Here is a 144,179-nt window from a genome sequence, read left to right on the forward strand (position 1 = left end):
AGCTAAGAGAGTGTGAGGACTTTCAAGCCACAACCTCTCTCTTCCTTTACTCTGTCCTGGCCAATTGAATGACATTTCTCTAAACCACCTTAAAAGATCATTTTTATGAGGGACTTGTGAGAGATCACCAAGTCTTGTAATGAAATATTACACTTACATACGCTAGTGTAACTTGACTGAAGGAAAGGCTCAAGAGATTAGAAAGTCACATCTGAAGTAATTTAGATGTAAATAGGTAAACTTTGTATGCAAATAAACATTTCTGACACGATTAACAAAATTTTTACCAGGAGCAATACTGACTTGCACCTGGAAAATGTTACGTTTCTACGTGAGCTATAAATGACCGAAATAAGAGCACACATATTTGATACTTTTTATTATTTTTTATTTAGTGTATTTTCTCTGTTTTTCACTGTCTGAGACTACCTGATGTAGATGTTCTTATGGAAAAATATATACAGAAGACTGTGTTTATTGTTTTGATGGTGCTTGGCCTTGACTTTGAATTGTTCAGGCATATTGGGTATAAAAATAAGGAGCTGATTATACTTTTGGAAAATATACTTGACAGCTGTTTGACTTTTTCATCCTTGGTGTGGTCTCCCTTAACTTTTGGCCTCTGTTTCCCAGATTGTTGATGTGTGCTGGACTCTGTGTTACTCTGGACATGTTACCACTGCTAACCAGTGCTAAAGTGCAAGTGTTCCTTTAAAATGTGTATGTAATTGGTTCATCCATAATTGGCATATTTGATTTACTAGTAAGTCCCTAGTAAAGTGCACTTACTAACCAAATGCTACTAGTGGGCCTGCAGCACTGGTTGTGCCACCCACATAAGTAGCTCTGTAATCATGTCTCAGACCTGCCACTGCAGTGTCTGTGTGTGCAGTTTTAACTGTAAATTCGACTTCACAAGCGTACCCACTTGCCAGGCCTAAACCTTTCCCTTTCTTACATGTAAGACACCCCTAAGGTAGTCCCTAGGTAGCCCCAAGGGCAGGGTGCAGTGCATGGTTAAGGTAGGACATATAGTAATGTGGTTTATGTGTACTACCAGTGAAATATTGCTAAAAAATGTTTTCACTGTTGCAAGGCCTGTCCCTCTCATAGGTTAACACGGGGGCTACCTTTAAATCTGATTAAAGTGTAGATTCCCTTTGGGAGTGAATAGACATGTGGAGTTTGGGGTCTCAGTGCTCACAATTTAAAAATACATCTTTTAGTAAAGTTGATTTTAAGATTGTGTGTTTGAAAATGCCACTTTTAGAAAGTGAGCATTTTCTTGCTTATTCCATTTCTGTGACTCTGCCTGTTTGTGGATTCCCTGTCTGGGTCAGTTTGACAGTTGGTCTGGTTGCACCTCTCATTAGACAGTGACACAAAGGGAGCTGGGATGTAGTCTGCATTTCCTGATGAGCCATCTGTGCTTGGAGGGAGGGGAGGAGTGGTGGTCACTCACACCTGAAAGGGCTGTGCCTGCCCTCACACAATGCAGTCTCCAACCCCCTGGTGAGTGCCTGGGGCCTGGCCTGGGCAAGGCAGGATTTCACAATCAAGAGAGACTTTGCTTTGAAGTAGGTGTACTTTAAAGAAGAAAATGTGTATAAGAAGGGCACCCAAACCCACAGAGTTTAGAATACTTCTGGAAACAAAGAGGAACCTCTGCCTGGAGAAGAGCTAAAGAGCTGAGAAAGAAGAGCTACCCTGCCTGTGACTGTGCTTTGTAGAGCTATCCTGTGGTTGCTGCTTCTGCCAGAGTAAGAGGGTATAGACTGGACTTTGTGTGCCATCCATCTTGTGAAGATCTCCAAGGGCTTGATTTAGAGCTTGCTTCCTGTTGTTTGAAGTCTCTGGGACAGCAAAGTCACAAGTGCATGCTGACCTCCTTGGAGAAGGGGTCGGATAGTCTCAGTTAGACCTGGCATCCTTGGTGTGCTTTCTCTTGTGTCTTTTTGCCTCTTCTTCCTATGTTTTGACTGTGTACTGGACTTTGTTTTTGCTGGTTTTGGTACTCTGGGCACTTTACCACTGCTGACCAGAACTAAAGTGCACGTGCTCTCTGTGTAATCTGCATGTGTAATTGGCTTTTCCGGGATTGGCATATTTATTAGTAAGTCCCTAGTAAATTGCAATGTGAAGTTGCTAGGGCCTGTAAATTAAATGCTCCTAGTGGGCCTGCAGCACTGATTGTGCCACCCACATGAGTAGCACTGTAAACATGGCTCAGACCTGCCCCTACAGTGTCTGTGTGTGCACTTTTAAACTGCCAATTCGACCTGGCAAGTGTACCTACTTACCAGGCCCAAACCTTTCCTTTTTGTACATGTAAGACACCCCTAATGTAGGCCCTAGGTAGCCCTATGGGCAGGGTGCAGTGTATGTTAAAGGTAGGACATGTACTGGTTTTACATGACCTGATAGTGTAACACTGCCAAATTCGGTATTTGGTTTTGCAAGAACTATTTCTCCCAAAGATTAACATAAGGACTGCCTTTAAATATCTCTTAAGTGCATTTTCCCGTTGGGAGCAGACAGAGATCTGGAGTTTGGGATCTCTGAACTCACAATTTAAACATACATTTTTTGGTAAAGTTGTTTTTTAAATTGTCATTTTGAAAATGCCACTTTTAGAACGTGGGGATTTTCTTGCCTAGCCATTCTGTTCCTCTGCCTCCTTGTGTATTCCATGTCCGGGTCAGAGTGACAGTTGTGCTGTTTGTGAATTCCACTAGAAAGTGTCACAAAGGGAGCCGGGGTGTTGCCAGCATATCCTGATGAGTCTCGTGGGCTAGAGTGGGAGGGGAGGAGCTGACACTTACACCTGAAAGGGCTTTGCCTTCCCTCACAAAATGCAGTCTCCAACCCCCTGGTGTGTGTCTGGGGCAAGGCCTGGGCAAGTCAGGATTTTGCAAAGAACAGAGACATTTCTTTAAAGTATGCCTACTTCAAAGGCAGAAAGGGGTATAAGTAGTGCACCCAAAACCCCAGATTATTAGATTACTTCTTGACTCAAGAGGAACTTCTGCCAAGGAGAAGAGCTGAAGAACTGGAGGAGGAGTATTGCCCTTTGCATGTGACTCTGCTTTTCTGGGTTGGCCTTCAGTTGCTGCTTCTTCCTGAAAGAGGACAAAGCCTAGACATTGCAATATCTTCCTATTTGTGAAGTGTCTCTAAGGGATTGGACTGAGCTTGCCTGCTGTTCTGAAGTCTCAGGGCCATCAAAGACTTCCTCTGCCAGCACCAGGACTCGCGCCTGAGACTCCTACCCTGCCAAGTGGTGCCCACTCCAGTCCCTGGGCCTTTGAAAGTTGAAGCTGGTGGATCCAAGAAGGAAATCCACCCACAGGAGCCGTGTGTAGAAAATTCAATGCACCACCTGCAACGCGGCTGTAAAAAATGATACACCACCTGTCTCATGACTGAGAAATCGACGCACCACCTGCAGTGTGGCTAGAAAATCGATGCATCACCTGCATTGCGGATGGCAAAATGACGCAACACCTGCTTGTGGCTGCTAAAATTAGGCAACCCTCATGCAGCGATGTTCCTCATCACCGTGTGGCCGCATTTCACACGCATCATCGCTGGGCGTCAAAATCAATGTGAACCTGCCCGGATCTGATGTGCCTGTCCAGAATCGATGCATTGCTCTCTTGCGCATCGCCTACCTGACTGGAGAAGAAACAACACACGGCCTCACTTGCGAGTAAGCAAATAACGCATCACTGACTTTTCCGACGCACGCTCACCCGTGTAGCTTTATTTTTGACACAAACCAGGTAGTTTGTGTAAGATGAATGCATCCATTGTTTTCTTTGGACTAAGACTCATTTAAATTTAAAAATTCATAACTTTACTTGTGTATGTTGGATTTAGTCGTTTTGGTCTTGTTTTATTTAGATAATTATTGGCTATTTTTCTAAAATGGTTTGGTGTCCATTTTGTAGTGTTTTCACTGTATTAATGTGTGTTGTACAAATACTTTACACATTGCCTTTGAGACAAGTCTGACTGCTTGTGCCAAGCTACCAGGGGGGTTAGCAGAGGTTATCCTAGGTGTGTATCTCCCTTACCCTGAAGAGAGTGAGGGTCCTTGCTTCTAAAGAGTACATACTGACTGCCAACCAGAGGCCCCATTTCTTACAGTCCCACTGAAAAAGTTAGTTATCTTCTAAATTCCAGCACAGAGAGTTCTGTCTGTGGTGGAGGAGGCAGGAAGAGAGTTCAGAAGGTCATCACTGTAATGTGAAGGACAGGCTGAACATCGTGGACAGTTGTCATTGTATAGTGAAGATACTGTAGGGCATCATGGAAGGTCTTTGCTAGAGCTTTGTGTTGGCAGTTACCAAGGGCTGTCAATGACGTAGTGTGAAGTGCAGATCTTGCATTGCCAGTTGTCACTGGTGGTTGCTGTAGCTTGAAGAGTCGGGTTTAATGGAGCTTTGCACTGGCGGTCAGCAAGGGAGGTAAGATCTTGGAATGAATGGGTCCACTTGTGGTCACGAGCAGCCCAAAACTTCAGGATTTCTCCTTTTCTTCAAAGAGTAGCTCAGCTGATGCCACATCAAGGTTCCAGGACCTGAGAGATCCCACTTGGGGACTAGAAACGACTCCAGAAGGGGCCAGCATGGCTCAGGCAGGTCTAGCTGCAGGTCCAGACATGTCCAGTGCAGCAAGTCTGCTGACCAGTTGCAGGGAGACCTCTGGAGATTGTTGTGTTCCTGTAGCTCAAAACAGGAGGTTAGTCAGCTGACCCTTTGATTCACCTCAGCCTGGAATGAAGAGTGCAGGTCCAGTCTTCCTTCTCAGACTGCATGACAGGCATCAGACAGCGGGCAGTCATTCTTTTATAGAATCCACAAGTTAATGAGTGTACTGAAGAGTGGGTATAAGGGTCCCCTTTTTATACCTGGTACCCAGTTTGAAATGGAAGAAACTTCTAGAGTCTTCCCCCTTCACAAGTGTCAGGAATTTCCTACCTCCCTGTCCTGTTCCCAGTCTGTGTGCAGGCACAATAGACTACTGTGAAATTCTTTGTGTGTGAGCGGAGACAGTGACTTTAAAGAGTAAGTGTGATAGGTGAAAGTACCGTCTACCTTATCAAGTCAGGATGGTCCATTCTGCCAACACCCCAACCCTCTATTGTGTGGCTGCCTGGGAGGAATATACAAAGGCCAATTGCCAACTACACCTAGTTATGTGACCCAGGAACAGGTTGCAGGCACCAAATGGTGAGGGCAAGAAAATGATGGCATTTTCAGAATTGTGACTTAAAATCCAACTTTAACATTAAAGAGAATTTTAATTACCAATTCCTAAGGTGCCAAACATGCAATTTCCACCTGTTCCAAAACAAAAGTTACCACTTATTAAATGTAATAAAGTAGATCAATGCAATCCCATAGCAGAAGTAGGCCTCACAGTAGTGAAAAACGAATTTAGGAGTTCAGGATATGTACATTTTAAAAGTAAATTTCCAACGTATTAAATACAGTGCACCCAGCACAGTTGGCTGCTTAGATCCTGTAGGTATAAAAAAGGAAAGTTTAGGGCTTATAAAAGCTGTTGGATATATTGTTCTTACGTGGTTTCAGTTAGTCTCTCTTAAAGGCAAAAATATGTTTATTCATTTATCTATCCTAGGATTCTAGTCCAAATGTTTTAGGCCACTTAATTGGTTGCAGTGACCACACCTCTAATAAATGCTTCCTAGGCCACGCCTCTTTAGAGACCTTACCTTTTGTATTCCATTTAAACACTACATCCTCTTTACCCTTTTATGTTTTGATCCTGCATATGTCCTCTCTTCCTATCTCTTTTCCTCCTTTAGTTGTACAACCACTGTGCCTCAAAAGAGATGTAAAAGAGCACAAACAATGACCTGATGTTTCAAACACTGCACATCTGTCATACTGAATTTACGCATAAGAGGCCTTCATCACACCTGGCAGGGTTTTATACTCCTCTGAAGCGGTGTGTATAATAATTCTACACTATTGCTTGTTCCAAATATAACCTTGAGATAGGACCTACACATAAACCCACATCTTGCACTACAAACTTATCCAGGTCCTTGTATATTGCATTGCCCAGGTATCAGGACCTTCATATGAAAACAAACCCTGGAACTCCATTGTCACCCAAAATAAGACACAGTAGCCAAGAACAGACATGTAAATAGACTACACATATAATAACAAGGTATTCAGTGAATGAGTCATGTTGCACCTACTATTTTGACTATGATAACATGAACATCCGTACATTCACACTTATATTGTGCAAATTAACACACTTACAACACATATACATACACCTATGTGCATTACATTTCCAGCATTGTAGAACCTGTGAGACAAGCACTGATTGTAGGAAGTACAGTATGAATCTACTAGTTACTCTCTATGCCACTCAGATTTTTGCTCTTCTCCCCCTCACTGTCACTAGTCGTTGCTGTTTTTTCAGAAAAAAGGGCTGTAAATGTTTATGACGGGCTGGAAGATGGGCAAGTAACAACACACGGTAGATTTTCATTTAAGTGTTTTATCCCGCACCTTTTTTGTTTTGTTTTTTCCCTGTACAGTGTTTTCATTGAGCCTGTGCCTGGTGCTCTCTGTGCAATATGAATCAATCTGCACCTCACTGACAAGTCCAAAATTGGCTGGAGCCAGTCAGGCTGACTCTTGCTATTGTAGAAGCCAAATCTGATTTGCATGACGATGGTTCTTTACTGTATTTGCATAATAAATAAAACCTTGATTGACAAGAAGGAATCTAAGAGTAATTACCATTAGCTCAGATTAATTCCAACATTTCACAAATCAGTTTTTTTGTTTTCCTCAGTGAAAATTTAGGAAATGAGTAGGCCCAAACTTCACAATGAAAGGAAACAAAACTATTGGGCAGAGATAGATTTTACTGTGAGTGGGTGTAAATTACTCTGGTGGAATTCCTGACCTACTCATAAATTCCATGATAATACAAAGGTGTTCCTGTTTTAAACTGGAGTACTCTTTGAATTTATAAGTAAGCCAGGAGCACCACAAGAGTAATTCACAGCAAAATCTATGTGAATCAGTTCCTTCATGTTTTGCACTGATTATGTGGTGCAAATAAACACACACAAATAACCATAATTTGCACACTGTTTGTAATCTGTTCATATGCATATAAGCGTTAACACCACTCCCATTGAACAACAGATTGAATTTCACTGAAAATGTGTAAAATGCCTCATTTTGACAGTACAAGTCTAAAATATGTCTTCACCATCACTAACAAGTTTCGTTCACTCATCACAATTCCCTGCTTTCTTTTTCAACAGTCTCTCCTCCTTCCATACAGTGAATGATGTTACCTATGAAGTGTTCTGTCACTTATGGATTCACTGAAACATATTCCCAATGTTATTTCTTCCATCAAAAATGTCTCTAATAGTAGACAAGTTATTGTACAAACTTGGTTATTTACATAGCCTGTAAATAAGTCCCCATAACAGTCCAAAACTAAGCTGCCTGACGAATATTAATACTGTAATCGCAGGATGATGTCACACATGTAGTAGAGCCGTGGCTCTGAGGATGGTGCAGGACTTTTCAGGAGAAGATCATCACACAAAGAAACACAACCACAGTATTGGGATATACGGGACTGGACAGGAGAGGTCCAGAGCCCCTTTATCCCCTCAGCATCACTCAGCCTTGGTCTGCGTGCAGCATCACAATATTGACAGTAGTGGCCAGATGGTCCACTACACCACTTCCCACATTGTTTGGCAGACATCCTTACCCAATAGTTCCTGAGTTTGACTTGGGGCAGGACTGGGTTGTAGGTGGCACCTCTGATGCTGGAGCTGGCATACCCACTGGCCCCACTCCTCGTTTGGTTCTGGTTTGTTCGGGTAGTCGGTGTCTCTGGGTTCTGATCTTGGTGGCTGTGTCTCCTCCTCTGGTCAATCTGCTGCTCCAGGGCTTGGGACATCATCCCACTCGCCCTCAGTGACCTTCCCGATCTGCTGATGTCCGTTGCTAATATTCTTGAACCAGGATATAGTCCTGTTTGTGACTTCTCATCTTTTGGCCAAGATAATGATACCAGTGACCTTTATATAGTGTTCTGACCTTCCAGGCGGGGTACTGATCACTCAGGATGGCACAATCACCCACTTGTAATCTCAAGGCTCCTGCAAGGTGGAGACTGGCTGGCTTTATCATTTGTCAAGTTTATTTTCCCCTGCGTCTGGGTATTATCCAGTTTGGCCGATGTCTTGTTGGCCCAGCCAGGATGCAGTATCTCACCTGGAAAAAGTGGTTATGTTATGTATCAGCTTGTGGGTCGAGCTTCAACTGATGGTACTCATCATTTAGGTCAAGTTTTGTGGATCACTGTGCCCCATTCAACACCCACAATTATATTGTCTACGGTGGGTTTCAGGTGCTGCTACCTTTTGATGGCTTTGCTGGGCAGCCTCATGCCCACGCAAGGCCTGATTGCTTCTGGTTGCTTGGGCTTTGGTGCGTCAACCAGGAGTGACACCTAAAGTGTTGGCCTTCTGTTCAGTGCTGGACTCCTTGCTGTTCTAGTTTTTGGAGCTCTTCTTTGATCAGTGTCCAGAGGTGAAAAGGCTCTCGTCGGTGTCTGAGGGCCATGAGGCACACAATCAGGAACAATGTAAAGATTGACTTTGGTGCCTTTCGAGCCTCTCAGACCTTTAAAAAAATCAATCATTAGATATATAAAGTGCACGTTATCACCCCAGGGGGTATCCGGGTACTGACCTTTGAAGCATTGAAGAAACTCCTTTAACTTTTCGTCAACTTGGGTGTCATGGATCTGTTTAGTTAAGAATACCAGCCCAAGCACTCTGCAGTATAGCACCCAATAAGCATGCTTGTGCCTTCTCTAAAGATGTTGAAGCTTCCTCATTTGCTGGTCGCACTGCTGGAAACACTCTGTCTAGTATCAGCAGGCTCCTCTCCCCATAAGCATAGATCTTCATGCGTGTTGGGAGGGTAGACAGTCGGGGCTTGAGAGCATGAAACTGAGCCAAGTACATAACATTGTTTTTTAGGGCATGGTTGTCTTTCTCTGAAACCCTTTATGTTTCCTCTACCCATCAGCTGACTGAGTGCCACAGGCCACTTGCCAGTGGTGGAGCTGGGGGTGGGACAATAGAGGGCTGGCTACTCCATCAAGAGCACGCAGGCTAGGACTGCCTTCAGTAGGTTCCTTGTCTGCTTGCCGGTGTGAGGTCACACCAGCCTCATTACTAGTGTAGTGAGCCATTGCCCTGAAGACGCAGCAGACCTTAGTGGGGAGAGACTGCTGCACAAAGAGACACGCACACAGGATTAGTATATACGGGAGTGGCCACAAGTGTTCCAAATCCCCTTTATTTATCCTCTCAGCTGTGTATGGCCTTGGGTTGCATGCAGCACCACAAAAGTGTTGGTAGCGGCTGGGTTGTCCTCTACAACAACCTGAGCCATTCTTCTGGCTTCCAGTTTTGGGAAGGTCACATTTTGGGGCAGATTTAAGAAAAGTGGGTCCAATTTTCTTTTGCCCCTTAGTTCCCCCACCCACTGCCACAATGTATGCGCCGTATTTAAAATACAGTGCACCATGGTGCAGGGTAGAGGGCAATAGCGGCAACATTTTTGACACTATTGATGTACTGTTCAGGGTTAGCGCCAACATTTTGGTGCTAACCCTGAATAGTACATAGGGGCCCATTGTAATCAATGGGGTGCCACCTCTGAACGGCTGCTCAGAGCAGGCTTTAAAAATGCCATAAAAAATGGTGCAAATAAATCTTTTAGATTTCTTTCAGCCATTTTACTCTCCCCCCCCATGGCGGACCACTCCCCTTGCACACATTATCCCTGGCACACACATAATGTGGCACAACAGGTCAGAAAGTGGTGTAATGCACACATTGCAGGACTTTGTAAATCTGGCACAGTGGTTTTGGCCTAAAAGAAAAAATGACACTAATGTGGCGGTGGGGATATGCCTTCTTAAATCTGGGCCTTTGTTTCTCTTTTCATAGTACACATTTTTAAAGGTCCTCACCCTATATTGACTAACAAAGATTATCTCCTTTACCTTCTAGACACCTGAGATTGGCCTCCATGAACCTCTGCTGGCAAATGTGAACCATGAGAAACACCATACACCTGCCATTAAAACTTGAAGAGAGCATCTTAATTTTTAGGAAATACTACCTCTTCTGCTCAGTTCATGGTTGGCTGCTTTCAACTAGATATTTAAGGAGTCTATACTTTCTCCTTTGGCTTTCAAATATGTACTTCTATTAATTGACAACTAGTTACATTTCAAGGCTATTCCATCTAAGCAACATGTGCAACCTTGCATTCCACACTAGGGGTAATGCACGGTCCTTCATGCCTATCAGGCCTATACCCTATTATCACTGCCCAGCTGCAGATCAGCAGAAAGCTTTGACCCTCATATGTATCAAGAACTGTGCTTCTTCTTTTGTTCCTCATGGCTCGGGGATTCCATAAAAACATAACATATGTACAAATAATAAAAACATGAAACTAATATCCGCCATACCTTCACTGTGGCACATCTTTACTCTTTTTAGATTCCTGGGGGTTTGCATCCTCTTCCTTCATTTAAAATCCTATTAGTAAGTATGCTAAGATGTACATTCTTGTCGATAAAATGCAAAAATATTGCCAGGTGTCTTACCACATATAATTTTATGCATAATTTTAAGAATTTATAGCATTATGATCTTGTGATTTTTCTGCTAGAAAGGTAGGGTGTTTGAGTTGTATAGTTTAAGAAAATAATGTGAGTGGAAATTTAAAACCTCGATTTTCCTTAATTGGTTCTGTCTCACAGCAGTGGAAAGAACCGGTAGTAACCCTTGTCTATCTTCAATGATGTGCATTTTATCCCTCTGATGAGGACGAAAGATTGAACTGACCTAGAGCTGTTTTTTTACCAGCTTCTCTCTCTCATACACATATGCTCACACAATCTATCTCACACACATAAACGTACTTGAACACATACATTGTTGATCTAAAATAGCACCATCTGAATCAATATCATTCCATCTAAAGTCTAACATAGTATCGGAAATGCAGCATTTCTCCCTATTAAATTATCACATTTCTTTTTGATGTTCAGTTTTGATTATGTACAATGGTGGGTGTTTCTACTCCTCACAAATTGACAATAACAACAAACCTCAAGAAAAAGATCTAAAAAAGGTAGACTGAATAGAAAGAAGATAAGACAGTATCCACCTGGAGTTATTTTGTGTTGGTTCTTACCAATATGAAAAAAGTGTCTAGAGTTTCAACTGGAAGAGATTAGTGTTGGTCTGTGAGAAATTATTTTTCTACCATCCTTAAAATGACAGGTATCTCAAACTCATGAATATAATTTTGGCCACATTTCATCAATGTCTTTGTAGTTGTTCCCCTGCTAGTTCAGGAGGGCTTCACTACAGGTGTTCACATTTATTCCCGCTAGCGTCACCCGAAGTTAAATGTATTTCCAATGCTGTCTTCATCAAGGCACATTTTGTGCTGCAGATACTGCCTCCAGTCATGTGTAAACAAGTGTTTGCCCCAGATAGGTACCCCTGCACAGTTCATGTTTTCTGCATACTTAGCAGGGAAAGCCATCCCGGTCAAGTCCAGGATTCTCAGTCTGCCACTAGGAGCTGTTTACAATTTCACAATTTCAGAAAAGTTTCTTCAGACAAGTTTATGAACTTTGCATAATTTGGCCAGAGGACCAGGTTGCCACATAACAATGTTTTACTATGAACATTTTTTCATGAACTTTTTTTTACAGGAAACATACACACTTTTAAGATGCCACCACCCCATCAATAACTGGTTTGGAAAACATAAAGCACGTTGCATTATTCACTAAGGGGGTCATTTGCTTAACTCATTGCTGCCACTTGACCGCCAGTGTGGTGAAGTCCACGCTGGCCTAATTATGAGTTTCCCACTAGGCTGGTGGGTAGAAACAGCGTTTCCAGTGGGAAACAGGGCCCTTACATTGACACCGGCTCCAAATGGAGCCTGTGCCAATGCGGCGGTGAGGCGAGTACAGCAGCACCAGTCTTGCATTACGGGCAGTGAAATGCACGACAGGGCCATGCGTGGGGGCCCAGAGTCACCCATTCTGCCAACCTTTTCCCTGGTGGTGTAAACCGCCAAGAAAAGGCTGGAAAGGGGACTCATAATCCCCACGGTGGCGCTGCATGCAGTGCCACCCTGGAGGATTACAAACGCCGAGAACGCCAGGCTGCTGGCTGGCGGCTGCCTGACAGTGGTGGTGTTTCAAACATGGTGGCTCTGCCATGTTCTTAATATGGTGGGTGGACCACTACAATGGCAGTGGTCCACCTGCCACCGTGATTCTGGCGGTCCCAGGACCGGCAGACTCATAATGAGGGCCATAGTCTGTTGGGTGCTGTCTACTTCCAAAACTGGTTACTTACCATATAACGGTCTGGAATATGTGGTAATCTGCCTCTCACAAAAGTCCTTCAAGAGACTCAAATGCGGTAGAGCACCATCAGAACTCCAGGGCAGACACATAAGAGCACACTTACCCATCAAGTATAATGCAACTATGTTCAGATCTTGAATACTGAACTTATGCAATCAGGTCTTTTCCATGCAACACGCAACCCCAGGAGAACGATTAAATTATTCCCATTTTAGGACACAAATAAAATATGATTCCCTTTACTGACAAGTGCCCCAATGTGACCTTTTTTGTTTTTTTCACAAATCGCTGTTACTAAGGCAGTGCAAGTATGTATGGTCAGCCTCACTAAATTGAAGTGTTTAGTTTTCCATCACCATGCACAACACCATGTTTACTTGTATGTTTTCCACCAAAATTCTAATAATTTATGCAACTCACCCAGCTGCTCAAACATAGAATGATCACATGGTATACCACAATTAGATATATCTTTGCCAATCCTTTAAACATGTGGTCATTCTAGTATCATTTGTTTTCTCACTCTTTTCCACATGACTTCAATCTCACAATTTTTTTATTCTGAAATTTGAATTAACAAGTGGTAGGTACTAGCGCATTAAACAATTGAGTCCATTGCTTACAAACACCCCAAATGGTTAAACAAAATATCCACTGCTATAGGAAATTTTATTCATTTTAAATATGTCTTCCAAGAAAACATGACACAATCTGTGATGTGAGAAAAATAGGGGAATCCAAAATGAAAAACCCCCATGCATTTTCCATAGTCTTTTCAGGCAGCATAATGGCAAAAACTGATGAACAGAATGAACCAAATTTGGCAGTAAACTAGATTTTGGTCCAGAAAACATGCTTTTTCTGATTTGGCGTAAATCACTAATTGTCAAGACATTAAGAAACAAAATTATTTCTATAGCTGGACAGTTGGGTTTGATCCAATTAAGAAAAAAATTGTGCCTTCTGTTTTGTCCAAGTGGATTTTTTTACCTTTAGGGAATCTTGCTCTGTTTGGCTGCCGGCAAAATTAAGAAAAATGTTGCAGACAGGCATTACAAGGCTCAGGAACTTAGGGCCATATTTATACTTTTGGACGCAAAACTGCGCTAACGCAGTTTTGCGTCAAAAAAATTAGCGCCGGCTAACGCCATTCTGAAGCGCCATGCGGGCGCCGTATTTATTCAATGACGTTAGCCGGCGTTAGCCGCAGGCGCTGCCTGGTGTGCGTGAAAAAAAATGACGTACACCAGGCAGCGCCGGCGTAGGGGAATATGGAGCTTGGGCGCCAAAAAATGGGGCAAGTCAGGCTGAGGCAAATTTTTCGCCTCAACCCGATTTGCGCCATTTTTTTCGACTCCCAACCCCCATTGAAATGACTCCTGTCTTAGCAAAGACAGGAGTCATGCCCCCTTGCCCAATGGCCATGCCCAGGGGACTTCTGTCCCCTGGGCATGGCCATTGGGCATAGTGGCATGTAGGGGGGCACAAATCAGGCCCCCCTATGCCACAAAAAAATAAAAAATAAAATACTTACCTGAACTTACCTTAATGTCCCTGGGATGGGTCCCTCCAGCCTTGGGCGTCCTCCTGGGGTGGGCAAGGGTGACAGGGGGTGTCCCTGGGGGCATGGAGGGAACCTCTGGGCTCCTTCCGAGCCCACAGGTCCCTTAACGCCTGCCCTGACCAGGCGCTAAAAAACGGCGCAAAAGCGTCTGGACGTCATTTTTTTTGACCCGCCCACTCCCAGGCGTGAATTTTGCCCGGGAGTGTAAATACGGCGCACATGCCTCGGAGTCAATTTTTTAGACGGGAACGCCTACCTTGCATATCATTAACGCAAAGTAGGTGTCCACGCAAAAAAATGACGCAAACTCCATGGACTTTGGTGCTAGACGCGTCTAACGCGAAAGTATAAATATGGAGTTAGTTTTGCGTCGGAATTGCGTTAAAAAAAACGACGCAATTCCGGCGCAAACAGAGTATAAATATGCCCCAAAGTCCCTGATGGAAGATGGATTATTAGTGGATGCACGTAGGTACCTACAGCAATAGGACGACAATCACACATAAGGTCCAGTCAAGGTATCAATAAATTAATCTTTGCTCAACCGTTGGTAGCTTAGTTACGAGCAGACAGGCTTAACCTAGGAGACAGGTGTAAAAAGCATTTAAAACACAAATCCATTAAACGAGTAAGACACAAACACAATACAAAACTCACACAAAATAGCTTATATTTTTATGAATAAATGACACCAAAATGACAAAAACCCAATGTGGGAAATCAGAGATATCATTTTTTTAAAGATTACTTTAAACTAGTGCTTAGAAGCAAATACCTCTTGAAGGGTTAAAGATGGTAGTGCTGGATTGGGACAAAGTTAAAAGTTTCAGCAGCCCGTTATGTAACACTTTTACTCTTACTTCCAGAAGTGTTGTTTGATGCAGAGAAGTGGTCCACAGCACTGGTCAAAGGGTCAGAAGCTCTGAGTTGCCTCTTGGGGTCTGGAACTACAACTCCCACAATGCACCTTGTCAATCCAATTAAAATCCAGGTGAAGCTTGTCAGCTGGATTTGTCCTCATTGATGTTGCAGTTAGCCCTTCCAATATGTTTCTGCCTGTTGCTGATCAGGGAGCTCACTCATTATCTTTTAAAACAGGCAAAGTCCTTTTGTTGTAAAGCCTTGTGAGTGCAGCAGGTGCAGTCCTTATGAGTGCAGTCCTCTCTTGTGCAGGGCAGTCCTTCTTCTCCAGTTGTTTCTTTTGGAACTTTGGGGTCCACAACACCAATCCCAGGGTCCAGAATCTCTGTGATGCTTCTTAAGACTTTGGGACTACAATTCCCACATTGCACCTAGCCAAATCCTTAAACGTCCACTGAACACTGTCCAGCTGGGTGTTTCTTGGTGGAGGTGGAGCTCTGTCAACCTGTTGCTTCCAGGAAGACCACTCCTTCATGTCTTAAAGCAAGGCAAAGTCCTTAGGGCTTTAGTTCCATAGCGTAAAAAAGGTGCAGTTATTTAGAGTGCAATCCTTTGGGGTGCAGGCCAGTAATGTATGGATAAATATGGGCAATTCTTCCATATTTATCCAGTGTCCCTGAATGACAAGCAGTAGGGCACCCCTGACTAATGGGGAGCAGGATGACACCTAGAAGTATGACTAATTCCTCCAAAATGCGGCATGTTCTTCTCTGAGAAAGAGCTATTCTTTAAAAATCTGAAATGGAGAAACTCTCCAGGAGGTTAAGATCTGACTAAGCCATCCTACTGATGAGGCTATATTTTCTTAACACTCCCCTTCCAACCCCTTTGTTAATCTAAGTAATGTAGGAAGTGGGGGTGAGCCTGTGTCCTGCCCTTCTTTGAAGACCAGTTTGGCTACCCAGATCCCTTCCTGCCTTTTGCTCTGCAGCTTGTAGATCTCCACCCACCAGATGTCCTTTTGTCTTAATGCAGGCCACTTCATGCCTTATTAAGACAGCTTGGCTCAGCCTGGAACAGGCTGGCCAATCAGAGAAGGCCTGCTAGAAAGTTGGATTTGGCTTATCCGAGAAACAAGTTCTATAACTTTTTTCTGTGGTAGTTAGAATAAGTCTGTCAGGGACAAGTTGTTGGACTTATTCTAACTATCATTTTAAGTCTTTGAATTACATTTTTAGGTTTTTCCTATAAATAGTTATACTTTAATAAAGTTTTGCCATGTTAGCCTCAGGAGCTAATGTACTACAAGGGGGAAAATTGAATTGACCGTTTCCCTTCATCAGGGCACAGAAATCATATTTTATAATGTTTCTACTTATAGTTACAAGGCACCCTACCCCTCGGGCACCTAGGGAAGACCTTAGGGGGTGTAATATGTACAAATAAGATAGTTTAAGACTTTGGAAGTATCTTCATTTCCAAAGTCGAACTTGCACATAGATTTAATTTAAAAGCAGCCTGCAAAGCAGGACTGGCTTTTAAAGTGACACAAGCCACATAACAATGCACTATTAAATGCCTTATATCTGCTGGGCCTCTAAACATGCACGCCCTGCCATATACTAGGGACTTACAGGTAGATTGTCAGAGACAATTATAATTATGCCTGATTTGCATATACTTTTTAAAAAGAGCACTGGCCCTGTGTTCAATTAGCAGAAACCAGGGTACAACCAGAGTCAGAAAGCCAGCATCTAGCGATCTACAATGAAGCAAAACGTGGTGGGGGACACTGGAAAAAGTCCTAGTTTATCACAGTCCCATATCCAGTTTCTAATTTTTTAAAATATATAAGGGGGCAGGGTTGGAATACCATGCCTTGCTAGGTCTTGTGGCAAAAAAAAAGATACACCTGTCTGCAAGGGCTTAGGGATTTTATTGGTTTTATTTTTGGTGAGAGGGTGTGATTGGGGCTCCCCTCCCCGAGCCACCCAGGGGTGTGGGCACCCCATCCTTGGGGTCAAACATTAGAGAAGTCTTTTCTTAAAATAAATATATATTTATTTAATATGGGGGGGCCTGAGTGAGGCCCCCTCCCTAAGCCAAAGAGGGCCCGAGGACCCCATCCTGGGGACAAATGTTAATTTAAGGGGAGGGGATATGCAGCCCCCTTCCTGAGCCGCAAATGGGCACTGAGGACCCCTTTCCCTGGGCGAAATTGGTAAACAAAAAAGATGAAGTGCAAAGCCTTTCCCTAAGACAAAAAGTACCAACTCCCGCCAGCACCCTGTATGGTGCTGGTTGCAGAACTGGTAGGGGATATACTGGGCTTTCATTGCAGCCCCCAACACAGTAGTTTGTGGGAGCCTAGGGTGGACACCGGGGCACCCACTAGAGGCTTCAGAGGATGGGCTTCTTGAGCCCTTGCTGACTGAGGGAGAGGAGTCACAAGACCCTTCCCCTTTTTTTAAAGTAAAGGCCTTGGGGGCATGGGTTCCTTGGTGGGTCAAAGAGGAGGCCGCATGTGCCCTCGTCTTATTTTAATAAAAAAATGCCTGGAGGATGAGGTCCTCTGGCCCTTGTTGGCATGGGGGAGCAAGACCCCTCCCATTATTTTTAAACAAGGCCCTCAGTTACCTATAACTCGTGACCTAAGGTTACTATAACTCGCACCCTCGCCACGCAGTTTGTTTTGCCAACAATGTTACTGCAAATATTACAGTGATATTATCAATGATGTTATCAAAGATGTCATGAGTGCTGTAATTTGTGGGGTAATTAGCAGTGCATGCGACTGTGCGAGTTAAAGTTACTTTATGGCACGATTTACAGTTACTTGAGTTAACTCTAACTATAACTGGTGAATTTCTATGGTTTTGAACATTTAAAATGTGAGCTTAACTATAACGCTCCTGAAGCATTTGCTTTTTTAAGTAAATATCTAGGCTTTGATGTATGATATACTTAGAACAAGAGATTTCTGCACAATTTGAAAAGAAAAATGTATTTGTTGTTTAAAAAGAGCAAGATTCAGTATGATCCTTAAACATTTTACTTTAAAAAAAAGAATTAGGGACACATGTCCAGCTAGACTCAAACGCTAAATGCTCACTGTGAAGGTCCGCGACCTTCACACTGAGCTATTCACTTTTTTTTTATTGTAAACTTTTTCTAAGCCCTTTATGGATTTTCTGGGACTGTGGAGGAGCCTTCAAAGGCTCCCCCATGGTCCCTGCATGTTTTTAATTCATTTTATAAGTAGCCCTTTATGGACATTTTTAAAAATGTTTTTAATAATTTGCCCTTATGGGCTATCTGGGACCGAGGGGAAGCCTCAAGGCCTCCTCCGCACTCCCATTGCTCCAGCAAGCAGGCAGCTGCTTTTAACAGCAGCTGCCTGCTTTCTGGAGCAAACCCTTCATCTCTGTTCTCTGCACACATATCTGCATCCAGGAAGCATAGATGAAAGGTCTGGTTTTTGACAGAGGGATCTGTTTGCCAGGTTCGACTGTCAAAAACCAGAATATTTGCTGTGACTTGACTGCAGCTTCAAAGCTGCAGCCAAGCTACAGAAAACAGCTATCTCCCGAGGGTGAACATCCTTTTACTTAGCAGGAGCCGGCCCTGGGGGGTGGCGGTCCCCAGGGCATCAGTGGATCCATAACGGGGGCTACTTGGCCCTTTTTCTATTTTTTAAAAAATCTTTTTCTGGGACTTGGTTGTAATCGAGTCCTACCATGGCTGACAGCACTTCAACGCCTTTCTTGTTAAATAAAGTGTTGTCAGGTAATCAGATCTCAGCACGAAATCGGGAGGTGACACAAATTCTTCACATCCATATAAATGCACATTTGTTTTCTGCTTAATTTCATTAAAAATACTAAACAAATTTACACCAAAATCAAATCAGTTGCTTTCTGGGCCAGGACCTACCTTTCTGCCAAATTTGGTGTAATTCTGTCCAGTAGTTTTGGTGCTATCACTGTTCAAAATCCCCATGGAAAATTGAATGGGGAAAAAGTGTTTTGGGACCCCCCATTTTCCCGGCCCCCAATGACAGATCACCCTGAAACTCTCCAGACAGCAGCTAATGTGACTGGCAAATATTTTTGGAAAGTTTTGTGAAGATTTGTCAAGCGACGCAAAAAGATATAGGCAAGTAAAAAAACACTTTTTTTAATAGAAATTAGGTCCTAACTACAGCTACCTTGTGGCCACTGCCCCTAGGTAATATAATATGAAACTAAACTAACCCAAAATGGTGTTTTTAACAAGTATCTAAAACAAAACAATTCTCACCAATAGAAAAGAAAACCAATAATGGCACCAAATACAAACACGAAATGCAACTTAACGCACAGCACATACATTTTAAAGCATCCTTGATTACAAAACTACATTAGCAAACATGAGAAATAAGTTTAACATAAAAATCATTTGAAAAGTTTACTTCTTTCAGACACAAAGTGCCACATACATCACATCACAGAAAGGCAAACAATTGCTTTCGCACATGGGTTACAAATATAGCCAGCAAGTTATTTGTGACTATTTAACACAGACAACAGGTCTGTTTTATATATGTTGTTGTGCTAACCCCTTAATAAAGCCAATAGGTCTGCATTTTGGTGTTCTGACCCTTTGACCAAGTCAGTAGATCTGCCTTACTCTAAATGACACCCTTTGTATTGTTATATCACTCAGTCAGCAGTGTGTGCCCGGGAGGGGGTTGACCAGGCCCTGCGCTCAACATTACTCCACTCACAGCCAAAGGCCGTGCACTGTGGGAGGTTTAGGCCCTCAAGGGAGTCAGGCCCTGCACCAAACCCCTCGCTGTGCATGGCCTTCAGGGGTTGGGTGCCTGTGGGGGAGGGAATGGGGCACAAAGCCTGGCCAAAGGTTGTGGCAGCAGGGACTAGGTTGCCTGTAAGGGGCTGGGTGCAGGGCCTGGGTTCAATATTAGAGCACACACATTCAAAGGTTTTACGCTGGAGGGGGATGGACATCTGCAGGGTTTGGGCAATATATATTTTCTTCTACTGAAGATTACCAGTTAGAGTAGGTAGTTATAGTTAGGACCTAGTTTCCATAGGAAAATCATTTTTTAATTTGCTAATAAGTTTGGCGCCCTTTGACAAATCTTCATGACATTTTGAAAACTAATTTACCACTCACTTCAGCTGCTGCCTGGAAAGTTTTGGAGTGATTTGTCAAGCGAGGAGAGAGAAAAATCAGGGTTCCCAAAATGCATTTTCCCCATTCAATTTCCCAAAGGGATTTTAAACATGACTACAGCCTGAAACCCTCAACAGAATTACACCAAATTTGGCAGAACACTAGATCTTGGTCCAGAAAGAGTGCTTTTTGTAATTTGGTGCAAATCTGTCCAGTAGTTTTAAAGGTACTAAAGAAAAAGATGTATGTGTATCTAGAGACGTGGAGGGTCTGCAGATCTGACAGATCTCAAACTGAGATCTGATTGGCTGCCACAATTTCAACCAAGAAGTGGTGATAGCCATTTTGGGGCTCGGCAAAAACTAAAAAACTAAAAATAAGGTGGCTGGATAGGAATATACTGGCCCCTTATGCCTGGTGGTGGGGGCCCAAAAACATCCAAAAAGCACTGGTGCAGGCAGGAAACTTGTGTTTGCTCTCGCTTAGTGGGAGTAATTTCAAAGCTCCCACCAATGGAGAGCAAACACAAAGTCCGCTCTCAGCAGGTAGGAGCATAAAGAATGCTCCCGTCCACTCGGAGTTGACTATTCAACTGTTTCCCTGCACACACAGAAGTGTTCAAGGAAACAGATGAAAAGATTGCTCCCACCTGTGCAGACAAAATGTATTTATATATATATATATATATATATATATATATATATATATATATATATATATATACACACACACAACGATACACATGCAATATATATATCCCAGCTCATAAACACCTATTACAATAAAGAAACAGCGGCACTCCCACCATGTCTGCTATCCACAAATTAATTTTGTTAGGCTGAAGCCAACCAACCTGTTTCAGTCCTCTCTGGACCTTTGTCATGCTTAAAAGTTCCATGTTAATCCATCTTTTTCAAAAGCAAAACAAACATAAACACAAACAACAGATCAAAACGTAATACTGCATCATCAGGTGAAAAACATAGCAGCCATCTTATAATGTCACAACAATACAATGTAATTCCATCTATATCAACGTAATTTTTCTACTTTCTTTTTCCTTATTTTTTCCTTTTTATCTTTTTTCACATTTTCAACATTCATGGATGTATGTTGTTCTATGAATCTAATATTAATCCACATTCCCCCAACCAGTATAACCACACATTTCTGTACTACAGCCATACACTCTTGATTGTACCTATCACCCTTATTACCAATATATCATCAGAGTGAAAAGATCAGGTACCACGCCATATTCCTGTCCCCTTATTTCTGAACAATTTTATACTGTTTTATAACTTTTTATGTAATTATTCCACCACAAAATAATACCAATTCTGCCCAAGTGGGCTAACTCACATGTTAATTAAATGAAATCTCAAACAGAAACTCCTACTACAACAATTCTACATTCTCAATTATTTCCATAACCAAATGTATTATCTATTCTATGCTATTCTCTGTAACTGATCCTGTCGTAACTGCAAAGAAAAAATAAAAGTAGTTAAAATATAATAACAGCCTGCTTACAAGGAAGAAGGAGGGAGGGGCAGCAGACATTGTCATCAAATAAACACAAGAAACTCAGTATCCACATTCAACCCATTCAGTTTTAATCAGTCAAACTTCAAGATGTATCTCTCTTCCAATCTTCTCAATGCTCTCTCTTTGTTTCCTCCTCTGGGACTCCTGGGAATGGTAAGTGTTACAAAGTACCTGAATCTGTCTATATCTCCCTGATGTTTCTTCAAAAGATTTCTGGGACCTGATATGCATTATCTCTATTTTTATTTGCCTTCAAATGTTGCAAGATCAGTTTAAATGCCTGTAGAATAATACTCCCTATGTATACGGTCATATTCACATTTCAACATATACACAGCAAATTCAGCTTTGCATGTCAAATGTTTGTGTATCCTCCATTCCTGTCTGAAAGGTGTCCTTACTGATGCTATATTCACCCATGTTTATAGGCTTTGCACTTGTTAGACTTGAAGAAGCCTACATCTGGTCAGAACCACATACCACTTCTTCTTCTTATGTCACTCTTTACTAATGCATACTTAAAGGAACTAGCTATTCTGGAGGCGATCTGAGGTTTAGCTGAAACATTATCTGAAATCACTGCTTTACTCCTTAACAGATGCCAGTGTTTCTGAAGCATTTTCCTTACCGAGAAGTGATCTCTGTTATAGGTGATAGTAAACCTAATAAATCCCCTCTTCAAGTTCTCCTTACTGGGCTTTTCTTTAAACAATACTTCCTCATGTCCTTGCTTTGCCGCCCTTTCACCTGGTACCTTAACCACATTCTCACTGCATTCCCTTTGTCTGAACCTTTCTGAACCTTTCCTTCATCTCACTACTTATCTTCCTAAAACCTTTCTCTGTGTTTCATATTCTTCAAGCTCTCAACAGTTCTCCATAGGGGAAACTCCTTTTCGGACTCTCTGATTGGCAACTTGCTTCATGTAAGACGCTGTTCCTTGATGTCTCCATCCTGGGAATACTTGTGACCATCTTTCCATCCTTGATGTCAATGGTTATTTAAAAAAATTCTCTGAGTAGCACTAATGTTGCTTGTCAAATTCAGATTTAGTTTGCTGTCATTCAACTTTTCTATGAAGGATTGAGCCAAACTCAGTTCCCAACTCCATTTTACAAACAAATCATCTATGAACCTTATCCAACACACTATCTTTTGGGACCAACTATTGGATGGATCAAAGACCACCTTCTCCTCCTGCCATCCCGAATGCAAATTTGCATAGCTGGGGACAAAGCAGGTGCCTACTGGCATTCAACGTTCATACCTATAAATTTGCCCCTCAAAAAAGAAAATATTTATAGTCAAGCAGAATTTAACCATTTCTACCAACATCTTACTGTGCTCATAAAATCTGATAGGTCTCGTCCACAAAAAGTGTTTCACTACTTCAAGACCCTCTTAGTAAACTATACTGGTGTATATTGCTGATACACCTAAAGTGATAAGTAGCATATAATGTTCCCGTACAATATCAACCACTCTCTTTAAAAATTAAAGTAGAATCCTTTATGTACGAAGGGAGGCTAGATACAAAAGCTCTTAAATAAAAATCAACAAATTTCAAAGTGTTTTCCAACAAGTTATCAATAGCCTCAATACCAGTCTGCCATGTCACATGGCTGGTCCTCAGGGGATGAGATCCTCAGGGTGGAGATGGGCCTGGGGAGGATGCTGCGCAGCCCCTCCCCCAAAAAATATAAATAATTTGGGGTGCTCCCTTGAGGATTGGGTCCTCGGAGCGAGATTGGCCTGGGGAGGGGGCCGCACAGCCCCCCTCCCCTGAAAAAATATTTTGACAAGGCCTCAGGGATGGTGTCCCTGGGCTGAGATGTGCCTGAGGAGGAGGGCCACATTGCCCCCCCAAAAAACAATTAACTGTTTAGGCTGTGCTCCAGGGGTCGGAGTATCCCAGGTTGAGATGGGCCTGGGGAGAGAGGGCCATGCCGGGTTGGTTTACAATAGGGACTGACCACAGGTCAGGTTCTGCAGCTAACTCGTGCTGCACATGGCCAAAGGCTGTGTGCAGCATAGGGTTGGGTTATTATAGGGGCTGGCTGCAGGCTTTGCAGGCAACTGCCACCGCACACAGCCTTTGACAGTGGTTGTATTGATGTATAGTAATGAAAATTACTTTACGTTGAAAAAATTGAGAAATTCACTGACAAACAAAAGGTTACAAGGATGTTATACTTAGGAAATAGAATTTAAAAAACCATAGAAATTCATTTAAAAACCAAAAGTTGATAGGACGTTATAGTTAGGCTCACATTGTAAACATACCACACCATAGAAATTCATCAGTTGTAGTTAGAGTTATCTCAAGTAACTATAACTTGTGCCCTCACCTTGCACTGATAATTACCCCACATAATACATCACTCATGACATCTTTGATAACATCATTGATAATATCAATGTAACATTAGCAGTAAAATTATTTAGCAGAAAACTGTGCATGGTGGGGGCTAGAAGTACAGTCACCTTAGGGCAAGAGTTATAGTTACTATAACTGCTACGTTTTTTAAAAAGTACTTTCTATGCTTTTTTTTAGTTCTATTTCCTAACTATAATATCCTTGTAACCTTTGCTTTTTTTAAATGAATATATATATATATATATATATATGTATATATATATATATATATATATATATATATTATACAAATATATATGTACCTTTATTGAAAACAACGAAGTTTAAAGTGATGGTATACTTTGCTATGGTTACCTTATCATATCATACTTATCATATCTTACCTTAAATTATAGATGTCAGACATTCACTGAAATAAAAAAAAGGTTAAAGTGATGCTATAATTAGGTTAAAGAAAATCAGTTAAAATTGTACATTTTAAGGTAAAAAAACACTGAAGTTCACCAGTTATGGTTAACTGAAGTAATTATAACTAGCACCCTCACCATGCATCGCTGATTACATCACATATTAGAAGACTAATGGCATGTTCAATGACATCATTGATGACATCACTGATGACATCTCAAAAGAAATAATTGATGACATCAGCACCCTACTACTGTTCAATTTAACTTATAATAATAGTGCCAAGCCCCTACTATCCAAAACCTTCATCCTTGGTACACCTCTTTTGAGATGTCATCATTGATGACATCAATGTCATTTAACATGTCATGAGTGATGTAATATGTGAGATCATAACCTGTGCATGGTAGGGGTGCAAGTTATAGGTTGCTCACTGAACTGTAACTGGTGAATTTCTGTGTTTATTTTGTCTATTAATTGTTCATTCTAGTGCAGCGCCACTTTTCTTGTGGCCCTAGAGCCCCCCTAACACCACCATGTGTGTGCCGGTTTAATATACAGCACACCATGGTGTTGGTTAGGGAATCAATATCAACGTCAGTATTTTTGTGTTGACTCTAGTCCTGCAAAGCACCCAGAGGCCCATTGTAACCAATGGGAGCCTCCTTTTAATGCCTGCTCAGAGCACACATTAAAAGTGCCAAAAAAATGACTCATGGAAATTTCTTTGTGCCTTTTTTTCACCCATCCCCTTAATGGGGAGCACCAATTTGCATATGTTATGCCTGGCACAGGCCTAATGTAGGGCAAAGGGTTACAAAGTGGTGCAATGCATACATTGCAACACTTTGTAAATATGGTGCAGCATTTTTAGCCATTTAACGTCATATTAGCATACAAAAGTTACTGTAATGTAGCATCAGAATGACGCTAGGCTCTCTTAAATCAGGGCCTCATTGTCTTCGAACACAAATCAACTGCCAGGTTATGAGCTTTTCAGAGACATTCCTCCTGCTGGGTTCAAAATACCAGAAGTTATTTATTCTCATATTTATTTATTTATTTTGGTATTTATAAAGCACTTGTCTAGCCAGAATGCTAGTGGAGGTCTTACAACATAAATCAGGTACATTCAACATATAATGTGGGGGCAGGGTAGACTTTGACCACAGTGCAGTTCTTACTTGCACATAATTCCCTGACATCCTACGCCCATCTTTCAAGTGTATAGCCTCTGTGCAATTATTTAAAAAATCATCACTGCAGGGGACTACGCCCCCAGGATACAGTTCCTCATTCCTGAATGCGTTTTTTTATTTTGCTATGCGCCTACAGACGGAAGCCTATAAACTTTTAATAATGTGTTAGTTCAATCTATGGATTGACTCTCACTGAAACCTTCAATGTAGCTATGCATCTGCAGGTACGGTGCACCCACTCTCTTATTCATACTCATCCCACGAAATTGCAGTATTAGCCTATTTCACACAGAAGTCAGGAACTGGAAGATATCTCCAAAATTCTGTCTTTTGTGGAGCTTAAGAAAACATGTAATACAATACAAGTAATACCTTAAAATAGCAGACCTACTTCAAAAACTAGTATATGACATCAATACTGGACAAAAATGCTCTCCTCAGAATCTAGAAAACTAAATAGGGTAAAAAAGTAACAAACAAATGGTGCAATGGGGTCTAGCAGAGCTAAAGCTGAACTGTACTAGCATAATATTTTGTCAAGTGAGAAAAAGAGCTGCCATAAAAGAGAGAGGACGTTCTAATATAAATCTGTGAAGAGAGCAAGAAGGTGTACTTCACCAAACTGTAAAATAAGGCATGAAATCACACATTGGAGATCTTCAATGTTTTCTAATGTGGAGGCCCTAATAAAGACTAACATTTCACACCTTACGCCAGTGATGCACTGTATCCAGTGTAATCAGAGTGAGGAATAGAATACCCCTGTGAGAAGCAAAGGTAATTTACATGCTCAAAAGTAAATATATAAAATCATTGTAAATTCTACAAATATGCAAATAATATGAGTATTCATCACCTCAAAATAGACAACTGATCAACTCAATGACCAAACTTAGCATTCATATTGAATTCAATATCAGAAGATGCAGAGCGGACTTGCGCAACTGGTGATCCACTGGCAGGCCAAAAGTAAGCCTTTTGAAAGAGTGTGTAAAACAATGAGGCAAATACCCTCTAACCCTTATGACCAGGGTAATAAATGTAGTCGAATTCAAGGTCAGTGCAAGGGGGAAGTAACCTAGACTTCCACGGAATATAACAGACTTAAAGAATTTTCTGTGTACCATAAATGTAATACAAAAGAAATGTATTACTTCATATATAACTTAGACCATATTAATCCAGACGTTTTTCATGTAAATCTCGATTGAACATGTAATTCTGTTCACCAAAGAATTTTGTATTTTACATTTGTCATGGTAGGTGCTCCTAGAAAAACAGTGAAAGTGCTGAAGTGCAGGTAAGTGAAGGTGATTTATACAATCAGTGCAGAGTGTGGTTATAAGAAACGTAGATGAACTTCAAGTGGCTCCTTCAATCCAGGAAGCCCTGAAGATTCACTAAATTTCTTTGCATTTGTCTCATCCACTCTTTGGAGATGTGTCGACATTTCAATCCCGTAATAAGGTGAGTCAAGGTGGGGTCATCATCAGGACAAGGATAATCAAAATGGTAGCACCTATGGGTAGTAGAAATCACTGTATTATTAGGGGTCCGGTGAATCTGTGTACATAATGTAATTAGTGTACTGACTGGAAAACTCACCTATATTCATGTATACAGAAACAATCAGGTAATCAGGGACATCTTCCTGCTAGAAAATGATTACATAATTCAGTATGCCAGATAATCATAAGGATTAGTCTGTGTGAAAATAAGGTAAAGGACTTACAAGATACGGAATAGTCCCAAGGTCTGAGGATCTACACTTGTCTGCTGTCATAGTGATCAGCAGCGTCAAAGATCGCTAATATCTAGTGCTCACGCAACTTCTAAAATAGAGAGGTATTTATTAGGTCGGTATCTAGGGATAGCACAGGGCAGGATGCTCGACGACATGTAGAGATTAATCAATGAAAATTATATAAAAATTACAGTAAACCACTTACATTTAGAGGATTAATCTCAGTGTGTGGAGTTGTTTAAAACAACCAAGGGCTGCAAATTGCCAAGGAGCGCCGTATTTATCAGGGGCTCAGATGATCTAAAATGCAAGGAGTGTGCGTGAGTGAAGATAACAACAACTGTGGGGATGAGAGGGATTAATCCTGAGAAGGTGAACCACTTACTTGTGAGTTCAGACTGCTGCCGAAGCAGTCAGCATGCGGTCATGAATCAGGCCGGTTAACCAAAAAAATGGGCTAGAGAAACTCCTGGGTGCGTTCACGATGAATAAAGGAAAGCCGCTGCATGTATTGCGGACGTGGTGGCTTAAAAATGCTCGGCCTCCATATTGAAGTGGGCATACGGAACTGTGATTGGTTCAGGTTCCAACCAATGAACAAGTGGTTTCTACAGCCCTGGCGCAATGTAAGTCGGACCCAGAAGGGAAGGTTCCCTTTCTGGTCCGCTCATCCCGCGACAATGGCTAAAGGCAGCACGGTCTGTGAATGCCCCGGAAATCTGTGTGCGGGTTCCGAGTATTGTCACAGAACGAGTTAAGTCGTTGTTACGGCTACAACATATTTCACTATGAATGGTGGCAGCCAAAATGACTGACTGGTTGAGAAAGTGATGCAGGCACACATAATGTCCAGGTCAATGTTACGACTAAAACAAATATTTGATGTGAATGGTGACAACCTAATTGGCTGACTGGTTGTGATAGTGATGCAGGCACACACAGTATCCGTGGGTCATAGTAGATATACATAGTGGGCAAACCGTGATAATAAATTACAATCATATTTCGGTAAATACAAATACGAACTTTGTAGATTATAAACTATTGCATTCAAGGGCCCTTATCATAGAGAGACAATATACATTAAAAAATCATAATAAATTAAATTAACAATGCATTGGGAAGCAATCTATGTATGTAAATCACATCTAGGGGAACAGTGTTGAGTAAAACTTGTGTCGATATGTCCATGTGGTACATGCTTATTCATATGCATGTCATGACGACCCCAAGGGATACATGTACATATACAGTGATGTAATACTAACTGTATTGTGAATAACCATGAATAATCAATATGGTGATCTTCACATTGTTTTATTTAGTCACATGTGAACTCAGAGATGAAAATACCACACTGTGTGCAGAAAGGAGTCCGTAATCCTGTATTAACCTGTGGCATACCAGATGTCTTGGTGTCATATTAAGCTAAAGCAAATTGTATTATCTGTCTAACATGTCAGATGTCTGTGTGTGGCTCATAGGGCAGAGTGCCGCCAATCTTCTATAATGTTAAGTCCCTCTCTGATAGTACCACATTTCTCGATCCAGAACAGTTCACTTTTAGATAGGATGTACTCTTTGTCTCCGCCCCTAGGTCCCAAAAAGATTTGTTCAACTACTTGCCATTTGATCTCTTCACATGTATGATGAGACGGCTCGTAGAGTTCAACAAGAGGAGCGCTGTTTTTTTTACACTTGATCCTGCTTTTATGCTGATGGATCCTACACTTAACCTTGTGCGTCGTCTATCCTACATACAGTAGTCCGCAGGGACACCAAATGGCATAGATGATGTCCTGTGTATTGCAACTGGTGAATTTTGGCAGCGTGAGAATATAGTTTGTGTGGCAGAATTCAGTGGTATTGAAGGTCATTTTGCATGCTGCGCAACTGCTACACTTGTAGTGACCGACTACAGCTGGCAAACCCCATAGTGTGTTTGCATTTTTCTTAGGTGCCAGAGAGAGGAGTGCACACGTGAGACTGTCTTAAAAATTTCTACCTTTCTTGAATGAAAAAAGCGGAGCCTCCTGTGTTTGTAAGTGTTCCTTAATCAGTAGCCAATATTGTTGAATTATTTTTCGGATATGATTGCTGGCAGGGTTACAAGTAGTGACACAAGCAAGCCTGTTGTTTTCTGTTCTGGCTTGTTTGGGTTCCAGGATGGCCTCCCTATGATTGAACCAAGCACGCTTCCAAGCCCTTTTCACTAGTCTCTTAGGGTAACCCCTTTCTATCAGTCTATTGATCAAAAAATCAGATTCCTTGAAATAATCTATTCTATTTGTGCAGTTTCTCCGGATTCTGAGGAACTGTCTGAAAGGGAGATTGTCTCTAAGACCTCTCGGGTGATGACTCGAGTAATGCAGAAAGGTATTTCTGTCAGTGGGTTTGCGATATAGTGTCACATAAAGCTTGGCCTTTTCTACTCCTATTTTCAGGTCCAGAAACTGGATACTTTTTTGCTCGACTTGATGGTGAATTGGATATCTCTGGATTGGCCGTTTAGCCATACTTAAAACTCATTTAGTTGAGTGGCAGCGCCCTGCCAGATCAGTAAAATGTCATCGATGTATCTAGACCATTTTCTCACATGGCCTAGAAAAGGGTTAGCTTGACTGAAAATGTGTTGTGTTTCATATTCAGCCAGGTAAAGATTCGCTAGATTCGGTGCAAAAGTAGCACCCATAGCCACTCCCTTGGTCTGGTAATAGAATTTGTTATCAAACATAAAGTAGTTTTTTCCCATGGCTATTTCGATCATGGCCACGAGAAACCACGTGGGTACTTGTGCCGGTTGGGTCCGTGAGTCCAGTATTTTCGTTAGAGAAGTGAGTGCTTGACATTGGGGGATATTGGTGTACAAAGATTGTATGTCCATGGTGACGAGGATCTCTGTCTCCATGGAAAAATCTAGTCCCTCATATAACATGATAACATGCATTCTGTCTATGGTATATGCTTCAGTCAGGGGCACAAAAGGTTTAATAAAGAAATCTAAGTACTGGCATAGGGGTTCTAATATAGACCCACAACCGGAGACAATTGGTCTGCCTGATGGATTTGTCAAACTTTTATGTACTTTGGGCAAGGTATAGATCACCAGGATGCGTGGATCTTTTTTGTTGAGGAATTGGTGTTCTTTTTTAGTGATGAAACACAAATCCAATCCTCTGGTTGTTAATTCTAATATTTCAATGCTCAATCGCTTGGTGGGGTCGGTCGTGATCTCTTTACAGCAATTTTTGTCATTCAGTTGTCTGAGTATTACTTGTTTGTAGTTGTCAATGTCTTGTAACACTATGCCGCCCCCTTTGTCGGCTGCCTTGATTACTACGTCTCGTTGATCCTTACGTCCTTTAAGGGCTATGTGTTCCTCATATGTAAGGTTAAATTTAACATAGCTCTGTTCTTTGCTCAGAGTTTCTATATCCTTGAGTACCATTTATTCGAAGGTAAGGATTTCAACCGGCATAGCGGTTGAAGAAGGGGTAAAAGTGCAGGGGGGTCTAAAGGACGTGGTGCTTCGAGGGCCTTGCATGGGTTATCCTTATAGAAATAGCTTAGACGAATGCGTCTAAAAAATCTCTGTCACTCAATTTTGGTTTCAAAGAAGTCAGGTCGAGTCGTGGGTACAAATGATAAACCCTTGTTGAGGACTGTAAGTTCCTGGGGTGTCAAGGGGTGGCGTGAAAAATTAAAAATGGGAGCAGTATTAGTAGATGTTGTCGTGCCCCCTGTGTGTGTTGTTTCTAGTTTGCCGGTGTTGTGAGAAAGGGGTAGGAAAAATTCTAGTGGGAGGTCAGAAGCGGGTCTAGTTACCATGAGTATTGCTGTCGTCTGGTCCGGCGTTCCCCGTGGGGCTCTTGGAAGTGGACACGCCCTCTGTTCCTTCCTCTGCCTCTCCCTCTTCTCCCTTTCTTCCTGTTCTCTTTCCTGCGGCCCCTCCCTAAAAGAGGCTCTGGAGGTTGTTGTTGGAAGTGTGTGGAGCTAGTACCTTGTTGTTCACCGTCTGAGCTGCCTGATGCTGAAGTATTGGAGAAGGTGTAATATCTCCTGTAACCACCCCTTCCTCTGTTTCCAAATTCTCCAGTCTGGTCCTGTTTATAGTAGTCTTCGTATAAATAGGGATATGTGTAGGTTTTGTCATATTTAGCAATGTCCTTGGATAATTTTTCAAGTTTCTTCTTTTGGGTGATATAAGTAAATTCCTTAGCTGGTTTTTCTAGGTCCTCTAATGCTTGACGTGCATTAGTCAGTGCTGTGTCATCTAATATTTATCTTACTAAATCAGCAATTTCTTTTCCTAATTTATTTATGTGCTCCAAAGCTGTGTCAATGCCTAACACCATCCAGTGTCTAGAGCACTGATTGGCTACGAAGTTATAGTCTGTCCTATATTTTGGTTCTTCTATGAATATTGCAGGTTCGTTTCTAACTTGTAGACCTACTGGTATGACGTTGGAGCGCAAGTACTCCTTCATAAGGTGCCCATGTAACTGTGTCCTTGTAAGGTTCTTTTTAATTCTTTCAAATTTTGTAATTTTCTCCTATTGGGCATCCGCTACAATGGTGGGTGCAGTTCCTATGAAAGAGGAACCGCTGACTATTCTATTTATGTAATCTTCTGTATATGAAAGGGTGTCCCTTTCTGTCATTATAGTAGGAAGTATGGATATGGTTTGAACCCGAAGGTTTCAGTAGTATCTACTTGATTCCAAAGGGCCATCGCAGTCAGCCGACTGCACTTTAGTATGTAAAACAATGAGGCAAATACCCTCTAGCCCTTATGACCAGGGTAATAAATGTAGTCAAATTCAAGAACAGTGCAAGGGGGAAGTAACCTAGACTTCCACAGAATATAACAGACTTAAAGAATTTTCTGTGTACCATAAATGTAATACAAAAGAAATGTATTACTTCATATATAATTTAGACCATATTAATCTAGACGTTTTTCATGTAAATCTCGATTGAACATGTAATTCTGTTCACGAAAAGAATATTGTATTTTACATTTGTCATGGTAGGTGCTCCTAGAAAAACAGTGAAAGTGCTGAAGTGCAGGTAAGTGAAGGTGATATATACAATCAGTGCAGAGTGTGGTTATAAGAAAAATATATGAACTTCAAGTGGCTCCTTCAATCCAGGAAGCCCTGAAGATTCACTAAATTTATTTGTATTTGTCTCATCCACTTTTTGGAGATGTGTCGACGTTTCGACCCCATAATGAGGTGAGTAAAGGTGGGGTCATCATCAGGACAAGGATAATCAAAATGGTAGCACCTAAGGGTAGTAGAAATCACTGTATTATTAGGGGTCCGGTGAATCCGTTTACATAATGTAATTAGTGTACTGACCGGAAAACTCACCTATATTCCAGTGTACAGAACCAATCAGGTAATCAGGGACATCTTCCTGCTGGAAAATGATTACATAATTCAGTATGCCCGATAATCATAAGGATTAGTCTGTGTGAAAATAAGGTAAAGGACTTACAAGATACGGAATAGTCCCACGGTCTGGGGATCTACGCTTGTCTTCTGTGTTTGGATTTGCACTGGTCCCTAGCAACCTCAACTAAACTTTTGGACACTATTGACTTCTAAACTCTATTTTGGATTTAGTCTTTAACAATTCACATCTCTACTTCTACTAATTGAATTTTATTTGTTTTGGTCTTGTTTTGCTCATATACATATCCTATATTTTGTACAACCAATGTTGAGTCTTTTTGTGGTGTTTTCATTGTGTTACTGTGTGAGTGTATTGCACAAATACTTTAAACACTGTCTCTTAACTTGAGCCTGACTGTCCTGAGAAAAGTTACCAGAGGATGAGCACAGGTTAATTTAAAGTGTGTACCTGACATACCCTGACTAAGACTGTGGTCCCTACTTGGACAGGGTGCATACCTCTGCTAACTAGAGACCCAATTTCTTACAGTGATCATCAATGATTTTGTTAAGCCTCCTGCTGACTCCAGCAAAATCACCCGCTTACAAGACCTTTGCAAGAAACTTTCAAAATTCTTCTCTAACAAAATCACCTCCATATACAGCAACTTTGTCCCTCACTCAGACCCCATCACCATCGCAACTCAACTTTCCATATTGTCCCATGAACAAACCATGACCTCATGGCCTGCCATCCCGCATTGAATGTGCTGCTACAATGAGGACCATCAATCTTGGGGGCTCCATCAGACCCTTGCCCCCATCATGCCTTCACTAAAGGACTCCTACCTGATAAGCGAAGAACGAGCATGCATCCTCAATGCCTCTATCCATTCAGTTACATTCCCAGTCACCTGGAAACATGTCTCAAGCTCCCCACTGACAAGACAGATGTAGCTATTTTCAGCAAGAATATCTCAGCATGAGACTTCAACTGGTGGTCAGCCAAACTTGGGCCCACATCTATACCCAAAACCCACATTAGGAACTTTGGAATAACCATCACAGCAAAATGGACATGACTGCACAAGTCAACACCATCACTGCATCCTAAGTCCACACCCTGAGGATGCTGAGGAACATAACAAACCATCCAGACCTTGGCAGACAGACTTATTGTTGGCCTCACATACAGTACTCCCATCACACCACACTTCCGGGAACTATCATGGCTCCTGAGATACAAACACACTCAATTCAAACTCCTTACACATTCAATGCATTACAGTGCTCAGCTACCTGAACAGCCTCATCTCCTTTCACCAACCAAACAGATACCTCAGTTCCTCAGGACTCCTACTTTCACATGCATATACATACCCAGATCAGGAAGACAGGTGTTCTCTTACACCACCTCTAAAGTGTGGAACAATCTCCTACTCCACTTCAGAGGCTCCTTCTCTCTTCTTGAATTCCGAAAGAAGATAAAGGCCTGGCTTTTTAATTAACCAGCCTACCATAGGTAGGACTAGACCCACACACCTGCTCAGCACCAGGATACCCCTGCAGGTGATACTGTGCTTCACAAATGCACATAACATACAAATTAATCCATACAGAAGGAATAAAAAAATTAGCACAAGTTATCAGGATGACAGATACATAACTGGCTGAAATATCTAAATAAATAGCCAAACTGCATTGTCCAATGCATTATGCTGGTAACAATAATAGCAAATTGAACATCAAAAGTGGGACATAAGTAGCCAAAAACCCTTCAAATTTTAACCTCTCAGTCTATAAATCATTTCCCGCTTCAACATTTGCAATCTTTGTCACTGCGAAATCACATTACTAATACTACTAATCTTTACACCATTTACACCATGTACCCTTTCCCTCAGATTTAAATCGAATTTCTAGCACTGGCCACAGAAACTGGGGCAATTAGAAGTTGATCTTGTGGATCATGTGCCCATCTCCACAGGTGTTCACACTGAGAATTGGTGTCTCTGTAATGTTGCATATGTGGTGATGGTACACCTTGCAACCCGATGACATTCCATTCACTATTGTGACTACTTTTGTTGTTTCTTCAGAAAAACTATAGACAAATACTGCACATGCTTCTTGTTGCATAATTGCATTTGCTTGGGTACTCAATCACCTATTATCTATCAAAATGTCCAATACTTTATCTCCAACTTCTTTTTTACCTACTCCTGGAGAACCACCTACGGAGTGGGGAACATGGGAAGTGGTGTTTTCAGCTTATGTGGAGGTATTGGAAGGGGATGATTGTTGCCCTGAAAGGAACCTGTCTTTACTACTCACTGTTTGAGATCAGTTGGGTTAAGAGAGTTTAAAAACATACCAGTTTGAACTCTTCCTGGAAATTTAGATGTTTATCAATGTCTCAAAACAAATGAACATATAGTGCAGCAAGAAAACAAATATGGGTATGGAAAGTTCAGAAAAATCTATTGAAGAGTATATCTTGATTCTACAATCGTTGGCTTCAATTTGTGATATTGAGCACATTAATATGAACAAGTATTGCATGATCAGATTGAAATGAAAACACATAATAAGATAGTCCAGGAAAGACTGAACAAGCACAGTTATATCTCTAATGCAACTATTGAGACTGATGAGAGTGCTGAGCATTCGGAAATGTTTGTGCAGGAAATCAGAGACAGTTGCAAATATGCACAGAGAGTGGCATTAGAACTGAAGGTCAAGATGAGAGGGATGACGATGAGGTTGAGGTGTTGGTGGTATGTGATCTGGAGGATTAGTCAGTAAAGCTAATGCTATGACTGAACCATATTACCAAAAAGGGTTCTGTGGAAGTAAGATAGGTAAATATGCCTATGTGGTTAGACTTGTGCATGCCCTACACAATGATAGCTAGGGTTGTTCAGAATTACATAGGAAGTGTAACTCTGTGTAGAACAGATATTAAATCTGAAGGATATTTGTAAGGTGAAGTATCCTATTGTTGGTTATTCTCATGCTGAATTGTTTTTCAAAAACAGAAGTGCTGAAGCAAAGGTGAATGTGATAGAGAAAGGCAAAGCCTTGGTGGATTGGAGAGAGCAGTGATCTTCAGAAGTCATTTTTGAAACCAATTACCCAGAACAAGTGCTGGTGATGATGCAGAGTGAAATTGAGAAGTTGGTACAATATTCCCCTGGATCATTTGATACTGAGCTAAGGTAGCTGAGGTAAGTTTAGCCACCAGACTGCACCAAATAAGGATATTGTACCTCAAGTCCACAATGTGCAGAATGTCCCATTGACAATGGGACCACTGAGAGAAGAACTAGACATGCCTTGTAAAGATCATCAAGCCAATGAATGGCAACTGAAGCTGATACAAACAACATACCACGCCCCTCAAGAATGTTAATGTCAGTGCATCTTTTTCAATATCCCAATCCCTAAGAAACGCTACCACAAAATCACGGACAGAGCATTACTAAGAAATATTCAAAACTATGTTTTGTAGACCAGCATCTTACTTACCGAAAGAACTCTATTCACATCATGGTATTTTGCCTTCATTCAGTTAGCCATTTCATGGTAGCTAGTGATATAACAACTTCTCATGAAAACATCTAGAATGTAACTGAAACATCTACATAGGACTTTTGGGCAGCCATTTTATAACCAGCCCCTGACAAGAGGTCAGGTGATTCGAATTGGAATGCAGCAGTACCTTGTGGTAAACATTTGAGGGATTTAATGTGGAAAAATACTAAGCATCCTTCATGATGGACTACATGTCATTACTGTTTGGCAAAGGAAGCAAGTCCACTGATGTACACTCATTAAGATCCCTTAAGACAATAAACACCCCTGTTTTGCTAATGCTCACCTGTGCTATAACTGTGAGTCTCTGCCATTCAACATAGCTGTCTTGGGAGACACCCTAGAGAAACATCTTTAAGGAAGTGCAGTCTGCTTGTTACCACAGAGTTCATTGGTTGCTGTGAAAATGCGGTGAAGTGTTAAGCAGTTCTTTTGGGGAAGCTTCTCATACCCCGTTATGCAAGGCATGGTGCAAGGGGAGATTCTTGGATTTGCTTGTTTCATTAACTTGCATGTGTAGAACCTGTAAGTTATGTTTTCATATTGGCTATTGAGCCTGACATTTTTTGAGCCTTGGCTTTTAATTTGTGGTAAACACTAGGGGCATTGTGTTTTCTGCTGTGTGGGTATGCGCTTATATGGATGTCTTGCGCTAGCCATATGATTTCTCTTCTTCTATTTGCCACTTGCAGGTTTAATTGGTACCTGATTTTTTTCTGGTGTAGGAGAATCGTTCTTTGACATCTACCCTTTTTCACAGTGAAGTATGCTGCTGCTGTAAAGTAACTATTGAAGAGGACAACAATAGGTTTATTAGATTCCTTTTTTTAATAACATTCTGAATGAGGCATTGTTTTGGGGAGTAGCTGAGGATGTACACAATGCAGCTATGTTAATATATTCCAAATATAAGAGAGTTGACTGACACTGAGAGTTGGATGCACATTTGAATAGAAATAACCAACTCACATTGTATTGTGCAGGGAAGGGAATTATTTGAGAAGAATTCTGTCCCAAAAGATTAACTGAGCATCAGGAAGAAGCTTAACATGTTGTAGAGACATACAAGAAGAACGTTGGGACCTTTTTTCCATTTAAACAGTGTAATATGTTTTTTTAAATAAAAGCAAACATTGTCAAAATAGTTTTTTTAAGTTTACTTTCTTATTACATGATGTTTATCAAAGTACTCTGATAGTCAAAAGAATACACAAGTTTTACTCCTGCAGACCAATCTTCGCACACTTCCCTGCAATTGTCAAAAGAATACACAACTTTTCCTCCTGCAGACCAATCTTCGTACACTTCCCTGCATTAGTCAGACAAAGAGCTGAATCTTCTACAAGTCCTGGATTAGGATTGTACATACTGCTCCTCCAAGAACTGAGACAAGAACAAACAGCTCATTGAATTTACAAATATACTGGTGTACTGTGACACCTCTTTTCTTACACCTGAGAGCACCTTCCAATTCATTTACATGCCATTTGGCTTGGCCTTGGCATTAACTGTCTTTTATTTCCTGTTGCAGAGATTACTTAGCAAATCACAATGTGTAAAGTTCTTTCAGGATGATGATTTTGGTGTGGGGTTCCAGTAGATAAGAATATGATGAAGTCTTAAAACATGTATTCAGCATTTTAGAAAAGGCTGAGCTTACAGTTGGCAGTTACAAGTGTAGATTTGGTATGACATATGTAGATTACTTGAGACACACTGGTGGTCATTACAACCCTTGCGGTTGGTGTTAAAGCAGCGGTAAAACCGCAAACTGGCCCGTGGAAAAAAAAAATGGAATCACGACGTGGCAGAAACCGCCAACAAAGACAGCCACTTTAACACTCCGACCGCCACGGCGGTACAGACAAACAGCGCGGCGTTCACCGCCAACAGACAGGCGGAGGACAATGTAACACCGACAGTATCACAACCTACCAATCCGCCACCTTTTCCGGGGCGGATTCCCCGCGAACAAAAACACGGCAGAAACAGGACTTCGAAGGGAAAGCGCTCACCTCTACACACCCCACGAGGAATCAGGACATCATAGAACCCAAGCTCCAGATCCTGCCAGCCCTTATCTTCTTGCTCCTCTACCAGGAGCACGAACGCTGGCGGCGAAGACCACGATGAGTATTGCACCTATGACACAGGGGAGGGGAGAGGGAAAAAACAGGGACACACACATGCAATACGCAACACCCCCACCCTCACCCACGACAACACACACACTAATACATATTGATACATTACAGTTACACCCCCAACCTCCCGGGAGAATGCAAAGACAAAAAGAAATGAGTGTAACCATTGTAATATATTAAAATCCAGGACGCAAAAATATATAAATACTCTATAAACAAAATATACACCAAGAATAGTAGTCCAGGTAGTGCTCCATTGAAGTCTGTGGAACACTGGGCCGACACGGTATGGGCGAGGCCCACACTCAATCCCCGAACATGACGGAGAGAACACTGCAGGGGCATCAGATAGCAATAAAACAGGCACCTCAGCGGGAAGGGAAAGGGGGGCACCTCATCCAGGTGAGTGCACAATGTCAAATCCACGAGGGGGCCACATGCCCACTGTTCTATCCTGGGGACTGCAGAGCCACAGTCTCTCAAGTCCCTACAGTGAGTGGTTTACCCACTATACCATCCTGGGGAGTGCAAAGTCACAGTCTCTCAAGTCTCTACAGTGGGTGGGTTGCCCACTGTTCCATCCAGGGGAGTGCAAAGCCACAGTCTCTCAAGTCTCACATGTGGAAGGTTTGCCCACTGCTTTATCCTGGGGAGTGCAAAGCCACAGTCTCCCAAGTCTCTACAGTGGGTGGTTTGCCCACTGTACCATCCTGGGGAGTGCAGAGCCACAGTCTCTCAAGTCTCTACAGTGGGTGGTTTGCCCACTGTACCATCCTGGGGAGTGCAAAACCACAGTCTCTCAAGTCTCTACAGTGGGTGGGTTGCCCACTGTTCCATCCTGGGGAGTGCAAAGCCACAGTCTCTCAAGTCTCACAACTGGAAGGTTTGCCCACTGCTTTATCCTGGGGAGTGCAAAGCCACAGTCTCCCAAGTCTCTACAGTGGGTGGTTTGCCCACTGTACCATCCTTGGGAGTGCAAAACCACAGTCTCTCAAGTCTCATAAGTGGGTGGTTTGCCCACTGCTTTATCCTGGGGAGTGCAAAGCCACAGTCTCTCAAATCTCTACAGTGGGTGGTTTGCCCACTGTTCAATCCTGGGGAGTGCAAAGCCACAGTCTCTCAAGTCTCGACAGTGGGTGGGTTGCCCACTGTTCCATCCTGGGGAGTGCAAAGCCCACAGTCTCTCAAGTCTCTACAGTGGGTGGGTGGGTTGCCCATGGCTTTATCCTGGGGAGTGCAAAGCCACAGTCTCTCAAGTGGATGCCTTTCTCCACTGGTTCTGGAGGGGGCTTTGTGCCCAGAGTGCTTCATCCTGCCAAGGACAGAGGTAGTGGATGTGATACTCCACTGGTTCTGGAGGGGTGCTTCATCCTGCAAAGGACTGAGGTAGTGGATGGGAATATCCACTGGTTCTGGAGGGGGCTTTGTGCCCAGAGTGCTTCATCCTGACAAGGACTGAGGTAGTGGATGGGAATATCCACTGGTTCTGAAGGGGGCTTTGTGCCCAGAGTGCTTCATCCTGCCAAGGACTGAGGTAGTGGATGTGATACTCCACTGGTTCTGGAGGGGGCTTTGTGCCCAGAGTGCTTCATCCTGCCAAGGACTGAGGTAGTGGATGTGATACTCCACTGGTTCTGGAGGGGGCTTGGTGCCCAGAGTGCTTCATCCTGCCAAGGACTGAGGTAGTGGATGTGAATCTCCACTGGTTCTGGAGGGGGCTTGGTGCCCAGCGTGCTTCATCCTGCTCGTGACGGACTCAGTAGCATCAGTGCCCTTGGTGCTCATGGACCAGCGATGCTAATGGCAGCGGTGCCCTGTTCAGCGGTGCTTGTTGCGGTGGTGCCCTGTTTAGCGGTGCTTGTGGCAGCGGTGCCCTGTTCAGCAGTGCTTGTTGCGGCGGGGTCCTTTGCAGTGACTCAGCTTCTGGCGGTCCTGTCTGGCCCAGCGGGGCTGGTGCTGGTGGTCCTTCATGGCCCAGCGGGGCTGGGGCTGGTGGTCCTGTCTGGCCCAGCGGGGCTGGTGCTGGCGGAGGCCTCCTGGGCAGCTGTGTGGTGGCGTTGGCCTCCTGGGAAGCAGGGCTGGTGGTGGTCACCTCCTGGGCAGCAGGGCTGGTGCTGGCAGTCGCCGCCTGGGCAGCGGGAATGATGGCGGTGGCCTCCTGGGCAGCAGGGCTGGTGGCGGTCGCCTCCAGGGCAGTCCTGGTGGCGGTGCACTCCAGATTCCGGTGACTACAGGCACCACTGGTCCCGGAGATGTTGTGGCTGAGGTGCTAGGTTGGGACCTGGAGAGTCGGGCCCTAGGAGACGGACGGGGTGGTGGAGATGTGGCAAAGAGATCAAGGTTGGACAGGAAATGTTTTTGGGGAACACTGGGACGTGTAGCTAGAGGGGGTTTGGGAGTGGAGGAAGAGTTTGTGGTTGTAGGAGGTGTTCGTTTGGTAACTTTGGATGAAGGTGTATGCGCTGGAGGCTGTCGTGAGGTGGATGGCTGTTGGGTGGGTGTGTGCCTACGTTTGTGTATCTTGGGAGGGGGCATCACAGACACACTGGGAGAGGACACAGGGGACGTGTGAATGGCAGTGGGGGTGGTGACTGCACGTGAGCTGGATGTGGTGGTGGGTGTGCTGGTGATGGAAGTAATGGCTGTAGATGTAGTGCATGCAGGTGTGAGTGTAGACAGTACAGGGAGGGAGGAGGGAGACGAGGAGGAGGGGGACACAGTGGAGGCAGTGGATGTTGGTGTGTCTGCATGTGTGTGATGCTTGCGTGAGTGCCTGTGGAATGTGTGGTGCTTATGTTTGCCAGAGCTTCCCTTGTGTGTTGAGGTGTGTGCATGCTGGTCTGAAGGTGTGCTTGGGATATGATGAGGTAGAGGGGATTGGGTCTGGGTGGAGGAAGTTGGAGGGGGGAGGCTAGCGACAGGGACAATGGCTGCCATCAATGCTGAGGCCAGAGTCTGAAAAGCTCGCTGAACGGCCGCCTGACCAGAATGAATGCCCTCCAGGAATGCATTTGTTTGTTGCAACTGCCTTTCTACACCCTGGATGGCATTCAAAATGGTAGACTGCCCAACAGTGAGGGACCTGAGGAGGTCAATGGCCTCCTCACTGAGGGCAGCAGGGGTGACTGGGGCAGCGGCCGAGGTGCCTGGGGCGAAGGTGATGCCCACCTCCTGGGTGAGCGGGTATGGGGCAAAGGGTGAGGGGCTGCTGGCAGGGCGGTGCTGGTAGGGGGGGTGGCGGCTGTACCTGTAGATGCGGGGGCACAGATGTTGCCGCCGCCACAAGGGAGCTCCCATCAGAGGACGAGTCTGTGTCACTGGTGTCAGCTCCTGTCCCCACCGTGGAGCTCCCCTTGCCCTCCGTCCCACTGGTGAACTCCGAGTCTGTAGTGTCGCCCTCCAGGGCCATGTGGGATGCAGCTCCCTCCTGCTCCGGTGCCACTGCTCCTCCGCCTGATGATTCTAATGCACACAAGAACAGTGAGACCACAAAAAGGGGGGGGGACTACAGAAGAAAGACATGTTGAGTGCATGCATTACCGCTACCGTTGGCGGACACGACAGACACAGAAGCCGCGGTCTTGGCCTCCACTGTTCAATCCCTGGAACATGGCCTACAAGGCTATGGACGACATCGGCACACATGGATGACACAGGAGCCTGACTAGGTGTACTTGGCACTGTACACAGGTGGATTTGGGGTGCCACAGGGTCTGCCAGAACAAGGGGACCTAACTAGTACACTCGCCCTGGCCTAGGGAAACCCAGAGCCCACCTCCCCCACCCAGAAACCTCCACTGTGCGCAAAATCAGCAGAATGAGAGTGTACTCACCCCCTTGTGGCTGCTGTGAGGCCCCCAAGTGCCCATCCAACTCCGGGTACGCCACCGCCAGGATTCTGAACATCAGGGGGGTCATGGTACGACGGGCACCCCTCCCACATTGGGAGGTCATCCCCAGGTGGGCCTCCACCGTCTTCTTGCTCCAGCGGTGAATGTCCTCCCATCTCTTGCGGCAGTGGGTGCTCCGTCTGTGGTAGACCCCCAGGGTCCAGACGTCCTTGGCGATGTCACGCCAAATATCTTTTTTCTGGTGGGCGCTGACCTACATAAATTGTACAGGGGGAAAAGAAATGTATTACCAAATGCACCGTCACAGTCTTTGGCCCCCATCCCTACCCTTGCCATGATGCACATGCACTCACTGTCGTTTCATGCACGCCTCAATCCCCCCCATCTTTCATCCACCCCACTCCACACAGGCATAGCCCATACAGCATGCTCCCAGTGTATTTACCTGTTTGTCTGGAGGACCGTAGAGTAGCTTGTACTGGGGAGGACCCCATCCACGAGTTTCTCCAACTCCTCCAATGTGAAGGTAGGGGCCCTTTCCCCAGACGCACGAGCCATCGTCTCTTCCAGACCGAGGTCACAGCAGCACTTGCAGTGTAGGTCCTCTCCTGTCGAAGATCAGGTATCGAGTGATTGAACAGATAGAAAATGGCAGTCACGTCCGCGGCGGTGCGTACCGTCACCGCCGGCGTACATCGTCATTGGCTCCTGGGACCCGTAGGCTCCAATGTTAACCAATGTTAACCAATGCAGCATTGCGCCACAGTCTTCGACCGCCTACCGCAACGGTGTACAACGCCAGCGCAGTTACCTCACATACCATTGTCCCACTTTACAGGTCAGGCAGCCGCCATTTCAGGGGCCCACATGGCTTAGTTTTTAACTGTGTCACACATACCTAGGCCTTGCCTCAACACTCATACAGGCCAAATATCGGATTATGATTCGTGTTCTGTGTAAGCTGTGGGTACGTACCTCTGAGTTGGTTGATTCTGTGCTCACTGTTGTCCTTCAAAGGCACCTTCCGCTGGGACATGTGAGGAGATGGTGGCATCCTCCGGTGTACAGACGGCTGGTGGACCTGTCGATAATGGAGGAAAGACATGCGATCATCACCTACAGGCTTGACCGTGCCACAATCCTGGAACTTTGTGCCCAGCTGGAGCCAGACCTGATGTCAGCTATCTGCCATCCCACAGGAATCCGCCCTCAAGTGCAGGTGCTGTCAGTACTCCATTTCCTTGCAAGTGGGTCATTTCAAACAACAGTGGCCATAGCATCAGGTATGTCCCAGCCTATGTTTTCCAACGTGTTGTCCAGAGTGTTGTCTGCCATGCTGAAACGCATGCGGAGCTACATTGTTTTCCCTCAGGTGGAGGATTTGCCTACAGTGAAAGGAGACTTCTATCCCCTGGCACATATCCCCAACATCATAGGTGCCACTGATGGGACAGATGTGGCTTTGGTACCCCCCCGCAGGAGTGAACCTGTGTACAGAAACCGGAAGAGTTATAATTCCATGAATGTGCAGATCGTGTGTTTGGCAGACCAGTACATCTCCCATGTTAATGCCAAGTTCCCTGGCTCAGTGCATGAGGTTTACATCCTGCAGAATAGCAGCAACCCTTATGTGATGGGTCAACTCCAGAGGCACCATGTGTGGCTATTGGGTGGGCACCTGAAAGCAAGTCTGTGGGAATGGTTGTCTGGGGATATCCCTACAGGTTAGTGCGTGTATAACAGTTGTCCCTCGCCATTTGCAGGGGACTCTGGTTACCCCAACCTGTCATGGCTACTGACCCCAGTGAGGAATCCCAAGACAAGGGCAGAGGAACGCTACAATGAGGCCCAAGGGCGAACTCGGCGGATAATAGAGTGGACCTTCGGCCTCCTGAAGGCCAGGTTCAGGTGCCTCCACATGACAGGTGGATCCCTATTCTACTCACCAAAGAAGGTGTGCCAGATCATCGTGGCCTGCTGTATGTTTAACAACTTAGCTTTGCGACGACAGGTTCCTTTTCTGCAGGAGGATGGTCCAGATGGCGGTGTTGTTGCAGCTGTGGAGCCTGTGGACAGGGAAGACAAGGAAGCAGAAGAAGAGGACATCGACAACAGGAACTTGGTGATCCTGCAATATTTCCAGTGAGACACAGGTAAGAATACAAACCTGCCTTCTACATGTACTTTAACACTACTACCTCTCTACTGTCTGTCGTTTTCAGCCAGTGTATGGTCACTGAGTTGTCACTTTCCCTTACAATTTCACAGGTGTGGGTCCCACTGTGTGACATCTGCTTTGTTTCCTCATGTACTAGAGCTGTGTGACATAGGTATGTTGACATTACATATGAGAGAGCATTTTGACACTGTAATTGCTAATACACTATTTCGAAATCACAGACTGACTCCAGATTGTTTTGTGCTTCAAGGGTGTTTATTTAAGTGCTCAATATTGGAGGGGGTTGTAAAATGGTGAGGGGTGATGGTGGAGGAATGTCCATGGCAGAGTCCAGTCTATTAGTCTCACAGGTGCATTGCCCAAATGGGCATAGGAAGTGGAGCTGGGGCAGTTTGAGGATGGACAGGGTGACAAAGTGGGACAGAAGGATGACATTCAGGGTGGCATCGTTCTCTGTCTTTGTCCTGGATCTCAGGGACCGTTTGCGGGGTGGTTCTCCCTCTGCAGGGGGTGGGGTGCTGGTGTGGTGGTCCTGTGGCAGTGCCTCCTGTCCACTAGCGCCAGCGGAGGTGGTGGGCAGTTCATCGGCCAGGCTAGTGTCAGGGGCCCCTTGTTGTGCCACAGTGTCCCTCCCGGTGTTGAGTACTTCCTTCAGCACCCCTACGATGGTGCCCAGGGTGGAATTGATGGCTCTGAGTTCCTCCCTGAAGCCCAAATACTGTTACTCCTGCAGGCGCTGGGTCTCCTGAAACTTGGCCAGTACCGTTGCCATTGTCTCCTGGGAGTGGTGGTAGGCTCCCATGATGTTGGAGAGGGCCTCGTGGAGAGTGGGTTCCCTTGGCCTGTCCTCCCCCTGTCGCACAGCAGCCCTCCCAGTTCCCCTGTGTTCCTGGGCCTCTGTCCCCTGGACCGTATGCCCACTACCACTGCCCCAGGTCCCTGGTGTTGTTGGGGTCGGTGGGTTAACTTGGGTTCCCCGTATTGGTGGACACACTGCTGATTGATGTGTCCTGAGGACAGAGGTATGGGCCTGCTGGGTGGGGGCTGTGCTGGTGTTTTCAGAGGGGGGAAGCTCTGTAGTGGCCTGTGACTGTGTGAGGGGAACCGACTGTCCCAAGGTCCCCGATGGGCCGGGCTGATCATCTAGATCCAGTTGGACAGAGCTGCTGTCATCACTGTGGGCCTCTTCTGTTGGTGGTGTGGACATGTGTGGACCCTCCTGTCCGGTGACATTGGGTAGGGGTCCTGCAGGGGTATAAAAGGATGTTTATTAAATCTGTGTGTGCCATGGTGTGCAATAGGTGGGTTACCGCGTACCCCAGTGCTTGCATTCCTGTGTGGGACCATGTGTGATTGTGGTTTATGGGGGTGTATGGGTATGTGCAGTGGCCATGCTTTGGTGATGGGTGTGCATGCTTTGTTGTTGCATGCAGGGCTTGGTGTTGGGATGGGTGGTTTGTGATGTTGGGATATTTGTGAGGAGTTGGAGTGATGGAGGTGTGGGTGGGGGTATGTGATGGCATGCAGGTAGGGTGGGGGATGTAATAGTTCAGATTTGACTTACCAGAGTCCATTCCTCCATCTACTCCTGCGAGGCCCTCGGGATGCAGAATCGCCAAGACCTGCTCCTCCCATGTTGTTAGTTGTGGGGGAGGAGGTGGGGGTCCACCGTCAGTCCATTGAACCTCAAGGTGGTGTCTTGAGACCACGGAACGCACCTTCCTCCGTAGGTCGTTCCACCTCTTCCTGATGTCATCCTGATTTCTTGGGTGCTGTCCCACTGCGTTGACCTTGTCCACTATTCTGCGCCATAGCTCCATCTTCCTAGCTATGGAGGTGTGCTGCACCTGTGATCCGAATAGCTGTGGCTCTACCCGGACAATTTCCTCCACCATGACCCTGAGCTCCTCCTCAGAGAACCTGGGGTGTCTTTGCCGTGCCATGGGGTGGTGTGGGTGATGTGTGGGGTGGTGTGTGTAGTGATAAGTGGGGTGATATTTAGTGGTGTGTTGTGTGAGGTGCGTGGACGTTCTGTGGATGATGGTATTGTGTGCCTGTGGATGCTTGGTAGTTGTTTGTGGTGTCTCTCTCTGGCATTCTCTCAGTAATTGTGGTCGTAGGGGTTTGTGGGTGATGTGGGTGTGTGTTTTATTTTGTAATGGGTGCGTGGGAGTGGTGTATGTGTATCAGGTGTGTGTGTTTCGAATTGTCCAATGTGGATGTGTTTTGTAAAAGTGTGTGTATTTTGAGCACGGCGGTGTGTACCGCCAATGGAATACCGCGGTTGAAAGACCGCCACGTGGATTCATGTGTCGTGATAGTGTGGGCGTATTTCTGTTGGCGTGATGGTGAAGGTTTTGTTTTCGCCACTTTATCACTGACCTTTGGTGTGGCGGAATTGTGTGGGTGTCTGAATTTTGGCGGATTCCGAGCTGTGGGTCATAATAGCTGTGGTGGATTTCCGCGGCCGCGGCGGTGTGTTGGCGGTCTTCTGCACGGCGGTAAGCGGCTTTTACTGCCAATGTTGTAATGAGTGCCACTGTGTCAAATGAGGGGCTTAGGTCAGGATGCAGTTAGAAGCAATTGAGTCTGCTCCAAGCTGATAGGACAAGGGCTGACTCTCCTCATTCCTTGGGCTTGTGGAATATTACACTAAGTTAATTGAATATTTTTCTGATTGTGGCAATCAAAGAGAGCTCTGAAGAAAATGAAGGGGGGAATTTGTGTGGTCCAAGTAGCGCCAGCAGACATTCAATGACATCAAAGAGGGCATAATAAGTGTTGTAGAATTCAAACATTTTGATCCTTGTTACTGGTCAACTTTGCTCACTGGTGCCAGCACGCATGGTCTAGGTATCAGTTTGATACAGTCTAGTGCAGGAGTGGATGATTGTTGGAAGTTGTCTCTTTTTATAATGTGCAAAAATTATGTACACACTGCACAGAGTTCGAGCAACAACACCTCGGTATCCAGAGGCAAAAACAGATAAACTAATGCTCTATTTTTGTGGCAACTTGGTCGAACAGTTAGGCTAATCTTGGATATGCGCTAAGTACTTGTTGTACTCGCAGTATCATTAAATGTGGACACACATATGAAAGAATAGTTTGAGACCAATTTGTATCAAATTTTTAAGACCAATATCATCAAAATAGGGTAAGTACTTCTTAAGTTATAATTTTTCAAAGTTAGTGTCTGTGCGTAATTACGCACCATAGGAATCAATGACAGAAAACTTTAAAAATGCACATAAAAATCAGGCAATGCTCTTGTAAGTGTCATCTTTTGGTTGCAGGCTGAGGTTGTTGAGATGTCCCGTGGACATGCCAGAGTAGTGCGAGCGGCTCTAGGATCTGGTGGGAGCAGCGGCTAAAGGTCTTGGAGCTAGTGCACCACAGGGACCACTTGGAAATGTACTCCTTGAGGTACTTAGAGGTAAGTCTTGTGGGTCCCCTTGGTGGGTGGAGGTCACAACGGGTTAGGGACCCCTAGAGCATGGCTGGTTTTCCAATGCAGGGGCCACGGAGGCCAGGTGCAGTGCAGGTAGTTCAGCCAAGGGTTGTGAGTAAAGGGAGCCTTTGGAGCCAGGAGCAGGTCATTTGGAGGGTGGTTTGCAGTTCAGCAACTGGAGGTCACAGTGCCACCAACCTTGGAACACTTCCAGGGTTTGTCCTCCAGGTCTATCAGGTGAAATGTCCTTTGTCAGGTTCATTGGTCAGCAGCCGGCCAATGAACTGGACTTCACTGTACCTTGGTTGCTGGTTGCAGGGAGTGATGCCTTCACTCTGGAGGGAGGTTCTTGGCAATTTATAAAAGGTTGGAGGTCATCTGGGGTTTGAGGTGTAACACCTCTGCCCAGGAAGGACTTTTTTTTTCTATTCCCAGAGAGCAGTGGCACTCTCCACAGGGATCCAGAATCTTGCCTGGTGGTGGCAGGCTGGATAGGACCGACCAGGAGTCATGCCAGAGCTAGTTAGGTTTTGCAGGGGCCCCTCTAAGGTGGCCCCTGAATACATTCTATTATAAATCCAAGACTGGAACCAGTGAAGATGTATTGCTCTGAGTTGTTCCATACCAAACAAGCCAGGGTTCAGAATAGCCATCATGTACCTGGGGAACTTGTAATGATCAGTGTCCAGCACATGTGTTTGCTATGGCTTCCCTGTACAGTTACTATGCCTTAAGGTTTTGTAATGACATGGTAGGGGCACAGTTGCTCAACCAAACACTTGTCCTCACATGTATTATAGCGCACCCTGCCTTAGGGCTGTAAGGCCTGCCAGAGGAGTGACTTACCTGAGGTGCATGCAGTGTTAGTGTAAAGGGCACTCTTAGGGAGTGCCATGTCGAATTTGCAACTTTTAAGCACCTTCTCAAGCACTTGCAATGGTAGTCTGCATGAGGCTAGTGTGGGTCCTCTCATTGTGGCACAATTGGTGATGCAGCTCTGGGGACCCACTTCAGTACCCATACCCTGGGTACCAGGGGTAGCATTTACTAGGGACTTACAGAGGTGACTGAAGTGCCAATATACAGTACAGTTTTGAGGAAAGACATCTAGCCTGGGGAACCTGTTTAACAGGGGTCCAGGACACATGCAACTTTGAAACCACATCATTTTTCAGGCAAAAAATGGTGGGCTAAACATGCAAAAAGAGGCCCTTTCTCAGTCTCTCAATGATGGACTTCGAAGAGAGCAGCGGCACATTACTCCACCACTGAGAAGGAAATGTTGGCCTGCTAGTGGAGTTTTCGGCATTAAAGATCTCTCATATGGGGCACTTCTTTTGAGTTAAGGACAAACCATAATCAGCTAACTGATTTGGTCACTACAAAAGGTAAGGGCAAGACAACACCGTGTATTTCCTGGTGTGAGGAATGTGAATATGGTCTCTTGGTCCAATTGTCTGTAGATGTCAGCAACGGTGAGGAGGACTAAGACTGGCATGTAAAAAATCAGTAAGTTGTGCTTGGGAGCAGTGACAGAGGAAGAATGGAAACCAATGATGAAGGTTTTTCAAATGTGAAAGAACAGCTGGCCAAAGGGTAGTCGAGAGACATTAAGAAGTTCTCATGTCTAGGTGCAGACAAATCAATGCGGTTAGGGTTGCCCATTGTGCTAGATATTTTAAGGAAAATTGGAGCTAACAAGTTTACACATTGATTTTCGGTGTCTGCACATGGACAGGAAGTTGGAAAAGCACATGAGAAGTTGAGTGGCTTGCAGTTGTAGCAACAAATCACGCATGGTGAAAGAAACCCCGGTGATTAGAGTAGACCTGCGAGAATGTGACTGGGAAAAGGTAGTGATGGACATATGTTTTCCATTTTGATTTAAGGTATTAATCTTTGAAATATGTGCAGCAGGTTGTTTGTCTAGAACTGACAGTTCTAGTTGTATGCTTTTTATCTCTGCATTAGTGTTGATTGCTATGATATGATATGGTTTATGTGCCATTCTGCCTTTGATTGTCTTTGTTAAAGACTTCCTATTTGATGAAATATATAAACAAAATTTAAATACTGTGTTAATAAACATTTTTGTATCTACTTATACTCAATATTTGTATAATGGGACAAATAACTGTATTTTACTGTGAAAGCATGAGTAAGTACCTGTGTATGGAGATGCATGTAATGACGTCCAAGTCGAATGACCACCTGTAGCAGCAATGGCCTTGTCCTCTGGCCCAAGGTAATGTTTTGAATCATGTCGTTCTAATAAAGTGCTTTCAAATATACTTGGAACATGTTCTCATTTATAGACATTTGTGGTTAGGTAGTTTTGTATGGTTCTATATGACCTCATGTTTATGTCTTCTATGATAGCCTTTGCAGATTAACATGGGTATGTCATAAAAATCGATGGGTCACTCAATGAATACTAATGGGCACAAAACACTGTGTACAATGCTGTGTATTTAGGCAACTAAAGACATATGTATTATTGGCCGTATCTGAAGTCTCTCGAAATAGATACTTTTTTTAAAGAGGCTTTTGGTGCCACTGAGATCATGGATACCTGAGCTGCAAGTGGAATGACAACAAATTGTGGTGGAGGCATGGCGATGTGAATAAAGTCATCTTTTCACTTACTACTTTCCTTTTAACTGAAGTAGTTAGATGCAGGTAATGTCTGGCTGTCTTGGTGCATGCTTCGAATGAAGGTGGCCTTGGAATGTTCAAGTAGATATTGGTGGTGAACACAAATTGCAGTGATGTAAACGCTTCAGACATGCATGGTGCTACTGAAGGCCAAAGCATGATGCACGGCCTTTGGTTTGACCTACTGGTATTTCTCTTTTGGTTCGTTTGCAAATATGTAGTGCATAAAAAACACAATTGCCTTTCAAATGGGTGATAGATAGAGATCAAGGAGGGGTACACAGCCACAGATCAGCTTTTCTGCTACTGAACACAATTATGATGAAGATGTTTCAGAAAGGAAGCGCTTATTGTCAGAAGCTAAAGTTGACATCGCTCATAGTCAGTAACTTTGTGGCTCTAATGAAGTGATGAATAGGGTTGTGTTAAATTCACGTAAGTTGCTTTCAAATATTACGCAAATTTTCTGGAAAACGAATCCAATTCAGCATAATTACAGGAAGTGCAGATGTGTCATTCAGTGTTATACAGTGCCGTAAAAATGGTCCTCGCATCACTTTTTGCTGCAAATGCATTTTGTGATAAGAACAAAACAAGAAACACACAAGCGCCGTGGAACAGCAGCTGCTAGCATTTTGGTTGTTCAAATGGCTCCTGCAATATCATTTTGCCATGAACAGTGGTGTCAATAAGCGTTGTCACATAAAAGCAAAATGTCAGGAATTGCAAATAACAAACAATGTGATATTTGAAAAATGTACACCAATCACTCCTGCGTAATTTAAAATTTCACCAGGGCCTGGGGAGGATGAGAGGTGGTGTTCCGCTGTCCACACCTGTGCTGAATGAGCTGCCTTTGGCTGAACTCATGATTCTTCATCAAACTACAGACTTGTTGTTTTTGCTTGTAGCTGGATACTTTCACTCAAAGTACTGCACAGACCATGGGAGTAACACTACACATGGTAGCTTGTTACTGCGTGGGAGAAACAGTTAAGACTTTTAAGACTCTAAAGTGCCCAGTGGAAATATTACTAAATGGACCGTTGTCTCACTTGCTTACCTTGAATTATATTCTTTCGTTTTGAAGTTCAAAGTCTACTGTGCTATCAGTAAGTCATGGCTACCTGTTCAGTCTTTTGAGAAAATGTACTGCTGCCGTGTCCTTTTCTCTGTAATAACGGCTTGCCAAGTCCGAGTGAGAGCACCCCACTTGGAGCTGCGAATTAAACTGTTTGAGCGAAGGAGTTTTAAATCAAAGATTCTTCCCTGCTTTCCTTTCTGGGGAACCTCCATATAAATGCTCGACTATCTGTGTCAGCTCTCATTCAAAGGATTTCCAGGCACATAAGCACACCGAACTGTGGCTCTGCCAGATACAAAAATGCACTTAAAAGAGAGCCTGGCTGCAAGGTGGCCAGCTCGACTCTGCCTGCCAAAAGCATGACCCGCCTCTCATTTGCGATTCCAGACTGCTCTACTGCTTCTGCTAGTGCAGGTGTTTTAATAAAAATTATTAATAGGTGTCGATGTATTCAGAGTAATAGATTTGTGTAGAAAATATAAAAATGTAGAAAAATAATGCACACATTTGAAAAAGAGAATACGATGAGTGGCCGCATGTGAAGCATGTGTTTGACTAACGTAGTAATATGTCATATTAAATGTTATGCATTATGTATTAGTTTTGTTAATTGTAGGCCTTAGCTTAGCGAAGGTCTTGGCCTAATTGCCAGGCCTCATGTCAACCTGTATTTCTTAATGTTTAATGAATGGCTGTCCCAGAGGGTTAAAATGTGATTTTCCATTGTATTGTGTAGATGTGCTCAAAGCTGAAAATCTTTTCTCATGAGAACCCACTGCTAGAAGATGATGTTCTTGCTAAATGTAACATTATGTGTGTAATGTGTCTAAGACTGACTTTCTCAGGAGAACAATGGAGACACTGACTGGAGTACAAGCTGCAACAATATTGTTACCTGACGAGCCGGAAGATGAGGACATTGAAGGAAAACCTAATCAGTGACATGTGAACGGAGTAGTGGTAGAATTCATAGATTTGGAGTTTTAGTTTTATTGGACAAAGTGTGAACATGCGATTCCTTGACCAATAGGGATTTGGAGGTAGTTTTAGCAAATTTAACTTAACAAGACTGCACTAGGAAGATATTAGAATTTGACATTTGCAATGAGCCCATTGCCCATTTTCTTGCTGGCCAAAAGGTCAACATTTTCTTGTGCATCTTGCCAAGAGACATGCTTAACTTATTGCTTAAAGACTTTGCGTTTTCTGAACTTTTAGGCTAAATCCTGATGCCTTGCTGATCGACTGATGTCCTGATGACAAAGACTATCTTGTTTTGCCGATCCAACTGAGGACAGGTATTAAGTGTAGCTATGTGTCTGCTATGAATATTTGCTTTTTCTTTCTAGGTACCCACCGCACTGTTTTGTGAGAGCCATATTTAGATGTTTTTCCAAATTCCGTGTTACTAAATTATTTTGCATGAAGCCCAACATGCTGATACTAATCTGGTGTTAGTTAAGGCTCCTCATTAAATGAAAATCTGCTAATAGGGAATAATGCATGATGAATTTTGTTGCTCAATCTACTTTCATGTGATCTCATAGCGAAATTGTTCTTGTTATTAATTTGCACTGTAACCTTTGAATGTGTAATAGTTCAAGCTTTGATTAGATTACGTTTATCTGTCGCTTTGGACAGCCAGGGTTGTTTCTGTATGTGTATCATTTGATTTTGAGGTTAATTCAAATGTTAATATAGGGAAATTAATATTTTAACTTTTACTAAAACTTGTGGTTATTTATGACTGAAAGGTTATGGTTCGTGACAATAACTGACTCTATTAATTATTGTAATTGATTATTGATAACTATTGTTATTGTCTACTGATTATTGATAATTGATCTGCCTATACTGGAGTTATGGTGGGACCATTGACCTATTCGCCTCCCCTTGTAAGTTTACTTATTAAGGTCAGACGCGCTAACACTTCGGAGGGGCCAGCAACCATCGGGAGGGAGGTGTGTTGCAGCAAGCTGAAGATTTTTGTGATGGGCCGCCCCGGGGGAGAGGTATCTGGCCTTTCTCTGTGGCCTACGATGAGCCTGGGCCTAACAGTGGGGTTAGTGTGTCCAGCCGCGTCACATTTTCCTTCAACACAGTGGGTCTGTGGCTACTGCAGCGTTGTGGGCCTGCACTGGCACGGTGAGGGCTTCGGGCCCCTTTATGAGGCATACACTTTCGGCATTTCCCCAGGACACAAGGCAGCCGGAGCAGCCATGAACAGGGACTCCATTTCGCCCCGGTGAGGAGACTAGAGCACCGGCTGCTTCCCCTAAGGCATCCGTTGTTCCTTCTCACCGGTGCGCCCCTGTGGGCTGCAGTTTGCATTGGTAGGGGCAGCCTTGAGGGGAATTCTCTCTGCTGCAACCTCGTGGGGGGGAGGTTTGGACTTCCCCCTTCTTGAACTGATTTCGAGGGGTTTGCAGTGGGCCTACAACAAACACCATTCAGGCCTGTCCCCTGCAGCGAGGCTGGGAATGATTTGAGTCTGCTCATGCCCCTCGTGCTCCTATTATCGGGATTTTGGGATGATGCAAGACTGGAGACGATAGTGGTGACCATGGCCCGAGGAGTAGGAGGCCGGTATTGAGTACCTCTGCTGTTTTAGATCCTCAGCCTTTAACAGGCTGTTCGGCAGTTTATACACCCAAAAGACCTGTGAGCCATCTTAGCCTTCCCTGTTCTTGCTGTACACTATCTGCCTGGCATCTCTTTGACTATGCTTGTGCCCCCCCAGGGCCATTGGCCCTCTACCAGTGCTGGGTGAGGAGGGACTCAAGCTAAAAGTGTGTACTACATCTGACTATCATGGGCAACTAGGGCATCAATCAGTCCAAGTTGCCATTTGAGGGCAAATGACAAATGCGCACAACTGACCTGCAACAGGCCCCCTGCGCCACTAATGCGCCCCGCCGAGCCCTAACTTGCTGGAACACAACATCAGGGAGATGCTGGTTGATGTCAAAATAAGTCTCTGATCCACAGATGCAAAAACTAACCTACTGACCAGCAGACTTGACTGAATTAAGGAAAGACTGGACAACCATAATGAATGCCTCATTCACCTGGACACCCGTTCCGCCAACATGGAAGATTTTCACACCACTACAGGTGAACACCCTTTACGTTTGGAGAATGTTCTGGAAGTCATTAAGCAAGAAAATGAAGAAATCACAGTGTGCTCCAGATGGAATAACCGCTGTATCCTTCATGCACCAGAGTCCACAGCAGGTGGCATGACCTACTGTGACCAGACTTCTCAACTACTTGGTCTGAAGAGTCACTGGACTGTGGGAGTCACTTGGACAGAGTTGCTGAGTTCCAGGGACCACACTCGTCGTGCTGAGAGGGGACCCAGAGGACCAGTGATGCAGTCTTTTGGTGCCTGCGGTTGCAGGTGGAAGATTCCGTTGACCCACGGGAGATTTCTTCAGAGCTCCTGGTGCAGAGAGGAGGCAGGCTACCCCCAGAGCATGCACCACCTGGAAACAGTCGATAAAGCCGGCAGGATGAAGCGATACAAGGTTGCTAGTAGTCATCTTGCTACTTTGTTGCGGATTTGCAGGCGTCCTGACAAGTCAGCGGTCGATCCTTTGGCAGAAGGTGAAGAGGGAGATGCAGAGGAAGGAGGTTTGGCTACCTAGGAAGGAGGATTGGCTACTAAGAGAGGTAAGAGCCTATCAGAAGGAGCCTCTGACGTCACCTGCTGGCACTGGCCACTCAGAGCAGTCCAGTGTGCCACAAACACCTCTGTTTCCAAGATGGCAGAGGTCTGGGACACACTGGAGGAGCTCTGGGCACCTCCCCTGGGAGGTGCAGGTCAGGGGAGTGGTCACTCCCCTTTCCTTTGTCCAGTTTCACGCCAGAGCAGGGCTGGGGGATCCCTGAACCGGTGTAGACTGGCTTATGCAGAGATGGGCACCATCTGTGCCCATCAAAGCATTTCCAGAGGCTGGGGGAGGCTACTCCTCCCCAGCCCTCACACCTATTTCCAAAGGGAGAGGGTGTTACACCCTCTCTCAGAGGAAGTCCTATGTTCTGCCTTCCTGGGCCAGGGCTGCCTGGACCCCAGGAGGGCAGAAACCTGTCTGAGGAGTTGGCAGCAGCTGCAGTGGAGACCCCGGAAAGGCAGTTTGGCAGTACCCGTGTTCTGTGCTAGAGACCCGGGGGATCATGGAATTGTCACCCCAATGCCAGAATAGCATTGGGGTGACAATTCCATGATCTTAGACATGTTACATGGCCATGTTCGGAGTTACCATTGTGACGCTGTACATAGGTAGTGACCTATGTACAGTGCACACGTGTAATGGTGTCCCCGCACTCACAAAGTCCGGGGAATTTGCCCTGAACGATGTGGGGGGACTTGGCTTGTGCCAGGGTGCCCACACACTAAGTAACTTTGCACCTAACCTTCACCAGGTGAAGGGTAGACATATAGGTGACTCATAAGTTACTTAAGTGCAGTGGTAAATGGCTGTAAAATAACGTGGAGGTTATTTCACTCAGGCTGCACTGGCAGGCCTGTGTAAGAATTGTCAGAGCTCCCTATGGGTGTCAAAAGAAATGTTGCAGCCCATAGGGATCTCCTGGAACCCCAATACCCTGGGTACTTCAGTACCATATACTAGGGAATTATATGGGTGTACCAGTATGCCAATGTGAATTGGTAAATGTAGTCACAAGCCTGCAGTGACAAATTTAGAAAGCAGGGAGAGCATAACCACTGAGGTTCTGGTTAGCAGAGCCTCAGTGAGACAGTTAGGCATCACACAGGGAACACATACATATAGGCCACAAACTTATGAGCACTGGGGTCCTGGCTAGCAGGGTCCCAGTGACTCATAACAAACATACTGACAACATAGGGTTTTCACTAGGAGCACTGGGCCCTGGCTAGCAGGATCCCAGTGAGACAGTGAAAACACCCTGACATATACTCACAAACAGGCCAAAAGTGGGGGTAATCAAGGCTAGACAGAGGCTACTTTCTCACAGACGACTACTAATTTGGTGTTGTCTCCAGGTCAACAGGGGCTGAGTGTGTTTCAAAGGGACCTTGTTCAAATACAGATTCCACAAATACAGAGCATGTTACATTGCAGACACAGAAAATTGGATCTTTTGTCGGTCCAGATGCAATTTATGTACCTATTACGATGGGTCTGTTTACCCCATCATATGCACAGGCTAATAATAGTGGAGTCAACTCTTTGGTTCATGTTCAGAATGGGGTTTTGGAAAAATCAACTCCTAGACAGGAACAGACCCTGAATGAGACTAAGGCCCTCATTACAACCCTGGCAGTAAATGCCGCCTACCGAAGTGCTAACGGCCGCCAAGATACTGTGACCGCGGTGGTATTCCGCTCTGGGTATTATGACCCACAGAGAGAAATTCACCACTATACAGACACCCACACAAGTCCGCCAGACCAAAGGTGAGTGACAAATTGGCGGTACCAAAACCCACACCGTTCACCTACAGGAATACACCCACAGTAGCGTGACCCACGAATCACCGCAGTGGTCTTTCAACCGAGGTAAACCATTGGCGGTACATACTGCTGCTCTCAAAATCGACACACAATAACAAAACTACACAACATTGGACAATTCAAACTACACACACCTGACACACATACACACCACACACTCACACCACTATAAAACACACACCCACATTACCCACAACCCTTTACGACCCAAACATTTTGGCAAGTGAGAGAGATATAAGCTAGGAACACCCACTCAATCAGAGCCACACAAAACAACCTCACCCATACACCATCCATGCACCTCACACCACACACCCCAACACAGCACCCCACACACCCACACTCATATCACTCACAAAAATCCCTGGCACCCCAAAGACACCCCAGGTTTTCAGAGGAGGAACTAAGGGTCATGGTAAAGGAAATCATCTGGGGAGAGCCACAGCTATTCAGATCACAGGTGCAGCAGACATCCATTGCTAGGAAGATGGAGCTATGGCGAAGAATCATGGACAGTGTCAACGCCGTGGGACAGCATCCAAGAACAAAGAATGACATCAGGAAGAAGGTGCGTTCTGTGGTTGCAATACACCAGGTAGCAGTATAGAGGACTGGCAGTGGACCCCCACCTCCTCCCCCACAACTAACAACATGGGAGGAGCAAGTCTTGGCAATAATGCATCCTGAGGGCCTCGCAGGAGTAGCAGGAGGACTGGACTCTGATAAGTCAAATCTTTACTACTATATGCCCCACCCTACCTGCATGTCATCACAAACTCCTACCCCTACCCTCACCCCATCACTCCATTACCTTACAAATACTCCACTATCACAACCCAACCATTCCATTACCAAGCCCTCCATGTGACACCAATCCATGGACCCCCATCACAGACCTGCATGGACACCCATCACCACAGCATGCCCATTAGAGAGAATCACCTAGCCCACAAAATCACCCCGCACCCAAGGCAAAGCTGACAGGGCAATCATAACCATACAGGAAACACACCCATGCACAAGATGGCACACACAGATACAATAACACTGCATTTTCATCCCTATAGGACCTCTACTCAACGTCATCGGAGAGGAGTTGCCAGCAACATCCAGTCCCCCCCAGAAGAGGTCCACAGTGATGAAAGCAACTCTGCACGCCTGGATCAGGATGACCAACCTGGCCCATCAGGGACCTCCGGACAGTCAGTTACCCTGCCACAGTCCCAACCAACCACAGAGTCTCCCCCCTCAGGAAACACCAGCATGGCACCCACCCAGCGGACCCATGCCACTGTCCCCAGGACACGTCAATCAGCAGTGTGTCCACCACTACAGGGACCCCAGGCAACCCCACAAACCCGGGACGATCAGGGACCTGGGGTCAGTGGCAGTGGGCACACGGTTCAGGGGACAGAGGCACAGGACAACAGGGAAACTGGGAGGACTGCTGTGCAACAGGGGGAGGACAGGCCCAGGGAACTCACTTTCCAGGAGGCACTCACCAACATCCTGGGAGCATACCACCATTCCCAGGAGACCATGGGCCAGATACTGTACAAGTTGCAGGAGAACCAGCAGCTGCAGGAGGGACAGTACCTGGGGATCAGGGATGACCTAAAAAACATCTACACCATCCTGGTCACCATGATGTGTCTGTTTTTCATTGTTGCAAGGTCCACCAGGGGTCTGTACACCGGAGGATGTCGCCATCTCATATTCAGCCTTAGCGGTTGAAGCCTATGGAAGAAAACGGTGATCAGTGGGTCATATTCACTCATCTATTCCACTAATGATGCATTTTTTCCTTTACAGAACCAGTATGTGAATCTGAAGACCAGTTGCTGTGCCAATGTCTGCTGTGACGCAGTTAGGTGCCATGCCTTGTGCTCCCCTGAAATGGCAGCTGCCTGATCTGTGAGGAGGGACAAGTGGAAATGAGGTAATTTTGCTAGCGTTGTGCACCATTGCGGTAGGCAGTCAAAGACCGCTGTGCAACTTCGCATTGGTTATCATTGGGCCCTATGGGTTCCAGGAGCCAATGGCGATGTACAGCGGCGGGTGACGGTCACTTGCTACCTGACCTTCAACAGGAGAGGACCTATACTGCAACTCCTGCTGTGACCAGTGTCTGGAAGCGACAATGGCTAAAGTGTCTCGGGAAAGGGCCCCTGCCTTCACTGCAGAGGAGATGGAGAAACTGGTGGATGGGGTCCTACCCCAGTACACGTTAATCTACTGTCCTCCAGACAAACAGGTGAGTACACTGTGAGCATGATGCGTGGGCCATGAATGTAGGGATTGCTGTGTGTGTAAGCCACATGTGGGGGGGCAGAGGGGTCCTGGCCGGAGTGCTGCATGTATGGTAGTCAATGTATGTGCGTCAGGGGATGGGAGGGATCTAGTAGGCCATGAGTGTGACGGTCCGAATGATTGAATAATTCCCTTTTCTGTTGTCTTTTCCATGCAGGTCAGCGCCCACCAGAAAAAGGGTATTTGGCGTGCCATCGCCAAGGAGGTGCGGACCCTGGGGGGTCTTTGACAGGCAGAGCACCCACCATTGCAAACAGTGGGAGGACCTGCGCCGCTGGGCAAAGAAGATGGCGGAGGCCCAGCTGGGGCTGGCCTCCCAACGAGTAAGGGGTGCCCGTCACACCATGAACCCCCTGATGTTCTGCATCCTGGCGGTGGCCTATCCGACGATGGATGGGTGCTTGAAGGCATCACAGCAGGCACAAGGGGGTGAGTGCAGATTCTGAATCCTGACTTTGGGCATTAAGGGTTACCTGGGTGGGGGATGTGGGCTGTGGGTGTCCCTAGGCCAGGGCGAAGAAGGCAGGGTAGGTCCCCTGTTGGGCAGGCTCTGGAGTTCTCCTATCCCAATGGTGTTAGTGGGCATCTACTACTGGGCATGGTCCTGTGGGTTTCAGGTGTGCAACTGATTGGCGGTAGGCATTGTACCCCATGGGCTGGTGACTATCTTAGTAACTGGAAGTGCATGGCCTAGTGCATAGGGCTGCTCCCTGTGTGTTGTGTACGCCAACGGTGGTGTTGTTGCTGGCATTGACCAAGTGTATCCTCTGTCTCTCCCTCCCTTTTTATTTTGTCATCCTGTCCTTGTGTGCATTAGCATCATCTGGCGGAGGAGCAGAGGCACCAGCAACGGAGGGAGCTGAATCCCACATGGGCCTGGAGGCTGAATCAACCGAAGTTGAGGGCACCAGTGGGACGGAGGGCGAGGGGAGCACCACGACGGGGTCCGGAGGGGACACCACAAACAGCAACTCCTCCTCCGATGGATGCTTCCTGACGGTGGCTGACACCTCTGTGCCCACCCCAACAACAGGTACAGCCGCCAGCCCCCCTACCAGCACTGGCCTCCCAGCAACTCCTCAGCGTGTTTCCCGTTCCCGCTCACCCAGGAGGGTGGGCATCTCCTTTGCCCCAGGCACCTCTGGCCCTGCCCTAGTCAGCCCTGCTGCCCTCAGTGAGGAGGCTATTGACCTCTTGCGATCCCTCACTGTTGGGCAGTCAACCATTCTGAATGCCATCCAGGGAGTCGAGAGGCATTTGCAGGAAACAAATGCATACCTGGAGGGCATTCACTCTGGCGTGGCGGCCCAACAGAGAGCATTGCAGGCTCTGACCTCAGCACTGATAGCAGCCTTTGTCCATGTCTCTAACCTCCACCCTCCAACTTCTTCTACCCAGTCCCAATCCCCTCAAACCCAGCCTATTCCAAGCACACCTTCAGACCAGCATTCACCCAAATCACCACACAAAAGTGGTTCAGGCAAACACAAGCACCACACTTCATCTCACATGCACTCACACAAGCACCATCCCCATGCAGACACACCAACATCCACTGTGTCCCCCTCCTCCTCGTCATCCACCTCCCTCCCAGTAGAATCTCCACTCAAACTTGCATGCACTACATCCTCATCCACTATCTCCATTACCAGCCCGCCCATCGCAACACACCCCTCACTGGCAGTCACCACCCCTACATCCATGCACACGTCCCCTGTGTCCTCTCCCAGTGTGTCTGTGACACCTTCACCCAAAGTACACAAACACAATCACCCACCCACCTAACAGCCATCCACGTCACAACAGCATCCAGCCCATGAACCTGCACCCAAGCACTGCAGACAGACACCTCCTACAACCACTCCCTCTTCCTCCACTCCAAACCCTCTCCCTCTTCCTGCCCCAGAGTCTCTAAGAAGCTTTTCCTGGCAAACATTGACCACTTCCCTACCCCTCACCTTTCCCCCATCCTTCCCCTTAGGCCAGGGTGCACAGAACCCAGCCCAGTATCTCAGCTACCAAGTCGACGTCCGCTGTGGTTCCTGCAGCTAACAGAGGCACAAAGGGGGCACCCGTCAGCCCAGCCAGTGTGCCATCAACACCTTCCAAGGACAAAACCATTCCGCCACCTGCCAAGGTGAAAAGCGGGACAGCATGCAGCAAGGGGAAGGAGCACCAACCACCCAGCAAGGCCACCTCAAAGACTCCGGCTGCCAGACCCAAGGTGACACCACCATCTGCCAAAGTAAGGAAGGGGCAGAAAAAACAGGCAAGGCACTTCAGCCGTCGGAGGCTGCAGGTGAAGGCCTGGTGGCTACCAGCACAACCACCAGCATAGCCATCTGCAACGCGGCCATCACCGCCAGCAGCCCCCCCGCAAACACCCCCACCTGCACCGCCACCTGCACCACTACTGTCAGCAACAGCAGCCCCAGTAGGCAGTCATCTGAGGCTGCAGAAGAAGGGCTGGGGCCTCCACCCACCATTGGCAGCACCAGCACCTGCACCATGGCCAGTACCGCCACCTTCACCGCCGCAAGCACCGCCGCAGACACCGCCACAGGCACCGCCGCAAGCACCACCACCTGCACCGCTGACAGTAGCACCACTACCAGCAGCCCCAGTGGGCAGCCGTCCGAGGCTGCAGGAGAAGGGCTGGAGCCTCCACCACCACTGGGAGCACCCCTACCAGCACCGGCACTACAACCAGTATGCAGCCTTAGCTGCCACAGGATGGAGTCTAGCCCTGCCTCCATGGACTATCATTCAACCTCGTCCCTGCAAATCTCGTGCCTCAGACACCGAGGTGAGGGACTGTGAACTGCCACACCCCAAGTGTTGCATCACTAGGCACAAAGCCCCCTCCAGAACCAGTGGAGAAAGGCATCCACACATCCAATCATTGGCAGGATGAAGCAGACTGGGCACAAAGGCCCATCCAGAACCGGTGGAGAGAGGCATCCACTCACCCAATCCTTGGCAGGATGAAGCAGACTAGGCACAAAGCCCCCTCCAGAACCAGTGGAGAAAGGCACCCACTAGAGAGACTGTGGCTTTTCACTCCCCAGGACCAAGCAGTGGGAAAACCACCCACTTGAGAGACTCTGGCTTTGCACTCCGCAAGACCAAGCAGTGGGCTTGGAGCCCCCTCGAGGAGCAGTGGCGGTATTCCATCTTCTGGCTGAGGTGCCCCCCCTTCCCAAACCCCCAGAGGTACCTGTGTGTTTTCGACCTGATGCCCCTGCAGTGTTCTCTCCGTATTGAGGCAGGAGTCAAGTGTGGCTTTGGCCCATGATTTTTGGCCCACAGACATTTTGAATGGACAATGTACTGTGTTATGTACATATTGTATTTTTGTAAATACAGTTTTTCTATTTATTACGTATATCTGCCTATTTCTAATATATCACTGATTTGACTCTATTCCTTTTGTCCTTGCATTCTTCCAGGGGGTTACAGGGTGTAAATGTAATGTTGATGCATGTTTTTGTGTGTATCTTGTGGGTGAGGGTGGGGTGGGGGTGGTGGTGTTGCGTGTGTGTGTCACACTCTTTTTCCTCCCCCCTCCCTGTGTACTAGGTGTTGTACTCACCGTGGTTGCAATCTCCGCCTTTCGTATTCCTGGTAGATGAGGAGGTAGACCAGCATGGGCTGGACCTGCAGCTCGGGCTCCATGGCATCCTAGTTCTTCATTTATGTTGAGCAGTGAGTGGTTTCCCTTCCAAATCGTGTTTCCGCTGTGCTTTTGGTGGCGTTGGTACTGCCCCGGAAAAGCTGGTGGATTGAAGGGTTGTGGTGGGGTGGACAGTACATTGTCTTCTGCCTGCCTGTTGGAAGTGACCGCCACAATGATTGTTGCTACAGCAGTGGCGGTCGGAGTGTTAAAGTGGCTGTCTGTGTTGGCGGTTTCCACCGTGGTCGTGATCCCATTTTTTTTAACGCCGGCCTGTTGGCGGTATTACCGCCGCTTTAACACCGACCACCAGGGTTGTAATGAGGGCCTAAATCTTTACTAGATTTGTCTCCTGTTTGAAATTCTGGGATCAGATCCTACAGTAATCAGGGGGAGAGATTAATGTCTCCACAACAATGTGTGAGTACAGCACAAGAACAAGATTTGAGTGCACAGTTTAATGAGGTTTCTTTGAAAGGTTTATCTGCACAAAAGATAATAAAGTGGTTAGAAAATGCAAGCAATTCAAAGACCTTACAGAGAAAGAACAGAGAGGAAGATACAATAAACAGAGTCAGGTTGTCAATGGAAGGAAATGAACTTCTTGAAGGGACAATGAGTGTGAATAGACTTGAGTCATATACAGAAGCTCAGTCAAGATATTTATGTAAAATAATTACAAAGGGAGCAGAAAAAATACACCAGCAGTTACAGGAGATAGCAGACGAGTACGACATTGATCTAACAAAAATGAAAAGCCTGAAAAGAAGTTATAAGTTAAATATGGACGAGGAAGACTTTATACACATGAGGTCTGCAGGGATGAAAAAATACATCTTAGGGAATTGCTTGAAAGAGTGAAAGCTTGGAGAGCATTAGACAAATGGGAAGGCAGATGGGTCAAGAAAAGAGAAAGACCAAAGAAAGAAGACATGGCACAGGCAGGAGACTCAGTGAAAATGTTTCAGATGAGGCAAACTCCAGGAGGGAATTTTGTACATGTACCTTGGAGTAGTGATGATATTTTAAGTTTTAAGAATGATTACCCAAGGTTGAGAGATAAGCCAGTAGAATGGCATCAACAGACAGATAGGTTTGTGAAGCTTGCTAAATGTCTGTGGGAAGATCTGAATACACTTTTTGATATTGTTGTTCTGGCAGATTTGTGGATTGAATGCAAAAGGAGTGCAGATTGGCAAACAAGTGAGCAGCAAAGGGATTTGAAAACATGTGCACCATCTCCAGAAGTAATGAAATATTACTATAAAGTTATTGAGTTCCTGAAAACAAGAGTTTCACCGGAAAACATTGATTGGCAATGTATAGGTAGAACAGAGCAGGAAGGGAAGGAATCAGTCCATGCATATTATGAAAGTTTGCTGAAAGCGTTTAAACAATTCAGTGGTGTGGAAACAATTGAGAAAGAGAGTATGAATCACTTGGTGTTTAGATTTGTTGAAGGATTGAAACCAGAAATTAATCAGATGATTAAGAATCATCTAAAATGCTGGCAGGCTAAACCGACTGATGAAGTGCTAAAGTATGCGAAATACTATAGTGATGAGATCATGATGAAGCAGAAAAAGTTGAAAGAGAAAGCAATGGTGATACAGATGAAGGCTGCACAGACAGGATTACAGGGACATTTTCAGCAACAGCCGCAAGGGAATGGTATGTTTCAGAGTCAAGGTAGAGGCTGAGGTCGAGGTGGAATGATGCTTCCGGTGGTCAAAGGAGGAAAGTGTTACCTTGTCATAATTGCGGGGTAACTGGACATTGGAAGAGACAGTGCCCGTTACAGAATCAAGGTGGTGTTGTGCAACAGACAAACGGTGTCAATTCACATCAGAGCATAAGAGGACCTAGAATGGGAGGTCAAAATCAGAACTTCCAGATTAATATAAATAACATGCAAGGTTTTCATCCTTTAGAGCCAATGTAGTGAATGTACAACCATATATACAACAAGTACAAATGCCACAGATGCAGCAAGTCCAGCCACAGGTGCAGATGGTGCCTGCACAGCACATGCACATACCGAGGCAGGTCCAAATGATACAGGGTTCTATGGATCAACAACAGGTAATGCTTTTGCAGGTGGTCACAAATCAGAAAAAGAACAAAAGTGAAAACACAGTTGAGCAATTTAGTTTACACAGTGAGGGTGAAATAATAGAGGAATGGCTGTTGGCTAGTTCAGGTGAGGAAGAGTATGTAATGGCAGCATCACTAGAGGTGGATAAGAGGGTTCCTTATGTAAAAGGTGAAGTATATGGTCATGAAGTAAATTTTCTGGTTGATACAGGAGCAACACGCTCAACAGTAAGAACTGTGGAAGTTCCATGCATACCGATTTCGGAGAGAACAGTTCAGATTGTAGGAGTTGCAAACGAACATTTGACTAACACTCTTACAGAACCAGCTCTTGTGAAGGTTGGCAATTTTAGATGTTTTCACAGTTTTTTTTTTAGCTATTCTAGTCCAGTGTCATTATTGGGAAGAGATCTGCTGTGTAAAATAAATTATTCAATTTCATGTTCAACTACAGGGATTGAGATTGAGACAAACAGTGATGGAGAGGATTCAATGATTACTGTTGAAAAAGAACGAGTGTCCAGGGAGATTCCTCTAATTAATTTTGATGACCAAACAATTGAAGATGAACAAACAAATGAAGACAGCAATTCTATTGACTTAATTGATTTATTTCCAGTTTGTGAAATAAAAGATCTTCCAGTAGACTTACAGGAGAGGGTCAAGTCAAATGTTTGGGATGTGTCAGGGAAGGACATTGGTTTGATCAAGGGAGTTGCAGGAGTCAGAGTGGCAGTGAAGGAGGATGTGGTGTTTCCACAATCTGCACAATATACCATGACAAATGAGACAATTGAAGGAATAAGACCTTTGATAGAGCAGTTTCTGGAATAGGGAGTTTTGAAGGAAGTGATGATAAGCCTGTGTAATTCACCAATAATGGGTTTGAAAAAGCCAAGTTGGAAAAATATTCTTGCCTAGGAGAAATGTTGTCCAGTTGTGCCAAATCCAGCTGTAATTATGTTTCAGATTTTGTGTGATGCTGAGCGGTTTACAGTAATTGATTAGTGTCAAGCATTTTTCTCTGTGTCTCTTCATGAGGACAGTAGTTATCTCTTTTATTTTAAATTCCTGACCAGAGTCTATTGTTGGTGCAGAATTTCTCAGGGGTTTTCAGAGTCACCATCAATTTTCAATCAGATTTTGAAAAAGAACCTGGAGTCATTGGTAATGCCTTACCAATCGACATTGGTGCAATATACTGATGATCTATTGATTGCATCAAAAACAAAAGAAGGCTGTAAGGAGGATGCAATTTAATTGTTTAACTTTTTGGGAGACCATGGTCTCAAGGTATCTCCTACAAAATTACAATATTGTCAGCAAGAGGTGAAATATTTGGGTCATTTGATTGAGAAAGGATCCAGGAGAATTCTGGAGGAAAGAGTAGCAACAATTATGAAAATGAAAATACCAAGTTTGCATAAAGAGATGAAAATGTTTTTGGGAATGGTAGGATATTGTCGTCAGTGGATTCCACATTTTTCAGCTATTTCTAAACCTTTGCAAAAGCTGACACATAAGGATGTTTCAGACCCCATAATGATGGATAAAGAATCTATGAGGGCATTTACTGAATTGAAAGAGAGTTTGTGTTAAGCTCCAGCCTTAGGTATGCCTGATTACACAAAAACTTTCCTGTTGTTTTGTCATGAACAAGATGGATGTTCTTTGTCTGTCTTGACACAGACACATGGTGGTGTCAATCGGCCAGTAGCATATTTTTCAGCTACTTTGGATCCCGTTGCAGCAGCCTTACCAGGGTGCTTACAAGTAGTTGCAGCAGTTGAGCAGACTATAACTCAGAGTGAAAATATTGTAATGGGTTATCCTCTGGCAGTAATGGTACCTCATTCAATAGAAATTTTGCTAACACGGTCAAAGACACAATACGAGACCAATGCAAGATTGCCACAATATGAGACAGTTATTCTTGGGGCTCCTTATGTGACAATCAAGAGGTGTACAGTGCTTAACCCGGCAACCTTATTACCAGATGAGAGGAATTATTCCAATAAAATAGATGATACTGAACATGATTGTTTAGAAGTGACATAATTATGCACAAAACCCAGAGCCGATATTAGAGACACTTGCCTAGAAGACAATGATCAAATCATTTTTGTTGATGGTTCCTGTTCAAGGGATAACAGAGCTACATTGAGAGCAGGCTATGTAGTGTGCATGATTACTGGCATACTAGAAGCTTCATGGCTTAAAGGAGTGTTTTCTGCTCAGGTCGAGGAATTGGTGGCACTTACTAGAGCGTGTCAAATATCAGATCAGATGAAAATAACAATCTACACTGACATTCAATATGGATTCGGCATTGTGCATGATTTTGGACAAATTTGGTCACAGAGAGGTTTCCTAGCGTCATCCGGTTCACCTGTGAGAAATGGTGAAAGAATAGATGAATTACTGCAGGCTGTACAGAAACCTGAGAAAATTGCTGTGGTTAAATGCAGTGCACATCAGAGAGGACAAGATTATGTGACTTTGGGAAATGCTAATGCAGATCAAGGTGCAAATGTTTGTGCCTTAAATAGTATCTCATTCAAAGAAAAATGGGAATTGATGTCTGAAAATGATGAAGTCTATACAAATTTCACAATGCAAATTGTTGAGACTTTGGAAGAGCTGAAGGCTATACAAAATAATGTTCCAGAAGAGGAGCATAGAGATTGGGTGAAACATATTTGCATAGAAATAGAGGATGACATTTGGGTGACGACAGAAGGGAAAGTGGTTTTGCCAAACAGTTTGTTGACACAGATGGCCAGATATTACCATGGTCAAGCACACATAGTGAGAGACACAATGATCTGGTTTTTCAAACAGTTCTGGCTTAATCCAAAATGTAGGTAAGTTGCTGAACTGGTTTGACATAGATGCATTGTTTGCCAGCAGATTAATGTTGGTAAAGGAACAGTTGTCAACATGGGACACATAGGCATGGCGGGAGATCCATTCAGCAGAATGCAAATGGATTTTATTGAGAAGCCTGCATGTGCTGGTTTGAAATATGTGTTGGTAATTTTGTGCAATTTTAGTCACTGGATTGAAACATATCCCACAAGGAGAAATTATAGCCTTACGGTAGCTAAGTTACTTTTGAGAGAGTTGTTGCCACCTTTTGGTTTCCCGCTCTCTTTGGAGTCAGATAGAGGGAGTCACTTCAACAATGAAGTGATAAAATTACTTTTTTCAGCTTTAAACATTCAGAAGAAAATGCATTGGAGTTACTGCCCAGAAGCCTCAGGACTTGTAGAGCAGATGAATGGAACCTTAAAGTCTTGTTTGGCAAAAGTGTGTGCGTCAACAAATTTAAAGTGGCCAGATGCTTTACCTTCAGTTCTAATGTCAATGAGAGGTACTCCTGATAAGAAGACTGGTTTGTCTCCTCACAAGATTCTACTGGGGAGAGCCCATTAGATTACCAGCGGTACCTGAAAATACACTTGTAAATATTACAGATGACATGGTGCTAGATTATTGCAAAAGCCTGGCTTATGTCGTTCGATCTTTTTCTCATCAGGTGGAAGCCACAACTGTGCAACAAACCCAAGGTTAATACCACAACTTGGGAACTGGTGACTGGGTTAAAAGGTTAGAAGAGGAGCTGTTGAGGCTGCCAATAGCTAACAACATTCCAGATAAAGAGCAAGAAAGAGAAGAGCTGGATCCTGAGAGTGTTCGAGATGTACATACTCCTATGACAGATGAAAACGAACAAAGTTCAGGAGAAATTATACAGTCTGCAAATGGAGTAGAAGGAAAATCAGTACAAGAGGAAACATTGGTTGAGAGAAGTTCTGATCAGAGGAGGGTGTACTCAGAAGAGAGTGATCAGAGACAACCGGCTGAGATAAAATCTGCTCAGAGGAGGGTGGTTTGACATACCAAACCGATCAAAAGACTGACTCTATTGGCAAAGGAATTGAGGAAAATCCTGCCCAAGTGGATTGTACTCTTCCTGAACCAGTCGCTGGAACGTCAGAAGAAAAAGGTTCAAGCTCAAATGCAAATCCAATTTTGAGAAAGTTGTTGACAAAGAAACCATTAGAAGGAGATAATTGGCCAGAGAAATTTCGAAAGGATGAATAATAAATGTGGTACCACCAATTCAGGAGGAAAAAGAGTTGAATGATGGAGAAAACAGTAGTGGAGAAGGTGAAAGCAGTAAAAGACCAAAAAGAAAAAGAGTTGCAAGCAAGAGATATTCTGGTCCAGAATGGGCATATGTAACTATAAGTGAATGGCAATAAGAATTTTTGAGTTATTGTTTTGACAGACACTAAAAACTTTCATTTTGGCACGTGAAGAATAATAGAAAATATTTGAAAGAAGTTGAAATTGAAAATTATCTTGAAGTCATACTTAAAAAGAGACATTAAGAACTGAAATAGACAAATTGATAATAGAATTTGACAAGCTGCTATATCAGATTTGACGAAAGACTGTCCTGAGTGAATGAACTATTGAAAAAAAAAATAGGAGGGTTTTGTTTTTGATTTTGAAATTTTTTAATTTGTTTTATTTTTTCTTCTTTTCTAATTCTTTGGAGACCATGAGAAACTTTTTTAACCAAAACAGTAGAATTAACCATTGTAAAATTGTAGGTACTGGTTTGGCAGTAGTGAGTGTATTAATGTGCTTATTGTTATTTATAGGAGTGATTGCTTATGAGATGGATGGAGCCAACCAGGCTGCAGAGATTGATAATTCTTTGGATATTACTACTACATCATTAACAAAAGATAAGTTTAAAACAGATGTTGAATACTTACATGAAGAGAAAGCGTTTTCCTCTAATGTTTTCTATCACTTATTGCGTGAGTATGTTGAGGTGATGGACACAAATGATTGTTATGTTTGTACGCAGATCAGTGGAAGAAGGAACTACTTATCATAGTTTGCCTGTAACTTATGCTATAAGCTGGAGTCTTCTACTAACGCATTTCTATAACCAAGAATATATCCAGTATTTCTTCTCTAACTACGACTTGGTGTTTTCGTTTGTACCTGTCATTTGTTATTTGAACAAAATAGCCAAGGATAATAACATAGTTATTATGAGAGATTTCTTTGAGTCAACTTTAACCTTTGGCACTGCTTTTGCTCACTGTAATAACCTGTCATGTTTTTTAACACCTGTAGAGAAGAAATTTTTAGATAATACAGAAGATAGAAGGAGAGAAATAAAGGTAAGGATAAATAACAGAATGATTAATCGTAGACCTGGAATTGATTATGCTTATACTGACATTACTAAACAAAGAACATTAACATTGGATGCTGAACATGTGGGAAAGCTTTGTATATACAGGCCATGGAGTAATAATAATAGAGTGGTTGTGGGAACGAGTGAATGTAGACATGTGTTTATATTTCGGAGTAAATGGGATTTTATGATGAATGGACTGGAGTTCACTAGTGCCTTGTGTTTACTATATTTGTGGAAGAAATGCATATTACCGTCTTCCTAGAGGATGTTATGGTACATGTTATTTGGGAATAGTTTCCCAATACTCCTAAGATGACGAGAATTCAAATGAGACACAAGCGAAAATCATTTTCTAGCATTGTGAAATACTTTTTAGGAGCTATAATTCCTTCAGTAGATGTAGTTCTGATTTCTATTAAGATACTGATGTTGTGTACAATACTAGATACCATGTTGACAAGTTATTCAGGAGCTATCATTGTTCTAGATACTGAGTTGGCTGCTGCAAGAACTGTGGCACTTCAGAACTGCCATGTATTAGACATTCTTTGGCAAAAGAGGGCGGAGTTTGCAAATTACTTGGTTTAAGTCATTGCTCTACTTATATTCCAGATAATTCAAGAGAAGGTAGAGATTTGATTAAAAACATGACAGATAACAAAGAAGATTAAAAAGAACTAGCTGAACCTACAATTTGGGAGAAATCTGGCAAGGGAATTGCAGCTGTGGGAAATTGGTTTAGAAACGTGCAGAAAGGAATTATATTAAAAATAATAAAATCAGCATAACAATTTAGTTTTGTCTAATCGGAATCAGGGGAATATATAAATTAATTAAATGGTTGAAAAGGAGAAGATTTGAGAAGAATCGGAGAAGGTTAGATATATAAATGACTACTTTTATGGGGAAAAGAAAGGGAAGAAGAAAAACAGTGCAAAGATAAAAGAAACAAGGTTTTGAATTTTGAAATGAAAACATTTTTTTTTTAATGGATTTGTGTGATGACATAAATAGTCATCAGAGGAAGGATTGCAACAGTGCAAATTTTTAATGACTTCTTTTTTAATCAATAATGTACTAATCGTTGATTTTTGTAAATGGTCACCATAATTAATTTTGTTCTCTGTCTAAGGAAGTCTTCAGTTAAAATCATAGTTATTTTGTGTTGCTCAATGCTCACATAAAAAAGTGTGATTAATAGCTTATAAATGTGTAAACAGCTATCCCTAGCGGGTTGCTGCATTATGTCTTACAAGGTCAGATTTATTAAGTCATTACACAAGTTTGACTGTTCTATTGTTTGAAATTCTCACTAATATGTGGTTTCTTCCTTGAGGATGGAAGTACGTGATACAAAGATTAAGACATTTCTTCCTGAGAAGAGAAGTTTAGACGACATGGAACAATGGAGTCACAGACGAGACGGAAGAGGAAAGGTTACTGTTATAATTCTGTCCTAGTTAATACTGTTGTCAGCGTACTTTTGATTATATAATAAGTGGTTCATTGGCTGAATTGTAAATACCCCTTATTCTGACCAATCATGGACTTTTCAAGATGTAATATAACATTCTGTCATCTGTTCTGGTAGAGGAGAATGAGGTTTTTGTTATTGCCTTTTTCAATTAAGATTATCCTCTAGTGGTTCGAGTCATATTAGCGATGTTGGTTTAGCTGTCGATGTAGGCCTGATACTCTGAAGATTTACCTGATGTTGTCCCCTTGCTGAAGTAGACTGCATGTTGTTGTTCTATTGGTAATGTATGAAATTGCATTGACATATGTGTATCTTTTGCTTTGCAGGTACCAGCTGCAACTTATAGTTTAATTTCTGCATAATAACAATGTTTTTTTTTTTTTAATAACCCGAGCTAGTGTGATTTTTCTAAATTTGTGTTTCTAAATCCTTTTTACATGAAGTCCAACATGTTAATGCTAATTTGTGGTTAGTGAGGGAAGTTATCTTCACATTATCATGATTTATATTGACATACTTTCTTCTTTTGCCCTGATGTATACTTTATCTTTGTTGCCAATCTTAGTGTTATTAATCAGTGTTATGATGCTTGAGATAATTTGTTTGATTGCTTTGATTAAATTCAGATATATAGGGTGTTCTAATCAGCCATTATTGATTCTATATGCTTATCATTTAGGTCTGAGAGTTATTTTGGTGACATTAGCATTGTTAATGTAGGGAAATAAATCCACAATCCTTCTTAATAAACTGGTGTGGTTATTGTTTGATGTTCAGATCTTTAAATATATTGACTATTGTTGATGATTATAGCGTCCATTATTGACTTTCCCTCAAGTCTATGTTGCGTCAATCCATTGGCCTATGGCACAAAATCCACTATTCACTTTGAAGTAATAGTTAGGATTTCTTGGCGCTGCAGCAATTCCGTTGGACGAAAACAACCAATTTCAATATTAATATTTGTTTACTTGAGAGAGAGGATGTGATGTGATTTTGGGCGACTCACTTAATCTACCAGTGCCGACAATTCAGCGCCTTGAGACCCTCAAAGGTGATTTGCCCCGCTTTACAAATCCTGTTTTTTTAAAGTTATCAGATGATATGAAAAATTTCAGTCACTGAATTATTGAGGTTAGGGTGTGTGTGTGTATTTATGTGTTTCTGCCTGAAATAGCTGCCTTTGTTGTGGCCATGCTCGAAATATGAATCACGGGTTAGCTTAAATTAAATTATTAGTAATCCTTTTCTCCTTAGATTGGAATGTGATTAGGTTTCTATATTAAAGTTCGGAAAACATATGGCACATTGGCACATTCCACTCTATTGCATGTCAAAAATATCTCTTCCACTACATCAACCTAACCACTGTATGGCAAGGAAAGAATAGGAAAGTCGATTTGAAGTGCAGAATAGTTATACTATACTTACCATGACAAAATATAGTGGTATATTTAGAGTATTTATTTGAGTGCTGTCGGCATCTTATCGAAAACAATACTAAGTAAAAAACAGTCCCGGCTCACTTTGCTCATAAGAGGCAGGGCAAGTGTGGCTTGTGGGGTTGGGGGTCTAAAATGTAATTAAAAAAATTAAATAATAAAATTAAAACTTATCTGATCCACTGCACCACTTTTCTTTCTCCCATCGCTGCAGGGACTGGCTCCCAGTCTGCCCTGTGGCCAATCCTGACGCTGCTCAGAGCAGCATCAGGATTGGCTGGGAGAACCCCGCCAGGGCGCTCCCAGGCAGACTGGGAGCCTTGTGCCTGCTCTCTCCAGCCCAGCAACGCAGTGCCCGCCTAGAGATGTTTGTTTGCCCAGCCCGAGAGAGCAGGCCAAACATACATGTGCACTGAGAAGAGCGGACACAGCACTCCTCTCACTGCTCATCACCCCGTGGCCCTGTCCCTTGAACAAATGAAACAATAATAAACCTGGTTTATAATTGTTTCATTTGTTAAAGGTTTTGCAGCTCCTGTTGCTGGCAGGGGTGAGGGGGCAAAGCTCCTCCGCCCTAATGGAGGAGCCGCCACTGATAAAAACACATACATTACCAAACAATTAAACCCCATAAAAGAACATTTTTAAAATGCCAAAAATGTTCCTCTGTGATTAAAAAGGCATATCAGTATAGTTAATTTAGTCTTGCAGGGACGTTTTCCCTCATTAGTCGCCTTTCTGCCCAGCTTCAGACCATCTGTGTACTTGCAACATCATAGTTGTTGCAGAATAGACACAACAAACCTCCTGGTCTGCTTCAAGTGTCACAAAAAGCTGTGCTGTAGAGCTCCTTTCAAAAGAATTTGTTAGCTTTGTCAAGCATGCATGAGGATGTCGCAAAACATCGTGCCTGTCAGTCCGAACCTTCCAGAAATATCTTTCCAGGACTTACCATCTTATCTCCTGCATTAAGCCATAAACATTTTCTTATCAACAGCACCCAAATGTCTTAGAGTTACTGGTTTAAGATTGAACTCTGAAGTGCTAGACTTCAGACATAGGTGAATGGCTTTTGCTCTTCATAAGTGCACATACTTGTATTGGGTCTTTATTCGGGTGTGTTCATCCTATTCTTTATGGGCCAGCCAATGTGAACGTTATGTCTGCTTTTTCAATGTGTTTTTAATGTGGCCAGTCAATATCTTTTCTGGATAGAGTTGAAAGGTGTATCAATCTCGAGTACTATGGTGGGAAAGGAATGTATGACATTACAATGAATGCCTTTTTCATGCAGCCTTTACCATGTGAGCGCCTTTACCATGCAAATGCCTTTACTATGCATGCCTTTACCACACATGTCTTTATCATGGATTTAAAATGTTTTTTTTTTCTTTTTTGACCCCTCTTCTTTTTATATACATTAACATCCCATTACCACCATCCACTCCTAAACCCTAAAATTACCATTACCTCCCTTTACCACTCCCAACTCTGAACTCTAAAATTACCTGTGACTCTCTTTACCACTGCCCAGCTATAAACCCAAAATGACCCTTAGCTCTATTTACCACTATCGACCCCAGAACCTGAAAATTACCCTTATCTCCCTATACCTTAACCCACCCCTAAACCCTATAATTACAATTTACCTCCCTGTACCTCAACCCACCTCTAAATCCTAAAATTACCATTTATCTAATTTTACCGCTACCCACCTATGATCCCTAAAATTACCCTTTCCTCTCTTTACTACTATCCACCTCATAAACCTAAAATTATTCTTACCTCTCTTTACAACTGCCCACCCCAAACCCTAAATTACCTTCCTTTACTACTATCCATCCATGAAGTATAAAATTACCCCTACCCACCGTTTATCACTACCCGCACCTGAGTCATAAAATTGTCTCCCTTTACAATGTGTTAATTAATATATATGTGTTTTTGTGTGTGTGAATATATGCATAATTACTGTACCTATACTTACCATGTGAAAAGGGATGCCCAGAAAACATTGCAGGATAAAGAATGTTTACTCTTGGAAAGCCTCTTGGGAGATAGAGCAGAGTTTTCCAGATGTTTCTCTCATTTGACGCATTTTTTCTTCACTAGTTTCCAGAACCTAGAGTTTGGACCTTTGTGTGATCTGACCTCCCGTTGTGGAGATCACTGGCCTGACTGCTGAGCTTCCCTACAGTAAATTATAGGGGAATTTGAAGAAGTTTATCAAACTAGAAAAGAAATTACAAATATTTTTGTGACAAATATTAATTATGTGTTTATTTGAAATGCAGAACTAAATTAAAAAATTGCCAAAGCGCTATTAACGTGGTTTTGAATTAACTTGTCATCAATACTTTATTCAATTTTCATTAAAATCATAAAGATACAGTTACAGAAAAAATGTCATAAACAAAACTACATGTTGCTATACAAGATAACTTCATACAAAATGAAGAAAAGATCAGATCAGCTGGAAAAAACCTAAGGTTCTGAATATGTGGCAAAGAATGAGAACAAAATATAATAAAACAGCATATCCTCAGACAGTCACAAAAACATATCTTATGGCCGAAACCTTTATGAGTCACTGCAAAAATGTGACAATAAACTTTTGTAAAGAAAAAAGCAAACCTAGATCCATACAGCTTTGTATAAAGAAAACCACCTGTAAGTATGTAAGGAGCAAGTCTAAAGTGCAAAAATGAGAAGTGCTACAGTCAATTGGACCTTCCTTAAAAAGTTCTCACAGTGTTTATCTAATCAGCCACCAACTGTGGGTAAAGTACATTAAAAGAGACAAAATATACACACTCAATTGTTAAGAACTGTTATCATATAAAATCACAAAACATAAAAACAAAGGAGATAGACCTGACATCCTTGGCGTGGTTTCACCCTGTCTTTTTGCCTCTGCTTCCTTTATTTTTGACCATGTACTGGACTTCATTTTTGCTGGTTTTGGTACTCTGGGCACTTTACCACTGCTGACCAATGCTAAAGTGCAAGTGATCTATATCTAAAATGTATTGGTAATTGGCTTTTCAATGATTAGCATATTTGATTTACTAGTAAGTGCTTAGTAAAGTGCCCTAAAGACACCCAGGGCCTGTAAATCAAATGCTACTCGTGGGCCTGCAGCACTGATTGTGCCACCCACATGAGTAGCCCTATTAACATGTCTCAGACCTGCCACTGCAGTGTCTGTTTACGCAGTTTTGCACTTCCAATTCGACCTGGCAAGTGTACCCACCTGCCAGACCCATACCTTCCCTCTTTGTACATTTAAGGCACCCCTAAGGTAGGCCCATGGCTGCTCGATGGGCTTCGTGCAGTGTATCTAAAAGGTAGAACATGTACTTGTATGTTTTATGTGCCCTGATAGTAAAATACTGCTAAATTTGTTTTTCACTATTGCAAGGGCTATCTCCCCCATGGGATAACATGGGGATTGCCTTTAAATATCTTTTAAGTGCAGTTGCCCATTGGGAGCAGATAGAGATAAGGAGTTTAGGGTCTATGACCTCACAATTTAAAAATACATCTTTTGTTAAAGTTGTTTTTTAAATTATCTATTTGAAAATGCCACTTTTACAAAGTGGGCATTTTCTTGTTTAACCATTCTGTGCCTCTTCTTGGCTGCTGAATACATATCTGGTTCAGACTGACAATTTGGCTGTTTGTGTATTCACTCTAGACAGTAACACAAAGTGAGCTGAGGTGTGATCTGCATATTCTGATGGGTCTTCCTTGGCTAGACGGTGAGGGAGGAGCAGACACCTGCACGTGAAGGGGCTGTGCCTGCCGTCACACAATACAGTCTCCAACCCCTAGAGTGTGTCTGGGGCAGAGCGAGGAAGAGGCAGGGTCTTGTGCACTACAAATAATTTCCTTTTAGGTCTGTCTACGTAAAAAGCAGAAAGGAGTATAAGTATTGAACTCCTGACCACACAACTTCAGAATACTTTTGGATTGGGAGGAACCTCTGCCAAGGAGAAGAGCTGAACATCTGTGAGGAGGAGTACTACCCCTTTGCTGTGTGTGCTCTGCGAGGTTGGCCTGCAGTTGCTGCTTGTGCTTTGGAGAGGACAAATTCTGAAGATTGCTGTGTATCCTGCTTGTGAAGTTTCTCCATGGGCTTGGACTGAGCTTGCCTCCTGTTAAGAAGTCTGAGGGACGGCAAAGACTTCACCTACCAGCACCTGGGTACTCCTGCTGAGGACCCTTATTTGCCACGTGGTGCCAATCTAGTTCCTGGCCCCTTGGGAGTGAAAACTGGCCTAAAACCAGGAAAAACCACGAACACCGACTCGGATGACTCTGGAACCTGCGCCGCTCCATGACTCCGTGCCACTTCCTGCATTCTGAAGCTGTGGTCCCTGCTGGAGTGCGATGACCTCGACTGACGCTGCAGGCCCAATGCCCCCACAGCCCACCTGAAGTCCTGCGACATTGTGAGTCCTGAGTGCCGTACCACCGATGTCCGTGATACCCTAATAGCCATGGCCTGTAGCCCTGTGGCGTGACCGCGACCCCAAGAGGTTGCCCCAACGTGTCTTGACCCACTGGATTCATCAACCCTGCCAAATCGGATGCCTTGCCATTCGGCCGCATCACCTCCCCTGTTCTGCAGTAAGGAACTGACGCCGTACCGGATCCAGTGACGCCTCATCTCCCTGACTCCGTTCACCGGCTTGTTTCCTCATTACCATGGGTACTGTTCCTGGGGGTCCGGGCAACTCCGTGACCGGTGCAGCCATCCTAACGAGTGGCATTAGACTGTTGGGAACAACTCCATCACCGACGCTGTGATAGCCACAGTTGGAGCTACTGTGTTTCTAGATGCTATATTGAAGTTTGATCTGTGAAAATTCATATCTTTGCTTGTGTACGTGGGATTTTTGTTGTCTTGGTCTTGTTTTACTCAGATAAATATTGGCTATTGTTCTAAACTGTTGTTGAGTACCTTTGTGGTGTGTTCACTGGTTTACTGTGTGTGTTTGTAGAAATACTTTACACATTGCCTCTGAGGTAAGCCTGACTGCTTGTGCCAAGCTACCAAGGGGGTGAGCAGGGGTTATCTTAGGTGTGTGGCTCCATTACACTGACTAGACTGGGGGTCCGTATTTGGAAAGGGTGTAAACTGACTGCCAACTAGAGATCCCATTTCTAACAAAGGGCATGACTCACAGCCAGAAAAAGTGCAATTTCATTGGGCAAGTGCAGAGGTAGGCTTATAGCCCGCTGCATAAAGACTGCAATTGAGTACCTTAAACTCACAATTGGCAACTTTTGCAAAACCTCCATGACAGTCATACACTGCCTTAAGCCTGCTTCCTTCAGGGATGGTAAAATGAACACAGACCTTAGTGAAGAATAGTATTTACAGAAAAGGATAAAGTGCAGGGTGCTCTGTGCAGGACGTTAGTCACTAGATCAGATAGGCAAGGTGGCAGCAAATGTACACGCCCTCGAGTACGCAATGAGAATATGTACAATGCTTAGACATAATCTTACTAGCAAGAACCTACAGTGTAGATTTTTGATACTTAATAGGTAAAGCTCAGTGCCCACAAAGGTGCTAATTTGGCCATAGGTGATGGCCGTGCAAATTCTGGGGTTTTTAACCAGCCTTTCCTCTGCACATTTGGCTGAAAACAATGTAATCAATGGTCCGAGCCTAAAGGTGCTTGAATGCAAGAACAGAACCTCTAGCTCCAGCCACTTACTGATTTTTAATATATATGCAAACCAGGGAATTGTATGGCTTTTTTCCAGATTCAGTCAGCAAAGATTGTACGACTGAGTGTGGTTTCCCCCTTTGTCTTATTTTCAACCAAAGTAGAAGAGGTTTGCACCTCACAAAATCACGTACATACCCCAGTCCTGTGTGGCAAGTGTAGATGCTAGTAAACTTGGGTACAGTTCCAACCCATTTTCAACCTTATCCAGCGCTGGCTGATCACAAGTGCCCCGACGCCAGCCCCATATGTTGTGCCAGGTTGGCAGTTATCCTTGTAGATTTCTAACAACTTCCAAATTTGCTTACAATTCAATTGGGCCGCAAAGACTAGTACTGCTTCACTGCTCCTAGATAGCTCAGCTGCCCTACTAGCTTTTTTAAAGAGCTCCAGGTCAGCCTCTCATCAAATAATATTCCTAGATAAGGGTAGGAAGAGACCTTGCTGATCTTTGTTCCATTGATGAAGAAAACCCTGCTTTCCTTGTCCGACGCCCAAAGACCATGATGTGGATTTTTGACTGGTTCACAATCAGGCTGAACTGGCCATAAAAGCAAAGCCTTGATCCAGTAAGTGCTGAAATCTGATTACAGATCTGTCCGGCAAAACTGTGTCATCTGCGTAAACCATAGCATGTACTCTTCATGTGCTAAGCATGGGGCAGTTGATTCTAGAATTCAATAGCTGGCTCTCCAAGCTATTTATATACAAGGAAAAGAGGAAAGGGGCCAATTCACACCCCTGCCGCATGCCCGTTCAAGCCTGAGGCTTTCTGTAGTTTCCCCTGCTTGACCATATCTCACACTAGCAGCTACCTCTGTGTGGAGCTCGCTCTAAAAATTTATTATACTGGAATCGAGCCCCAGCTCTGCCATGATTACACAAAGCTTTGACCCATTGACCAAGTCAAAGGATGAGCTCAGATCCATGTAGGGTACATAGAATGTGACTTCCTTTGCTACTGTGTATTTATTTATTAGCAGATATAGATTGAGGCAATGTTCTACAGTCCATAAACCGGCAGAGATACAAAAGATGTTGTTTTCGGTTGCCCAGGTTTGCAATTATTCTAATAGGATTCTTCCCATTATATTAGCAGTTAATGATAAAGGTCGATAGCACTTTGGTTCTCACTTTGATCATTTCTTATAAATTGGACCAAATGATGCATGTGACCGGGTCATAGGAGGGCCTGTAATCAGGCAGCCTTGAGAACATTGGTTAAGAGGGGTGTCTAAAGATCAAAATTTACCCCAAAAAGATCCGCTGGGATCCCATCAGGGCCTGGGGCTTTCATAGGAAGACATCTTTTGACGGCCAAAATAATATCAGTAACATCAGTCTCTAATTAGCAAAGCGATTGAGTGAGAGCTATTGGGGCAGTTGATGTTTTATCATGAATGTTAGAAATGGGGTCTCTAGTTGGCAGAGGTATATACCCTTGTTCAAGTAGCGAACACAATCCTAGTCAGTGTAAGTCACAACACAATCCAATTTATCTTGTGCCCACCCTCTGGTAGCTTAGCACTGAGCAGTCAGGCTTAATTCAAAAGGCAATGTGTAAAGTATTTGTGCAATAACCCATATAGTAACACAGTGAAAACACCACAAAAATAAATCACACAGGCTTAGAAAAATAAATATTATTTATCTGAACAAAATAAGGTTGCAATTATGAAAATCTAATGTACAAAAGCAGAGTTATGAATTTTTAAAGATGAAATCCCATTAAAGCACTTAGAAGCACAATAGCTCCAACTGGGGTAATCACGGTGACGTTGACGGAGTTGTTCACAAAAAACCAACACCACAGGCACCAGTCATGGAGTCGCATTGGACCCCCAGGTACAGTACCTTTTGAGAACAAAGAAACTAAAATGTTGCACGGAGTCGGGGAGATGAGGTGTTGCTGGGGCCGGTGCGGTGTCAGTCCCTTATGGCGCCTGGGGAGAGGAGGAGTTGGTTCTGCACCGCGAGGTGGAGGAAAGTGAGTCGTCAGTTCCGTCCCATTGCTGGGGGAGCTGGTTCGGCATTGCCAGCGATGTGTCGGTCCCTTGTGACACAGAGGAGTCGATGGATCCAGTCGGTCAAGATGTGATGTGACGACTACTTGACGTCAGCGGTGTCACAGCAATGTCGGACTTGCTTTGCAGGCTGGGGTCTTTGCATGCAGCGATGTCGATGGAGTAAGAGCAGGCTGCGGCGTCAGTGCTGGAATCTCTGAAGTCGGAAAACTAGCTAAAAGCTAGTGGGTGAAGTCTTTGTTGTCCCTAAGACTGCAATACAGAAGGCAAGCTCAATCCAAGACCTTGGAGAGCACTTTTGGGGAAGGCAGAGTCCTTCCAGCAAAGTCAGAGGCCAACAGGGTAGCAGGGCAACAGCAAAGCAGTCCAGATGAGTCCTTTGGGGAGCCATGCAACTCCTCTGACAGGGTTCAGGTATAGATCCATCCATGTCTGGTTTGGTAGGGTCAGAGACCCAGTTTATATACCCAAAAATGCCTTTGAAGTGGGGGAGACTTCAAAGAGTGGTTTTGAAGTGCAAAACTTCCCCTTTCAGCCCAGTCCTGTCTGCCAGGATCCGTGTGGGGGGTTATCAGCACTTTGTGTGAGGGCAGGGCACTGAACTTTGAAATGTAAGTGTGAGCCCCTCTACCCTTCCTGCCCAGGAAGACCAATTCAGAATGCAGATAAATGTAGATGTGACTGAGTATCCTGTGTTCATGGGTGTCTGGCTGGAATGCACAAGGGGGGCTGTCTACCGGCACAGACCAGATGTGGACTGGAGACAGGCTGTAAGGCACAGATGGCGGTAAGTGCAGAGAAATGCTCACTGTCTAAAAGGAACAGTTCTAAAATAGTAATATTTTAAACCCAACTTCACCAGTAAGCAGGACTTTCTATTACCAAGCTGACAATACCTAACAAGCCATGGCTATTCCATCCAGATCAGAATCTACCACTTAAGAGTATATGAGAGCAGTTCTAACAGTAGTCTATGAGAGAATCAGGCCTCAGAGTACTGGAAAACGAATTTAGGAGTTTTTTCACTACCCTGACTTGTAAAACACATAACTATATGTCCTACCTTTTACCTACTTAGCGCCCTGCCCTATGGGTTACCTAGGGCCTAGCTTAGGGGTGACGTGTAGAAAAAGGGGAGTTTAAGGCTTGGCAAGTTCTTTTAAATGTCAAGTCAAAGTGGCAGTGAAACTGCACACACAGGCCTTGCAATGGCAAGCCAGAGACATGGTTAAGGGGCTACTTATGTATATGGCACAATCAGTGCTGCAGACCCACAAGTAGCATTTAATTTACAGGCACAGGACACAGATAATGCACTTCTCTAGGAACTTACAGGAAAATTGAATATGTCAAGTGGGTAGGAACCAATGTTACCATGTTTAGGGGAGAGAGCATATGCACTTTAGCACTGGACACCAGTGGTAAAGTGCACAGGGTCCTAAAACCCGCAAAACAGTGTCAGAAAAGTGTATAGAGGCACGCAAAAAGTTAGAGGATGACCACCCTAAGGCTGTCAGGTCTAACACTTGGTCACACCCAAAGCACGCCCCTCTGAAACGCAGGGTGTGAATATAGCTAGGAAAACAGCCTAACCCACTCCGGAGGGATCACTGTGCCAGGACTGTCTCCTGGGCTTTTTCAAGGTTATTTCTATTTACCATTCGCCAAAAAAGTGTACTGACTTTGAGATCGCTAGCCTTTATTAGATCACAAAAGGCTTCTTCTTTTAATGTCCTTTTCTGGGCCGATCAACTCTTTCTACAGGCACAGACCCTTTTCCGATCTCTTGGTACAGCTTTAAGAGCTATCAATAGCAGATTATGAGCTTTAGTGCAGGTGGCTGAAAGGTATTGAACTTAACAATAAGCATCTCCCAGGCAATTCCACATATTTTATCAAAGCTGCTAATGACCTCAAGCCCCACATCCTTAATCTTAATTAAATTAGAGAGAAGTGTCATTTTCCACCTTCATACAGCTCATAGTGACCTCCTTGTTAACAGAGAAGGACAGGGGTAGTGGTTATGTGTAGGCCACCATCTTCTGTTTCCCTAGGAAGACTTCATCTATCTAAACAGCTATGAGCCTATGGTTACTTAGGGGGACGTCTGAGATGTTATAGGTCCCCAGGCATGTTCTCAAATTATATGCCAATAAAATACAATTAAGGGTGTCCATCCAGAACCCGCAGAGTTCTACTATGCAGAATTCTGCGAAGTTATATAAAAACTCTGAAAAGATTTCACAGAGCTCAGCCCACCTGGTAAATTAAGTCGGCGATTTTATTTTACCTGCGTGTTGGCCCTTATGGTCCAGCAAAGCTAGTATTCAGTACACATTGCCTTGTTTACGCTCATGATAACAGCCGCTTGTTCCCATGATGGTACACGCGCTCTACAGCCACAAGTAAACAGTAAGGTGTGCCTGGGCCTAATGCCTACTTCGCCACAGTGCTATTTTGGTTTGGGTGACACAGCCTTGGGAAATTTCAGCCAAGACCCGAGGTGAGTAAACAAAGATATGCAGATGCAAACACATTTCTAGGTCTTCACATCCGCTCCCCTAGTGCATTCAGCTCAGCTTGTGCAATGCAATCACCTTATCTTCTGTATCTCTCTTGCAACCTGAGTTCCTCCCTCTGGATTGACCTATTGTAAACAGTTTCTAGTGGATCAGGTGGCCAACATTTGTGTAAATGAAGGGAACGCAGCGCAGCCGAGCAAGGCTTTCGTTTAGCGGCAAAGTCATTTGTGCTTAAATTACCCCAATCAACTCCGCTCCAGCCATCAGTACATTCCATAGCAATTTTGTTTCATAAAAAAGGTAGTTTGGGGAAATGACTGTGTTTTAGCATTTTAACAATACAATACTAAACATTTGTTCTCAGCATGCAAATCAGCTGATTAAATAATCCCACAAAAGAATGCCAGCACACTCAGCTTTAAATAGAGGTTTATGTGAAATATGTATGCACTAAGTCTGGGAAAGTCCTGTTCACTTATCCAGCACATCTTGGTAATGGGATGAAATGCTGCATGAGTTAAAGGGATGTCTCTGTCAGAATGTACAAATTGTGGAGGTAAATAAATAGTAAAATTCCAAAGGTAACCCAAATTACCTGACCCTCGGCGACCCCCGCAGCCTTCAGTCAACTTTGTGCTGCTCCAGCCCGCATTGCAACCATGGATGTCACCATTTTCCTTGTGACGTTAGTAACCTCAGGCCCGCCCACTGCTGTAGCTATGTGATAGAGACAAGAGTGACCTGAGCATCATTGTTCTATGGTGTTCAACAGAGGTTCAACACGTCTGCACGTTAGTGATCTTCAGTCTAGTAGGTGGACGTAAATGGTTTTTAACTCAGTAGAGGAACTAAGACTGTCCAGAATTGTCCTGGCAGTAGCACTCTTCCTAACAATTAACTATTTAATTAATATATATATTATACATTCAATTGAAATTATTTTTCTGAAGTTTAAAGTAAACAATTAATTCCCACTTAAAAGCATAATAAAATAATATGCATTAATAATAATTAAAGGCGGTGTACAGAATGCAATAAAAGTAACACAATTACATTTTAATAAAATGTAATTTGACATTATTTTTTAAATGCAAAAAGTTAACATTTTATAACAAAATCACAAATATGTACTATTATAAAATATTTTTACAATTGATTTGTATTTATTTCTAATGGGGTTTTATTTTAAGTCCCTAATGTAGTTATTTGTATGGGAGGGTGTTTCAATACCAGTGGTTGAACATGTGTGCTGGTAGGCTTACTCAAGGTCTGAGCTAGACTACTTTACAGTTTTGGGGCCCTTCTGTGGCTGTAGTGACTACAGAGGTTTGCGAACAACTATAGGCTTACTCTTGTGTGTGAGTTGAAGTCACTCCCTAAATGCCTCCTTGGTCCTTCCTTAAGCTCTCCTTCTTCCTCCCTAATACACTCCCCTTTATTTGTGTATAACCACCATTCTCCAGCCGCTCCCCTGTGTCACTCCTACATTTACTACTATAACCTATACTGCATGTGCAGAGACTCCTCAGTTGGGGGCGGTTATACTGGCGCACATTAGGATGGGTGAGATGGAGGCGTTAACTTCACAGGTAGGTTTGTGAATAGCATATTGTAGTACATTTTGCAGGGCTGCAAAAAGTACAACAAAATTCAGTTTGTGAACCTACCCTCGTGAGAAAATCAGGATCATTTATCTACACAATAAGGGTGATTCAAATCGAAATTTGAAACAAGGGCTACATGGCAATGGGTCAATGTTAATTCTTTCATTTATAAAATAGGTCTTGATCATATAATCCCAGCATGTACTTACTCATGACCTCTATTTAGGACATTTGCCACCTTGACAAACACAGCTGTACTTTATACAATAAAGCAGTGCAAATATTCCACCTTTTCCAGATACAAATCCTCTTTTATCTTTTATTACCATACTAGGTAATCGTTATTGGAGCTGCACATCAAACCGAAGAATGTAATTAAGAAGTTTAGATTGCATAAAATAGAAAAGAACATGTATTTAATTTATGCCTTTCAAACAGTATTTAAATCAAATGCATTTCAACCTCGTCTTCATCAAAACTTCTTGAAGATTCCTATGTTTTCAAAGAGAATCGAAGTACCCTAAAAGTCTGTCTGCTGAAGTGATGAGTTAGAATGCAGTAAGGGTACTTGTCAAATCATACCACCATTATTAATTCAAGCATGATGAAATTGTTCATTTTAACTATAATCATGTAATTCATCAAAATACTGCTAGAGCATATCATTCTGTGCTATTACACTGATATGCCACCTTATTCCACCTAGTACAAACGCAAGAAGCTGCATGGAGCGATGCGCACTCACTGTGGAGAAAAGCTATTTATTTGAGGCTGTTGAAGGGCTGTCTTCTGCATCGAAAAGACAGGCAATTCCGCATAGGTTCCTTGTCCTGGCCGTTCACGCTGTATTCAGTTTTAAGAAATGCTACAAATGTAAACTAAGTGCTTCTTTTAAATACCTTACATTATACAATACTTTGCGCAGCCATAATGGTTACAACCTACACTGAAAACTTAATTGCACTTATTTCTTCAAAACTAAACGGCGGCATATAAATCTTCTGTTTATTGCAAATTAATAAGTACATGCTAACTTCAAGAAAAAAACATTCGACTACCTCTTTAAAAATGTATTTTCTATTGTAGTAAAGAGTAATGAAAAGTCCATACATTCGAGTTTCAAAAATCTACCTAGTCATTGCACATTTCTTTTTTTAGTAGGCAGGATTTACACTTTAGGAAAATTATTAATATCTTTATAGCCCCGTGTTACGGCCTACAATCCCTGTGCATTGTTTAATAATGTCTGCGATGTAGCTAATCAGGCTGATCCTTTGTTTGCTATTCTTAGTGCCTTCTTATTCGGGCCTGTAAACAATACATTTACCAAAGCATACAAACGCACATTTTAATGAACGTTATCAAACAAAAGTGTGAAATGACGAACCTTTACCTGGGTCAAGTATCACGTGGTGAAATATGAGAGCTCCAGCATATAGAAATACATATAAGTGTGAGAAAATACTGCCAACTGTAGCTAAATAATTACCTACGCTTTTCTCAAAATCTCATTATAAATTTTGTTCTCAATTGTATAAACGTGTTTATTGCAACACTCAATGGTCCTCGAAAGCTGTTATATTTTGTTATTTTATGCTAAGTGTTTTTGCGAAAGCGCAGCATTTGCTTTTCCAAGACTTCTTGGTGCTAATGAATTATCATTTCAATATTGTTGTTGCTTGAGTCTCGTTGCTCTGTTTATTAAATTTGTGTTGACTTCCTTTGGCCATGGTATTTTGTTGTGGTACTCTTGCGCCTTTGCGTGCTCTCTTAAAAATAACTAACAATGCTGCAAGTTGTACAGTAATCCTGTTTAAATTCACTGTGTGATCAAAGGAGCACCTTTGCAATAATTAATGTGATTCCTCCTCTAAAGCAACCTTTTTTTTTCAGCTTCCTATATAACTGAGTTTTATTGACTTATTGCTTTACTTGCGATACCCCTTTGATCCCATTCTTTTTTAAATCATACCACTGCAGTATTGTTGATTATTGTTATATATGGTCCAGACTTCAATGTGGTTGAGTGGGAAGCTCCTGTATGGTTCACACTCGCACACTTGTCCTGAGCTGTTTATCCCGCCTCACTTGCCATATTTTTTGCCAGTTATTCTTATAGTAAGTTGTGAGTAGAGTTGCAAATATTTGTCTGATTTGTATTTAAATATGGCACCCCCTTACTCACTTAAGCAGCCACACTTCCAGGATCCTTTAGCTCTGAAGTTCAAAAGCTCAACTGTGAGGCAAATTCTTGAAAGACCTCCTAGTGAGCACTCATTTCAGACATGAACATGCAAATGAAACTTCATATAAGAAACATATTAAAGATTTTACTTGTGTAATCATTGTAAAGCTTGGAAAATCTAGGAAAATTAACACACAATGGAAGGAAACAAGACCTAAACACATTCATGAACTGTAACAGCAAATCTGTGGTGTATGCACTAAAATGTGGTTTTGGTTTTCAATACTTTAGAGGCACAACATGTACACTAAAGAAAAGAGTGCAAGGCAACAAAGAAAAGCAATATTGTACATATACGATAGCTAAACACTTTATTAGTAAGCATAATAATGATATACAAATATTACAGTTTTATGAAAGGTGAGATTAGAAAACACAAAACAGGGGAAGGCAGAGTGAGAGCTTTAGGGCAATTTGTATTAGAGTACATCATAAGCCTTGGAACAGGCCATCCTCCTGGGTTGAATACCGATGAGGAACTTTATGTATTGATTAAATAGATGTATGAAATGCTCATGGACATGGATAATTTATCACTGGTTCAAGAAAACATTAGTAACCCATTAAAAGAAGGTTATGGATCCCCATAGAGTAGCAAGTAAGAAGGAGAACAAAATAAATTTAATTAAGGATCTACAGCTTATAATTTGCAGGGCATATGAATGATTTGGATTCAGAGCATACAAAAAGATAAACATAAATGTATCACGGACCCACTGGACAATTAAATATCAACCACGTTGCTAAACTTTAAAAATACCTTAAGTAATAAACACAATCCTTGTCAGGGTGAACCCCTAAAGGTATTAAATTAACCTGGTAGCTATCGCTCAGAGCAGATGGGGTTAACTTAGAGACAATGTGTAAAGTGTTTATGCAGTATCAAACCAGTAATAAAATCAAAAACAACAAAGAAAAATCCCAAACGTAAAAACATAGTACATTTTAATAAATTAAATGACACCAAAAAAAGCAAAAGTCCAATAAGAGGAATGTTAGGCCTGACAGCCTTAGGGTGGTCACCCCTAATTTTGTGCCTGCCTCCCTCCACTTTCTAGATACTGTTTTTGCTGGTTTTAAGACTCTGCGCAGTTTACCACTGCTAACCAGTGCTAAAATGCATATGCTCTCTCCCTGTAAACATGGTAACACTGGATTATACCCCAATTGGACTATTTATTTACTTATAAGTCCCTAGTAAAGGGCACTATATGTGCCTAGGGCTTGTAAATTAAATGCTACTAGTGGGCCTGCAGCACTGATTGTGCCACCCACTTCAGTAGCCCCTTAACCTTGTCTCAGGCCTGCCATTGTAAGGCCTGTGTGTGCAGTTTTTCTGCCAATTCGACTTGGCATTTAAAAGTACTTGCCAAGCCTAAAACACACCTTTTACTACATATAAGACACTCCTAAGAATGCCCTGGGTAACCCATAAGTCAGGGTCCTGTGTAGGCAAAAGGCAGGACATGTACCTATTTAGTTTACATGTCCTAGTAGTGTAAAGCTCCTACATTTATTTTTACACTTCTGTGAGGCCTGCTCCCTTCATAGGCTAACACTGGAGCTGCCCTCAATACATTGTTTGAGTGGTAGCTGCTGATCTGAAAGGAGTAGGAGTCATATGTAGTATGGCCAGAATGGTGATGCAAAATCCTGCTGACTGGTGAAGTTGGATTTAATATTACTATTTTAGAAATGCCACTTTCAGAAAGTGAGCATTTCTCTGCACTTAAATCCTTCTGTGACTTACAATCCACGTCTGGCTAGGTTTAGTTGACAGCTCCTTGTGCATTCACTCGGACACACCCCAAACACAGGATACTCAACCTCACTTGCATACATCTGCTTTTTGAATGGGTCTTCCTGGGCTGGAAGGGTGGAGGGCCTGCCTTCACCCAAAGGACTGCCACACCCCCTACTGGGACCCTGACAGACAGGATTGAGCTGAAAGGGTACCTGGTGCACTTTTAAGCAACTTTTTGAAGTCTCCCCCACTTCAAAGGCACGTTTGGGTATATAAACAGGGCCTCTCCCCTACCATCTCAGACACTTCCTGGAGAAGAAACTTGAACCAGAACCTGCATCCTGCCAAGAAGAACTGCCTGGCTGCCCAAAAGACTCACCTGTCTGCTTTCTGTGAAGGACTGTTGCCTTGCTGTTGCCCTGCTGCCTTGTTGCTCTCTGGCTGTGGTGAAGAAGTGCTCTCCCATGGCTTAGATAGAGCTTGCCTCCTGTTCCCTGAAGTCTCAGGACCAAAAAAGGCTTAGGCCCTCATTCCAACCCTGGCGGTCTCTGACCGCCAGGGCGGAGGGCAGCGGAAGCACCGCCAACAGGCTGGCGGTGCTTCCTGGGCTATTCTCACCGCGGCGGTAAAGCCGCGGTCAGAAAAGGGGAACCAGCGTTTTCCCGCCGGTTTTCCCCTGGCCCAGGGAATCCTCCATGGCGGCGCTGCTTGCAGTGCCGCCATGGGGATTCCGACCCCCTTCCCGCCAGCCTGTTTCTGGCGGTTTTCACCGCCAGAACCAGGCTGGCGGGAAAGGGTGTTGTGGGGCCCCCTAACAGGGCCCCACAAAGATTTTCACTGTCTGCTTAGCAGACAGTGAAAATCGCGACGGGTGCCACTGCACCCGTCGCACCCCTGCAACTCCGCCGGCTCCATTCGGAGCCGGCTTCATTGTTGCAGGGGCTTTCCCGCTGGGCCGGCAGGCGCTCTTTTGGAGGGCGCCCGCCGGCCCAGCGGGAAAGTTGGAATGGCCGTCACAGTCTTTTGACCGCATGGCGGGCAGCGACCGCCACCCGCCGCGGTCAGAATGACCGCCTTAATCTCTATAAGAAAGACTCCTTGTGCAGCAAAATTCGGTGCACAGCCTGCCAGAAATGACGAACAGCCTGCACCGCGGTGAAGATTTCACTGTACGCCGAAGCGGAACGACGCAGCCCGACTTTGCAACAAGAAGATCGGCGCAGCACCAGCGTAGCCACCGGAAATGCGATGCACAACCCACTGGATCGACGCACAGCCGAGCCAGAATGACGCAGCCCAACTTCCAGAGAGGAATCGACTCAGTGCCTGCTGTGCAGTAGAAAATTCAACGCAATTCCCACTGGATAGATGCAGCTCCTGTGACTTCGTCTTGCCAGCACAGGAAATCCAGGTATTGTCCCTGGGGTGTCTAAAAACCCTGCAACCCAAAGAGGGACCACGACCGAGCACTGGAAATCGAAGCATAGCCATCCCTGCAAGAAAACAAAACAACGAATCGCTGTGTGCGGCCCGAGAAATTGACGCACACCACTTTGTTTCCACGCATCTCCTCCTCTGCGGTTCTTTGCTTAGATTTTTCACGCGAACCAGGTACTTTGTGCTTTAAAGAGACTCTGTTTGCTTTTAAAAGACTTAAGACACTTTATATCACTTTTCAGTGATATCTCAACATCTACTTATTGCATTTGAATCATTTTGACCTGCATTTATCAGATAAAATATTATATATTTTTTAAAGACTGTGTAGTGTATTTGTGTGGTGCTATATTGTGTTGTTATATGAGTTATTGCACAAATACTTTACACATTGCCTTCTAAATTAAGCCTGACTGCTCAGTGCCAAGCTACCAGAGGGTGGGCACAGGGTAATTTGGATTGTGTGTAACTTACCCTGACTAGAGTGAGGGTCCTTGCTTGGACAGGGGATAACCTGACTGCCAAACAAAGACCGCATTTCTAACATTGGTGATCAGCTGTGAGGATAGGACTTACATTTGTGCAGTGACATACAGTAGCCAAGTATTTCACTACCTACCCACAGTTGAAGGTCAACTTGATGTTTTATCTTTTTCTGCAATTTCTTTTTTCCTGACAATTATTTACTAAAATCATAATTCAACATGTCTCTGGCTGGGTCTCAAGCAGGAGATGAAGATTTTGATCTAGCTATGCTGGAGACCTACAATGTTAAATAGCTGAGGGCATACTGCAGGAATATGGGTGTACCTACCCAGAAAGCCTCCAGGAAGGAGGAATTCCAAATGGTGCTGAGGGCCTTGGCAGAAGCTCATTCAGAGGAGGATGTTGAGGAGGAGGGTCCAGAGGATGCCACCTCAGAGGATTTTTTGCCATCAGTGGATGATGTTACCATTGTAATTGTTTCCCCTGCCACACCAGGGAGTAGTGTCTTTGATCAAGGCCTAACCGCAGAGGAAAGGAGGGAGGAGAGAGAAGCCAAACAAGCTGATGCTGAAAGAGCAGCCAAGCAGATTGAAGCTGAGAGAGCTGAAGCTACAGCTGAGAAAACCTTGGCTGAGAAAAAACTTTTGTTGGCTCATGAACTCACTCTCAAGGAGATGGAGATCAAGGCGAGACAGTCTGAGTCTAGCAGTGATGGTGATAGCATACATGCAGGGCCTGTTGGGGAGAAAAAGGTTCATATACCCAAGAATGTGCTGCCAAGTTTTGTGGTGGGAGATGACATTGACAAGTGGTTGGCTGCCTATGACCCCAGTAAGGGTCCATGGGACATCTGAGGTGCACTGGTAGGCAGCCTTGTGGTTTTATATACCAGCAGTGGGGAAGGACACACTTCTTACACTAGCTCCACATGGTAGGAATGTCTATGCAACCATGAAAGCTGCCTTAATGGCCATGTTTGGGCTGATCCCTGAGAAATACTGTCAGAGGTTCAGGGACAGCACCAAACTTTCCACACAAACTTGGGTAGATTGTTGTGATTTCTCCAATAAGGCACTGGATGGGTGGGTGCGGGGCAGCAAAGTAGATGATTACAAAGGGTTACATGACTTGATTCTGAGAGAGCATATGCTCAGTATTTCTTTTACAGAGTTTCACCAGCACTTAGTAGATAGCAAGCTGACTGATTCCAGGAAGTTTGCTGAGAAGGTAGACCTCTGGGTTAGCACCAGAGTGTCCAAGAAGGCATCTGGAGGGGGGGAACACCCACAAAGGTGATCAGGTTTCCCACCAGAAGGAAGAGGGGGGAGATAAAATTAAAGATAAGGAGTTCTCAAAAGGCCCACAAAACAATTCCCAAGTGGGGATGGTAACCATTCCTCTTACAGATTTGGGAAGAAACCAGGGTTCTTTGACAGAAAGGTAGGGAAGTTCATCCCCAAATGCTTAGAGTGATCCCAGCATGGACACTCCAAACATGACGCCCAGTGTTCCAAGAGAGCACAGTCCACCACTGGACAGACACCTGGGTTGGCTAGGGTAGCGCTCGGGGGGCAGTCCCAGTTAGCTTTGTGGGGCAGACAGAGGTTTCCCTAGTGTCCCTGGGAGATAGAATGATGGTGCCTAAAGCTCACATGCCAGCAAATACTTAAAAGTATAGGGAGTGAGTCACCATTAATGGGCAAAGGGTGGAGGCTCTGCGTGACACAGGAGCCAGTATGACTACTGTCAAGAGTCAGCTGGTGTCAGCAGAGCAGATAGTCCCTAATACATTCCCCCAGGTCATAGTCCCTGACAATCGTGAGAGTCACCTACCGGTGGCTCTGGTTCCCTTTGAGTGGGGGGGGGGGGTCTCTGGTACTCTAAAAGTAGCTGTGAGTCCTGCCATGCCTGTATATTGTCTGTTAGGCAATGATATTGAGCATACTGCCTGGAAGGAGTTAGAGCTCAGATCCCACCTGGAGATGTTAGGTTTGCCTGAGTGGGTCTGCATGACCACAAGGTCCATGGCTGCCTGGGAAGGGAGTCAAGGGCGTCTGGATCCTGAAACAATGGCCAGACAGCTGCAAAGAGGAAGGGCAAGAGGCACGGGAAACCCGCCTCAGATGTTCCCACGGTTGTGAACGGGGCCCCAGAGGCGGAGGAGGCCCCTGAACCAATTGGAGAGGACATGGCTGACCTGGGCAATCTATCTGAATTTGCTGGCTGGCAGGTAGAGGTGCACCAACCAGGGCAGAATTCTGCAAGGCGCAGAAAGAATGCCCCGCCCTTGAGGGTCTGAGGCAACAGGCCACAACCCAAGCAGCTGGTGAAGCCTCTGGCACTCACCATATCTACTGGGATAATTATCTCCTTTACAGTGACCCTAAGGTTCTGGGCCCTGGGGCAGCACATGTACTGGTGGTCCCCCAGTGTTACCAACTGGGTCTGGCTCACAACTTTCCCCTGACAGCACATCTGGGCCAAGACAAGACCTTTGACAGGCTTGTCACCCACTTCCATTGGCCTAGAATGAGGTTAGCCTTAGATAATTTCTGCAGAGCCTACCCCACCTGCCAGGCTAGTGGGAAGACAGGGAGAAAGCTTAAAGCCCCCCTGATCCCATTCCCCGTCAATGGCACCCCCTTTAAAAGGGTGGGCATCGACATCGTTGGTCCCTTGGACCCCAAAACTGCCTTGGGAACAGGTTTGTCCTGGTTTTGTTGGACCATGCCACCCGCTATCTAGAGGCGATCCCTCTGAGAACAGTGACTGCACTGGTGGTGACCAGAGCCCTGCTGGGAATATTTACCCTTGTGGGATTCCCTAAGGAAGTTGTGTCTGACAGAGGCACAAACTTCATGTCTGCATACATGAAGTCTATGTGGGATGAGTGCGGGGTGACCTACCGGTTCACCGCCCCTTATCATCCTCAATTCAGTGGACTTGGTGAGAGATTTAACGAGACCCTTAAAGGCAAGATCAATGGACTAACTGAATACATGAGGCATAAGTGGGACACCCTCTTGCCATGCCTGCTGTTTGCTTATAGGGAGGTGCCCCAGAAAAGGGTGGGGTTCAGCCCCTTTGAGCTTCTCTACGGTCACCCTGTCAGGGGACTACTAAGGATAATTAAAGAGGGCTGGGAGAAAGCTCCCAAGACACTTCCCCAGGATGTGGTCAGCTACATTCTGGCCCTCTGCAACCAAACCCAACGCTTCTGGAAACAGGTCAAGAGTAACCTTGAGGCCAGTCAAGAGATGATGAAGGAGTGGTATGACCAGGAGGCCAACCTGGTTGAGTTCTGACCTGTAGACAAGGTTTGGGTAATGGAACCAGTAGAGCCTAGGGCTCTCCAGGACCACTGGTCTGGCCCATTTGAGATTAAGGAGTGGAAGGGGAGGTCACTTCCCTAGTGGACCTCAAGACCCCGCTTCACGCCCTAAGGGTTCTCCATCATAACAGACTCAAACCTCACTTTGAGAGGTCTGAGGTCAGTCTGCTCCTGGTCCCAGGTGAGGACATGGAAGAGGAGAGTGAACCTCTTCCTGATCTCCTCTCTGCCAAAGAAGGTGATGGGTCAGTGGAGGGTGTCATTCTCTCTGACTCCCTGACTCTAGATCAGAGAGGACACTGATATGAGTTATTGGAGCAGTTATCTTCCTTGTTTTGAATTTTTAAAGTTTTAACTAAAATAAATTTAAAAAAATCCAAAAAGTGTTAAGCGCCAACCGTGATCATCTGGTTGCAGTAGACTAGGACCTAGGAGTGATTTAAGGCTGACTGCAGTAAAACACAGATCGAATACATAAACTAGGTTTGACTTAGTCAGAAGTTTTACCCGTGGACTTAGTCTAAAATATGGAAGTAAAACATCTTTGAAGTAGTGACAAGACAGCATCCTGTAATTAAAAAGAGCTCTCGGTGGTTAGGTGGCTGTTGCACAAGGTCCCAGTGAAACTGTTGGTTTTTGCTGGATAACTCAGAGCAGGAGAAATTTGAATTTTGCATGCAAGGAAGGTACCTCACCGGCGAGATGATTTTGGCACCTTTGATTGGTCAAGATTTGTTTGTTCTCGCTTTGTTTGTGCTTGGTTATTTTTTGATAGTTCAGATTCTTCCAGTGGGGCAAGACTTCAGTCTGTAACTCCAAGAGAGCTCTATGTGGCTGGATATCTTTTTTGCTAGGCCCTGATGAATCAGATTTACTGCTTTGGAAAATCTTGAAGTGGGCACAGTCTTCAGAGGACTTCATAGGTCACAGACAGCAAGTTCAGCAAGTTCAGCTTCAGCAGTGTCGTGACATTTTTGTCAGGCACCAGCTTGTGGCTGGGGGGTAACGCCTGGTTTCTTCCTAACCTTTGAGGTAAAAATTCTGACGGTAATCCTAGCTACTTTTGCATCACTTTATATGTGCTCTACTACAAGACATTCCACAGTGCCCCTCTATTCCTAAATCCAAGATGAGTAACCCCTTCCCTCCTTGTGCAAAGCCTTTGCATCGTCCCAACAGATGTGGCCAAGGAAATGAGCAAATATTTCTCATTGGTGACTTCAAACTAGTTCTGGGGGCAGCTCCCTCCCAACTGGCTGACTGGGGAACAAAGGAAAGGGACTGTCCAGGTGTCATCTGACATCTGCCTGTAACAGGGGAGGTCGCTTTGAAGTAAATTGAGTTCCTGGGCACTGTCCAAATGGTTATCCTGCAAGAGGAACTGAAAACATCTCCCCACAGCCTTGCCTTTGTCTCTGCTCTGGGAGCTGTTTTGAGCCTCAAGTCAAAGAAGCCAGGAAAGGGCATAGTCCCCTTCCTTACAGGGTGGAAAGAAATACATCTGTGCTTTGCGATTCCACTTGCACCTGCATGCATTGATTAATTAGTGATAGGTGAGAGCAGAAGAAAAACATCCATACTGCTTAAGTTGCCTTTTTGTGTAATTCTTCCACTATGCATGTGCCAGTTGCTGCAATTCAGGAGAGCTGACAGTGCCACTGCACACTCCTCTAAATTTCCGTTTCCCACTGGGACAAGATGTGGCATTATGACCCCACCACTTTAAGGGCTGAAACACCATCACATCTGAAACTGAATGCTGATGTGGCTGTCTGCTGTCCCTTCATCAATTCCATTATTGCATCCACTGCCATGTAGATTGAGGCACGCAGTCAGTTACTTCTGTATTAATACTAATGAGCCATACCAGGTCTATCACTGCACAAAAGTGAATGATCAGCAAATAATTATTAAACCCTTGCTCCATTTGGGAAGAGCCTGCTCACCACATAATTCAAACTACAAAGAAGGTCTAAGCGTATCTGACTGTATTCTTTTGTAAAGGCTGAGCTGTGACTGTGCATTCAGATTCTTTAGTGTAATTTTATTTTCTTATACCCTGACCTGGATTTCACTGTCATAGGTCTAGTATATCTCTTTAAAAATATTGACACCTTTTGCCTTGCTCTCTTTGTTCAGAAGGTACTGATTCTTAAAAAAGATCAAAACCTCTGTGTACTTTGGAGAGCACCCCATAGCCAAACTTAATGACTGAAACAGTTTTGAAAGCATTTTTCCAACAAATCCAAAACCTGAGAAAGGTCCTCCCATTCTTCCTTTCTCAGTAACATCTAATGTAGTTGAGGGACATTGTATAGTCTGGATTAAACTATGACAATGTCCTACTGTTGGAAATGACCATGTGTGTGTAGTGGGCCCCCAGATTTTTGCATCAACTGTTTTGATGGCTGTATAACTCTGTGCACTCTACCTCTGCTAACCAGTAGTAAAATGTCTGTGCTTCACATTATAACATGGTAAAATAGGCATATTTCTAATAAGCATATTCAACTTAACCATAAGTCCCTAGAATATGGTACCAAGGTGTACCAAAGGCCTTTAAGTTAAATATCATAAGTGAACTGCATCAACTATAGTGCTATCCACTACAGATACAGTCTAACCGTGGCAGCAGACCTAGAATTTGTAGCCTGGCTCTGCGATTTTAAATTGTAAATTCAGCTTCTCGACATAACCCCTTTTTAGAGGCTTAAACCTTCTCCGCAAATCTTAATAAGTAACTCCAAAGTAGGTGTTATTGCCCTTAAGGTAGGGTGCATGGTATTCCAATGTAAATGTTTAATGTTACACGTGTGCTTTCAGTGAAAGGCTCCAAAAGCTATTTTCATTTTAGCAGGGTTTGCTAATCTGTGGGAAAGCCTGGGAATCAATATCAAATTTAATAATGACACCTTCTGCTGGGAAACAGCTATGAATGTCATTCTTGGACTTTATGAATTATTTATTACAAGCCCAATTCATTGGTAGAGTTAGATTTGTTTTAATCATTTTGGAAGAGGTACTTTTAAAAAAGTCACCTTTTCTCTGCCTAAAGCCTCTGGAGGCCCAGCTGCATGAGTTGCAAGTGTCACCAGGCAGCTGAATAGCCCCCTTGATGAGGAATAAACTTCTCCCAGAGTGGGGTCAAAACAACATGGGTTTTTTGAGGTATTGTGCCCTCTTCAAAGGATGGCCTGTGGGCTGGGTTGAGGAACTTAATTAACTTCAAATATCTTCCACTGTTGTAAGCAAATGTCAACTAACACAGGCCTGTCCCCTTTTTTTGTCCCCTCAGCAAAGCAGGCACAAATTCCAGAGGGAAGAGTGTTTCCCGGCTGAACTGGGTTAGAGTCACCACAGAGCAGGGATGTTAATTTCCATGGCTGCACCTCTAGGGTGGACAAGGAAGCTCTGGTTGTATGTAGAGAAGGGCACTATGAGAATTGCTAGCAATAGGGCACACCCAAAATGCTGAAAAAGTAGGTAGGTTACCACTTGGAACTTCAACCCCATTGGTGAGGGAGTGGTAAGGAGTTTCCCCCACCCAGAGGCTGGTGCTATGAATAAGTGTGGCATTCCTAATATCCTGCTCAGAACACTTTCTGGACCTGTAGAAGAACAGAAGAGCACTGGACATTCTCTCTGTGATCTGGGAAGAGTCTACAAGACTGGACCTGCTTTCCCACTTATGCCCAGGACAAAGAATTTGATCCCAGCGGTAATAAAGTTGCCTCCTGTTCAAGCTACAGGCACACACCGAGCCACAGGAGGCCTTTTTCTGAAACTGACCAACTGACCAGTTTCAAATTGACCTTTCCTTGACCGGGCTACTCGCCTGTGCTGGCATGCTTCTTCACCCCATGTGCGCTTCCCAAGGTCCTGGACTCTTGGCTGGTGTCAAAGTGTTCTCATAACATTCCCTGAAATGTAGACTTAGAAACATTTTCCCTCCTAAGACCCCAGGAGGACAGGCACTAACCTGCTAAGCCCATCTGACAAAGGTGTATTGCCTCTGAGAGAAAGATTCAGGTTGCTCCCTTTCTAAGTTATTCTGCAGCATCAAACCAATTAAGAAGGTCCTCACAGAAAAGGTATCTGGCCTCATGGAGTACTCTTTGGCTACAGCATGCATCCTTGCCCTGGTGGGAGAACCTGAGCCTCAAGAAAGTGACTAAATCCAAAGGCAGAAATATTCAGCAGGGTAAAGAGACAAAAGTATCTGTTGGATGAGAGGCCTTCCCACTCAGAGCTTTCCTGCCAAAAGTCAACACCTTCACCGAGACCTCGTGTAGCAAAATCAATCAAAATTTGCTCTATTTTTCTAAATTGGTTTAGAATTGTTCTTGTGTTATATTTTAACGTTATGACTGTTTTGGTACTGCATAAATACTTTACATGTTGCCTCTAAGTTAACCCTGTCTGCTCTGTACCATAGCTACCAGGGGTTGAGCTCAAGTTAACTCACTGACCTTAGTGACTCCTCCTAACAAGGATTGCAGTTTTTACTTGAGGTGGGTACCTCCCCCCTCAACTAATACCCCAATTTCTTACAGTTAAACAGTGAATGGCATTCTAACAAATCAAAAGCATCCATAAATTCCAAAGCACTGCACTGTTACCAATGTTTGCCTTAAATCTAATCAATAAATGCCCATCCAGAAGCCTATTAAAAGAATAATCTTCAAGGTATTCCGCTTCCTATACAAATAAATCAAAGACGTAGTCCACAAAAAACTGCAAGAAAAAGATGCAAAGTACACCCTATTTTGGAGAACCAGGTGCAAACCCAGGAAGGTCAGCACTGCCCAGCGGCAGACCCATACCGCTGAAACAACATGTCAAAAGAAATATAGGGGGTCATTCTGACCTCGGCTGTAAAAGGCTCTTACCGCAGGTCAGAAGTCCGCCATTCTACCGCCGCGGCCGCGGTAAACCGCCACGGTCATTCTGACCCACAACTGCCAAACCGCCAAAAACCCGACATCCACGGAAGGCCGCCTCATCAGCGGTCAGCGATAAACTGGAGATGACCAAACCTCCACCGTCACGCCAACACAAACACGCCCATGCCATTACGACCCACGAATCCACGCGGCGGTCTTTCAACCGCGGTATTCCATTGGCGGTACACACCGCCGCGGTCAAAATACACACACCTTTACAAAACACAGCCACATTGGACAATTCGAAATACACACACCTGATACACATACACACACCACACCCACACATCCAATCAACTATAAAACACACACCCACATCACCCACAAACCCCCACTACTAGAAATTCGGAGAGAAGGCGAGAGAGAGAGAGAGAGAGAGCACAGCAATCAAAAAACCCAACACACAGAGGAACACAACATCATCACCCACACTACATCCACGCACAAAACACCACACACCACCACACACACCACACTCATCACAACAAACACCACCCCACACCACCCCATGGCACCCCAAAGACACCCCAGGTTCTCGGACCAAGAACTCAGGGTCATGGTGGAGGAAATAATTAGGGTAGAGCCCCAGCTATTCGGCACACAGGTGCAGCACACCACAATAGCCAGGAAGGCAGAGCTATGGCAAAGGATCGTCGACAGGGTCAACGCTGTGGGACAGCATCCCAGAAACCGGGAAGACATCCGAAAGCGCTGGAACGACCTACGGGGGAAGGTGCGGTCGATGGTGTCAAGACACAACATCGCTATGCAGAAGACTGGCGGCGGACCCCCACCCCCTCCACCCGAATTCACAGCATGGGAGCAAGAGGTCTTGAACATCCTGCATCCTGAGGGCCTCGCTGGAGTAGGCGGAGGAATGGACTCTGGTAAGTCTAATCCCAACTACTTCACCCCCCCCAACCACCAGCATGCCAACCCACACCCCCACCCTCACCCCCAACCCCCCAGCACACATCCTCCCTGCCAATGTCTCACCAGCACAACCCACCCAACACAACACCAATCCCTGAATGCCAACACAAACCATGGACACCCATCACCCAAGCATGACCACTGCACATACCCATCCCCCCCCACAAACCACCCTCACAACTCCTCCCACAAGGGAATGCCAGCACTGGGGGACAAGGGCACCCACAAATCGCACGCCGTGGCACACACAGAAGCAATAACCATACTCTTTTACCCCTGCAGGACACGAACGCCAACACACCGGCCAGGAGGGTTCAGATTTGTCCATCCCGCCCCCAGAACAGGCCCCCAGTGATGACAGCAGCTCTGTCTACCTAGAACCTGATGACCAGCCCGGACCATCGGGGACCTCTGGACAGTCGGTTCCCCACACACAGACACAGGCCACAGCAGACCCAACCCCCTCTGGGAATACCAGCACAGCTCCCACCCAGCGGGCCCATGCCTCTGTCTCCAGGATGCGTCAATCAGCGGTGTGTCCGCCACTACAGGGCACCCAGGCGGACCCACCACCCCAACAACAACAGGGACCTGGGGGCAGTGGTAGTGGGCACACCGTCCAGGGGACAGAGGCCCGGGGAAACAGGGCAACTGGGAGGGCTGCTGTGCGAGAGGGGGTTGACCGGCCAAGGGAACCCACTCTCCAAGAGGCCCTCACCACCATCATGGGAGCATACCATCGCTCCCAGGAGACGATGGGGACGGTACTGGCCAGGTTCCAGGAGATCCAGGCACAGCAGGAGGAACGGTACATGGGGTTCAGAGACGAACTCAGGAACATCGGTACCGCAATGGGGACCATCGTCCTGGCCCTCAACCAGATAGTCACCACATTGAGGGACCATGTGGCACCCCAAAGGGCCCCTGTCACCAGCCCGGACGACGAACAGCCTACCACCTCCGCCGGCGCTAGTGGACAGGAGGCCCCCACACCACGACAGGCCACCCGAACCCCACCTCCTGCTGAAGATCAACCACCCCGCAAGCGGAACCTGATATCACACAAGAAGACAGAGTAGGATGCCGAGACCCCCGCCAGCAAACGATACCCCCTGATGTCATCCCACTGTCCCACATCGTCACCCTGTCCAACCTTGAACTGCCCCTGCTCCATCCTTCCACAGGCATATGGGCAATGCACCTGTGCCACTGAGAACTGGACTCTGCCATGGACATTACTCCACCCCGACCCATCACCGTTTTACTATCATGGACCTATATGCAGCACTTAAAATAAATCACCAATTGCACTTCAAATGTCAGGAGTCTGCTTGTATTCTTTACAAATGTATTACACATAACGGTGCAATAATGTTCATTTACATTGTGATGACAACATACCAGTGTCAATAAGCATTAGTCCATGGGCAAACAAAGCAGAAGTCACGCTGTGGGTCATACAGCTCTGAAAAGGGAAGGGAAAGTAAAAAATCAGTGAAAAAGAACTGGGGGGAAACACAGAAAGTAGAGATGCAGGAGGCCAGAAGTAAATGTAAAATGGCGTGGGTGATTCTTACCTGTGTGCTACTGAAAATACTGTTGTATAACTGTGTCCCTGTTGTCCGTGTCGTCCCCGTCGTCTTCCTCCTCTTCACTCTCCACAGGCTCCACAGCTGCTACAACACCACCATCTGGACCATCCTCCTGCAGGAAAGGCACCTGGCGTCGCAATGCAAGATTGTGAAGCATACAGCAGGCCACGATGATATGGCACACCTTCTTTGGAGAGTACATGAGGGATCCCCCTGTCATATGCAGGCACCTAAACCTGGCCTTCAGGACCCCGAAGGTCCGTTCTATAATCCTCCTAGTTCGCCCATGTGCCTCATTGTACCGTTCCTCTGCCCTGGTCCGGGGATTCCTCACTGGGGTCAATAGCCAAGGCAGGTTGGGGTAACCAGAGTCACCTATTAGCCACACACGGTGTCTCTGTAGCTGTTCCATCACATAAGGGATGCTGCTATTTCGCATGACATACGCGTCATGCACTGACCCCGGGAACTTGGCATTTAGATGGGAGATGTACTGGTCAGCCAAACAGACCACCTGGACATTCATCGAATGGTAATTTTTTCTATTTCTGTACACCTGCTCATTGTCTTTTGGGGGTACTAAAGCCACATGGGTCCCATCAATGGCACCAATGATGTTGGGGATATGTCCAAGGGCATAGAAATCACCCTTCACAGTGGCCAAATCACCCTCCTCAGGGAAAACAATGTATCTCTGCATGTATTTCATCAGGGCAGACAACACTCTGGACAAAACCTTAGAAAACATAGGCTGAGACATCCCTGTTGACATGGCCACTGTTGTCTGAAAAGACCCACTTGCCAAAAAATGGAGTACTGACAGAACCTGCACCAGAGGGGGAATCCCTGTGGGTTGGCGGATGGGGGACATCAGGTCTGGCTCCAGCTGGGCACACAGTTCATGTATAGTGGCTCGGTCAAGTCGGTATCGAAGTATAATATGTCGTTCTTCCATTGTCGACAGGTCCACCAGCGGTCGGTACACGGGAGGATTCATCCTTCTCCTCGCAAGTCCCAGCGGACGGTGCCTAGGAAGGACAACATGGAGCACAGAGTCAAGCAACCCACAGGTTCGTTGCCACAGCTTGCACAGTACACGAATCGCTATGCATTGAAAGGCTTGTATGAGTGGCAATGCAAGGCCTAGGCCTGTGTGACGCAGTAGAAATCATGCCATGTGGGCCCTTGAAATGGCGGCTGCCTGACCTGTGAAGTGTGACAGTGGGATGTGAGGTCACTGCGCTGGCGTGGCACACCGTGGCGGTAGGCGGTCGAAGACCGCGGCGCAAAGCAGCATTGGTTAACCTTGAACCCTATGGGTCTCAGGAGCCAATGACGATGTGCGCCGGCGGTCGCGGTATGCACCGCCGCGGTACGCACCGCTGCGGGCGTGACCGCCATTTTCTATCTGCTTAAGCACTCGAGACCTGATCATCCACAGGAGAGGACCTATACTGCAAGTGGTGCTGTGACCTCGGTCTGGAAGAGACAATGGCTGCTGCGACTGGGGAAAGGGCCCCTGCCTTCACTTCAGAAGAGTTGGAGAAACTTGTGGATGGGGTCCTGCCCCAGTATGCGCTACTCTACGGTCCTCCAGACCAACAGGTAAGTACACTGAGTGCACGTTGAATGGGCTATGCCTGGGTTGTGTATGGTGGATGTAAGATGGTGGGGTGGGGAGCGAATGAGGAGTGCAAGGCACGACAGATGAGAGCATGTGCCACATGGCAAGGTTGGGGAGGGGGGGGCAATCACATCTAACATGCAGAAAAATGTTGAAATTTCCTTTCCCACCCTGTACATGTCAAATAGGTCAGCGCCCATCAGAAAGTCGACATTTGGGTTGCCATCGCCAAGGAAGTCCGGGACCTGGGGGTCCACAACAGACGGGGCACCCACTGCCGAAAGAGGTGGGAGGACATCCGCCGCGGGACCAGGAAGACCGCCGAGTCACTGCTGGGGATGGCCTCCCAACGTAGGAGGGGTGCCAGTCGTACCTTGACCCCCCTGATGTCCCGGATCCTGGCAGTGGCCAACCCCGATTTGGATGGGCGCGTGAGGACATCACAGCAGACACAAGGGGGTGAGTACCAGCACATTCTGCTATCTTTACACGCAGTGGAGGCGTCTGGGTGGGGGAGGAGGGCTGTGGGTGACATTAGGCCAGGGCGCTTTCTGTAGTGTAGTCCCCTCCTTTAGGCATGGCCCTGTGCCCCCGCCCCCCACCTCTGTAGGGTGCCAAGTACAGCAATCCATGTTCCAGCATCACCCATGTGCGCATTTGTTGTCCATAGACCTGTTGGCCTAGTCACAAGTACTGAGTAGTGTACCCCGATTGCGCGGCGTAGTGCATGAGACTCCTGTGTCTGTCCTCTCCGCCAACGGTGTTGACAATGCATGCACTCAACCTGTTTTTATTTCTCCCCCCACCCTTTTTCTTTATCTTCTTGTGCATGTGTGCATTAGCATCATCAGGCGGAGGAGAATTGGCATCGGAGCACGAGGGAGCTGCAACTCACAAGGCCCTGGTGGGCCATGGTACAGACACCGAGGTCACCAGTGATACGGAGGGCGAGGGGAGCACCACAACGGGGACCCGTGGTGACACCAGCGACACCGACACGTCCTTGGAAGGGAGCTCCCTAGCGGTGGTGGCAACATCCGGGCCCCCCGCCTCTACAGGTACAGCCGCCACCCAGCGCACCAGCTCCGCCCTCCCAGCAGCCCCTCAGCCTTCGCTCCGTGCCCGCTCGCCCAAGAAGGCGGGCATCTCCTTCGACCCAGGCACCTCAGGCCCTGCCCATGTTAGCCCTGCTGCCCTCAGTGAGGAGGTCATTGACCTCCTACAGACCATCATTGTTGGGCAGTCTACCCTTTTGAATGCCATCCAGGGGGTAGAGAGGGAGGTGCATCGGAGCAATGCATACCTGGAGGGCATTCATTCGGGTCAGGCTGCCCATCAACGATCGTTCAATGCTCTGGCCTCAGCACTGACGGCAGCCATTGTCCCTGTTTCCAGCCTCCCTCTTCTAACTGCCTCCACCCTGTCTCTGTCTCCTGTTCCTCAGCCTATCCCATCCACACCATCAGACCAGCCTGCACACACCTCAACACCCAAGGGCAGCTCATCCAGACATAAGCACCACAGATCACACAAGCATTCACCCAAGCAACACCCAGATGCAGACATGCCAACAGTCACTACCACCCCTGTGTCCCCCTCCTCCTCGTCTCCCTCCTCCCTCCCTGTGACGTCTCCACTCACACCTGCATGCACACCACCATCAGCCAATACTTCCATCACCAGCACACCCTCCAGTACAGTCCGCACACGTGCAGTCACCACCCCCACTGCCATTTACATGTCCCCTGTGTCCTCTCCCACTGTGTCTGTCACCCCCTCTTCCAAGACACACAAACGCAGGCAGCCACCCACCCAACAGCCAACCACCTCACGACAGCCTACGTCACAAGCACCTGCACCCAAAGAAAGCACACCTGACTCTCCTACAACCACATCCTCTTCCTCCACTCCCATACCCACTACACCTACCCTTTACATTGGTCCTAAAAAACTTTACCTCTCCAAACTTAACCTCTTTGCATCACCTGACCCACCCCCTCCATCTGCTAAGAGTCCCAAGAGCACCTCAGCCACCACCAGCCCTGCTTCAAGTGTCACCATTGTGCACGGGTTTTGGAGTCCACCCTTTCCCAGCACTGATACATCGGCCAGCAGCAAGGGGACAGCCAGCCCCCCCCCTCTGGAAAGAGGACCCGTAAAATCAAGGGCCGCCGCGAGAAGACTGACACGGCTGCCCCCAAGGAGCAAAGTCCTGGGCCGTCACCTGCCACAACATCCAGGGGAGGCAAGGGTCAGAGAGCCTCATCGAAGGAGGGCAAGGGCAGCAGGGCGGAGAAGTCAGCCAGCAGGGGCGTGGACCAGGAGGGCCCCACAAGCCCCATCCCGGGTGTGAGGGAGGACACCCACGGGCCCAGGACTCCGTCACAGAAGGGTCCAGCAACTGCACGGTCGGAGGGCGACTAAGCAGGGAGTCCTGGCCAGGTCTGGCTCCCTTGAATGACTGGACAAGCACCGCTGAAGAGGGCCCGCCGTGCAGAAAGGCACCGCTGAAGAGGGCCCCGCCGTGCAGAAAGGCACCGCTGAAGAGGGCCCCGCCGTGCAGAAAGGCACCGCTGAAGAGGGCCCAGCAGTGCAGAAAGGCACCGCTGAAGAGGGCCCCGCCGTGCAGAAAGGCACCGCTCCGCTGGGCCCCGCCGTCTCAAGCACCGCTCCGCTGGGCCCTTCCTGTCAAGCACTGCTCCGCTGGGCCCCGCCGTCTCAAGCACCGCTCCGCTGGGCCCTTCCTGTCAAGCACCGCTCCGCTGGGCCCTTCCTGTCAAGCACCGCTCCGCTGGGCCCCGCCGTCTCAAGCACCGCTCCGCTGGGCCCTTCCTGTCAAGCACTGCTCCGCTGGGCCCTTCCTGTCAAGCACCGCTCCGCTGGGCCCTTCCTGTCAAGCACCGCTGGCCCATTGACAGTGCCGGTTCTGTGTCGAGCTAGTGTTCACGCTGCACTCGGGGCACCCTGCCTCCTCCATTACCTGTGGAGTCTGTGATCCACCTGATGGCCTGTGTCTCTGCACTCCCCAGGATGGCACAGTGGGCAGACCACCCACTGTAGAGACTTGTGACACTGTGGCTTTGCACTCCCCAGGATGGCACAGTGGGCATGGTGGACCCTTCGTGGATCTGGCGTCGTAGACTCATGTGGCTGAGGTGCCCCCTCTTCCCTTCCCCCTGAGGTGCCTGTAGTTTTGTCATCTGATGCCCCAGCAGTGTTCTCTCCAACGGACTCAGGTCTCCTGTGTGGGCTTTGCCCATGTGTTGATACACTTTGGCCCACGGACAGTGGAAATTTAAGTGACTGTGCAGGACTTATTGCCTATGTTTATCGGTTTCGCAATGTTCTTACTTGATTTTTTACAATTTATATTGCTATTTTACCATGACTTCAAAGTACCTCTTTTATACATAAATGTCGTTTCTCACTTTAATTATGTCTTTGCATTATTCCGGGGGGTTTGGGTGGTGTCACTGTGACTTGGTGCTCTGCATTGGTGTGTAGATAGTTGGGGGGGGGGCGCATATGTGTGTGCCCGTAAGCTTTCCTCCTCCCCCCTCCCCTGTGTCGTAGGTGCAGTACTCACCGTTGTCGTCTGCGCCGGCGTTCGTACTCGTCGTAGATGAGCAGGTAGACAATAGCTGGTAGGATGTTTAATTCGGGTTCCATGCTGTTCTCTGTCCTCGCGGAGTGTGTATAGGTGAGCGTTTTCCCGTTCGTAGTCTGTTTCCGCCGTGTTTTTATCGGTGGGGCTCCCGCCCCGGAAAAGGTGGCGGATTGGTGAGTTGTGATAGGGTGGGCGGTACATTGTCTGCCGCCTGCCTGTTGGCGGTGACCGCCGCGCTGTTTGTCTGTCCCGCCATGGCGGTCGGAGTGTTAAAGTGGCGGCCTCTGTTGGCGGTTCCCGCCAGGGTCAGAATACCTTTTTTTTTACCGCCTGCCTGTTGGCGGGTTGGCCGCCGCTTTATCACCGACCGCCAGGGTTGGAATGACCCCCAGAGTATGTTCAATTGGTGCATTCAAGCAACAACTAGAGGTCATCTTCTATTAATGCCCCTTTTTTGCTATCAACATCTTCCATAGTGTTTATGTGCTATCCCTTACTAGCACCAACCACATCTCTTGCAATATAACCATGAACTGCTCAGTTATGCCACCATATGGACTGGAGTCTGATCACTGTAACCACAGACATTCCTCATTGATACCCACTGGGCACTGTCAATATAACCATGACAATAGCTAAACAAGCTCATGATCACTGTAACCATGATCAGACCCAACACCCATGTATGCCTTTATATACACTTTGTTTTATTGAAGCTTTGTTTTGAGTCCAGGTGAGTGGGATAAATGTAAACATTATTGAATGTCAAAGCCCTCTCTCACTACCCTCAGAGAGTGAAGTACATGTAGGGAGCATTTACTTGCTCATCTGGAGTTCAGTAGTGTCAAACATCTAGGGTACACAATTGGCAAAGCAAGTATCCACCACATATAGTCCCCAATAACCAAAGACTACCAGAAACCCAGAGAAAGAGACTCACAGACGTGTAACTCTATTTTCCTCCAAGTGGAGCATTGTTGCATTGTCTTAACACAACAGTACTCTAGTAATGGCATTCCTGCATGTTTAGCATACCATTTGTTAAGGAATTGCATTCTTTATTTCTTGACTGTGTATGTTGTTCTTTGCACCTCACTTCAACTCTTGAATGGCAAATTGTTAATGTTAGCAAATCTCCAGAAATACAAACCAGAGTTAACATAGCAAGACTTTATTCATTTCTTTATATTAACAGAGAAAAGCAAAGGTTACAGAGGCGTTACAGTTAGGTTGACATTTTACCCACACAAAAGCATAGAAATACAGCAGAAATAGTTATAGTTATAGTTATGTTAAGAAAATATAACTCGTGGCCTAAAGTTACTTTACCAAAAAGAACAGATGATGGACGGAATGCTGAACAATGCAAACATTCACCCCTCTTTTTGATAAAGTTACTTTATGGCACAAGTCATTAGTTCATTAAGATAAGTATAACTATAACTGCTGAATTTCAATGGTTTTGTGTGGGATAAAACGCCAACCTAACTAAAAGGACTCTGTAACCTTTGGTTTTCTCAGTGAATTTCAATTTTTTTTAACTTAAAGTAATATATAATTACAGTGGATCCATTGTGCATTTACACTGGGGGTCCCACAGTGGATCCATGGTTCGGACAAAAAAGGGCAATTTTGTTTGCCCATTAGGGGCTCCTGATGGATCCCTCCATTTGTTCTATAGTCAGGATACCTGTATCCTGACATCTTATGTATTTTATCCTTTTTTTCCTCTCCCCCAGCCCAAGGGAGTAAAATTGGCAGCTGCAAATTTCCTTTCAGGTTGCAGCCAGCCAATCAGAGCCTCTATTTTCCCCTGGAACTGTGTAGGATCCACGTCCCTAGATATCTATATTTCTTTTTCATTTAACAACTCTGATACTATTGAATAGATTTACAACAAATTACACACAAAAAAAACCTTTCTGGATCTAGCCTTCTGCCAAATTTGGTGCAATTGCATCCAGTGGTTCTCGCTGTAGTCGTGCCTAAAATCCCAAATGGGAAATTTCACAGGGAAAACACGTTTTGGGATCTCCCCATTTTCTCAGCCCTCGCTTACGGAATCACCCATGATGTTCCAAATAGCAGCAAAAGTGAGTGGAGAACTAGTTTTGAAAATTCTGTGAAGAAGTGTCAAGTGGTGCCAAAGTTATAGGCAAAACAAAAAATGCTTTTCCTATGGAAACTAAGTCCTAACTTTAACTGCCTACTGGCTATTGCCAGTAGGTAATGAATAGTTTAATCATGGTGCCAAGGCCACTCTGGCGAGTAAGTTATCCTTTAAGCTATTTTCCAACTAGTAGAGTCTAGTGCATCACAAATTATGGGTCTTTATTGAAGTAGAAGTGCCTAGTACTAGAAACAGTAGCAATGAACCTAAAAAAAAATATAGAATAGTAGAAGCCATGTTAGTATTAGTACTAAAAGTTTAACTAATAATAACAAATGTACTTGTTGCGGTATTACATGTAGAAGAAGTTGTGATACTGGTGAAACAACAGTAGTGAAATATGTAGTATCAGTTAGAGTATTGTTATTTTTCGTGGTTCTTAGTGCCTGATTTAGGTCTTGGCGGAGAGAATACTCCGTCACAAACATGACGGATCCCGTCCACCTTATTATGATCTCCATAGGATATCATGGGATCAAAATAAGGCAGATGAGAAACCAGTTACGTTTGTGACAGAGTATTCCCCTCTGCCAAGACCTAAATCAGGCCCATATTGTCTTGCTGAAAATAGTAAGGATTGAGTATTAAGAGTATTAGTAATGGTGCAACTCATTTTAATTGTACATGCTGTTTAAATTACAGCACTATTAGTGCTAATGAGGATTATAGTACTAATAGTAGTAGTAGTATCACAGCCCAACAGCAGTTTTGGCATGACTAACAATAGCACTAAAACCAACATCAATAGTAATAGAAAGGGAGGACAAATTTAATTTGTGATTGTGATAAATTCGCAATTTATATATTAAATGGTATGCTACGTACTAAAGTCTACTTTTTATTTTAAAATGCCGACGAAATTAAACTTTATGACAATGACTGAGTTTAATGGAATCTACTCTCTAAAGGAAAAGAAATTAAATTGACTCAAGATTAGTAGTAGATAAATTTGAACTCTATGAGGTAACATAGACCTGGCAAGAATCCACACAGACAGTCCAGAATATTTTTGATCAGTGGCCCTTCCTTTCTCCGAAACAATTATCTATTTTCTATTTTCAAGAACACAATAACAATTAAGGCTAATCACTGATTGCTGGAAAAGATAAATGGATGGATGTTTCCATCATTTGTCCTAGGCTCAGAAACACAAAGGGTGCAACGCAGGGAGGGGGGGGCAATATGCTTTCAAGTTTCTCATGTATTTTGTGTTCTGTTTTCGTACACATTGTAGCCTTCCTCACCGTTCCCACAGCACAGAAGACATCCTCTCTTTAGCTCTGCATTTAGCATGTGTAGCGACCGCCCTTGTATGCTGCAAATGCCATACAAAGTCAGTTTCTGTAGAAAATAAACAGAACAACGTCATTTTATATAAAGTAATCTTTGACGTATATGTAATGTAATCAAGATGAGATGTTAGCAATGCCAATGGAATAAAAAGTGTAAAGCCGCTCATTATTTTTTTTTTTTAAAGAATCAAAAAAAATTAATATAATATGCATTTCATGTCAAATGTAATAGACTCTTAGAAAGTAATAATAAATGTCGTCATACATTTCACATTACTCCCTAAACGAAGAAGCAAGTGGAAATCTACCACTTTGAGTTAGTTTGTCAAAACAAATTAGAATTCAGAAACTCACTTTTATAACATTGTTTTATAAAAGAAAATTATGTCCTTTGGACCAGTGCTTTCCGCAAAACAGAAATACAATGCCCCAAATTAGGTCAAACATGATACTGAAGAAATAAATCTAGATAAAGGGACTTTGCACTCACTCTGAGCTTAGCGGATATATGGAGAAACATGCACCAGTAAGGGATTTTTTTTATTCTGGGGCACACTCCTAAATGTCCTTCCTGGACTATTTATTTATTCCTCGACATAGTATAACTAGGTTTAGTGGGGGTGGGTATCTGGTCAGGGGACTTTTAGACCACTCACCAAAAATGCAGAACATTGGCGAATGCCCTCAATGTACTCGCTGGGTGTCAGATCTTTTTTTTGCTCAAAATGAAGAGTCGTTCCTGTCTGAAGCACTGGAGGCCACGGAATTTAAAAAATCTTATGAAAGAGGAACATTCCGTTTCTGGAACTCAATTCCTTAGAGAATGATCTCTTAAATTAAAAAGGGATTATAACGAAACAAATTAGATGGACAGCTCTTACAAGGTTATAGATCTTAATGTTAAGAAGGAGACCAGAAGTATGTCAGATGATGAATGTCAGTTCCCAATTCATCCCTCTCAAAGATGGCTATAAGGGACCAACAACAAAGACAGCAAACTGATGGCATGGCTCTGAATGGTGGAAGATGAAAATAGGTAGATCCCAGATCTAGTGACCTCTAGAGGCACAAACGTTGAGTGTCTAGAGGTGGTTGTAGGAGAATGTTCTGACTTGCCATGCCATTTGTGATTGTTGAGGGCTGAAGTGAGAAACTGATCCGGAAGAGCTTTGGTGAACATCTGGCACAGTGCTACGTACAGGGATAGCTTAAAGGCTAAGAAATCGAGTGATGACAGCATGGCGGCCAAGACTGGCCTCTAGTTAGTGAAATCAATAGGAATGAATGGTCTCCCAAAGTAGCTGTTTAAACAGCCAGATGGCATAAGATTGGTCACATTAATCCTTATACATTAAGAAGACAAGCTGAGCAATGATTGTGACTTCTACTGGCCTATATCTTTAATTCAAACTGGAACTACAATGTTGGCAAAGATACTGATAACCTTCTAATTTGGATGATATCTAAGTTGTACATCTAGACTAATCAGGCTTTATGTTTCACAAATTCAGTAGAATGACTCTAAGATACTGCTATTAAGATGGTGCTATAATTTTTTAGAAATGTAGGGCAAGACATTGAGCCTATTTCACTGCCCTACAGAATGCAAGCACCATCTACCTACAGAGGCCCAACAAGGCCTAGTCTGAGGTCTGCAGTGGAGGTTGCCTCACAGTTGGTCTGCATTGTTCCACCTGGAGCAGGAATAAGACCCTGATCTAGTGTTTGGCAGATGGAGTAGTGACTATCGGAATGGTAGAGGACATTACCTCCACCACCCCAAGGACATTCTGTTTGCCAAATTTAGAGATGACCACCTAGCCTTGCATTCATCCCTGTATATAGCACCGGAGCTCTGCCCAACCATCTACCTATCCTTCAAGACTGCTACATTCCCCTCAGACTGGAAACACACCGAAATCAGACCACTACTCAAAAACCTACCTCCGACCCTTGGGAGCTGAAGAACTACAGATCCATCTCTCTGATCCCTTTCCCAACCAAGGTAATGGATAAAGCCGTCAACCCGCAACTCACCGAGTTCCCTCAAGACACACCGTATCCTAGACTCTTCTCAGTCTGGATTTAGAAGTAACCACAGCACCAAAACCACACTCTTAGCCACTGATGACATACGCATCATACTGGACAGCGGAGGCATTGCCTCACTCATCCTCCTCAACCTCTCCGCTACATTTGACACCGACTCCCACTTCACCCTCTGTGACAGACTGCACAACACCGGCATCTGAGACAAAGCCTTGAACTAAATCAGGTCCTTCCTCACCGGAAGAACACAGAGGGTCAGACTGCCACCGTTTACATCAAAATCTAAAGACACTTGCTGCGGAGTGCCCCAAGGATCCTCACTCAGCCCGACACTTTTCAACATCTACATGGCCCTGCTCGCTAAGATCACCAAACAACACAAGCTCAACATACTCTCCTACGCCAATGACACCCAACTGATTCTCTCCCTGTCCAAGGACGCTGCGCAAGCCAAGAGAAAATCCCACAAAGGTATGAGAGCATTTGCCGCCTGGATGGAGGCCAGCTGCCTCCATCCAGAGACCTTCATGATTGGCTCCACCCCTTCTGCCTGGAATGAGTCCTGTTGGCCCACCACTCAGGGTATGCCCCCACTGACCATGTGCACAACCTGGGCATCATCCTGGACTCCTCTCTATTGATGACCCACCAAGTTAACACAGTCTCCTGATCACGCTTCCACACCCTCTGTCTCCTGTGGAAGATTTTAAAATGGATTCCCCCGGACACAAGTAAGGCAGTCACCCACACACTCATCGCCAGCAAACTAGACTACGGCAATGCAGTCTATGTCGGCATTACAAAGAAACTTCAATCAGGACTACAAAGAGTCCAGAATGCAGCAGCAAGACTCATCCTGGACATCCCCCGACACAGCTGAATCTCCTCCCACATAAGAGACCTGGACTGGCTCCTAGTCAACAAGCGCATCACATACAAACTCCTGATCCACACCTTCAAGGCACTGTACAACATAGGTCCAGCATAACTCAACGAAAGCCTCAACTTATACATACCCAACAGACGTCTCCTTTCCTCCCAGCTCGCCTTTGCAGCCATCCCCAAGATCTAGGAAAGTGCAGCAGGAGGAAGATCCTTATTCTACCTAGCAGCCCGGCATAAAACACACTTCCCTCAAGCTGAGGCAGACCACATCACTGAAGCAGTTCAGGAAGGACCTCAAGACCTGGCTCTTCGAATGAGCAGCATGCCTACATTCAGCACCTTGAGACCCTATAAGTGATTAGCCGTGCTTTACAAATCCATGATTAATTGATTGTACATAGAAGGAACCATTTTCATGCTGTTCCTTTCAATGTACTAAAAGTTTGGGGTACGTCCTCCATTGTATTTGACACATGTTCATCCAATGTTTGACTTTTTCTGTTTTTTCGAAAACAAACTTCCTAACCAATAGTTTCTTATTCAAGCACAAAAAAATCTAATGACCTTTCACTATGAAATTTTTCTCCCAAGGTGTGTAGGAGATCATTCTTGTTTTTTACCTGTTCCTTACAGCTAGATTTTATCTGGTGTGACGGCCAGGATAAAAAAAAGAACTACACAGATCACCCTAAATAGGGTGGATGGTGTAATGTCCTTCCTCTGATGGTCCCTACTCTTTTGGTAGTATTCCATCGATGAAGTACACAGGGTCTCCATTGATGGAATACTTAAGGTCCACCTGTCTCTAAATGAGGAAGGCAGACCAAGGGTTTGGTGGGCAGAGTACTCCATCTTGCTTGCTCATCTAATTCTAAATCGGGGCCTAAATCTGAATTGCATGTGGTTGGTTTATGTCTATCTTGGGGAAAATGATGGGCTGTAAAGTGGCCCAAATAATTAACTAGAGGCTGACATAGACTCAAACAATTCTAACCATTACTGTTTCTTTTATTAATCATCAGCATCACAGACTGACTGAAAGAAGCTTCTCCTTCCTGACCTGAGATATTGGCATGCTCATACTGATGAAATTAGTTAGAAAACTAAGTATATAAGGCTTTGTCTGCTTCAAAAAACATTTCTGCCCAGAAAATGGATTTAATTAACAACTCCTTGCTATGACCTTGTACCTGTTATATTTCTCTGAGATGTTTTAAAGCCCAGGCAACATGGCATTTCAGAACCAAGACACAATTGTATTAAGCGTACAAGCAAACATCATAGTCTTTCTCTTCCAAAACATAGACCTATAGGAGGGCTTGAACAGAAACTGTTTTGGTAGCTTGCCATTTGTGTTACCATTTGATAGATCTTTAGAACACTACCCTAGCAGAGACTGATAGAAAGTGATGAGCCTTTAATCTATTTCAATGAATGTGCATAGATTGAGGAACAGTATCATCCCTCTCATGCTGACACGTTCCCTTTGCAATTGAATGATCCATTTTGACATCCTGAGATATAGGTATCTATACTGCAAGTTCAGTTTCCCCTTTTTCCCTTCTAGAGTACTGTTTCTACACACAAGGCCACTGGGTGTTTTTGATCTTTGGGTGCCGCTGGCATCAGTTGAGCAGACGATACTCAACTGATCCTCTCACTTAATAAGAACCCCTCCACCACCAGAACCAACATCTCCAATGCCATGACCACCGTAGCCAACTGGATGAAAACTAACTGCCTGAAGTTTAACTCCAACAAGACATAAGTCCTGATCTTCAGGAAAAAACCTCTCCATATAGAACCATAGCTGGTGGCCAGCCAAATTAAGACCCACTGCCACACCTACAGACCACTCACACAACGTTGGCATCATCCTTGACAGTGAGCTGACCATGAAGTGGTGATCAATGCAGTAGACTCCTCCTCCTTCTACACCCACCACATGCTCTGCAGAATCTTCATATGGATCATAGTCGAAACCAGGACAACCGTCACCCTGGTCCTCGTCACCAGCTGCGTTATAATGCTCTGAATCCCCACCTTAGAAACCTCCACTCGGTACCACATCATCAAGGACCGGACCACATCAACCATTTTCTACACTTCCACCAACCCACCAGACAACAGCGCTCTACCTCACTCGCACACACCCAAAATCTGGTGTAGCCGCAGTGGTGGCTGTTCTTTTACCTACATCACTGCCAAGGCCTGCACCCTCACTGGCAGACTTCCAGAAGAGACTCAACACCTGGCTCGTCAACGGAGACATCGGAACCCAGCGCCTTGATACCCCCAGGGTTGACAGCGATATGCTCTACAAAAGATTGAGTGATTGAAAATTAGAACCACTGTAAATAGAAAATTATATGCAGGCACTGTAAATTTCACCCCAACACTTAGGTTCTATCTTCAAGCTATTACCTTGATCACAAGCTCCTACCTTTCTGAATTAGGAACTTTGATTAGTGTGGCTTTTGTTGGTCATTTGATGGTGTTTGATGCCTTTCTAACTATTTGATAAACGTGGTTAAGGTGTACCAAGCACTTGTTTTTCTACTATTCAAGAGCAGTGCTTTTGCTAACCAGATGCACCCCCTTTGATTTTGGATTAAAAATCCATTTGGGTGTGTTTTAGGATGATTTAGGACAGGTTACACAGCTTTTTTCAAACCATCTGAGCTGTCTTGGGACTCAGCTAATGCTGTTGTGGAACTGAACAGGCTTTTAAACATTTTTACAACTGCATATCTTACCTTGAACTCACTAACTTCACTTTTGGAAGACATCATCAGCTTCAAGGACCCAATCACATCATTAAACCTGTTGAGTCTCAATGGTCACTGGCGCATAGACTTACAATGAGCCAAATGTTTATTTGTTTAGATGCTAGTACAATTTTTTTTCTCATACGTCAACTTCTGAAAATGCTTAAATTATGATGATTGTTTGATTTTGGTCTTTAAACTGCCCTTCTTTTCTGAATGTAAATTAAGTTATTTGAAGTTTGAGAGATGCATGCAGCTGCCAAAAATTGGCAGGTTTCCTGTCCATTATATTAAACAGAGACATCTATTTATAGCTGTTCCCTTCTTTGACGTCCCTCATGATCTAAACAACTCCCTTAGACTTTTCTTTAAGAAATAACTTTACTTGCACTTTTGCCTTTGTTATGCAGTTCCTGTAGCAAACTGTATCACAACCAAAACAACACCAAAACAACACTAACCTCTGACGCCTTGACCAGTCAGGTATCGAAGGTGACTATTTGCTAAAGTTTTGCTGAGTAATGGCAGGCACCCAAGGTCAGGGACGCTAGTGCTAACTGACAAAACCCGCCAAGGGCATTGTCCCACAGCGATGAACGGTCTCATGACCCGAAGAATGGATTACAAAGGTATCCTGTTAGAAATGTGGTCTTTGGTTGGCAGTCAGGTTACCCCCTGTGCAAGCAAGGACCCTCCCTCTAGTCAGGGTAAGTCACACACAATCCAAATTATCCTCTGCCCACCCTCTGGTAGCTTGGCACTGAGCAGTCAGGCTTAACTTAGAAGGCAATGTGTAAAGTATGTGTTCATTAAATCATACAATAACACCATATAGCACCACAAAAATACACCACGCAGGCCCGTATTTATACTTTTTTAGCGCCGCATTTGTGTCATGTTTTAACGCAAAAGCGGCGCAAACTCGCAAAATACAATAGGATTTTGTGAGTTTGCGCCGCTTTTGCGTCAAAATGCGGCGCTAAAAAAGTATAAATAAGGGGCACAGTGTTTAGAAAAATATATAATATTTATGTGGATAAATGCATGTCAAACCGATCAAAGATGCAATAAGTAAATGTAGAGATATCACTGAAAAGTGATATAAAGTGTCTTAGGTCTTTGCAAAACAAGTAAATGTCTCTTAAAAACAAGAAGTACCTTGTTTGCGTTCAAAATCTCTGCAAGGGACCGCAGAGGAGGCGATGCGTGGAAAACGGGGAGGTGCGTGTCGGTTTCGACCCTTCGCACACTGACTTGCATCGTTATGGGCGTTGCGTGGAAATTTCTCCCACATGGCAGGTGCTGCGTCGATTCCTCTCTGGAAGTCGGGCTGCGAAGTCCCGGGTAAGCTCTGCATCGATCCGGTGGGCCATGCGTCAACATTCCGGTCGCAACACAGGCGCTGCATTGATCTTCTCCTGGCGAAGTCGGGCTGCGTCGTTCCGGTTCGGCGTGCAGTGAATTTCTCACCGCTGGGCAGGCTGTGAGTCGTTTTTAGCAGGCTGTGCGTCTAATTTTCACCACACAAGGAGTGGCCCTAGCACCACCTTAGCGCTGCCATGGCGTCATTGTTTTGAAGCTAAGGCAGCGCTAAAGTGGCATTTTCCCCGTGCCATATTTACAAAGGCATGATGTATGCAAGGGGGGCGTTCTGGAGCTAGGGGGGCTGAAAACATGGTGCAAAGAAATCTAAGAGGTTTCTTTGCGTAATTTTTATTGGCATTTTTAGCGCCAGCTAGGAGCAGGTGTTAAAGGGAGGCTCCCATTGTTTTCAAAGGACCTCTGGATGCTTTGCTGGATTAGCACCAACATTTTTTATGCTAATCCTGCAAAGCACCGGATTAGCGTAAAAAATTATGACGCTAGTACCCCTAACTACCGCCATGGTGTGCCGTATCTGAGGTACACTGCAGACATGGTGGCGTTAGGGGGGAGCTAAGGGGCACAAGAAAAGTGGCGCTGCACTAGGTGCAGCCCACGTTTCATAAATCTGCCCCTCAAGTCTTTCCTCTAGTGCCCCAAGGGTGGTTAATAAAACTGTGTGAGCTGACATCGGTACTGTGTCTGTGGAGGTTGAACAGAGTAAAAAGTCTTAACACAACTACTAGCTTTTTGTTCTGAGAAAGAGATAAAGTCTAATAATTCTACTCTACACTCGCTGTTTGATTATTTGCGCAAACCCAAGACTGAACACTACTAAATCAATTCACCTGTTGAGAGAAATGAGTATTGCGGTTATTACTGTCATGCAAATGCAGAGGTCGCCTATAACTAGGTGAGACCAGATCACAAAGCGTCTGACTACTGCTATTACATGGCCTTGGTGGTAAGTGAGACAGTGCTTGGTACAAACTCCTTTTCCCACAATTCTATGAATGCAGATCGTGGAGGTGGTGATGTATAACAATACTTGCGCTATTTGTTGTGTTGCATTTTGTTGTGGTGCCGAGGTTCGTGTTGCTTTTGTGCTGTTGTCTTCTTGTGCTGCATTAGTGCTCTGTTATGGATGCCATTACTGCATAACTTATTTACTATTGTAGTCTTATTTTAAATCAAAAAAGCAGAAACAAATTCTTCGAATTTATCTCAATTAGTGGGAATGTCAGCTCTGTTCAAAAGATTATATAAATAAAGAGATAATTACTACGATCCGACTTTAACTCTAAAGCTGCTATATTTGCTATCATTCTTGTCCTTTTTGTTGCTGCTGTGTACTAGTTTTGTTCATAACCAGATGTTAGTTGATATCTATGCCCAGTTTATCTGCTTAATAGATACAGTATCAAATACAACATCACTTGCCATTATAAAGTTATAGAGAAGGCATATAATTTTCTGTTCTTTCTGGACACCTTCTTATCAACCAATAAGGCAGTGCGAAGATACTCTCTAATGAAGAGCTGTCCTTCCCGAAGCTTTTCTGCGAGACTCGGGGTAATATTTGTTCTTCCATCCAATTCTGAAGTTCAGTTAGCAAAATACCAGTGTACCTACTATTTGGTGTCCTGGTGTGGCAAAGAGACCAGTCTAATTTTCAGGGCTATTTATGTTTCCTTTCTTGCGGATTGAGTGTAATATAGCACCTCTCCAGTACTCAGAGATGGTTGCCACTACCCAGCACGAATGATCTTCATTTCACATTTAGGAACATCTGTAGGGACGTAATATAAGCCTGTCATAGCATCTGATCTACAGCTGTTAACATACTGAGCTACTACAGACTGACCATTAATGGCCTTTATAATCAAAAGCTTCAATAGCCACTTCCCCATTCTATATAAAGTTGCCTCTGCTTTTTATCAACATAAATGAGCTGCAGAAGCTCCCTCCACTTGTTCCTGGTGAAACTATTACCTCTTAATTGTAACGTGCTTATTTGTACATTGTTAACCGTCTCAAAATTTGCTGGAGTGTGTACTTAAAAATAGTACACTCTTCTGTGTCTACGGGAAAATATATCCACATCCTTCTGATTCGAAGTACATTTTCTTCAGACCCCATACTTTTAGTTCCTCGCAGTCTGGGACACGAGAGGTTCGATACAGTTTTTTAAAATTTTAATCCCACACAATATATGGCCCGGAATTTGGGTTTTCTAAACCCTCTGGGGAAGGTATAGGCTCAATACCAATTCCCAGCTAGAGCTTTTGATTAACTTTCTTTTGTTTTACTGAGTCTGCATCATTATGAAAGTAGATGGAAACTTTCAAACGTGGCGCATCGAAAAGAGAAAGCACAGGTGGAGATAATGGTTTTTCTCAAGTCGCCCTTGAAACACAACAAATTGGAAATGTAAAAGCTAAGTACTGTGATACTGGAACTCCCAACCGTTTGTGTTGATAACAGAATGTGATTGGAAATTGAAGATGCTGACATTGAAGATCAAGATGGCACCAGAGGTTGAGTAAAGGCAGCTGCTGAAGCGCTTTGTGAGGCCACAGAAAGTGTCCAAGAATTGTGGAATTGTTGGTCCACCGCGGGTTGGCACATGGGCCAATGCATGTGAAAATTCGCACACAGGAGATTTAATGACAGGTAACTGCATTGCACTGCGGTATGTGTGATACTCTATGACTGGTTGAGTTACGATAGCAAGCGATAGAAAGTAGAGCTTCTTGTTCCAAAGGAATATTCAGGACAACAGTTCGGCAACAGCTCAAACACTGAAACGCAGGTCTCAATCGAGGAGGTTGACGTTTGCGAAAACACAAAGACAGAAAACTGTTGGAGTGCTATGTTTTGCAGGTATCAGCAATGGATTTTGATGGCTCATACTGTTCCACAGTCTGATCTCATTCTTTCTCCGATTTTTCATTAAGGAGAGGAGGGATCCCAGAAGGCAAAGGAATGAAAATGAGAGGGCATAAACAGGGCTTTTTATGACCCTCTTTACATTCTGTTCTCCTTGGCACATCCTTTACTACGGCTGAGATCGTGGCTGTGTCAGGATTATCAAAAGGCAAGCCACTGCTACCCCTGGCCACTTCTTATTAATGGTCGTGATGCGTATTGTTTTACCAAAAGGCCACGGCAGCCAGCGCAGGCTGGCCTGTGTGTCTCACCCCAGCCCATCTGAAGCCTCCTAGTTACTGTTGTGTGGTTATAGTTAGGATACGAAGTTAAAACTAGGCAGGGGCACACTTTTCAGTGTGCAGGGAGAAGCTTGCAAAAATCGAGACTTTCGCATTAGGCCTAAATATCAACGCTTTTTTTGACAGTTGGCAGTTGATCTAGTTCCTGTAATTTGCACCTGCTGGACATTGGATTGAGGAAAAAATGTCTTGACAGAGTTTTAGAAACCTTAGTGAGAGACATTTTCTGCCCAAACAAGTCTCTTTCAGGTATTGTCCTTGACTTATGTATGCAAGGTATGCCTCACTATCCAATTTTAACACCAAATAAAGTTTGCATGCTGATTTCTCGGTGAAAATTACACATTTCACAAAAAAATCGAAGTTACATCCAAACTTATTGAAAATCAGGGAACGTAAACTGGCCATTGAGATGACAGTCTACCTGATGTCCCAGCTTCTTTGCACGATCCCTGAGATCAGGGTAGCAAAGACACTGCCAGGGGAAATAAGGACACCGCTGGGATATCAGAGATCAGTAAAGCAAGGAAACTGCCAGGGTCACCAAAGGACAAGATGGGGATATCAGAGATCAGGGTAGCAAGGACACTGCCAGGGGCACCAAAGGACAAAATGGGGATATCAGAGATCAGGGTAGCAAGGACACTGCCAGGGACACCAAAGGACAAGAATCTAACATCAAAGATCAGGGTAGCAAGGGCACTGACAGTGCCACCAAAGGGCAAGGCTGCGATATCAGAGATCAGGGTAGCAAGGGCACTACCGGGGGCACCAAAGGGCAAGGTTGGGATATTAGAGATCAGGGTAGCAAGGGTACTGCCAGTGGCACCAAAGGGCAAGGTTGGGATATCAGCGATCAGAGTAGAAAGGGTACTGCTGGGGGCAGCAAAGGGCAAGGCTGGAATATCAGAGATCAGGGTAGCAAGGGTACTGACGGTGCCACCAAAGGGCAAGGTTGGGATATTAGAGATCAGGGTAGCAAGGGAACTGCCAGTGACACCAAAGGGCAAGGTTGGGATATCAGCGATCAGAGTAGAAAGGGTACTGCTGGGGGCAGCAAAGGGCAAGGCTGGGATATTAGAGATCAGGGTAGCAAGGGCACTACCGGGGGCACCAAAGGGCAAGGCTGGGATATCAGAGATCAGGGTAGCAAGAGTACTGCCAAGGGCACCAAAGGACAAGGCTAGAATATCAGCCATCAGGATGGCAAGGCAGGGGCAGCCACTGCTACCAGTGGCTACCTCTCATTGACATCCATGGACAGAGACCTCTTCCCGTAAAGACTATGGCGGTCATTCTGACCCTGGCGGTCAAAGACCGCCAGGGCGGAGGACCGCGGGAGCACCGCCGACAGGCCGGCGGTGCTCCAATGGGGATTCCGACCGCGGCGGTAAAGCCGCGGTCGGACCGGCACCACTGGCGGGCTCCCGCCAGTGTACCGCCGCCCCATTGAATCCTCCACGGCGGCGCAGCTTGCTGCACCGCCGCGGGGATTCCGACCCCCCCTACCGCCATCCAGATCCCGGCGGTCCGACCGCCGGGATCCGGATGGCGGTAGGGGGGGTCGCGGGGCCCCTGGGGGCCCCTGCAGTGCCCATGCCACTGGCATGGGCATTGCAGGGGCCCCCGTAAGAGGGCCCCTACATGTATTTCACTGTCTGCTGCGCAGACAGTGAAATACGCGACGGGTGCAACTGCACCCGTCGCACAGCTTCCACTCCGCCGGCTCGATTCCGAGCCGGCTTCATCGTGGAAGCCTCTTTCCCGCTGGGCTGGCGGGCGGTCTGAAGGCGACCGCCCGCCAGCCCAGCGGGAAAGTCAGAATTACCGCCGCGGTCTTTCGACCGCGGAACGGTAACCTGACGGCGGGACTTTGGCGGGCGGCCTCCGCCGCCCGCCAAGGTCAGAATGACCGCCTATATACTGTGCAGCGTTCTCTCAACCAAAGACAGATTTGCACCTCCCCAGATGCTGGTATAGAATTAACAGGTTTAGTATTCAATGCTGAAAACAATATAAAAAACAAAGCATCAACCATTAGAACAATGGCCATTTAGTTCTGCGTGCATCCCAATCCACATGGTAAATGTAATTTCTTATAACAAATGAGCTACTCTAATTATATGAAAGTTTGGAGTTATCTATCGCAAACGTGTACGGTAGCTTTAATAAAGAGCAGACATTGATGGCAGCTGTGATGAAACAGATTTATCACTCTTGGCAAATTATATTGCAAACTGTTCGCTCATGGCTAGCCACAGCAGAAACAACATCAGCATATTCAACAGAAATGTCACCTGTGATTCTCATTTCGAAACCGTTTGTACTGGCAGCAGAAATGCGCTTCTCTCAAGACCGTGTACCTCTCAGCGTATGACTCGGCTACAGGGGTAATTCTTTGAATGAAGGAATTGGAAACCTGTAGTCCCTTAAATCAAACTAAGTGGTATTATATTAAAGCGCAGAGCAAATCAATTTAAATCCAGGGATAATAAAGCTCTAATCAGGTGGTAGCAAAAATAATAGGTTGTCATGCATGAGGAAAAATAGGCAATCATGGAATGTTTTCTTTAATTAGGTCGCGTGGAGTGGAGGAACTGGGTAGGAACAGGCAAGACATTCATCATGACAAAGGTGGGAAATTATTCAGATTACCGAGAGAGGGAAATTGAGAGCGGTTTGCTTGGAATCGACTGGACAGAAAATTAAAGCTTTTTTCCGTGTTGTGTCACTTACTGTGGAAGACTTCTTGACAGGTGTAAGGTTTGGATACAGACGTGAAGAGTTAATTATTCTGTAAGTACCAAGCATTTCTTTTCGCCGAGAATATATAAATTTAACTAGTCGAAGTCCATGTCTGACCTTATCTCGGGCCGCGTGTCACTAAAGTATTTGTTTCACTGCCTTGAAAAAATGCACCTTAACTGTATGGGCTTGATTAGGCATGCATATATAAGCCATTTGTCAGGGCTACAGAATCTACCCAATGAAATGTGTCTTACAAATGTTGAAGAATTCGATGTAATAAACTGCAGTGTGTGATGCGAATGTCCTCTTTCCTGAGTTTTGTTCATTAAACGAATTCTAAAACACAGCTGTTAATTAAAGAATGCTACTCAATATGCTATTGGTCAGGCTGTGTGTGTTGGACTACTTAAAGACAGAGATCCTGGGGATAAGTCAATGTATTATCTTTCTGTACTTTCGTTTACAAATCTGGATAGGCACTGTATTTTTATTTGAATACATTTTTTTAAGTGGCAAATGTCAAAGGTCAGTGTGCTGTCAGCAACGGAGTTTGGCCTAGTAGTACATACCTTATCAGTGGAACCAGGAGATTAGATTTGTTAGCATAGCTGATAATTGCTCTCAGCCCAGGAAGTGAACCGATATGCCAACATTTTAGAACAGGAAAGTGCGAGACAGTGAAAATAATAACAGGGTAATGCATGTTCCCCATTGACTTCTTTTGAAGCAGATGCAATTGCAGGCGGGCGGCAGCTAAATACAGCTATTTCTGGTTTCAAAGATCGTGAGTCTCTCCCCTGAATTGGGTTTATTGGTCTGTATGTGTTGACAGTCAAAATACAAACTGCAGTGTCATTAAGGACAAAATGTTGATGTATGTTTCAGTACCTTTGACCAGTGCTTAATTTGTAAAAAAAATGCGTGCCCTTGGCTAAAGCTTCGCTCATGAAATCCGGGTCCTGCGCTATAAAAAGTCGGCGAGCTACATACCGAGCCGCTTTGTCTTGAACTCACCTCAGGCCTCTTTAATCCACTACCAGACGCTTCCTCCCCTTTTACCTTATTTGCGATCCCTGCGTTCTGCCTTTGCGACTTTGTCCGTTTTTCTGTTCCCTTTTCTTTCCCCTTTGTGTGTCTTTCTCTCTCTTGCAGAATAGTCCATATCTGAGGAGGAAAAATAAGCATCGTTCTACAAAAATGAGTGCGATCGGCCCTACTGGCTAAAATTAAATAATACTCTAGACATACTGTTTACGTGACGCTTCATATACAGAGGCTCATATTTATATTTTTTGACGCAAAACTGCGCCAACGCAGTTTTGCGTCAAAAAAATTAGCGCCGGCTAACGCCATTCTGAAGCGCCATGCGGGCGCCGTATTTATTGAATGACGTTAGCCGCCGGCACCGTCTGGTGTGCGTTAAAAAAAACAACGTACACCAGGTAGCGTCGGCGTAGGGGGATATGGGGCTTGGGCGTCAAGAAATGGGGCAAGTCAGGTTGAGGCAATTTTTTCGCCTCAACCCGATTTGCGCCATTTTTTACGACTCCCAACCCCCATAGAAATGACTCCTGTCTTAGCAAAGACAGGAGTCATGCCCCCTTGCCCAATGGCCATGCCCAGGGGACTTCTGTCCCCTGGGCATGGTCATTGGGCATAGTGGCATGTAGGGGGGCACAAATCAGGCCCCCGTATGCCACAAAAAAAAAAAAAAAAAAACACTTACCTGAACTTACCTTAATGTCCATGGGATGGGTCCCTCCAGCCTTGGGTGTCCTCCTGGGGTGGGCAAGGGTGACAGGGGGTGTCCCCGGGGGCATGGGAGGGCACCTCTGTGCTCCTTCAGAGCCCACAGGTCCCTTAACGCCTGCCTTTTGCAGGTGCTAAAAAACGTCGCAAAAGCGGCCGTACGTCATTTTTTTTGACTCGCCCACTCCCGGGCGTGATTTTTGCCCGGGAGTATAAATCCGACGCACATGCCTCGGAGTCGATTTTTTAGACGGGAACGCCTACCTTGCATATAATTAACGCAAAGTAGGTGTCCACGCTAAAAAATGACGCTAACTCCATGGACTTTGGCGTTAGACGCGTCTAACGCCAAAGTATAAATATGGAGTTAGTTTTGCGTCGAAATTGCGTCAAAAAAAACAACGCAATGCCGGCGCAAATGGAGTATAAATATGCCCCAGAGTATTATTGCTTCCTAGACGTTACTTCCAGAGACCCGGTTTTTTATCAGGTATACTTAAACGTACTTACTGATGCACGTTTGATGAGGTTGCATTTCAGTACGAAAAATCCTGCAGGGAACGGGAGCCAGGAAAGTCTAGTATGTAAAATATCTTATGCAAATCATGTATATTAATGGGACGTGCTGCGTACTATTAGCCCTGTGCCTTTATTCAAAGCATGACTTCTGCCCTCCAGGCTTTGTAGAATATGCATTGTGTGATACAAAATAAAAGTGTTCCTTACTCAAATTCTAGGTCCTTTGTATTTTTTTTTATTTGCCAAAAGATGATGCTGATAAATCCTTAGTTATAAAGTGCATGAGCAATTATTGGAACCTTGTAATCAGTAACATGTTTATGTTTTTTTAATTAGAGTGTGTGAACATGAGTTGTATTTAAAAGTGGCAGTAGGCGCAGGTCTAGCTGAAATACGTGTAGACAAAATACTACTTTTGTAATCTTGTCAAAATAACTCCACTCTGGTCAAATTAATGCTAAACTGAAATCTAACAGGAGGTGACGTAGACAAGAAATAAAGCCAAAATGATGGGAATATATAGTTCATATAATATGATGCTCTTTTTAGGCCCTTGCAGTGTTTTATGCTTTTGGGAATGTGGTCTGGCAGGAATCTGCTTAGATCACAACCATGGGTATTGGGGGTTCCATTACATTCCTGCTATTCTTCAGGGTAGGGTTGAACCCGTCTTTGAGGAAAGGTAAAGACATTGTCTACCATTTGGGCAGAGATTGAATATGTGTCAGGATGAACAATGGAGCAGCTGCTTAACAAACTGTACTCTCCTTTGGGACGTAAGAATAGAAATTGCTACTGATGCAAGTGTTGATACATCTGAGTTTAATGTATTGGGAACCTGCAGACTGTGGGACAATCTTAGGGTACAGCATTTCCAGATATCAATCTCTCTAGAGGTCTCTGCCAGTCATTAGACTAAGGGAGGTGTAGACCTGACATGTACCTGTTCCTAATTACCCTCCGTCAGCATTCAAACTGCAGTATTTCAACTCAGCCTGAGCCTTCTGGGAAGCTATCAAAGTTTGGGAGCTTTGGTGGAAATGGGTAGGCTGGAATCATTGGGAGCAGGATATTTTGATGACCCCCGCCCAAACTCCCACCTACGATGACTGCTAAACATAAAGTACATCAATGCTCTGGGAGTATTTTACATGGAGTTTACACACCCTGTCTGCACCAAAATCCTAGCTTTGCAGTCCAGTGTCTTTTTAGATCTGTCTTAAGCCTGAAAACAGCTGTACTTCAAACAAGGAAAGGATGAGTGTTCCAGTCACAATGAAGTGGCTAACTAGCTGCCTGCCCCGGGCAATTTCATACACTGCACAGGAAAGATAGTCCAGTGACTTGGGGCCAGATTGGCAATTAGGCTTGGGCACTGCAGGCAAAGAAAAATGTAAAATGCATTTCTTCACAAGTACACAAAGGAGCTAGAAGAGTCCACTCTAGTCACTCCCCTCTAGAAAGACCTAATACCTATAAGAATTACTAGTAGAATTTCAAACTGGTCAACATCAAGTTTTTATATGTGACTATTCCACAAGGTCAAAAAAAGTATTTTGTCTTCCAACCTGTAAGACTGCTATCTTAATGATCTAGTCAGAATACCTTAGTTCAAGGTATTTGTGTCAGCAACAATTTTTCATCCCACAGAAACAGGACAGCCGGAAAAAAGCAGCTAACAGGTGCATAACCCCCAAAAAGCTATCGTATAGGTCCGCAGAGAGTCATCACTCCCAATTCTCCTGGGAAAAATTGTGTTTTGACAATGCCCTACAGTTTTATAGGTTAGTGTTTTAAGTATATTATCTCCATCTTCAGCCATTTTTTGGAGTGTTGTATGTAGGTTGGCCAAGCACTGTATGTGATGTCATTAATATATGTGGGTCTTCTCATCAACAAATCATGCCGCACTTGTGTAGCTCATCTTTGAGCCACTTATTTCTAGTCTGGCGGTTGGACCGCCAGCTGTAACAGTCTGACTGCCACATTACGAAGTTCGTGGAAAGACCCGCCAACCTACGACATCCCCGCCAGGATCAATGATCCTGATGGGCCGACATCGGTCCTAGTTGTAATCAGACAGGGCGGTGCTGAACTCAGCGCCACCCTGATGATTACAACCTTGTTCTCTGCCAGCCTTTTCATGTTGGTTATACCACCATAATAAAGGCTGGCAAAGAACAAGTGCAGGGGCCACAGGGGAGCCCTTTCACTGCCCATGGAATGGGCAGTCAGGTGCCCCCCCTGCCCAGCACCCTTGAAATGCGCACTGTCTGCCGTGCATATTTCAAGGGTGTTGGTGACCCCTGTGTGTGGCAGCTTGGCCACCAGCTCTATTATAAGACAGGGACAATGCTGCTGCACCTTTCCCTCTGGGCTGACGGATGGAAACCTTGGTTCCCGCCCATCAGCTGAGTGGGCAAGTAGTAATAGGGCTGGTGGGGAGACCGCCACCTTGACTGCAGTCTCCTCATCACGGGTCTGGCGGTCAGATTTTCAGTCTCAGTTGGCTCCCCTTCTCCTGTGGGAGCCAGCATTGCTGTCACAGAAAGGGGGCTGCTAATGCAGCCCCTTCTCTGTGAGAGCAATTGTTTCCTCTGCCTCCCTGTCTGCCTCTCAGAGGACAGGGAGACAGCTCTCCCTCGCTGTGAGCAGAGTATTTGCTATGACTTCTGCCACTAAGCCACAGCAAACAGCTATGTTGTGGGGGTGGGCACTCCGAGACATAGCAGGAGCCGGTCCTCGGGGGTGCAGTCCCTAGGGCCATCTGTAGCGCCTCAAGGTGGGCCATGCAGCCCCCTCCAACAAGCATTGCCCCAGTGAGTGGTGGTCCCGGGAGTCTGCAACAGAACCCCTTTACTTTTTTTATTATAGCCCTGGGGAGGTGGTGGTCCCTGGGGCTGCAGGGTGGGGGGGGCTGTGTGCCCCCTACATTCAGTTTTCAAAAGTGCCCCAGTGAGGTGGCGGTCCGCAGGGCTGCAGGGCGGCAAGTGGCCCCCCCTTTGCATTCAGTGTAAGAAGTGCTCTGGGGCTGTGGAAGAGACCACTAGGCCTCCTCCACACAAACAATGGAATTTCCTCCAAGGAGGTGGCTGTCCCTAGGACAGGGGAGAGGCTGTCAGGCCTCCCACACAAACAATAGAACTTGTACCAGGAAGGTGGTGGTCGCCATGGGCGTGGAGGGGCGTGCGGCCCCTCACATTCCAATTAATCATTGCCCTTGGGAAGTGGCAGCCCCCGGGGTAATGGAAGCTCTAGGAGGAGGGCCTGTGGGCCCCACTCCTTAATAAAGTCCCCAATGCCCCCAGGACCTGGCCCACCCGGGGGGGGGGGGGCTAATAAAAAGGCAATGCCCTTTTTGTGCCCTGTTGGGGTCCCTCAGGGACCACAACACCACACCTAAAGGGTCAGGGTGATTCTACCCTGACCTCTCTTGTTATTTTATTCCTTTTTTTTCTAGGTCTCTGATAAGGCCAAATCCCAAGATGGCTGCCAAAACTTCCTTGTTGAAGTGTTGGGAGCCAATCAGCCATCAGCAGAGGGACAGTTGGATCCGATTCTCTAGCTATTTATATTTTTCAACCTTTAATATCTCCAAAACTACTTCATAGATTTACACCAAACCACAAGAAATGTAATCTGCGGAACAGGATATAGCTTCCTGACAAATTTGGTGTAGTTCCGTTAAGTGGCTTGGGCTGTAGGTGTGTCTAAAGACCCTATGGAAAAATGAATGGGGAAAACTTGTTTTGGGACCCCCCTCCTTTTTCTCGGCTCACTCTTGACGGATTACTCAAAACTTTGAAGAGACAAGCTGAACTGACCAAGGTATATGTTGTGAAAATTTCGGGAAGATTCGTCAAGCAGCACAAAAGTTATTGGCAAAACAAAAATGCTGTGCCTATGGAAACTAGGTCTTAACTATAACTGCCTAGTGGTGACTAGAACCAAAGGTTAAAGGGACATCATAGTTATAGTTACGGGACCTAAGTTAACTATAACTCATGCCCTCGCACTGCACAGATTTTTCTTCAATAATTTAGTTTCTAATGTTTCAATTATATTTTTATTGATGTTATAAAAGTTGTCATGAGTGCTGTAATATTTGGGGTATTTAGCAGTGTATATAACATATGCACTCCTTACAGCAACAGATAGCATCCACACTCTCCTCGACTGAGGCAAAACCGCAGTCCTCATCTTCCTGGACCTTTCCTCTACCTTTGATAAAGTCTCCCACCACACCCTCTGCACCAGACTCCACAACGCCGGCATCTGTGAGAAAGCCTTAGAGTGGATCCGCTCCTTCCTCACCAGCAGAACCCAGAGGGTCAGGCTCCCACCATTCACATCGAAATCAACAGAGATCAGCTGCGGAGTTCCTCAGGGCTCCTCTCTGAACCCCACCCTCTTCAAAATCTATATGGCCCCACTTGCGAACATCATCAGAAACCACTGACTTAACATTGTCTCCTACACTGACAAAAGCCAGCTGATCCCCTCCCTTACCAACCAACCTACAACCCCAAAAAGAAACTTCCATAACAGAGTGAAGGCAATCGCCGCCAAGATAAAGAACAGCTGCCTGAAACTGAACTCTGACAAAACCGAGGTCCTCATCCTAGGCTCCACCTCCACCTCCACCTAGGATGACTCCTGGTGGCCCTCAGTGCTTGGACCCCCCCCCACACCTACTGACCAAACAAGCAACCTTGGCATCATCCTCGACTCATCGATCTCAATGAACCGCCAAATCAACGGAGTCTCATCCTCCTGTTTCCACAAGCTCTGCCTGCTCCGAAAGATTTTCAAATGGATCCCCATCAAGTCCAGAAGAACAGTCATCCAGGCGCTCATCAACAGCAAGTTAGACTACTGCTATGCGGGCACCACCCAAAAGCTCCAAAAGAAACTGCAGCGAATCCAGAAAGCCTAGGTCAGAATCATCCTGGACATCCCTCATTGCAGCCACATCACCGCTCACCTGAGAGACCTTCAATGGCCTCCAATCAACAAAAGAATCACCTTCAAGCTCCTCATACATGCCTACAAGGCCCTCCACAACATCAGACCATCATACTTCAACCACTGCCTGTCCTTCTACAAGCCCATCAGACACCTTCACTCAACCCAACTGGCTTTCGTCACAACCTCAAGGATCCGCAGGAACTCAGCTGGAGGAAGATCCTTCTCTTGCCTCATTGCTCAGACCTGGAATGCTCTTCGATTACACCTCCTGCAATCACCCCCACTACCTCAATTCAGGAAGAGCCTTAAGACCTGGCTCTTCGACTGAACTGCTACTAAGCCCCCCTTAGTGCCTCCAGACGCTTATGGGGTGATTAGCTGTACTTTACAAGAACCTTGTTTGATTAATTGATTAGCTAGGGTGCAAGTTATAGTTAACTGAAATAACTATAGCTATAACTGCTGAATTTCTCTGGTGCTGTGCGAGGAAATTCAGAACTAACTATAATGACCCTGTAACCTTTAGTTTTTAAGTGAATTTCTAAGGTTTTTTAAAGTCTATTGTCTAACTATAACGTCGTTGTAACCTTTGTGTTTTTCGGTGAATTTCTATGGCTTTTTTAACGTAAAGTAATTTTGATTACTGTACTGTAATCCAAGCCTTTGGCCATGCGCCACAGGAGTTGGCCAGAGTGCCTGTCTCTCCGGGTGTGAGAACAGGTTTGATAGTGTTTGTCTGGGTGTGAGAGTGGATGTGAGAAAGTCAAGTTGGGTGTGAGAGTGTCTTATTGTGCTCCAATAGGTGAAAGATGCATTCACCTCCATGAAGGATTTCAGATCATTTTTCAATATGAAATCGTGGAGTAAACACACTTGCTTTGCCTTCCCCAAGCCCAGGAGTTACCACCATTTCTCCTTTTCAGAACTGGAGCCTCAACTGGGGCACTTGCCATACTTATATTGGTAAGTGCTTCCTGTTGAGGTTTAATTTCTGTGAAATGAGCATCATGGCCCGAACAGAAGAGCACCCTCTCATTTATCCAATGAAAGTCCACAGTTTTCTACAAAAAGTCTATCCAACTGGAGCACTTTTTACTGGTTAGTTAGTGAGGGCTATCTCATTTTAGTGAATGGTCAGTGTTGATGAAGAATGCCGCATGACCCAACTCCCCCGGCCAATTTCAGTTCCAAGGATCTCATCACCTGGGGCCCGGCATTATAACATATTTTTTTGTGGAAGGGGGCGGTGCAGCCCACCTCCTCCAGCCAATTTCGTCCCCGGGGACACCATCCCCTGGGGCCTGGCCTTAACATACTTTTTTGGAGGGATAGGGCAGTGCAGCCCCCATCTCTGGGCCTATCTCACCTTTGTGGACCTCATCCCCGAGGCCCAGCTATCTATCCTTGGCTTCCTGCAGGACACCCAGTGTGCAATGGGATCACAGCGGGGAGCCTCAAGGTCCTCATGATCCCAGCCAGGTCCTTGCCTCCTGCAGGAGCCGGCATTGCTGTCACAGATAGGGAGCTGCTAAACATACAGCTCCCTGTCTGTGAGAGCAATGTTGACAGCAATCACTTGCTGAGAATGGAGTTGTGTTTGCTCTGACTTGGCTTCAAAGCTCCCGCCAATCTGCTATGTCCTGGGGGTAGGCACCCGGGATATGGCAGGAGCTTGCCCTGGGGGTTGGCAGCCCCCAGGGCCATTATTGGCTCCAAAAGGGGGGCTGCACCCGCAAAGTTTCTATTTAGATGTTTAATTTCTGTGAAATGAGCATCATGGCCAGAACGGAAGATCACTCTCTCACTTATCCAACAAAAGTCCACACTTTTCTACAAAAAGTCTATCCAACTGAAGCACTTTTTACTGGTTAGTTAGTAAGTGCTACCTCATTTTAGTGAATGGTCAGTATTGAGGAGGAGTGTCATGTGGCCCCCCTGCCCTGGCCGATTTTAGTCCCAGGGATTCTGTTAGAAATGGGGTCTTTGGTTGGCAGTCAGGTTATCCCTTGTCCAAGCAAGGACCCTCACTCTAGTCAGGGTAAAGGAGAATCCCCCTCAGCTAAACCCCGCTCATCCCCTTGGTACCTTGGCACGAGCAGGCAGGCTTAACTTCAGAGTCTAGGTGTAAAGTATTTGTACCAACACACACAGTAACTTAGTGAGAACACTACAAAATGACACGACACAGGTTTAGAAAAATATGAAATATTTATCTAAGCAAAACAAGCACAAAACAACAAAAATCCAACATACACAAGTCAATTTTTTTTAAAGTGTTTTTCCCCCCCTTACGGGGTCTCTGTGGGACCTCAGCACCAGAGATAAGTGGTCAGGGTGTCACTATCCTGGTCACTTTTCTTTTTTTCACTTTTTTACAGGGACTCGGCTGAAGCTGAGTTCCAAGATGGCTGGTACAACTTTCTATCTGAAGTGTTGGCAGCCAACCATAGCTAAGCAGATCTCTGCATGAGTTCTTGTTATTCGCAAAGTCAGGGAGGAACCAAATCCCTGGATATACACATTTAGTTTTCCTTTAATTTCTCCTAAACTATTGAACCGATTGACACCAAATAACAAAAAGTGTAACCTGCAGACCAAAAGCTAACATTCTGCTAAATTTGGTGTCATTCCATCCAGCGGTTAGGTCTGTAGCAGTGTTCAAAACTCCTATGCGAATTAACATGGGAAACAAACCTTTTTTGACCTCCCTTTTTCTCGGCCCCTGCTTGATGGATCAACCAAAACTTTCCATGTGCGACAAGATTCATTAGAACACTTTTTTGGGAAAATTTCATGAAGATTCGTCAAACGGTGCAAAAGATGTAGGCAAGTCAAAAAATTAGTTTTCTATGGAAACATGGTCCTAACTTTAACTACCTACTGGTGACCGCCAGTAGGTAATATTCACTGAAAAGCACAAAGGTCAAAGTAATATTATAGCTTGGTGAAAACGTAACATTTTAAACAAAAAAAAAAAAAAATCACCAGTTATAGGTATGTCAAGTAACTATAATGTGTGCCCTAAAGTAACTATAACTTGTGTCCCCACCATGCACAGTTTTCTCATCAATAATTTTACTGAAAATGTTGCAGTGATATTATTAATGAAGTCATAGAAGATATCATGACTGATGTAATAAGTGTGGTACTTAATAGAGCATGGCGTCGCCTAAAGGATAAATGCGGATAAAAACGGTCCTCCCCTTTTTATCCACATTTCAGCCCCTGCGGATGGGGGTTGTCGTTTCTGCCATTGACTTGTGGAGGGGGGAAGCAAGTCCCCCTCCCCTTACTAAATGCACACGGACCCAAAATGGGATCAAGGAGTGGGACACACTTGCACCTTCCGCCAAATATTTTTGTTTAAAAAAGGCGGGCCTCTTTTTTTTTGCCGCAATCTGGCGGGAGTCCCACAGAATCTTGACAAAAACAGCCCTGTTTTAATTTTAGCTCCCGGGTGTCCCTCTGGGTCCCCCAACAAGGCCTGGGGGCAGGGTAATCCTACCCTGCCCCCTTACATTATTTTTATTTTAAAATTTCAGGACAGGGGACTAAGGGCCCCATTGCGGGAGTATCAGTCTGAGTTCCTAACAACATTACGGCAGTCGGGCTTGTATCCAGCCAGGGTAGTGCTGAACTCAGCACCGCCTGGCTGATTACAACACCTCTTCTGACAGCCTTTTCAAAAGGATGGTGGAAAGCCAGTGCTGGGGGCCACTGGGTGGCCCCTTCACTGCCCATGCCATGCTCAGTGCGTGCAGGGGCTCCTCTGCCCAGCACCATCAGAGTTCGCACTGTTTGCTTTGCATGCACATTATGAGGGTACTGGAGTGTTAGGATATTGGCCTTAGCACCCTTAATGGACTACCACTGTCCCTGCCCATCAACCAGCATGAATGAGTAATACAATGTTCCCGCTGGCCAGCCTGGCATGAACACTGTAATATGCTCAGGAGAATATTACTGCTGTTGCGGTGGCATCCTCCCCGTGAGTTTGGGGGTCCCTTGATTGGACTTCCAAACTCATTATGAGGCCCTAAGTCCTCGAGTCCCGTAATGGCTGCCAGCAACATTTTTCTCATGTTGCTGACAGTCAATCAAAGGGCTTGCTCGGAGTCTGACTCCCAGGGAAGGGAATTTGGCCAAGGGAAATAAAGCTCCCTGGGCCAATCAAAAGTCTCTATTTTTTTAACTGGGTTTGAGGGACCCTTGCAAGAATCCTTCAAAACCAACCATCCAGATTTATAAATATTTACTCAATTACTCAAAAACTACTGAATGGATTTACACCAAATCACAGAAAGCATGCTTACTGGGCCAAATGTGGTATAATTCAATTTAGCAATTTTTGTGGTAGCATTGTCTGAAAGCGTTTATGGAAAATGCATTGGAATTTTGCATTTTAGGACTCCTCTTTTTTCTTGACACCCCCACTTGATGGATTACCCTGAAACCTTCCAGGAACGAGCTGCAATGGATAAACTGTTTTTTTAAAAAGTTTCATGAAGATGCATGAAACGACACTAACGATACTAGCAAACGAAAACAAAAATCTATTTATAGAAAAACAGATGGCTATGAGGTATGTGGTTGTGTGTGTGTGTGTGTATATAAATATAAATATATATATATATATATATATATAAATATATATATATATATATATATATATATTGCAACAATGCAATCAAACTGATGTTCAGCCGGAGAGACAAAGGGCCTGATTACAACATTGGAGGAAGGTGTTTATCCGTCTCAAAAGTGGCGGATATACCACCAGCCGTATTACGAGTCCATTATATCCTATGGAACTCGTAATACGGCTGGTGGTATATCCGTCACATTTGGGACGGATTAACACCTCCTCCAAAGTTGTAATCAGGCCCAAAGTGTATCTTGTTCCTGCAATTTTCTATGAAGCATAAGCATGCACTGGGTGACATGCATATGGCATAGAAATTAGAGAGGTGTATTTTTTTTTTAGCCATCCGACGTCTGGCAATACAGCACTTCTGTTGGATGCAGATGAGTTGACAATGCTGAATCTAAAATGTTCCTACAGAAGGCCCTGTAAAGTGGAAGTGCCACCTCTCCAACCTCTTCACTTCATTATCCTATTGTGAGCTATACCATTTGGCTGTGCCACAATTCCCATTTGCAAATCCTCCATTTCATCTTCATTACTTGATCTTCCTTAAGTGTAATGATAGTATAGAACGCCTTTACACTTCCAGACCCACACACCTTAATAATGAGTTTAGTAATAAATCCCACCAAAATTCCATGTTAAATAATACTGATTTTGAGTTTTTACTGTGTATACCGGAATCCTTTTTTTAGTGTCTGTGTTAAATACTGGATGTGTGTTATTTAGTGTATGTGGTAAATACTACACCAGATAAATAGCACCTGCACAAGCCATCAGGAAGTGCAGATTTTCAGGCATTCAAACTTCAGTGAGTGAGAAAATTAATCCCTAGAGAAAAGAAACAGCTAGATCAACATACTAAAGGACCTTAGGACACCCTGTTAGCACACAAACAACTCCTCCCTGTTTGGAATGGTGAAACCATTCATTTTGTGTGGACAAAGCACCTTGTAACAAGACAAACAGAATCCACTGCTATTCTCTGATGTCACATACTCATCACAAGCAGAAACCTGCCAGACTTCCATCATGAATCCAGTCAGAGAAAGGAAGTAATTGTTTATGCATTCTGAGCTGGAGGTCCTGACTAAGGAGGTGATAAGACACCATGACTACCTAATGTGCCATCACAAGCTTAAAATTCCAGAAAAAGCAAGTGACAACATGCCAGTGGAAGCCCATAATGGACAAAATCAATACTGAAACAACAGAGTCACATGATGTTGAGAACATTAAAAGCAGGTTCCAAACCTTGTCATTTTAGGTATTTAAGTGAGGTGCCAAGCGCAAGTTCTAAAGCATGGCAACTAGTGATAGTTCTCCAACTTCCACCTCAGATTTACCTCAAACTGTGAAAAAGAAAAAATAATATGACCATCTTGATCAAATCTGAAGTGGCAGACACAAGAGATCTTGACATCAGAGGAATCCAAGTTAAGTGACATGAGAGTAATAATGGAAGTACATGTGTTTGTTATGGTTGTTAAAAAAAGTTGGCTTTGCTTGAGAATCATCATGATTGTGAAGAATGACTGATGTAATTTGGTACACATATTTGCATTGACTCATGCATGTTTTGTCATTTGGTCTGACAGCACTCTAATGGTATTGCTGACATTTACTGACATTCGACTACAACAGTCATAATACACTGTTATCTTGATGGCGAAGGGTTGATTTGTCTGCCCAGTACCATTATAACTAATGTTGCTTCTTGTCAGAACCATGATGGGGTTTCATGCAGAGCACCTACATAACAACTCTGTATACACTGATACACATCACATAGCATTTGCACATAAATAGTGTGCTTCTTTTTACAGTTTCAGCACACTTGTTCCTGTCCACATGAGGCCAGCAGGTGTACACGAGTGCAGTCAATTGGCCCTAGGATGTCTGAAAATCCTGCTGGAGCACAGGAGTTTCCTTTGCTGGCAATAGCTGTGTGGGTATCTGAAGGGAACAGTATATTCTGCTCATACACTCTCTGCAAGGCACTCACTTAAGCGGCTGTCTTGAAAGTTTTGGGGGTGCTTCATCAAGCGGAGGCAGAGAAAATGAGGGGGTCCCAAAATACTTTTTCCCCAAGAAGTTTCCATAGGGATTTTTAGACAGGTCTACGGACTGCTTAACAGAATTACACCAAATTTGGCAGAAAGTTAAGTCTTGGTCCAGAAAGTGTATTTTTGGCATTTGGTGTAAATCTGTTCAGTAGTTTCAGAGATATTTAAAGTTTAAAAAATATAGATATCTAGGGATGCAGATCCAAAAGTCCCTGTGCTGTTATCTGATTGGCTGCGCGCACTTCAGCCAGGAAAGGTAGGCAGCCATTTTGGGACTCAGACTCAGCTGAGTCCCAAAAATAAAGTTAAACATAAAGAAAAAGGGGCATGGTTGGAATACCCTGACCCCACTAGGCCTGGTGCTGGGCTTCCCCAAGGACCCCACCAGGGCCAAAAAGCATATTTATTTATTTTTTCTGAGAAGCTGCGGAGGATCCACGTAACCCGGGAATTATAAAAAATAAAAAAAAACAGGTGTGGTCTCCTGTGTTTGAATCCCCAGTCGGGCCAGGTCCCAGGGGCATGCCAATGTATATTTCTGTGAAGGGTGTGCAAGTCCCCCCCCCCCACCGAGGCTCTTAAGAGCCCCAGGGACTATCATCTCCCCGGGGCTACATTTATAAATTGGAGATGGGCCATGTGGGCCCCCCTCCGGACCCTCTTAAGAGCCCTGGGGATCACAACTTCCCTGGGGCTTCATTATTAAATTGGTGGGCACCATGCAGACATCTCTCCTGAGGCTCTTAAGATCCCTGGGGACCACCACCTCCCCAGGGCTTCATTAGTAAATTGGAGGGAGGGCGCCCGGATCCCCCTCTTTGGCCCAAAGTACCACCACCTCTCTGGGGCCACAAATACCAAATAAAGGAAAGGGGGGCTGCAAATCCATTCTCCTGGGCCATATTATGCCCCGGGAACCACCACCTGCCCAGAGCTGGGCCTAAAAAAGGAGGGCCCCCTCCTAAAGCCATTGTTGGCCTTGGGGATCACCCTCCTCAGAGCCGGCTCCCTCTGTCCCAGGGTGCCCACCCTTGAGACATAGTAGTTTGCTGTCGGTTGGTGGGAGCTATCACAGATCCCACCAAGTGAAAGCAAACTGTAAGTTATCTTTGTCAAAAATTCACCAATAAGTATAACCAAACGTATATTATATACATTTCCACATTACAATGTTTAATAAAATTGATTGTCATAAATAAAGCCTTATTGAAAAACATCAACCAGAGAAACTTTCTTTTAACATTTTTCAGCCCCATAGAATCCACCACAAGGGGGCCCTGCATTCCAGTTGAAGAACATATACCTCCCGATCCGAGTGCTTTAAAAAATATGGTAAGCTGTCCTGGGGTAAAGGATTTAATGAACATGAGACTTACTTTTTTAATGTTGCTTTAGGGGGAGCGGCTGCAATCCTTGCACAACATTGAAAAGAATGCTTGGTGGAGACCATGACCCTTCTAGGGGCACCACCAAATATAATCAAAAAGCACCCCACAGGACATTATGGGGTGATCCTTGTCTGAAGCAGAGGTTAATAAATGAGCAGCCCTTACCGTTCCTTTATTATTATTTTTATTTTTTTATTTTTTGGGTACCCCAATGTCCACCCGGGGCAACAACATCTCTTTTTAAAGTTGGGGGCTGCGTGAGAGTCTCATAGCCCCCGCAACCATATAGCTCCATAACAAGCACTGTAGCAGGAGCTGGCCATTTTAAAATATTTTTTAAAAGTGGGGGCCAACCTCGGACACACACATGTATTCGAAATGTTGGGGATATCAAGAGGAGACCCAAGACCCCCACAGCCCCTGTTGTCTCCCCTGCCAGCTATTACACTGTGGGTGTATGGCACCCACCTAGGGCACCCACATCTTGGCAACATGATGGGGGCTGTGGGGGTAGCTCCAAAACTCCTGTGTCCCCAGCCAATATCCATTCTGATGCTAGTGAGAGCTCCCTGCAATACTTTGTTTCTGCCCATGCGGGAAATGCCTGCACCCTGCCTGTTGAGTAATGTATTTAAAAATTATATTCCAGCCTGATTATTGGAAAATCTGAAACTCACCTCCCCAATCTTACTGACCAAGCTACGCCCTTATCTATCTATCTATTTATCTATCTATCTATCTATCTATCTATCTATCTATCTATCTATCTATCTATCTATATCTATCTATCGAAAAATTTATAAAAGTAACTGTACAATTATGTTTTGTATAATATATATTCACATAAACACGTAATTATACCAATAAGGGGTTGGGGCATCAGAATCTGTCTTTTCAGTTAAGTGATGAGTCTAGTAAAATCAGCTATTCGTCTTTCCTTTATCAGCCATGCTGTGGACGTGTAGGGCATGTATCATCATAATGTGCAGCTGTTTCTCGGCTTCATGCTTACCTTGCACAAAACACAGTTGCCTCTCTGGTAGAACGTGGAGTGCAGCGCCCCTGATTTAGCGGTTCACGGGAAATCTGCCGATATTTCCAGTCCACCAGCCATGAAAAACACACCTACAAATCACCTGTCAACAACTTTGATCCACCTTTTTTCAGGTGCTTTGCTCTCTGGCTATTATTTCTGCCAAGAGAACCGTGAAAATTAAATGCAGACCTTGCCAATTCCTGAGCGACCCGGTGCTCCATCATAACAGCCGTATAATGGCAATAAATCATTTCAACTTTAATCTATTGTTATTGATGAATGTACAATTATTTGTCATCTAATATGCTGAAAATGATGACCAAAGAAATAGATCAACTTTTTTTTCTTCGTCCAAGTATGGCATTGATGGATTGTATCCCTAAGCTGTTATTACACTTATAATGTACTCTTCCGCATTGACAGCGCGGCTGTTTTTTTTAATCAGTTCATAGTAGTCGACTTACGACAACATAGCAAGACTCATAACTCATGTCCTTTTCATTTTTGTCAGTGATGGGAAATGAAAATGTTTTTATTCCTTTGATATAATTCTTACCTGACTAGTCTGGAGATTGTTCTAAAATTGTAAATAAATGGCTGTTTATTGAGCTGGAACTGAAAAGTGACATATGAAAATGTCTCTTTCTGTAGAAAAATAATGTGGCCATGACAGGATTTTGAGGCTGTAAAATATTCTTTTTAACCTGTTCACTGCTGCAAAATGCATTGTGAGGTGCATAGTAAGTTATAACTATTGTGTTTTTATTTAATCTATTTTGTTTCCCAACTCTACGAGAACAGCCCTGTGTATGTAGATTGTGGCACTGCATGCCCAAAGAAAAATCAAACTGTATTTTGAGTGACATGTGGCACCTGTAAGTGTCAAACTGAAGGAAATAATAGTATTGTTTTATGTTGTTTATGGTGACACAGAACATTAAGATTTGACACATCGAAGGTGAGCGCGGTGTACAACACATAGAGAAGAACCGTATTAACAGAACACTGGTAAACGTGTTTGATGCCCGAGTACACTATTGTCACACTCTTTACCAGCCAGATTAGAGTTTATATTTTTCTGCCTGCTACGTAGGAGTCAATTTAACTTTCCTTGTCAGTGTAATTAATCCAAGAGAAAATTCCAAGAATGCTGTTTTCTCTTCATAATTCTCAACACCATGATGTTCATTAAAATATGGACATGAGGAATCCATAATACATTCTGTGCTCCAGGTTGCATACCCCCAAAATGGAGATCAATTACCCATTTTAGGACTTGCTTTACGTGGTAGTGAGGCACAACAGTCATAGGCAGAAGAAAATGCTTTTGGGGATGCGCTCTAAAGGGCTTCTCAACCAACAGGGTTGGCAAATCAAGAACGATCACACAGGTTCAGTAATCCACTCAAAGTATCCTGGGTCCCTTATGTCGTAGGCACCTTTAACTGTATGTGCACCAGCAAGCACAAACACCTCAAACACAGTACTTCCCACAAACGCTTAACAGAGCAGTAGAGGAGCATTCATAAAAAGGCAGGCTTGTGGGGTTTGACAAGTTACCACCAAATTGGTCAATTGCGATACATAAGTCTTTCAGCTATACGGCATGTCAACATTATCCTACATGTCATGTGTTATTAGAAATATGCAATAAGAATTAATTTCCTATGAATCAAGGAAACGTATCATGAGTGTCAGTATCAGTGACTTACTTTAACATTAACTTGGTTGCCTGGCAACCTCAGCACACCTACTAACAAAGGACCATGTATTCCAGAGCCTTTGGGCTAATGTCCCAATTCCCATAGTACTTGTTTTTTTATGAAGAGTTCTTCCAGACTGATTATGAGTTTGGCAGTCTGGGGACTGCCACAGTAGCAGCAGCAATCAGATGGCCGCAGTGTTGGTGGTCTGACTGCTGTATTCCGATTCATGTGGTTACATAGATGAAAGACCGCTGCGGTCCCACCCACAACAGCAGCATATCTATACCGCCGGGTGGGCTGCCAGTCCAATCGCCATCCTAATCAAGATGTTGCTTCCCGCTTACATGACTGTGGCGGTCCAACCACCACACTTGAGCAGGCAGAAATGGAGGGGTATAAGGTCGAAACTCACTTGTAGGCAGTGTCACACATCCTGTGCCTCCGTGGAGCCAATCCTACCGTTGGTAAGCCAAAGCACCTACCTGTTTCCTCCAACTCCACAGCAAATTGACAGGCTGTCATTGACCTGGTATGTGGGCTGGGCTCCATGCCCCAAATATGTCATGTGTCCCAGTTTGAAGTTTGACGCAATGTATGTCCCAATCACAGTCCCATGATGCTCCCTTTGGCCAGGTCACTGACCCTGCACCACCAAACTCTATAGAACTTGATATGTGTGTACATTCCAGTTTCAGTTATAACGATGTGCTCATAACAGTGTGTCATATCACAGCAAATGCCCATCAATATCACAGCTACAAATTGAAGTGACACCCTCACCTTGTTCACATGCCATGACCCGGCGTGACAGACCATATACATCTGCATGAACGTGTCATTAAACCCAAACACACCTTCCATGCAAATGTCTTCTAATGGACTCACATATATCACCCACATTGCAAGAGAATGAAAGGTAAATGGGATGCAGATTAATTTGTGTGACAAACATCCAAAGCACACAATGTAAACAATCCCTGCACACTAGGTATGGCAGAATCAGGGGGACCCCAGGAAGGCTGCTGCGCTGGGACACTTTTTTACTTTGCACATGCCTCAAAAACACCATTTGCACAGAAACTGTGGCCTGATGAATATCAGGGACAACCGATTGTATAACCAAGCAGCACACCCATGTGGCAAATATATAAGTGCAAGTCTAGAAAGCAAACACACCAGTAACAGCATGGGTCATGCATTTAGATAAAGTAGGTGTAAGGTAGACACATTAAAATGGACACATGTCCATTCAAATATATAGGATGAGAGAACAATCGAACACCCTGTGTGGACAAACAAACCTCTAGCTTGCACATATTGAACAATTATCCAATCTACATCAGAGGGAGAAATGTAACCCAATAGATGTTGACATTGTCCAAGACAATAACAAATATGTACCATTTGAAACAACACCCAATGCAATGCCAATCCAATTGGATTACATCCCAAACATCCTTCCATCAAGCATTTCCCCTTGCCCTGGGTGACTCCAGCAGTGGTTCCAAAGTCAGATCTCACCAACCAGATCAAATGGCTCATCAATAGGTTGAAACAGACACAACTGTAGTCATTCATTAGAAATTATCATGAACATCTAAAAGGTAGAAAAGTAATGGCAGGATCAATGTGTAGCAAAACAAACAACTGAACTTTATTTACAACACTCCAAAAATGGAGTAAAGGCCAATGGCCAGTCCTTTGTAAAAAAAATGTGCTGAGCACACTGCTGTGCCCCACAACTTGCCTCAAAAATCACTGCCATAGGAACCTCATCAGGAAGGGGAATCTAGTGGACATTCCAGGCACCACAATGATAACCCTTGGGTGGGGTGGGGTTTTGGAAGGGTGAGTTTGGTCTTGGGAGGGGTGAGCTTCACTTTGGGAGGGGTCAGCTTCTTTTTGGGTTTGGGTGGGTTATGGCTGGGTCCAGGGGGTGGGGGGCAAATATCACAGGGGAGGTATTGGACTTGGGAGGGATGTGTTGGGGTGTTGGTGGGATACTTATGCTTTGGGAGAGAGGATAAGGGTGAGGCCAAATTGGAAACTCTCTTTGGGAAAATGGGGAGGGTATACAGGAGGGATTAGGGTTTGGAGGTTGAGGAAGTGCTTGTATCAGCTATAGAGTTGGGTGTTGTCGGTACTGGTTTGTGTGTGCCTGAAGTATGTTTGTGTTTTGTTGGTGTCTGTTGCATGTGTGAGTGTTGGTTTTTGTGTCTCTTGTTGGGCTGTGATGTGGATGTGATGGGTAAGGTGGGAGTGCTGGATGGGTCTGTGTGGGTGGGGATGGTGTCCGGGG

Source organism: Pleurodeles waltl, chromosome 3_1, assembly GCF_031143425.1.
Source record: "Pleurodeles waltl isolate 20211129_DDA chromosome 3_1, aPleWal1.hap1.20221129, whole genome shotgun sequence".
Classification (NCBI taxonomy): Eukaryota; Metazoa; Chordata; class Amphibia; order Caudata; family Salamandridae; genus Pleurodeles; species Pleurodeles waltl.